The 144,179-nt window shown below is 41.5% G+C and overlaps 1 protein-coding gene across 1 annotated transcript; it reads right to left on the bottom strand.

The window, feature by feature from the left end:
- Positions 1-57,822: 57,822 nt before the first annotated feature.
- MKX (mohawk homeobox) lies at positions 57,823-143,967 on the bottom strand. The gene is made up of 5 exons (XM_045533188.1): positions 143,625-143,967; positions 141,846-142,005; positions 134,461-134,614; positions 133,697-134,032; positions 57,823-57,961 (listed from the first exon to the last, which is right to left on the bottom strand). Exons 1-5 carry the CDS (start codon positions 143,810-143,812, stop codon positions 57,888-57,890), a joined length of 912 nt encoding a protein of 303 aa, XP_045389144.1. The 5' UTR covers positions 143,813-143,967; the 3' UTR covers positions 57,823-57,887.
- Positions 143,968-144,179: the final 212 nt, after the last annotated feature.

The following is a 144,179-nucleotide window of genomic DNA, read 5'->3' as shown; positions in this document are numbered from 1 at the left end:
TGAGTTTTGTTAGATTGTGGAATTTCAAGGAATTGATCCATTTATTTAGAGTTATCACTTATATATAAACTTACATAAATATACACATATGCATATATATAACATAGGTAATCAAAGTACTTTTTGCTGTTGTTACTTTGAACAGTTATATGTTACAGCAATTAAGAATAAGAAAAATGCAGGTTTGTATTATACCTCATCTTCCTTGTTTTCCAGTGCTCATCCTTTCTTTATGTAAATATGAGTTTCTGATCTATATCAGTTTCCTTCTCTCTGAAGAGCTTGTTTTAACATTTCTTGCAAGACAAACCTACGGGCAACAAATTCTCTCACTTTTTGTTTGTTTGAGAAAGCCTGTTTCTCCTTCACTTTTGTATAATAATTTATTATGGTACAGAATTCTAGGTTGGTGGGTTTTTTCTCTCAACACTTTTGATATTTCACTTCACTCTATTCTTGCTTGTCTAGTTGCTGAGGATACATCAAATGTAATTCTTATCTTTGCTCCTCTGTAGGTAAAAATTTTTTTCCTTTGCCTTCTTTAAACATATTTTCTTTACCCTTGATTTTCTTTAGTTTGGATAGGGTATGCCTGTGTGTAGGTTTTATGTGTGTGTGTATGTGTGTGTGTGTGTGTGTGTGGCATTTATCCAGCTGGGTGTTCTTTGAGCTTCCTGGGTGTGTGGTTAGTTCTTTTTCACACATCTGGTGGTTTTTGGATGTGTGTTTATGTTTACGAGGGGGGATTTTACCATTTCAGTACTTTTAGGGGAAAGGTATTTCCTCAGTGGGTTGAAAGTTCTTGCTTTCCTGGAGGTGAAGGTGGATCCCAAAGTCACGCAGGGAGAGACAAGAAGGACTTACAGGAGGGTGAGCTCTCATCAAGGGAGGTGGTTGCCTGGTCTCGTGGCCTCAGGCTCCGTCCTTACCAGCCGCAGTTCATGCGTGGAGACACCCATTTCTGTGGGGCCCGGTGCTTTTGACTGTGACAAGCTTTCACATCGGGACTCATAATTTGTTGAGAGGAATATACCATCCATATATTAAAAAAAACAACAACAAAACCCACAAGGTTTCCTCATGGTCCCCTAGTTAGTAATCACAGAAACATGAACTTCGAGAAGGGCTGTCGAGATGTGAAGAAATGGAGTTATATGTCAGTCACTTGTCACTGGGGGGGGAGGGACGTATTCATTTCCTGTTGTTGCTGAACAAACAAATTACCACGAACTTAGTAGCTTAAAACAACACAGATTTGTTATCTCACAGTACGGGAGGTAAGAAGTCCCCAAATCAAGGCATCGACAGGCTGCCTGCCCTCCCTTTCCGTGTCTGTCCTGGCTTCTGGAGGTCGCCACGGCCCAGGACAAAGGCCTCGTCCTCTGTCTTCAAGGCCAGCGGCGCATCCCGCAGATCTCGCTGTCCTGCAAGGCCTCATGGTCACCTTGGCCACACTGGGATGATCTGGGATAATCTCTCCACCACAAGATCCTTAACTGAATCAGTTACGCAAAGTCCCTTTTGCCACGTTAGGTCACACAGTCATCGGTTCCGGGGATTAGGGTGTGGACATTTTGGGAGACCATCATCTGCCTGTGTGAATAAGGGGTTTGTGTGGCACGGCGGAGGGTCGTCTTGGGGGCAGTGGGCAGGCGGCAGCCTAGGCCTGGAGTTAAGTCTCTAACTGTCCCTCCGCCCCTTCCCCGTTGGTCCCCCGGCTCCACGCTCTCACCCCGCAACATCCGGACTGAGCTCATCTGTTCTCTTGCCTGCTTGGTCCTTTCTTTGCTCGGTCTGCTCCTCCAGGCTAGGATCTCCTAGTCCTCTTCCTGGGATGCAGAAGCCATGCCACACAATGAACACAACTCAGAGGATAAATGTCAACATCTATACAAAGTCTTTTAAGAAAGGGTATAAAAAGGAGGTAGGGGTTCTATATGGAATCTGCACAGGCCTGTAAAAATCCAATTTATGTACCAGAAATGACTACATATGTTATACAATCGAAATACATCTACCGAGTCCTGAAATGTATATGTGTTGCGCCTGCATCTAATCTAGGGTCGTCTCTTTAGATTATGATGTGAAAGGCTTTTTTGAGGTCTTTAATGAGAACCACATGGCGGAGCTTTGCTGCTTAGCTGTAGAACGGGGCAGTCCCTCTGCAGTAGGACGCATCCCGGGCTGGCTTTCAGGCGTGATAGATGGCCTGCTCGCCTGTGTGTGCTGTCAGATGCCTCTATCTCAGGCTAGGAAATCTGATGATGGAGCCCACATTTAATATCTTCAACCTGAGCTATTGATAGAATTAAAAACTTACCAGCCGAGGATGCCATCCTTTCTCTATATTGGAAACAGAGTTTGTTTTTTTTTTATATTGTTGTCATTGTCGATTTGGCCAATGTTCTCTCCAGAACATCGTGCTCTGAAGAAAGGGCAGCCAAGCAAAAAACTAGATAGAGACAGGAGCCATGCGACGGGGTGTCAAGTCCTAGCAAACTCATCAATCATACAACATGGATGGAGGCCAGTTAATTTTTAATTTTGTAATGCTTAAGAAGACACTATATGATGAACAATTTACTAGAGTAAGCATTATTTCATGTATGCTCCTAATTGAAACAAAATTTTTTCTTTTATAAAACATTTTGTTAAAATTATGAAATACTTCCGACCTATAGAAAATAAAGAGTAAAACATCTATGTACTTAAGATCCAGATTTAACACTTGCCTTGTTTACTTCAGATGTTAAAAACAAAATAGTAGAGATATAGTTGAAGTCTCATTTGTATCTTTCTCAACAGTTTTATCTTCTTCCATCTCTTTGTAGGTCTGGCCACTTTTCTCAAGTTGGTAATGTTAGATAGACAGTTAGGATCTATGGCTCTTCTTGGGACAAGGGTTCCTTGCTTTGGTACTTTCTCAAGTAATTGCCCCACCTGGGAGGAAGGACAAGAGTAAGCACTCCATTTTGGTGCTGTCCCACCCTTAATCCTATCCTGAGCAGTTGCTACACTTGGGGAAGGAAGGAATGCTTTGTCAATCTGGGAATTTCCCTGCCCAGGAATGATAGGATTTAGAAAGTGACCTAGAGTAACCTAAGGATAATTATTATTCCATTAGCTTGAATCTTCATTGTGGTTCACCACCCCAGGTGGGCTTTCTGAGAAGGAGCTCATATAGGCAGATGGAATTTTGAGGACACGTCTTGATCATTTAATAACATCCCACAACTCCCAAGAGCCCTCTCCCAGACTTGGCCAATAGAAAGAAACAATCTGAGAATTCAGTCAGAGAGTGGGTGAGTGAGTCAGTGAGTCAGTCAGTGAGTAGATCTGATTCTCTCTCCACTCATGGAGACAGACCTGTTTTGTTCTACAATAAAGAGCTACTCATGTGAAACTGCTTCCTGCCTAGGGTTACGCCATAGTATTGGCCCTGCTTGTGATTTTTCCAAGATAATAGTCTGTGCTTGACACTGTGGTGTGTCTGGTCATTCTTTGGCCAAGAGCACACCAAGAACTGAGGGCAGATTGCCACCCTGACAGTAAGATACCAACCAGACTTTTGGCTCGTAGGAAGTTTCTATGTAGTCATAAAAATAAACATTGTTGTTTGGCATGTTTGAAACTTTATATAAACGGTCTTATACTGCATAAATAATTTTGCAACTTGATTTTGTCCCTCAATGTTGCTTTTGAGATTTACTATAAAGGATGTATGTGGCTCTGCTTTATTCATTTAAATGGCATCATTCTGTTTCATTGTATTCACATGCCACATTTTATTTATCTATTCTCTTAGTAATAGGTATTAAAATTGTTTCTAATGTTTTGCTATATTTTTAAAAAGCTGAAAAAAGTCTAGTTTTTGCTTTTCTTTCTTTTTTTTAATATGTGTGATTGCTTTCTAGTTTACTCATTTCTGCAAAGGTTGTTTTTTACTTTCTACCTTTTTTTAGACTTACTTCATCAATCTTTTCCTAACCCTTTGAATAAAATTACTAATTCTTCAGGGAAAAAGTTTTATCATTAAATAATACCTTAGTATATTTTCACCTGTTTTGATGTGCTATATATTCCCTACCATTTAGTTCCAAAATTTCAAAATTCCCATTGTGATTTTATCTTACAATTATTGGTTATTTGTTACTTTGCTTTTTATCTTTCAAACTTATGCTGTTAACTTTTTTAAGGGAAAGATACTATTTCTTTTCATTATTAATTTCTAATTAAATAACATTTTGGTGGAAGACACAGTGTAAGGTGTGGAATATGTGTAGTGTAACTATATGTACCAGTTTATACCTGCTGTTTCAGTGTAATTATTGTGTCCCTTTTCACTCTCAAATGTGTCCCAATGTGAACAATATATTATATGGCTATGGTCTGTGTGTGTGTTTGAAAATGTATAGAATGTCTACATTTCTATACGCACACAAGAAATTGGCAACCGTGATTGTCTCATAAAAGAACTATATGACTACAAGACAGAGGAAGAAGGGAGATATCCATCTTTGACTCATAAATTATTCAGATGTGTATTAATTTCCAAGTATCTGGAGAAATTTTAGATATATTTTTGTTACTAATTTCTAATTTAATTCTGTTGTGTGGTCAGAGAGTATGTTGTGTAAGATTTCAATCTTGAAATTTGTCAAACTTTGTTTTATGTCTCAGCATATATGATCCATTTTAGTAAATATCCCATGTGCTGGGGGTTGTGTTCTGTAAATATCAATTTAGGTAAAAGTGTTTAATAGTATAGTTCAGATATCTTCTCTACCCCTACTTATTTTCTGTCTAGTTGTTCTATGAATTACTGAGAGTAGGGTTAAAGTGTCTAACTGCAATTTGTGTGTTTCTCTAATTCTCCCTTTAGTTCTATCAGTTTGGCTTTGTGTATTTTAAAGTTAGGCACATATGCATTTAAGATTTTGTCTTTTTGATTAATCAACTGTTCTATCATTTTGGAATGTTACACTTTATCTCTAGTAATTATTTTTTTCTTGAAGTCTACTTTGATATCATAGATGCACCAGCTTTTTATTGCATGGAATGTCTTTTTCCATCGGTTTACTTTCAATTTATCAATGTCTTCATATTTCAAGTGTGTGTCTTACAGACAGCACATAATTTGGTTTTGCTTTTTTTAAAAAAATTGAGTCTGACAATTTCTGCCTTTTAGTTAGAATATTTTGGTGTATTTACATTTAATACAATTAGCTGTCTTAGTCTGTTTTATGTTGCTATAACAGAATACCACAGACTGGGTAATTTATAATTAACAAAAATGTATTTGGCTCACAGTTCTGTTCTGCAGGCAGAGAAGTCCAAAAGCACGGCAACAGCATCTGATTAGGGCCTTCATGCTGTGTCATCCCATGCTGGAAGGTAGAATAGCAAGAGAGTGAGAGTGAGAAGCAAGAGGGGGCCAAATCACTTATAAAAAGTCCACTCTCTTGATAACTAATCCACTCCCTTGATAATAACACTAATCCGTTCATGAGAGCAGAACCCTCAGGACATAATCACCTCTATTGGGCCCCACCTCACAACACTGTTGCACTGGGAATAAAGTTCCCAACACGTGAACGTCGGGGATACATTCAGATCACAGCACTCGCATTTAGTGATTTGTTTTCTATTTATCCCATCTGTTGTTAAATTTTTTTGTTTTTATTTGTTCCTATGTTTCTCCTTTCTCCCTTTGTCTAAGAGAGAACCTCAGCTTCAAAATACTTCCTGAGAAATAGGACCACAGATTATATAACGACAGTACCATCTCTTGAACATTTTACTGGAAATATATGGGGAGGACTGGCTCATCTTCCCAGGATGGCCCAGTTTTAGCACATAGTGAGTTTTCTTTTCCTTCTTTCTTTTCTTAATTTATACTGCATGGGCATCAGAATTACCTTATCATTGGCATTATATCTTGATGCTATAGTTTATGTGTTCTGCTTTATTATTATGGTCAAAATGGGACTAGGTCTAGAATTCTTTTTGAATTTTTATAGTTTGAAAGTTTTTAGTCTGAGTTATGTGTGGACTGCTAACTGGTCCCTGTTGAAGTGGTGAAGCCCCACCCTGGCTCTCTGAGAGCCATTGCTATAAGCCTGGTTATAACTAGGCTTTGCTCCAGTCTCTCGAAAGGCAGAGGAGTGAGAAAAAACAGAACTCTGAGCTCATGTAGCTTTTATATTACTCAGGTCTTTCTAAGTTTTGGGAGGAAGTAAAAACACACCAGGCATATTTACTTACTTTTTGTGACTTTTCCCCGGGATGCATTGGACTTATTCCAGTTTTGGCAACTGGTATTTCTACATGATTTAGTGAGATTGACTATTTTTCAGGACCTATCCCTACAGAAAATTATCGCTTGGATGCAAAATTTAAAAGGGCAAAACAAGAAGACAAACTTTCCAGAGCAATTGCCACCATATTTTCCAGCTCTGCATCTGAGACACACAAGATTGTCATACAAGAAACACAAGTAAGAGATTTTCTTCAACAACAACATCAAAAAGCCCTTAAACTGCAAAAAATTAAATAGATTATAATTAAGGAAATATTTTTAACTACATCCAGCTGTTCATCTAAATGCTGGTGTTTTATCCTGTTTATAATAGTTTTTGGATCAAAAAGACTCAAAGAGACTGCCTCAGCATAAAATCAAAACTTATTAATTGTATCATTTTCACCTACATTTTCCTGAGGAGAGGTGCATTCCAGTTGGCTCGTGTAAGTGTCATGCTAACAGTAAAAGTTAAACAGATAATTACAACTTAGCTAATGTCATCCTGGAACATTCTAAGTTCAAATATTTGTTGTAAGAATTAATTGATGGCTTGGAAAATCCTAGAATGAAATTCTAATGATATTTATTTTTAAGTGAATTTAGATTGAATTTATTTTTAAACTACACAAATCATATAGATTCATTTTAGGAAAGTTAGAAAATTTAGATAACTGAGGAAAATGAAAGTATAAGAGCAAGCTTACCTATCACTGATTCCAATTCTTCACCCCAAAACTCCTCTTGAAAGAAAGACCAAAGAAATAAAATTTGGGGGATAAAAGAAGACAAGCGTTTAATTTAGGAACAATGCCAACCACATTGCACAAATGCCATGGAATTCCTCACGCATACATTACAGTTTGGACCAAATGAAGGAAGACATGGGAGAGTCACAGGTCTTTTCCTTGTCCAAGAAAGCAGTGTGGTAATTTTGGAAGCAGGAAAAGGACATTATGATGGTGGGGGAGGGAAACAACACAGTAGGGGCTGGGGCTGGAAGCGTTGGTGGCTCACTAGAGAGGCTGACATGTCGTGGTCTCCTCTTCCTGCTGGAGATCATGGAAAAGCTAACAGCTATAAATGGTGGTGATGGAAGGAAAACCAAGTGGCTCTTCCCTACCATTTTTCTGGTATCTGGTGGTTTTTTCAAAGGATGTGGGCTCTTTACTACCTGGTGATACCCCTAATCTTCAGGGGCCAAGTTGTTAAGATAAAAAAATGACCAGGAAAGAAACTGGGTCAAATTTATTTGGGGCTATTTCCACAGCTTTGGACCAATGGTAGCAAAGGGAAGAACAGGAGGAAAGCTATGCACACCCTCATCAAAGAGAAATCCTATATTCACTAAGGCTTGGGTTGTTAAAATCATTCAAATTCTCAGCAATATGGCTGGTCACTGCAGAGAAACAGATTGAAATCACAATCCTATGTTCTTGGTAGGCCATTATGCAGCAAGGATGCTCTCCTGGCACCAAAAACATGGTTACAAGACACCAAACACATGAAAAACAAATAACAACATCAACAGCAGGAATAAAGTTGCCAAAGGCAAAGTTCCTGGGCTGCTTGGCCTGTGCTACTCACATTCTCCCTACACGATCCAGACTGATGCATGATCCGTCAAGGACAGCATAAACCTGCATCTGTCAGCTTGTTTTTTAATACAAATATTAGTTTGGAACACGTAATAAATATACATGTTTAAAAATTCACAAAGTACAAAATCATTTTAATGATCAGAAATAATCTTTTTTTCTTTTTATTGCTTTTTAATTACAAAAAATAATATGTGCTTGTTATTAAAAAAAAACTGTACTGTATAGGCATGATCAAGGGAAAAAGGTGAAGTTGCACTGTATGAGCAACTGTTGCTGGTGTAACAGATGCCCGCAGACCTGCTGGCTTAAAGTAACTCAGATTTATTTTTTCACAGTTCTGGAGGCCGGAAGTCCTCAAGGGGCCTCATTGAGCCAAAACTCAAAGTGTCAGCAGGCAGCACCCCCTCCAGGGGTTTGGGGAGGATTTATTTCCTTGGCTTTTCCATCACGCGGGGCTGTCCTCATGACTTGGCTTGTGGCCACATCGCATCACCTTTCCTGCCTTGATCCCTTTGTCACCTCACCTTCCCTCTGCCTAACTGTTATAAAGATACTTGTGGTTACATTTAGGGCCCCCTGGATAATCCAGGACAGTCCCCCCAACTCAAGGTCCTTAACCTATTCCTAGCTGAAAAATCCCTTTTGCCATATACAGTAACACAGTCACAGTTTCCGGGGATGAGGACACGAACATCCTCGCCGGGCCCTTTATTCAGCCTTTGACAGGACACCTCCTCCACTTGCCCCACTGACCCCCCATCCCTCTACCCAGAGCAAACCAGTATCAACACTTAGGGCTGGAAGGGCTATACTTCAAGGCCTTTGCTGTGCTGTGCACATACATTCCTACGTGCTTTTAGGGATCCCCCACAGGTGCACAGAGCAATCGAGAGCCCCTTCCCTGCAAGGGAAGCTTTACTTGAGATGATGTCACTTTAAGAGCCATGGACACGTGAGCGTGTGTCCCATATGCATACAAATTACAACCACTATGAAAAAAAAATTAAGGTGAAATTCTTGCCCAACCACTGCTAACTGGACCACAAACATTGTTTTAATTCATAATGTTATTCTATTTTGTTTCTTAAAATAGGTCCCAGTGCTATTTCTCTGTAGGTGTTAGATAACCCATGAGAAGCAAACCCCTATTTCTAATTGAAACGCAATGGAAGAGAGAGACTTGGGATTCAGAATTCTTCCAACTCTGAAGCCAAAAGTGGGTGGGAAAACTGAAAATATTAAATTGCGAACAGCGCCGTGGTATGCATTCTGCTTTTTTCCTGTGACCCTCTTGTCCAATAAATGAATGTCTTTTAAATTTTTATTTTGAAATAAAACATTTTATTTTGTTCTTAAAAACCCCATTTTTGAGAGCACAGTTTGACTGGGCCATGTAGGAGGTCTGCCAGGGTTCGGTAAGAGGGTTTTCTTTAGCTAAGTGAGGGAAAAACTGAAAGAAAAAGAGACGTCAGTGGAGTTGAGAGCCACTTTGGTGGACTGCACTGACGCTGCTGGTCTTCTGGTTTCTGTTCTCCCCTTTTCCTTAGGTGATAGAATCCCTGAATTTTTTTGGTCAAAAATATGACTGCTGAGAATAAAGTCTACACTTGTCAGCCTCTCTGGGCAGGTGTGTCCACGTAAGTGATTTCTGGTCACAACGATGCTGAGGGAAGTTCTAGATGCAATTTCCAGTATGTTCCTTCCTCCCTTCCTGCACCCCACTGCTTGCACTATGGACCCGACAGCAAGCTTTCTGGGACCACGTGCTGATAGTGCTCTGTGGAGGGCAGAACAAAGCAACAGACATAGCCACGGTGCCCGATAACCCCACCGGGCACAGAGCCCTAGAACCGTTTCACTCTGTCCTGTGAGAAAGGAATAAAACTCAGTCTGGGTAAAGTCACTTTAAGTCTCTGTTGCGTGAATACAAACTTAAATCCTAACTAGTCCTTGAGCATTTAACTTTTGGCACATTAGAATTAAATCAAGGTGGAAGGTGGTCTTTCCTTCTTAGTTACCGGAGGAAAATCCTCAGACGTTACTAGGCTGCTGAGAGCTACTTTCTGCAAAACATCAGGAAGCCCCGAAGTCAGGTCCCCTGGCTTGGAGAAGATGAAAGCTTATGGCATTGAGATGGTAGTGGTGTGGCAGACAAACTTTAAGGCGGGGTCCCATGCATGACCCCTTCCTCTCGGTATTCAGGCCTTTGTGTAATCCTCTTCTCCTAAGTGTGGGCCAGACCCACGACTTGCTTTTAAACAAAAGAGTATGGCGACAGTGATGGCATGTCAGTCCTGTGGTTACGTTACATGACTGCCTTGCTGGCCAACTGGCTCTAGAGACTTTCTTTCTCCCCGTTGTTGGCTGCGAAGAAGGAAGCTGCCAGAATTCCTAAAGCCACGTGGAATTGACAGCTGCCAACAGGAATTGGGCGGCAGATCCTGCCCTGGTTCCTGTGCTAGTTGGGCCTCCAGAGGAAAACCAGTCCTGGCCAACACCTCGCCTGCAGCCTTGTGAGACCTTATGCACAGGACCCGGCTAAGCTGTGTGCGGACATCTGCCCACAGAGACTGTGCTGTAATAAATGTGTGTGGATTCAAGCTCCTACGTTTGTGGTCATTTCTTACTCAGCGTAAAAACAAGGAAGAAAAGTGGCGGGGAAATAATAGCACGTGGCTTCTCAGCCAGCCTGTGCATGAGTTCCAGGGAGCAGGGATTTTAGAAGCAACTAGTTTTATTGAGGGAAAAGGATATTTTCTCAAGCACGCTAAACATTCTGAGTTGACTTGCAGAAAAATAAGGAAGCATATAGAGTAAACTTCAAAGATGAATGAAACAAATGCTATTTTAAAAAACTAGTGAGATTTGGGGCAACAGTGAAGGATGAAGGATATTAATTATAAAGATACCCTCTTTTTATTTCTATCAAAAAGGATGATGATGAGAGATACTGGTACCCACAGTAGGATAGAAATATACTTAAAGAGATTTAAAAAAAATAGGCAGAGATACCAAGAATGAGAGATTCTTGTGAGTTTGAAATTTTTTTAACTGCAAGTATTTTCACTATAAAAATACATAAAGCTAACTTTTTTCTTTTCCAAAATAGAAACATGATTTATGAAAGAGAAAGTGCTACATACATGTACATACACGTGGATTTATCAGGAGCTGGTTATTTTGATATAAATGCCTAGAGGTTTCAAAACTTATTGTTGATTGGGAATGTAAATTTCTAGCATTGACATTCATAAGAGGGGGTTTCTCCCGATTTGGGCAGGATCCCTTCTCCAAAATTAATTGGAGAAACCGTAGTATAGAGCCAAACGTGGATGCCAGAGAACATAAAACACCCACAAATGAGAAACTCCCGGCGAAAAGGAAGAAAGCTTTGAAATGACACGGTGATGGTGGTTGGTGGAGGGGTGCGTGGTGGCTACAGTCTGGGGCCAAGTATCTGCTGCTGCTTTGAAAGGTTTAAAGAAAAATTTTTAAAATTCACCTCTTGCCTACTGTTCTTTGCTGGGAGATAATTGGAAACTCTTTCTGCAGAAACCAGCGACAAAGACCCAAAGATAGCATAGAAAAACATTGTAAGGAGTTGGCGGGAAATATGGAGGTTACCTAGCGCCGGACAGTCACATGCTCCCCTTCCCCCCATTATAGCACCACCGTTCTTAACTGAGTCCCACCCCAGAGATTCTGATTTCATTGCTCAGGTCCGATGACCTGAGCATCAGCATTTTCAAAGCTCGACAAGTGATTCTAACGTGTAAAAGTCTTGGTCTGCAGATGTTGCTTGGTGACAAAGGAGGGTGATTGATTTTGGCTTTATGGTGCCAGGGATTTTCCACCCTGAGACTCATCCCTGATCATCCTGTACTCACTTGTGGTGACAGATCCAGGTGTGGGCTTCTGCGGGCTTTTGAGCTCCCAGGTTAAGATACTCCTGGGAGAGAATAATTTCATTAGCCAAAGTAATAAAATATTTATGTAGCATAATTATCTAAAAAGAAATCCCCCCAAAAAACCAGAGATCCCTGGAAGTATTAGAAAAAACTAAGATGTTTAAATAAACTGAATATATACATTAAAAGACATGATGCGCCGGGCACGGTGGCTCACGCCTTAATCCTACCACTCTGGGAGGCCGAGGTGGGAGGATCGCTTGAGGTCAGGAGTTCAAGACCAGCCTGAGCAAGAGCCAGACCCCATCTCTACTAAAAATAGAAAAAGCCAGGTGTGGTTAGCCAGGTGCAGTGGTGCACACCTGTGGTCCCAAATCCCTTGAGCCCAGGGTTTGAGGTTACAATGAGCTATGATCACAGCATTGTACTCTAGCCTGGGAAACAGAGCAAGACCTCGTCTCAAAAAAAAAAAAAAATGTGTATTCAGGAGGTGGGCTGGGGGCTTCATTTATCTTGCCTCCAGTACCCTCCTAGACCTTGCTTGCAAGAATGAATTATATTAACTTACTACATTGAAGGAATAGCAGAGAAGTTTTATCTGGCTTGAATTTTGCTCTGAATGGGAGGGAAAGTAAGTCTCCACTGAGAATTCTTAATCTTAAGCCAGGCCTCACCTGAGGTACAGCCCAAATTGGCCCCCTGTGTGATCCAGAAAACCCTCAGTGAACTTAATTTAAGTTAAGGGCTAGTGAGGACCTCAGGAAATTGGCAGAAGCAAACCCACATCCTTTCTGAAGAAACACAACTTCAACTCCAGCTTCAAAGCATTCCAAGAGAATTCCAAGGAACATAGGTAAAAAAATCATAGAACACTCACACACACACACACACAAAATCAACAACCAGTAGATAACAGACAGCTGAATCAGATCTGCAAAGAATTTAGGTGCTATGTTTATACCAGATACACAATATTTAAGGCTAAATGCATTACTAGTGCTAAAGAGAGTTCCTGTATAACAATAAAGATTCAATTCACCAGGAAAATAGAAAACTCTGTATGCTTCTATGAACTTAATATCATAGCCTCAGGATATATGAAGCATATAAAGAGAAGTACAAAGGAATGTACAACCTACCATAGTAGCGGGAGATCCTAGAAACTTATTTCTCAGCAATTCATTTCTTCAACAAATATGAACTGAGTGCACTTACTATGTACCAGCACTAGAACACAAGAGCGCATAAAATAGGCAAAAATTGTTGCCCTCAAGAAATTTTGATTCTGAAAATAGATCAAATGGTCAAAAAATTAGTTAGGACATAGAAGATTTGAACAGCACGATAAACAATCTTCATCTAATGTAGAACATTGTTCTACGTCCCATGTAAAACATTTATGTGCTGGGCTATAAAGTAAACACACACAGGCAAAATGTAAGGATTGATGTTATATAGATCATGTTTTCTGACAATAATGTTATGAAGTTAGAAATCAAAATCAAAACTGTAGGAAACATTTTTGCATCATTTAGTAAAGCTTAAGATGTGCATATCCCATGACCCTGTGATTGAATTCGTAAGTTTCTACCCTTGAGAAAATCTGGCATGAGTGAACCAGGAGATGTACAATAATGTCAAAGAATATACATCTGTTTTAAAAAAAACCTATTGGGCACATGCCTGTAATCCCAGAACTTTGGGAGGTTAAGGCAGGAGGATCACTTGAGGCCAGGAGTTCAAGACCAGCCTGGGCAACATAGCAAGACCCCATCTCTACAAAAACGAAACAGAACAAAACAAAACAAAAACTATCAGAAAGAGTTTGTCTGGAAAAAAATGTTCACCTGCAGAAGATAGATTAAAAACAAAGTGATCTATTTCTATAATCAGCAATAACTATTTATGAGCAATGTCTGCATGCATCAATGTAGCTACAAATCTCAAAAAGTTATTTTCATGTTATTTCATCTAGACCAAGTTTGAAATTATGTGCCATGAAATGATATATTGCTTAGTGTTACATGCAGATGTGGTAGGAGATAAAAGAAAGACAAGGAAAGGCTAGACCCTGAATTCAGAACAGACAGTAGGAAGAGGGTAAGTTCAGGGAAGTCCTCGCAGGGGTATGACAATGTTTCCAGCTTTTTCCTGGATACAAAGTGTGGTAAGAAGAATTCTACGACGACGACGGCCCCAGTGATTTCTGCCCTCTGATGTTGTGCTTGCGATTATGTCATGGAATCCTGCAAAAGGAATTTTGCAGATGTAATTAAGGTCCCTAACCAGTTGATTTTGAGTTAGTCAAAAGAGGGATTATCTGGGTGGGCCAAACCCAATCACATGAAGCCTTTAAAAGCAGAGCATTTTCTCCAGCTAGCTGCAGAACAGGAAGTCAGAGCTTGAAGGCATGAGAAGGATTTAATATGCCATTGGCGGCTTGAAGACGGAGGGGACCGCATGTCAAAGACATGAGAACTTAAATCCTACCACTGTAGGGAGCTGAATTCTGCCAACGACAAGAGGGACCTTGAAAGCTGACTCTTTCCTGGAGCCTCCGATGAGAATTCAGCTGACACTGATTTCCACCCGTGATGCCCTGAGCAGAATCCCTGGCCTACCCTGCTGGATTCTGACCTGCGGAACTGTGAGCTAATGGATGGGTGTTGTTTTAAGCAGCTAAGTTTGCAGTAACGTGCTACATGGCAACAGGAAACTAATATGCCTGGATATTTATATTATTGTTGCTCTACCTTTTACAAATTTTACAAATATTCATTGTGTGATTTTATTATCCAATAGACTTTTTCTTTCTTTTTTTTTTTTTTTTTTGAGACAGAGTCTCGCTCTGTTGCCCAGGCTAGAGTGAGTGCCGTGGTGTCAGCCTAGCTCACAGCAACCTCTAACTCCTGGGCTTAAGCAATCCTACTGCCTCAGCCTCCCGAGTAGCTGGGACTACAGGCATGCGCCACCGTGCACGGCTAATTTTTTCTATATATATTTTAGTTGGCCAGATAATTTCTTTCTATTTTTTTTTTTTAGTAGAGACGGGGTCTTGCTCTTGCTGAGGCTGGTCTCGAACTACTGACCTCGAGCGATCCTCCCGCCTCGGCCTCCCAGAGTGCTAGGATTACAGGCGTGAGCCACCGTGCCCGGCCCTAATAGACTTTTTCTTAAAAAAGAAGAGAAAGCCAGCAATTAAGTCTCTTGACTACAGTGGGCCTTCTGAACAGGGCAGATGTGTGAAAAGTATGTAAAGATTGGACCTGTCCAGTAAGGACAATATGTATTAAAGGTATGTCATGAATTATGGGCCATACTCGAGAACTTTTTATAATAAGATTTTTATTAGACCGTGTAAAGTTACCAAGAAAGATTATAACATTGAGCCAAGAATGCATACTGCTATTTATGGAGGGCCAAAGTTTGGAAAATAGTTCAGTCCTGTTTATTCTGTGTAATGGTGTTATTATTGTACTAAACACAGGGGTTGTAAAGTGATTCTGTATGTTAGTTTAAATGCGTAAATATTTCTCTTATGGCATCCTTATGTACACTGACCATGAATATTTTATTTTATGCTGTGCTTGAATTAAATCCATTACAATCAAAGAAGGCATTTGAACCTGGGGTGAAATTGGCACAGCTGCCGGCACCCTGGACCCATCAGGCAGGGAATTGCTACTAACAATGGGATTGAAATAGGGCTGTAAAACCCTGGGGCCTCAGGAAGGCAACGACACTGACTCAAAAAAACATTTTAACAGATGTGACATGATTGGCACCAAGTAAATCAGACCCAATGTCAATAATCAACTACAAGACGGCATTTGAATACTGATGTATTTAAGGTTTGGGATAACATTGTAACTTAAGCACGTGACTAAAGTGGCCTCTTGCGTTCCTCATTCACTTTCTCTCCTATCACCATGAGGATAAAATCACTGGGTTTATTTCCTCTGAGCCTAATGGTCATAAAATGTCTTATTTATTTTCAACTTGTTTGTTTTTGATCTCTTTATGATGGTGCATTGTATGTGTTAAGTTGACTGGACCATGCGGTGCCCAGATATTTGGGCAGATACTATTTGGGGTTTTAAGATGAGGTGAATGTTTACATTGGTAGGCCGCATGGAGCATGTTGCCCTCCATACTGTGAGCAGGCCTCGCCCAATCAGTTGGAGGCCTGAGTACCCCAAAAGGTTGACCTCTCCCAGGTATGAGAGAATTTTCCAGGCTGACGGCCTTCCAGCGGGTCCCACCGCAGCCTGCTGGCCTTTGGAGTCAAACTAGAATATCAGCTCGGCAGAGTTTAGATTGTGCAAGTCTCCATAATTGCATGAACCAATTTCTTAAAATAAATCTCCTCACGCGCGTGTGCACACACACACACACACACACACACACATTGTATTTTTCTGGGGAACCCTGACTATAAGTCTCTCAATTTATTTGTTAATTTGTTCATTGACTAGCTGTCCCTACTGTAATGAAAGCTCCACAAAGGCAGGGACTTTGCCTTGTTTGCTGTTTATCTCCAGTGTCCAGACTTGCCCTTGATAACTGTGAAACGACGACTTGCTGAATGAAAGTAACTTTCTGGGGGAGCCGTGATGGCTTTAGGTGTTTTGCATGTGGCACTGAAGGGGACAAATATGTCAACTTCAGAAAACAGCATTTTCTTGGGTGAGTGGTGAACTAATGTCCCATATTGATATGAAAAGTAAACTTGAAGACAATTTTTAAGAGAGTCAGGCATGACTTCATTACCAAACGGAGAAAGTTAATGTCAACTCTACTGAAAGGAAGGGATAATCTATTCATCAGTTTTAAATACTGTTTACAGATATTTAGAAATGTTACATATTCATGAAAAAATTTTTGAGACTTTTATACTGAAGTTTTGGGCAGCCCTGAAGTTTGTAACCCTGCATTTCTGTTGCCATAGAGACCTTCAGGCCTCCCCAAGCCCTCCAACTGAAAGCAAAACATAACAAAATCAGCTTAAATTTATCAATTATGGTTACAAATTCTGGATGCCTCTATAAGGAAAACAAAAGTGATAGAAACCAAGGCATAGAACGAAAGCAAACTTTTAAAATGTATTAATTGTTGTCAGGACCATGAATTTGAGACAAGGGGATCACATGTCATGTTTGTGAGCTGCAAGTTTTATCGCAAATGACCGCGTCTTAGGGCCTTGTGTTACTATGAAAAATACGTAGGTCTTCCATTCTAAGAAGTCTTACAAAGTGAAAACACAAAACAAAACAAAAAACGAATGAGAAATATATCCCGGGTAACTGATTTATTTAATGGGCTGAACTGAGCCGGGTGCGCTCAGGCTACAGCATCATTCTTTTCTGGCCACTGCCCTTAAGCAAGAGCTTTCGGGTCCCCCTTTCTGCCCGCTGATGTCATCTCTGGCAGATGTCACAGCCTCTGGCTCCCTCTCGGCCGTGAGAAGTGTCACATTTCCAGATACTGACAGTCCAGTCCAGTATAAGGCAACGCTTCAGCTTCACCCCCGTTCCCGGCTTCTCCCCTCTTGGGTGCCTGACACCCAGCTCAGGAGTCTGCAGCGAGGGTGGGGACAGGGTCTGTGCTTTCATTGACGATCCGCTCTGACCCCGCACGCACGCTGAGCCCCCACGTGGAGGGTGGGCGAGGGGAGGGGAAGAGGGAGGACAGGAAAGATTTCGTCCGCTCCCTGGCGTGGCTGACAGCTTTTGCCTTGGTGTCAAATGACCTCTGTCCTCTAGACTCTAAGCGCTGGCTCTCTCAGGGGCCCATTCTCGAGGGCGAGCTCCTCTGAGATTGGAAGTCTCCCGGGGTGGGGTCCTTTCAAGATCGCTCAGGCCCAGTTGCCTGCCACAGGGTCTCCTGGCCCATGGAATTCATGCTTGTCCCCACTAAATGGTGGAAATGCAGACTGCTGGACTGTTCCCTGCGGCCTCTGTCCCCAACGTGCCATGCAGACTGCTCCAACACACGTCCTGCCTTCACAGTCCTTGGTATGGGAAGCAGACGCCCCTGTCTCTTTGCGTGTGTCTTTTTTTTTTGAGACAGAGTCTCACTCTGTTGCCCGGGCTAGAGTGAGTGCCGCGGCGTCAGCCTAGCTCACAGCAACCTCAACTCCTGGGCTTAAGCGATCTTTCTGCCTCAGCCTCCCAAGTAGCTGGGACTACAGCCATGCGCCACCATGCCCGGCTAATTTTTTCTATATATATTTTTAGCTGTCCATATAATTTCTTTCCATTTTTAGTAGAGACGGGGTCTTGCTCTTGCTCAGGCTGGTCTCGAACTCCTGAGCTCAAATGATCCACCCGCCTCGGCCTCCCAGAGTGCTAGGATTACAGGCGTGAGCCATCGCGCCCGGCCTGCGTGTGTCTTCATGGAGCCACTGCCACCGGCTTGGGGTTGGGGAGCTCCCTCTCCCTGTCCCCACAGAGGGCACTGAAGTTGAGTGCTAACCACTGGCTGCCTGGCCTCACCGTGCATGTGACCATGCTCCGGCCTGGGCTGTACCCTCTGTTACCCTGTCAGGAGGCACCAACCACATTGCCTGAGCTTCAGCTCTGGGCCGCTCAGCGGACTTGGTGGCATAGTCCTTGGGAAGCACCAAGTAAAGAGTTTCCATGTTCATATGATTTGCAACATTTGCACAAGTAATACATTTTAATTTTTTTAATTAAAAGGGGCCCTCAAATTGTAAACACTTGGGCCCCACAAAACTTGGTTACTCCTTCTCCGGAGGGACTGCTCAGACTTAGGGGAATTGTCCCCTGTGGCAATCTCAGGAGGACCAAGGGTGGGAGATTAAAATGGAACAGGTGGCCCATACACCCAGATTGTTCTAGTTTATCATTAGGAAACTGGCGTGGAGGCCCTGGTAAATTGGAACATACATTTGTTTGACATTCGGGAAAGAGAACTGTTACCTTCCATTATTCCAGGCAATTCAGGGCCCACTTGGAACACATATATCTACCAGTCTATCTAGTTATCTAAACATCTAGATAATTTTGTAAAAATGAGAGCATATTTTACATACAATTCTGCAATTTCCTTTTTTTAATTCACAAATCACAGACATTTGGAGTTGTAGCCAGGTCACGTGGCTACCACTGAAGTCTGCGGTTGGCAGGTTTGTTACCAGGGGCTCAGGCAGACACGGATCCTGTCTGGGTCCCTGGGTGAATGGGACTCACTCCAGGACCTTGGTCAGCAGGGCTGACAATGGGACAAGGGTCCACTTCAGTGTCTGCAGCTGGGTCTGCAGATATTGGGCCTGGTACCAGTGCACAGATGGCATGCAGAGTGGCTCCGACAGGGCCACTGGGTGGATCCCTGGGTGGGCAGGGCTAGCCCCAGACCACAGTTGAAAGGGACCAAGTCACAGGGATGCTTCAGGATCCACAGTTAAGACTGAGGTCTACAGGTCTGCCTGCAGGGGAACAGATGGGTGGATATTTCACTCGTTTCCCTTGGTGGCAAGACTGGTCCTGAAAAATGTGGCTAAGAAGGGCTGGAGCCAAGTTACAGGGCTGTTTCAGAATCTGCAGCTGGACCAAGGTCAGTGGGCCTCCCCGGGCACGGACAGGCAGGTCTCCCACTACACAGGCAGAACCACTTCCAAACAGTGGCTGGAAGAACTTGGAACCCAGTCACGGGCCTTTTCAGTGAGAACTGAGGTCGGTGGGCCTGGTCCTGCAGGCATGAGCAGGCGTGGCCCATTCTGGGTCCTTTGGCAGATGGTGCTAGTGGCAAGACCAAGCCAAATGGAGTGTAGCTGAGGCCACAGGGGGACAGGGCTGTTTCCAGGATCTCTGCCTGGAACCACCGCCAGTGATCTTGCCACCTGGGTGCCAGTTTGCCATCTCAAAACGATCCTCCTTGGTCTTGGACTTCCTTGGGGTCTTGTAACCTCCTACCTGGATTTCAGAACTCCCACAAAGACACTTTGTCCACTGATGACTGCCAAATTATTGTGGCGGTGGGAGGTTCCTAGTGGCAGGACCTCCTATTCTGCTATCTTGCTGACGTCACTCCTCTGTTCTTCTCTATTAACTGACATTTAGGTTGTCCCCATTTTCCTTTATTGCAAGGGTAACACATGTACCCAACTTTTGCTGTCCAATAATGCCATATACTAATTTACACTCACCAAGACTATATAACTGCTTTCTTATACCCTTGATAACACCAAGGTGCTATAAATCTTTTTAATTTTTACCAAACATAGAGGCCCTAAACTATTGGTTTGAAATATAAACTTTCAGTTTGAAATACATATAAATTAAATAGAGCACTTTAATGTCTGTCTATTGAATTTATTTAACTTTATTTCTTCTATAATGAGTTGATACTTTTTCCTCCCCCAACTTTCAGTTCTGATGTTGGAAGTCCCGTTAGGTTCATGTTGGTACGGATGGGGTGGAATGTTTAGAGCTCAAGTTTTCAAGAGCCTGCATCACCCCATGGCAGGTTACTGTACTTAGGGTGGTTTTTATCCACAGAAAGGGACCGTTTTTATCCAGACAAGCAGTTGTGCAATGTCTTTCAGCACTGAGAGCACCTGGTGCAAACTGGTGTGTGGACCAAGCGTGCTGTACCCACGCAGAAGGGGCGGCAGAGACCAAGGCTGCTGAAGCATCACCTTGACCCTCCCTGGAACACAAGTCTTCCGCAAAGACGCTGGTGAGATTAGCCCTTCTCTGACACTGGTGGGTGCAACGGTATTTACTGCTGTTAAACTTCACGGGGACTGAGTCACGCCCGCTCTGCAGAGCACTGGCGAGGCTCTGGGAACATGGCTCACAGGCCTACACAGGCAGCCCCAGGCCCGCTGCTTTCAATGCCATTTTCCCACTCTGGGCTGCAGAGGGAAGTGCAGGGATCAGTTCTGAATTTAAGTTACCATCCTCAGGCTGAAGAGTCACCACGCCATGTGATTTCCAATTAGCTCTAAAGTAGGGTTTTCAGACTGAGCAAATAAAAACACAGGACACCCAATTCAGTTGGAATTTCAGATAAAACAAAATTTGTTAGTAGAAGTATATCCCACGCACCATATGGAATATACTGAAAAGTATTTGTTGTTTATTTAAAATTTAGATGTAACGGGGTGGGCTGTGTTTCATCGGGGTACCCTACGCTAGATTGGTCAGTTATACACACTTTGACCATAGCTGTAGATGCCTGGACCCCAGTTGCCCTGCGTGTTGTACTGACGAGCAGCCCGCGGTAGAAGACTTGGCCTTCAGCAGGGCTCGAGGAGCCCAGACTTCATCATGATCAAGAGCAGCTTTGATCTTCTAGCTGAAATAAACATGGGAGTGGAAGAGAAGCCATCCCTGGCAAGTCTCGCAGGCTTCGGTAGAAAAGCCACCGCAGCACAGCACGGACCACGCCCGTTCACACGAGAACGCTAAGTGCGTTTCTGGACAGGGCCATGCTCCATGCCCCACTGGCTGCCAGGAACACAGGGCCCAAAAGGAAAATTAGAAATTAAAATGATTGACTCTTCTGGATGGGAAATGAAGACTCCTCAAATAAAACTGGTACCTGAGGCTACACCATTACAGAAATATTAGTAAGAACAAGACATTTTCCAAAATGCCACTTCTTGGTGGGGGTACAATATGTAGGTAGCTCTATCCCATGGATGTGCTAATCCGTGGTGCCAGATTTAACTTCTTGCTGAGCAATTTCTTCCAATGGCGTTTAAATTCCCAGGTTGTGGGCCCTGGACAACTGACATAAACTAATCAGCATCCTGGTGAATTGAATCAAGATTTTTCCCCATTCTCTCCTTCGTTTAGACACCAGTGAGCTTTCGCTTTGGATTTTGGCAACAGTAAACACTGGGTTCTGGGAACCTAATTTTATCTGCGATAATTGCACTTAGGGTCTGCACATTGGCTTCCTTCCTAAAGTTGGTAGGTGTAAAGCCAATGTTGTGATATTCTTACCTTTGTTTGACCATGTTGGACGTTTTAAAGGGAGGGCATATGAGAGACTAATTTAACTTCTGTGTTCCAGAAAGAACGACGGATTTCCAGAGCAGCACGGCCCAGTCTGCAGCTGCCAAGCAAGGCTCACGCTACCTAAGCACTGAGGATTCCCTATGACACTGAACTGAGCAGAGTTGACCTTAGGGAGGATGAATATTAAACTTTAATTTACCTGGATTTTTAACTCACAAGGGCAAAAGCTTTGGCTATTATATCTTTTGGACTTTAAACTTAACAATTTTGGATTCTGATCTCTTAGGGATTTAATCTTCAAATCTTTGTCAGGAAGAAATGCATAATAGGAGGAGTTTTATGTTCAAATCGGTAGCAACTTTATATTATTGGACTTTCACTATTTAACTTAAATAATAAACGATTTGATATAAACACATTATTGGAGTATCTTGCTATGATTGAAGAACCTCTGACAACATGGCTCAATATAATTGGGTTGGAAAATAGAATAGAGAGTGAATTTTTTAGCCTTGTGTGTAGACTGGTCCAAAGAAAAGAATTGATATATTTAAACTATTCCAGACCATATTAAAAGATGCAAAGCTTACGAACTAATGTTATGAAGCTAGCATAATCTTAATGTCAAAATCTGATATAAATATAGGTGACGAAGATATACAGCTGGTTCTCATTAGCTGCAACAGTTTTGTTCCATAAAGTCTTCACCAATACTGAAATGGCAGTCACTGAACCATGGCTGTCAAGGGACATGCAGGGTCAGGTTCCTGCAAGCTTCTGGTCACAACACTTTTGTTAACTGATCAATATCTAACTTTGTCTTATGTATGTTTCTACTTAGAGATGCCTTATTTAATAGATGTTGATGATTCATTATCATTAAATTCACAGTTCACACATGCCTATAACTCATGCCTGGTCAAATCTTATCTAACACACGTATTTTCCCTGTAAGGGATACCCCAGCCTTCCTGTGCTTAGAGCATGGACAGCAGTTCAGCACTGTGCGTGGGGGCCATTTTAAACAGCGAAATCACTAGCAAAAAGCACTAAAGTGCAAAAGACATGGCACTAAATATACTGTTAGAACCGGTTCCCCGTTCGGCCCCAGGAACAGAGTGGCAGAGTCCAAGGCTGCAAAAGGCAAAGGAGTTTATTGGCTGGCTCGAGCCAGGGTCCAAGTCCCAGAGCACCAACACAGTGGTCTCTTTACGAACTAGGACCCTGCCCTGGGGTAAAAACTAAGCTTTTATGCTTTTCAGTAGGTTACATACGCTGTGCACACCATTCCCCCTCTCCCCTTAGTTCATTTGCTCCTTCAAAGGTGGCTTGATCGAGTTGTCTCCTGATTGGTTGGCTCCAAGGTGCTCCACGTCCCAATACTTTTCCAGCTGTTTTGCAGAGTCATTGGGCGGGAAGAGGAGGACCCGTCCTGGGAACTCGTGACTTAGGCCCACCAGTCTTGGGGAAACCGAAACTTAGGCCTGTGTCAGGAGATTCAGCCTGTCATGGAGTCACTCCTGCTCCCCCTTCTGCCCTTCAATACCATGAAAAGGACACTTGTGTTACAAAAGCCGAAACACGAAGGCAGAGCATTGCTTTTTTCAGCTTCGTTTGAGAACATGCCCAACAGGTGATTCAGAATTTTTTGCCACTCTGCACATGTCCCTGAATGACTGCAAAAGTGTAGTGAGTCCTGATTTGGGGTCACAGATACATTTCAGTGAGCAGGAGAATTTGCGAATACAGCATCTTTGAATGATGAGGCTTGATTATACAGCAAAATTTCATTCATATGACCAACACAACCTTAATTGTGGACTAAGAACCCAAATGAAGGCACTTCTAAAACATCATTAAAGAACATTAAACAAGATCTGAATAAATGGAAACCTACCAGGCTTCTGGATGGGAAGATTTAACATAAGATACAATTTCCATCAAAATTCCAAGGGGTAGTTTTTTAATAGACAAATTATTTTTAAAGTTCTTGGATAAAAATAGATATACATGAATTGCCCAAAATTTTTAGAAAAAATTGAATATTAAAACTTACTATGAAAGTATTTTAAACAAAACAGTGTGGCACTGTCAAAGGAATAAAAACAATAGAGAATTTAGAAACAGATCTGTGAGGATATAATGTATGATCACAACGGCATTTCAATTCCCCAGAGGACAGGGAGATCTGTTTTGTAGATGGCACAGTCCCAAACCTCACAGGATATACACAAAATTGAATTTAAGATGGATGGGTTAAAGTTCTTGATTTTTTTTTTTTTTTTTGAAACAGTATCTTGCTCTGTCACCCAGGCTGGAGTGCAGTGGAATGATCACAGCTCACTGCAGCCTCCAACTCCTGGGCTCAAGTGATCCTCCTGCTTCAGCCTCCTGAGTAGCTGGGATTACAGGAGTGCACCACCATGCCCAGCTAATTTTTTTTTTTTAGGAGACTGGGTCTTGTTATGTTGCCCAGGCTGGTCTCAAACTCCTGGCCTCAAGAGACCCTCCCACCTTGGCCTCCCAAAGTGCTGGGATTATAGACATGAGCCAACATGCCTGGTCAAGTTCTTGATCTTTTTAACTGAAAAGAAAATTTAAGATATATATTTTATGACTGTGGGCAGCGTAAGTCTTTAGGAAACACAGAATCCACAAAGAGTTGACTACCTAAACGTTAAAAACCTCTGTATGTTGAAGGACAAAGACAAAGGAAAAAGTTAAAAGATAAATCTGGGAAAAAGAACACTTTTTAACTAACATGTATGAAAGATTAAGTGTTCATGACACTCAGCTTCTACAAATTCATCAGAAAAAGACAACCCGATATCACAGCGGGTGTGAATAGGAATTCACAGCAGAGAAAATGCATGTGAAATGACCAATAACCGTACCAATATGTTCAACCTACACACAGAAATGCAAATAAAAATAACAATAAAATCCTTTTATGCCCATCAGAATAGTCAGAAAACAGAGGGAGAGGAAAAGAAAGAAAGAAAAGCAAAGCAGTGCTTACAGAAGTGTAGGAAAACAGGCGCTTGCAGCTACTGCTGGAGGGAATGAGCTTTGTTAATATATTTAAAAAATAATGTGGCAATATTTATTAAAATGTCAAACATGCATGCTTGCAAATACTCTTAACCCATAGTAATTGTAAGACTCTATCTTCCAAATATTTTACACACACACACACACACACACACACACACACGTTTATTTATGTGTTGTGGCACCACTGTTTGTAATAGAAAAAAATAGAAATAACCTAAATGTCCATGATAAACAGTACTGTACTAGAGAATAGTGTGCATCTGCGAAAAACAATGTCCACAGAATTTTTTTTTTTTTTAATGCAGTGGCTCTTTCCCAAGATGATGCCTCTAAGACTTTGTGGGCTCTTGCTCTAAATTTCTCCAGAAATTCCCCGGGCTTTGCAGCGCTGGCTAAGCTTCAGACAGGATAGCATTACGGAAAAATTGTGTTTGTGATCTTGCATTTAGTAGCAAAACAGGTGTCCGTCTCTGGGGCCACCCACACGATCCTGCTTATGTACTTAGCAGGTTCACAGCTTGCCCCCTTCTTCCCCAGACGCGGAGGAAATTGCATCATCCTTCTCCCAAACCGTTTTGGGTTTCACTGGCCCCTGTGTGCAGCGCCCCAGACCCTTAGAAATGTGACCGCTTGGGTGGAACCACGTTAAAGAGTTTTGTTTTTTTTTTTAAATGACTTAAGAAAACCCTTGGGGGCGGGTAGGTGGGGATAAAAAAACACAGTATAGGTTTTTCAATAACATCTTGAACTTATAACTCTGTGAAATATTGTCTTTGAGCCATTAATGAAATCCACATGGCACAGTGGCCTTGATGTTGGGCCTGGGGGGCGAGGGGGCGTAGCTGTATTTACTGTCCTTTGGCTCTGGGCTCCTCATTATGCTTTTGCTCCTTTCTGTATTTGAAGGTAACTTCTGGAGCTCCCATTGCTTAGGTGACATTTCTCCCGGGGAGAATTGGTTTAGAAATTCAATCAATGTTCCCTGCCTGCCACTGCCACCTGTGTAGCCTGAGTCACTTCAGGTGGCTCCTGGCTCCAGCCTTGGTCTCCTTAGTTTGGGTCGATGAGAATTTCCCCAGAGCCAAAACTGTTAAAAACCAGCCGAAATGGAACACTGTCCTACAAATTAGGAAATTTCTAGGCTGGTGGAGACTTTAGAGGTGGTTTTTTCATTTTTTCTTTCTTTCTTTATTTTTTTATCTGCCCCTCCTTTCCAGACTGAAAGGAAATATGAATTCAAGCAAAGAAGACTTACTTTAAGCTTCTGATGGTTGCTCTAGGCCTGGTCACCCCTCAGCCAATGCTTCTTGGAGTGTGGTCTGTGCACAAGTTGCACCCAGGAGTTTGTTAAAATGCAGATTTTGCAGAGGCACCAATCTAGTAGAGCTGGATTGGGACCCAGGAAACTGGACTTTAGGCTTCCAGGTGATTTGTAGAATATATTCTCTAAAATGTAAGAACCACTGCACGAGGCTCAACCTACCTGTTGCAGGTACGTTCTCTGGGCCAACTAGGCAGGTGAGGCTGGCAGGCACCCCTGAAATTGTTAGGCAGCTGAGATTTGGCTCTGGAGCCTTAAGCCATCCAAGACATTTTCACTGCAAGGCAGGGTCATTCTTCCTGATCATTTGTAGGATTGCAACTTCTAGTACTGCTAAAATTAAAGCCGACATTTTGTCTTATTTCTGGGTGTACATAAGCCTATCAGTGACGCTAGCCACCCTGAGAATCGCTGGTTCTCTTTGGGTGGAGATTTGATTCTTTGTATTCTTGGACTTTTTTCTGCCTGCAGAGGGTGCAAGATGCTGGCATCAGGCAAGTCTGGGCGTGAACAGACAAGAACAGCTGATGTTCTTGCAGAGAAGTGGATTTTATCTTCCAGATGTGATGGCAGTTAAGAACCTCTTCCACAGACACGTTTATATATACAAACTTCTGCATAAATTTCTGAAAGATACATAGACCCCCTGAACTCAAATTTAAGAAATCCCTGCTAGGGAGATACACTTTTCTAACTTTGACTCCACATGGTCACCAAAGGTATATTCTAGTGGATATGGAATTTAAAATATCCAGTTTTCAAGAAAACTGTGGGTGGGGTAGATATCATAAATTTCCTAAAATGCTGATATTATAATTGTTGAAGCTGGGTGTTGGTTGTATGAGGGCTCATTAATCTACTTTCTTTGGGCTATGAAAGTAGAAAAATAAAAAAAAATTTTTTTTAAGTATCTAATTTTCTTCTACTCAGTTTACATTTGCTGTTTCAGTTATTGAGGGAATCTGAGATGCTGAAAGAATGTCAAAGAGACCTGCTCAAGTCTCGTGGATAAATAGAATTTCTAAATTTTGCTGCCGTCAAAAAAAATAATTCTTGTATTATTACACACCAAACATCAGATTCCACTTGTAATTTACAACCTATTCCATTTCCCATGGGGACTTATATCAGTCAACTCTTGCCATGAAATGCTGCGTAACACGCCACCCAAAACTCAGTGGCATAACGAAATCAACTTTTATTCTGGGTTGTGTATTTGCTAGTCAGCCGGGGCAGTTGGCTTCAAACTCCAGGCTAATTGGGGCAGCTCTGAAGATTTCAGCAGTTCAAGTGCGTTCCAGGCGTTTCTCATTTTTCTGGAATTGTTGAGCTACCCAGGGCACGTTCTTTTCATGACAGAGGCTGAACATCCTCCTGTTGCCAATATGCTGTTGGACAAAGCAAGCCACATAGCAGAGCCCAAAGTCAAGGGGAAGAGAAGAACATTCCACTTCTAGAAGGAAGAACTACCGCGTAGCCAAGGGACTGGATATGGAATAGCCAATAATCTATTTACCACAGGGCTGCTCCATTGGTTTTTCACTTCCAATAAAAACAAATACTTACCTCCCATGGGCACTGGAAGTGATCCAGGCCTCAGTTTCTGGCATAGGGATGGTGAGGAACCTCTTTACTCAAACCAGATTTACTCTGACTTGGGCTTCCCTTGGCTTTGTCAGGACTGTTTCCAATCCTGGCTCTCAAATGTCCTAAATTTATTGTGTCAGTGACTAGATGGTTATGATATATAAACTCCAAAAGGCTGCCGAACTGGATGCATGCATATAAGAGATAAATAGGCACATGAATAAGGTGGTGTATATATTATATTAAAACCTACCGGGTCTGTGTATGAAGTGTCAATGAACCAGCTTATGTTGCCCAGAAGCTGGGAAGCTTCCCCTCTGTTGTGAACAGAGATTGTGGGAAGTCCATTCCTGCCAATGGTAAAGCCACTTTTCCTTAAGGCTGGACAGGAAAAAGACCAAAACGTTAAACCTGAAATTAAGGTGAAAGATCAATATATTTTCTTTTTCTTCTACAACCTGCACCAGTTAATGAACAGATTTTTAGTTACTAAGAGCCATATTCAAAATCTCCCTCAAAAAAAAAATATATATAGAACAATTTTCCTTTTACAGCTGAAAATATATTACCTTTGAGTTTAGACGGGACAAACATTTAGGCACAAGTGTAGAAACAGCTGCTATTTTTTTCCAATGAGGAAACGTAAGCCTTGTTTGTCCCACCCATTTAGGGAACAGTTGTGGTAGGTGGATTACAAAAATGGCCCCAATTCTCCACCTCTTCCTGGGTCCTCCCCCTTTGCAGTGTGATTTGGAAGCAACTTCCTCCCACCAAGAGGTGAAGTCTATTTCCCCATCCCTTAAATCCAGGCCAACCTGGTGACTTGTTTCCACTAGCAGAATGCTCTAGAAGAACAACGTACCAGTTCTGAGTCTAAGCCTGAAGAGGCTTTGTGTCCCCTGCCCTGAAGCTGTGCAAACCAGCCCAGGCCGGAGCTGGAGCAGGAGAGACAACGTGGAGCAGAGTCAACTTTGACCATCCAGCCCCCAGCCAACCCGTCCAATCGACCTAGAGAACTTGCCAGCAAAAATAAATGCTTATTGTTCTGAGCTCCTGAGATTTTGTGGTAATAAACAAGGGATAGAGGAGGAATAAGGGAACTCAATTAAAAAAACCAAACAAATCTTGGGAAAAGAGGGAATGATTTTCTCTTCCTGGTAGGATTAGGTGACGGCGGGGACCAGCCTAAGGAGGATGACATCAGTACAAAGAAAATGGACTAGCTAACTTCAGCATGCCCCAGGATTGGTTCATAGTTATATGGTGCTATAATAGCAGATTGCTTATTCCACAGTATTTTACAAATGTTATACTGCTGGGATTCTCAGACTCTTAAACACAACTCTTCAACAGAGGAGGGCTAAGTGCCGGCTGGCAAGGCAGCCCAGATGTGTGGGGAGGGTGGTTCCATAGTGAGGATTGGTTCAAAACTAAGCCCTTGACTTGTTGCATATATGTGCCTTGTTCCAGCTTCAAGAGATGTGTCTGCAGAGTTCAAGAGGGTTCTTTCGACGGACTCTTGGTTCTTGGGAGACTCTTTCACAGAGGCTGCAACTTGGTGTGGTCAGGGCGTGTTCCAAGTGCGTTGGCATTGGGGTTCTAGGCAGCCCTTAGATAAGTTGAGGGGCTTTGTCTTCTGCAAGGATGGAAAGTGTACTAGAAGGCTCATCTGTTTTCCTTCACAAAGGATAATTTCAAATGTGCGTCAACTTCTCTAGCTTCTCTCAGCAAGGGAAGACAGATGGGTCTGGAAAGTGAGGTTGTAATTCTGGCCAGCCTTCCCCTGTGTTTCCTACAAGGAAAACTACATGGCAGATAACTGTCGGGTAGGGGTACCGAGGCGACCAGCTGGCCACATGCAAATCCAGAACAGGGTCACCTGCTCCTTTCTCCACATCCCACCTTCCTGCCCACATTGGCTTTCAAGACAAACTGGCAACACCTGCTACACCCTATTGGAGAGGAGCCACCTGCCCTGCATCTTTCCTCCTCCTAGAGTAATTTGGTAGCAATGCATTTCTTGCATATTTAAACCACTTCATGCTTAAGATATGCTTTCAATATCTTATCTCATTTCATCTTAAACAAAAATGACTGGGTAGCAAAGAAAGGTTATTTTGTAGACAAGGAAAACGGGGACATAAAAACTCAAAGGTGACCCCAGGAATGTGATGACTTACCCCTAGCCTGATTCCCGTGTGAAGCCACAGACGGGCAAGCTTACACGTGCAGTGTTAACTCGGCTCAGAAACTCCTTAACGTGGCTCTAAAGTGGAAAGATCGCTGCAGAACACGTCTTCTCCGAGCACCAGAATCTTCCTGGAGAGTGGCTCTTTCACCCTGCTCATTTGGAGCCTTCTGTTTTGATGCCTGACAGCGAGTGACAACAGAAGAGAGGGGGAAAGTTTATTTTAAGGCTGCTGAATGTAATGACAAGCAATTGATTCCACAGGTACTGTATTCATCGACGTTTTTCCATGTGGAGCTCTCAGGAAATTCCAATAACTATTAATCCCCTGCAATTTTAATGCTATAATGATGTTGTTCCCATGCACGACGGAAACGATTATGTGCTCTGACTTTTACGCTTTGAATTGTGTGAATAATTGTGTACATGTTTACATACCTATCTTTGCTGCGCTAGCAGAGTTCTCCACACAGCTGAAATGGCTTGTGAGTGTCTCTGCTAAATCCCCTCCAGATGTGTCAAACGGCATACTGTAAGTCAGATTTTCTTTCTTTCTTTTTCTTTTTGGTTTGCTGGTATTTTATTTGGTTTTAATGTGCCAAGCATTTGGATTATACAAAAGAGAGTACTATGGAAGAGGTTTGTTCTCTCTCTTTCCCTCCCATCCCCTGCTCTTCCCAAGAACTCTTTTCCAGTGTAAGAAGTCAACAAGCTTCCTGTGTCATTCTTTGAATTTCTCCCTGCAACATTCAGATCTTTGTCCGGGCCAGAAGAAGAGTCAAGGAAGGAGTCTCCCTCCAGACTGGCAGCCGGCTTTCAAAGTCTCCCCTTTCCAAGCAAAGAAATAAATTAGAGCTGACACTTGCAGTGTGTGTGCGCCCGCTGTCTTTAGGTCTGTGCTCGCACGATTTTATTTATTTTTGCTCCATTGCAAAAAGATTTATGACCCCTAATTATGAATTCTGACACTCTTGTGCTACATGGATGCACTCAGATTGGTTTTTCACTTTCTGATGGCTTTGCAAGGCTTTCCTTTTCAACTGGAAACCCTCAAGGGCAACAAGGGTCCCTTTTCAGAGAGGGTCTGGCCACAGCCATCGCCTGCAAAGGCTGTGTTTGCAGGCTCGGCTTCCTCCGGGCCGGGGATTGATGGATGGATAGTAACCTTGGCTGTGGCTTTATTTACTCTTTCTTGGCCCTTTTCTCTTCCAGAGAATTGAACTGAATACATAAAAATGTGTTTCTAAATAAAAGCTGGCAAGTAGAGTGTCAGCCTGGAAATAACCTTTTCAAGACATTTCAGGAAAACAAGAGTACTTCGTTATTTGAAGTTTAGGAAAGAGTGCAGAGGATGGCTGATTTGGCTGGGATCGTGCTGTTGGCTCAGCAAGTGGGAAATTGCATTGATTTTGCAAAACAGAAAAGCTGACATGACGTTCACGGACAGCTCATCCAAGCAGACGTAGGAAGATGTGAGACCCTTATGTTTTCTTCTGCTAATGCGCAGCTCACGGGGTGTCTTCCTAAGTCAGTCAGTCTGATGGAAGAGTGGTCACGGGGCTTGGCACCGGCTGGTCCCCGAGCGTCCTGTGGGAAGCACAGGAGTTCACCCTGCAGACAGGGGCGTAATGAAGGACTTGAGCTTCATCTAAAAATCCAGGCAGGTTCTGGAACCTGGGCAGGGCTCTCGGTTCCTCCCTTTCTGCCTCTATTTCCCTCCTTTTGGGCGTGTGAATCAGATTCCTGGGGCTCAGGGTGGTGGTGTTGGTGGACCTAGAACCCAGCCTCTTACAAGGAACACCAGGTGGATTTGGTTTTTTGAACCAGAAAATTGTGAGGGAAAAGAGAAATCATTGGTAAAATATTTTAAAACATTATAAATTCTAAATTTTAAAACAAAGCTAGCTATATTATGGAATAGGAAGTGAAATCGATATATCATTGAATGTAGAGGCTGAGCCTACAGGAAACATCAGGCCGCTCTCCTAGGGGTCCCTGGCGCTCACCCCTGGGGGTTAGGGTCTTGCATGGGTAACTTTGAGAAGCAATGGTCTATGCAGGCGTCCCCAACCTATGGTGCGTTGCATAATTATTTCATTATATATTACAATGTAATAATAATAGAAATAAAATGCACAATAAATGTAATGCACTTAAATCATCCTGAAACCATCCTCCCTCCCCAGTCTTTGGAAAAATCGTCTTCCATGAAAACGATCCCTGGTGCCAAAAGAGTTGGGGACCACTGGTCTACAGCACTTTCTGGGGCTGCCCCTCAACTCACACCTGTTGGGTGAACAGGGTTGAAATAAATTTCCTTGCTGGAGAAAATAACAAAATTTTATTCAAACTTGCAACAGGGCCGTGAATCAAAAAACCCCAACTAAAAAAAAGCCACTTTTCTCCTTCTTCTCCCCCCAAATCTGCTGTCCTGTGTTACTGTCAAGCTGCCATGGGGACACCCTCGAATGCCCGGAGTCACTAAGTCTGGATTCCGGGTTCCTGAAGTCTTGCTCTACGCACCAGGAATTCTGCATGGCTTGCTCCAGAGATTCCCTCAAATGAAACAGTTGCCATGAAGAGCTCTTGGAAGACCCTACTAACCATCCCAGGACACTTGCTGCTGTGATTTTTCAGCCTGTGAGTTAGGATGTCCCTAGTTTTCATTGCTCGGTCCCTGACACCTGCCTGCCTTCATGCGACTTGCTGCCAAGCAAAACTCAGGGCAAGTGACAGATTTTAACAGGAGGCCCTGGTCCACTTGAAGGGATCTAAAATATTTCCTGGGGAAGTGAAGTTATCTGAAGCATAGGAGAAAAACATCTCCACTTGGTAATTTGGTGTTAATTCGTTATCAGCCTGGCTTTAAGAAGGTAACCGAGAGGAGGGAAACCCCATGGAGTGAGTAGCCCCAAGAGTAGCTTCCACACCTCTCCCTAACTGGAGGACTTGAGTTTCACAAGTCTTTTTACCCTTGAATTCACCGACTTTTCCCATTTTATTTCCTTGTTTGCCTCCTTTTCGTTTTTCTGCAAAACGTTAACAAAATCACCTCACCAAATAAACTGATTTTTTAAACCTACCTTTGCTTTTTTCCGCACCCTGAATGGTTTATGTTTCCAACATTGATACTTTAAAATGTCTTTTCCTACATATTCTAGTCTTTTCTATTTGTCAAGTGGCAATAATCAGAGCCCAGCCAGACTCTGCCAGGTGCGGTTTTGTTTTTCCTTACATTCTGCATGCACTTCGAAGGCAAATTTCTTCATTTACATCAGTTCCTGAAAAAGGAGGCTGCAAGAGCCATGTGAAGCTCGGCGAGTTTCTCGGCACCTTTTTCGCTTTCTCATAGCAGAGCCAGGTTGAAAGCTGTAGTGTGAAGTGGCGCCTGGAATTTTAAAAGCTGCTTAAGGTTCCAGGTGCTCCCACCTGGGAAAATCCATCATTCTCAGTCTCACTCGTGGGGCTCCGCTCTTACAGGGGAGGGGCTTCCTTTCAGCTGTATCTCTGCGTCAGAGTGAGTGAAGCCCCCCGGGTGACCATTCTTGCTCCCCCCCCACCCATGCTGAGATTACCTGTACATTTCAAGGAAAGGACTTCTGTTATGAGCAGTTAGAAAATGTGAGTTCTCTGGACCAATAGTTCAAGGTCCAGCTGTTAGCCTGGATACGTAAGTTGCTCATTTGTTTCCCACAACTCTGCTTTGCCAGCTGTGACCTTACAGTTGGGCAGAGGACAGAGCGCTGGAGCCCTGCCTCTGAGGACAGTGCTGTGTGCCATGGACCAGGCAGCCCAAGCTCTCGAGACACTGAGTCCTGTGCACCTCTTAAAATAAAAAGAGTGGCCAGGCGTGGTGGTGCATGCCTATAATCCTAGCACTTTGGGAGGCCGAGGTGGGAGGGTCTCTTGAGGCTGCATTGAGCTACAATTGTGCCACTGCACTCCATCCTGGGTGACAGAGCAAGACCTTGTCTGCAGAAATAAAATACATTTTAAAAAAAGAGCAAATGTCCCTCTTATGTCCCTCTTAGGATCTGTGGGGTTGCATGCTTGGCGCTCACTTCTCCAAGGTAGCAATGTTTAAAACCTCTGAACTTTGAACAATTACTTGAATGTAAAGTTGATGTTGATCTGGAAAACACAAATTTTCAATGAAAGGGTCAGATCTTATAGGCAGCAATTATAATGGAAAGATCTCACTTTGCGGGTAAGTGTGCTTAGAAGTCAAGAAGAGAAAATATTCTGGAATGCAAATTTTTTTCCGAGATATTCTTGCAAGTCAAGATTGGTCCTTGCTTTAGGTAAAAATTGAAGTGGAAAGAAAAACACATCAAGGGAAACAAAAAGCTTACAATAAGGTTTTGGAAACAAGGTCCTTTCAGACAGATGGATGTAATTTTGGAGTTGTTTTTTTGGAAGTTAACTCTTTGATCTGAAATTGTGCTTTTAAAATGTTGCAGAATGAAGAATCCTTTTGGTATTAGTTGTATAATGTCTTGTTAAGAATTCAGCATTTATTTAATTAAGAAGTAGAGTTGATCTCCTAGGATAAGAATATTTTCTTTGTCTTCTAGTTTCTTTGAGAAAATCTGAATTCAACATGAAGAGGCAACTAGGATGTTCATCCTTTAAGGGGCAGCTAGCTCACGTAGCACTGGTATCTCAAATCAAGGTGAAGTTCTATTCATAATACTAGAAGAAATCCTCCACTCTGTTTCAGAAATTCCTAACACATTGGAAATCAAGTATTTTTGAGCTGTTCATTTCCCATTCTTAATAGATTTAAGAAATTCCACTAACGTTCACACGCTAGATTTCTCGATATATGTTTCTTATTAGATGGAGTCGGTGTGTTTTAGCTGTTGCTTGTTAAAGTTATTTACATGGCCCAAGGTCAAATGGTATTGTTTCCCATTTTGCTCAATGGAAATGTCACCGGACTCCATTGTTTTTACAGCAAAAGATCAGTCTCAGCGAGGTGGTGGAGAACTTCGCTGCTAAAGTGTCTGTTCAGCGGTACAGTCACCAGACGTGCAGACCTTCGGGAGGAGGTGGAAAAGCCTGAGGTCCATATCTGCTGGGGTGTCAGCATGGTGGCTCCTGGTTGGAGCCGGGCTGGTTGTCACTTTGTCAAGCAGTGGGAGCAGCATTCCTTCCAGCGGAGGCGACGAAGCTTGCATGAGGATTGCAAAAGCAATCGAGATGTCTGGAGGTCACCTACGGGAACCAGAGGAGAAAATTGAACCGAACAGGCTGCTTCCACTTAGCGAGGTTCTTCTAGGAGATGATTTGCAAGTCTCAGAATCCAGCTCTGGTTGAGCATGGTTTTACAGAGTTGGAGAAAAGCTAGAAAATAAGCTTAAACCAGCCTGTCCAACATCTGAAAGGGCAAGAGGTGAGTGGGGGGAGGAAAAGGGAGAAGGGACAAAAAAAAAATGCTTTCCAGAGTCTGCCTAATTTATTATTCTTTGTCCCGTTGGCTTCCAACTTTTTCCCCACGTCTGTGAGAAGAGCAAGAGGGGGAGGATGGCCAAAATGGTAGCCGTCTCTGCCGCACTGGTTTTAAAGCCTCTAGACTTAGGCGGCCATTTTCCCTTGGATCATGGATGTCCTAAGTCACATTCTATTAGCTCAGCAGCACATGCAAAATAATAACCATAAACCCAGAAATGTGCTGTGGAATTTTCTCCAGCTCTCTTAACGAGCTTTGCAAAGCTCCTCTGTCAAGGAGAGTGGGGAATGTGTAATTTCAAACACATTTTTAATAGTTTCTCTTGGCTCTCTCCGAAGAAGGGGGAGGCGTGCTGACGCAGCTCTAGGAGAGGCAGCAACTTTACAAGGGTAATGTTCAACAAATCATCCAGGTGCTGGTAGCACTTGGAAGGCGCAGGGAGCTGCTTGGGAAGCTGTGGGTTGTCAAGCAAAGAGCAGCACCAGAGTGTGATGTGTGGCTCTGGAAGTCAAACCCGTGTGGCACATGGCGGGTACAAGTGAAGACAGGTGGCTTCGAAGCTCTCTGTCCAAATCATGCTCGGTTGCATCTACTTTTCAAAGACCTTTTTCCTCTTATAACTGAGCAGGATTTTGAAAAACAGAGGAAAGAGGTAGCAAGAGTGGAAATGGTGGCAGGTGGCAGACCACCGAGGAGCATCAGTTAGGGTGCCTGGTGCTCTTGGCTCCTGGCTGCAGCGGCAGGTAGACACCTGGGATGGCCCAATGTCTCAGACATGCAGACAAGGACCCAGTGGCTTGGAGGTGGGGGTGGGAGGTCATGGTGCACGACTTTTGGGTTCTTCCTCCTCAAGAACTCCCCAGAAAAGACTCATTCAGAAAGACATGGGGAACTAACAAGAAAACCCTACACTCAGGACAAAAACAATTACTTGAGATACAAACTCTATACTCTCCTGCCCCTCTTCATTTTCCCACCGTAGTTATAAGTTGCTGAACATATTTTCTTAACAATTGAAAATCAAAATTCATGGTAAGAGAGTGGGTCAGAATATTCGAAATGGGAACTACTTCGAAAAATCTGTGACTATGGTTGCTGTAACATAGTTTCGACTCAACGAATCTACTGAAGTCATTATGATTTTCGAATTAGGAAATGTTACCTGTATTGAAAAAAATATTTTTCCTTTTATCTGATGACAGATGATGAAAAAGTTATTTTGCTGGTGATCAATTTCAATGTATGATCTATTTGTAAGGAAGACAGGAGCTGGGTGCTATTGGGGCAGAGGGCTGGAAATGGCACTCATGATCATTTTCCCAGCCCCTCATGTGACAGGCGAGGTGACGGCCTCAAAGAATGACACAGTCCGTGGCTGAGAAGCCCAGGGCGCCCACTTCTAAGTCCTGTATTATTTCCACTACATTCTGCAGCTGGTTGTGTATCTGCTTCCTCTGGGCCAGCTCTGCCATGAGGGGTTACCGTTCCTGGCCACCGACTGTCCCCCTCCCAGAGTCTCCAGTGGAAGACAGTAGGCTGCTGGTTTTCCTCCCAAACCCTAGCAGCGTTGTGGCCCAAGTAGGGTCCTTGGGAAGGAAAATGCTAAGTGGAGTCTGGTCTGGCTGCAGTGCAAGTAGGCTAATCATGGTGAGTGGCTGGTTGGAGCTGGAAGAAAGACACGAGCTCTCGGCAGAACCATTTTCCTCCCCCAAGCCCCAAGTTTGTCCTTCGAGTCTCCTCTAGGTCATCCTTTCTTCCCTGACAAAAACATCTGGTTGTTTCCAAACTGAAATTTTCATGCATTTCAACTCATGCAGGAATGTGGAAAAGCTGTTCTGAAAAACACAGCTCCTGTCGATGCCAAACCAGTTGGGCTGGAATGAACAACTGTTGTTATAAATCTCTGCTCTGCCTTCTTCAACAGCCCCAGAAGGTACAAAATAGAATGTTTCATGAGACCAGCCAGACGGATTGAATCAGACCTGCCCAGAGGAGCCCTGTGTGTTAGAGTGTAGAAACTCTCCTTTCTTTCCCGCCGCCCCTGACTGTTTTACTCTCAGACGATCTCAGGGACCACTGGCAAGAGGAGAGTGTGTCATGGTTCTCTGTGTTCACAACAAATTCTTTTGTGTCCTTAAGTGGAAAAATATTTTATGACATGGCAGAGCAACTCCTTGTTCTATGAGTGATTCACAAAGAAAACTCAGCGACCTAATAATGTACATCCTTGCCAAGACCAAGGGATGGAAAGGGATTTTTTTAAAAAAAAAATATGACCCAGAATGAAAAGGCTGAAGACAAACTTTGGAAGTCATTTAAGATGCCAGGACATCTTTCCCCTTGCGAACTCCCGGCAGTGGCCCAGTATTATCTCAGACTCATTACTTATTTTCCTTGTCCATAGTGTGAAATGCCTTCCCTCCAATTCCATGCACAAAATGTCACGTTCACTTGGGCTTTGTTTTTGTGTTTTATTCACTCATCACTATGGCCCAGGAATTTGCATTCTTATCAAGCTTGTCTGTGGAAGCTCTTCGTGTTCTAGATAATTAAGTACTATAATTTCTTTCTGCAAAACATCTGTCAGCAGATGACTTTGATCTTGCCTCCACAGGTCGCTCTACTTCACAAGGCAGCCCATGTGGTCATTCCATAGCTGTAATTGCTGGGAAGGTCTTCATTCTCTGGGTGAACAAACAGTCTCCTCTCTCTCCTGACTTCTCGCTTCTGTGACAATATTTTCTTCTTCTCGATAGATAGTCCTTTCAATATTTGAAGAGAACACTCACAAATCCTCAAACTTTTCTTCTAAGCTACACATCCAACTTTCTCAGTCATTTCTCGTGTTTTTCAGAATATTCCTCATTCAGTCCTCCTCCTCTGCGTACATTCTAGTTACTCTTAATCCTCCGATCTTTTTCAAATGAACTTATGTCAGCCCGAGTATCCTCTAATCTGTTCTTCTGTGATTCATTTTTGGAGACTAAGTGTATGACTTTACCTCTCTTCTCTGTTAAGACTCATTCCGTCGGTTTTAGCAGTACATGAGATTGCTGGCAGCATTTTGAGTCTTGACTGTCTGTTCCATAGCACTGGCTGGCGGTCTTGGTGGTTTCCACTTGCGATGTTGGCACAGCCAGCCCTCCGTCTTCAGCTTCCACATCCTCAGATTCAACCAGCCACACACCAAAAATATTTGTGAAAAAAAAAAACCCCAATAAAAATAACCATGCAACAATAAAAATACAAATAGAAAAACAATACAGTCTAACAATTATTTATTTAGCATTTACATTGTTTTAGGTATTGTAAGTGATCTAGAGATGATGTAAAGTATACAGGAGGATGTGCACAGGTGACATGCAAATACTGCGCTATTGTATATTAATACATCAGGGACTTGGGCATCCTTGGATTTGGGAATGGGGGTGGGCCTGGAAGCAATCCCCCAAGGATATTTTGTCTTCTTAAAAAATCACTGATTAGGGCCGGGCGCGGTGGCTCACGCCTGTAATCCTAGCCTTCTGGGAGGCCGAGGCGGGTGGATCGCTCGAGGTCAGGAGTTCGAGACCAGACTGAGCGAGACCCCGTCTCTACTAAAAATAGAAATAAAAATTATCTGGACAACTAAAAATATATATATAGAAAAAATTAGCCGGGCATGGTGGCGCATGCCTGTAGTCCCAGCTACTCGGGAGGCTGAGGCAGGAGGATCGCTTAAGCCCAGGAGTTTGAGGTTGCTGTGAGCTAGGCTGATGCCACGGCACTCACTCTAACCCGGGCAACAAAGTGAGACTCTGTCTCAAAAAAAAAAAAAAAAAAAAACACTGATTAAAAGGTTGAAGTTTAGGAGCTACTTTCTCGATGTTATCAGGCCAATAATCACTCTTCAGAGTCAATGGTTCACTGATTTCAAATCCAGCTCCTATTTCCCCATACTTTCTATGACAACATGGTTAAATATTTTGTCACGTTTTGCTGAAATCATGGCATAGCATGTCCACTGTGTTTTCCTCATCAACCTGGAGATGCTGTGAAACTTGCAACTAAATCTAGTATGGAGAGACTCACCTATAGGATGCCACAGAGGCAGTTCCTGTTGCAGCTTTCTTTGCTAAATAGAAAAGACACTTCTCATGAACCTGTCAGGTTAGGTGCCTTTGTGGCTGGTTTCCCTCCTTGGTTTCCCTCTGGGGCTCCTTTTCGTCTTCATTCAGAGTACAAAGATGCCTTTTGTTGACCATAGAAGAATTTATCTAACTAATTTCTGGAGGTCCTGCTAGGTTGCTCTCCAAAATCACACTTCCATTTTAATGGCTGCTCTTGGTGCCTTAGCCCAAGAGTGAAGGGACTTCTGGTGACACCAGTTATCGGTGTCATCACACCTCCTGCAGAGGCTGCTCACTCTGCAAAGCAGGCTCTTCTCTTCCTGCTTAGCACTGGCTGTGCCTCTGAGCTCTCCACACAGCCACCTCTGCAAACCCTACGTTCCAACTGGGGCAAACATGGGCACGCTTCTTGCACGGTGGGAATCTGCAACGCTCCCCAGGCCGGGCTTCTTTTAACCAAAGGTGAAATGGTCTCAAGACATTTTTGCCTTCAAAGCTATTTTCTCAACCAGGCTCACCCAAGTTAGACCAAGTTGAGGTTTTCAAAACCTCAGCCTCTTTTTCTCATTGCCTTTTCCAACACTCTTCATTAGCAACAAGTGGGAAGGCTCATGTATTCATGAACTCAGCAATGAGTTATGAAGCACCTACTGTGTGCCAGCCTGAGCTGTGCACACAGGATTCAGAGGTGAGCAACGCAGACAATTCCTGCCTTTGGGGTGTGGCCCACCCAGTGAGGAAGGCAGAGATTACACACAAAAGAACGACAGTGTGGGATGAGGGGCTTAACTCAGCCAAGGGGTCAGAGCAATGATGGGGAAGGTGACACAGGAAGGCGGGCACCTGGGTGCACCTCAGAGCCTAAGAGAAGCCAGCAATCCCTGGGGACCGTGCCCAGGTGTCCCCTCGAAACCCTTCTGAGTGCTCCTAAGGCTGAGGGTTCCATCTGTATCTTACAGGGGACATAGTAAGGTCTCATTTCTTAGCCCTTTTCCATTTAAACTCTGGGGCTTCGCAGCCTTTGTTTACCTACAGAATATTTACCTAACTGCGGAGGTATTTATTTTTTGCAGGGAAAACGTCTGCCGCGCTTCCATGGCCCTGCTGGCGGGGCGGCCGGGTCTCCCCTGCCGTCTCCCCTTCCTCTTCCAAACACCAGCTATGCCCAGAAGTGCCCCGAAGTCACCTGTTATAATTAGACTTTCTGACTTCTATCCCAAGGGCATTGGATTTAAGAAACGAGGGCTGGGAAGTGTGTTTTTGACAACCATAACCAAGGCTGTATTTACATGCCCAGGCGGGATCAATGGAGTGCACTGTGCTTCCAAGGTCCTTTCTGGGGGCGTCAAGGTCACCTAGGCTGGCCCATGTCCTGGCATGCAGACGTCCAGGGCCCGCAGAGCCCGGGCAGCCAGAAGAAAAGAAGGTGGAAAGCAGTTTTACGAGAGGACTTTTCTCAGGCTTGTCTGTCTCTGCTCTTGACTGGTTTGGGCAGGGGCTGCTCCAGTCCTAGCTGCAACTCTCTGCCCCCCGACTTGTCCCTGCCTCAGTGCCCTTCTCCTGACTGGGACAAGATTCATCTCACATGCTGTGGCTGGACGGCCACCCTGTCATCTTGCCGGGCATCCCTTAATCCCTCTTTCCTGGGCCACCCCAGGGCTCGTGCCTTCCGGAAGCACCTCAAACGGCAGCGTGAGGCTTTGCACAGAAACTCGGAGCTGCAGCGCCAGCGAATGCAAATCTGCAAATGTGGAAAACTCCCCTTTTGCGTCCTCCCTAAACATTTGACAAGAATTAAAGTTTCCCCCAGGAAAACCAATTTCACATATTGAAACCAAACCTTTTTCCTTCTTATATTTTCTCTCTCTCTCCCCGTCTCCGAACGATTTCCTCTGAAATCAAGCCACTTGTGCTCCCAGTGCAGCGCTTAACACTGCCTGCTGGAACGCCCCGTTTTAAATTAGGGTGCTGCGGCCGGGCTGCTGTTTACTGTTCTGAATGCTTTTCAGACTTGTCACAAGTCATATCCTACCGTGGCACCGAGGCCTGGCAAAGGCAAAACCTGTTTTCCCTGGAAAAATAATAAAATGGGGAGCTGGGTTCTTTTAAAATGGCTTCTGTTTCACAATTCAAGTTGAGTTTTCTCGCAGAAATGATTCCCTATTAGGGCTTTAAGCTGGAGGAAAGGATGGTGGGATGGAGGGGCGGGAAGGGGGAGGAAGGCCCGATGTAAGCAGTGTCCTCTGCCCGGAGGGAGCCAGGCTGGCATGGGCCGAGCCCCCCACTTGTCCCTCAAAGTCTGACAGCACGGGACAGTTGAGGCACGGCAGAATCTACGCTCACCAGAGAGGAGCAGCGGTTGCCCTTCTGTCTGTCATAGGGTCACTTGTGCAGCTCTGGGTTCCCTTCCAACAGGGACTGGAGCCAGCATAACCAGACATCTGTAATGAAGCCAGGCATCCTCTGGATGTCAGCAGCCCGTGTCAGTTCAGAACCACAGGGACGGGCCAGGGAAAAATCATAGGCGTCCTGTCCTCCGTCCCAAGGCAAGTCAGCCTCCAGGAAAGAACAAATGGAAATGAGGGAGCATGGGCTGGGCATGGAGGGACACGGGTCCCCTGCACAGAGATGCACGGCCCCGAATATGCGCGTCTGGTAGGGTGTGTTTCAAATTGGATGCTAATGCATGTGCATGCGGTATATTGTAGCGTGTTTGTGACCATCCCAGAGAAGGTGGAGAGCTCAAATACACATTCGGAATCTTCATTGCAAACAGACATGCAATTAACAACAATGAAGGCCTATCTTAAAAAAATTAAACTTGCACCTAAGCAAGGGTCAAGCTGGCTCATTTCGATTTGCTCCGTTGTGCAGCTCCGAAGCATCATCCCGATGCGGTGGGAAAAATCTAACTGTTTTCAGACCCTGGTAGCCCAAAGACAGGCTTTCCAGGTCCATGCGATGACTGGGAAAGGATGCAGGACTGGACTTTTTATATTGAAAACCCTGTGAGTCCCTGCTCATCCAGTTTGGAAAAGCGATTTAGAGAGAATCTATTCATTTTATATTTAAACTTTTAATAGTATACACACAGAGATGTGCATCACTGAATTTTCTCAAACTGAACTGGTAGCCCAGGTCACAGAAAAGCATACTAGCAGCACCCAGAAATCTCACCCTCCCTTCCAGCCGCTACCCTCTCCCCCTTATTCATTATACTTTTTTCTTGTCAGCCACTAAAGGATGATTTATCTTGTGCCAGAACTTCAGGGCAAAGCAAACCCAAGTCCCCAACACCGTGGTGTGCCGGGTGACCGATGTCCTCCTCGGCAGCAGCGCTGGCGTTGCTCCCTGGCTGTGCCTACACCCTGCCTAGGCTGCCTGGTGCCACCCGGTCTTCAGCGTCCAGCTGACATTCCAGCTCCCTGAAATCTTTCCAGATTGCTCCCTCCTCAATTCCAGTGGCATTTGGACTTCATAAATTCACTCATCTTAGGTGTATTGAGAGTCAACCAATTCCAGGATCTCCATGCTCAAAGAATTTAGCACTGCATAGGGGGTGCGGGTGGGGAGAAAGGCAAATGGTGTCAAGTTACTGGGGGAGAAAGACAAGTGTAATAATACCATGAGGTCACGGCTGAGGCTGGAGTCCACACAGCACGCGGGAGGTACCCACAGTGGAGCGCTTTGCTTGGTCTCAAGAGGTCGGGACAGCTTCCTAACACAAGAGGAGCCTAAGCGGGGACCTGACAGACGAATTCAGAGCTGTCCAGGGGAAGGGATGGGTGGTGAGGAGAATGGAGTTCAGGACAGTGAGAACGGCATGTGCACAAAGAGGGGAGGGCTGGGAGGTGCAGTGGGAGAGAGTAGCTGGGATCGGCCCATGAAGCAGGTGTCCATTTCTGCCCTGGGTGACCACATGTCCCTGTTTGCCCGGGGACAGTCTCCTGATTTACACCCATGGTCCCAGAATAACTACCGCCCCCTCCCCTTCACACTCAATAGTGATTGGTTTGAACGGCAAATGACATGTTACCCCATTTAATCCGCACCAGGAATTTGAACTTAATCCTGAAGGTCCAAGGAGCCAGTGAAGTGCCCTGAGAAAGAAAGACATGTGCTCACATCTGCATTTTAGGAAGATGACTTTGGCTGCCATAGGAGAATGTTTGGAAGAAAATAATACTGGAGGCAAGAGATACTTGAGGAGATGATTGTATTAATCCAAGGTAGAGACAGTGATCGTCAGGGTTAGGATATTGACGATAGTGACGGATGGATTCATGATTGATGAGAAATGTTGATAGGGAGAAATTACGAGGACTTGGCGACTTTATTTACTTTATGTTCCTTAGCCTTTTGTACAGGCACTGCCTCCTACGGTTCCGGGAACACAGAACCCTTGCAGGCGCTGGAGGAAGAGAATGAGAGCAAGCCCCAGCCTGGGGCTTCCCTGCCTGGAAAGCAGAGCTCTCCTGTGCTGACCTGGCTCCCAGCAAATGGCCCAGGATTGAGGCCAGGGTCAGGGCTCCAGCAGGGCAGTACTGGCTTGGGGTGTTAGAGACAGCTTGGCAGCAATGGGGTTCTCTGCAAAGCTGTCTTTGACTAGGAGGTAGGTTTCCATCCTTTAGGGTTGAGGAATGGTACAGGCTTGTGAATTACATTTTAAAAAGTATTTTATCAACACCTGTAGAGTAGAACCAACTCCAGTCAATGCCACATGTGTTGTCCATGTGTGTTGCAGCTGTAGAAAGTAACCAAACAAGTGGGTATTGAACTTGTCAGAATATAATCAAAAAGTCCGCTAATTACTTCAGCATGAAGCCTACTGCGCGCCCTCCCTTAGCCATCAGAGGCAGGTCCGGCGAGTGAGCACCACGGCTCAATAGCAGCGCTGTATTGTGTTTCTTGGACAAGTGCAAAAGCTTATCTTTCATGGCAAGGTTTTCTTATTTCTGGAACCGTTTTGTCCTTGTAACAGTTGTCATTACTGACTACATCAGTGGCTCAGTGCTAGGAAGAGTACCGTGCAGAGAAGTGCCTGAAATGGGAATGGACATTTATGTCGGACTGGTGGTTTTTGCCAGAAAGTTAAAACTCTAGCAGTGAATCGATTTTTCTAGGCTGCTGGCTTCATTGCCTGGAAGCACAGCGAACACAAAACTCTGCCCGTGTGTACATGCTGTTTAGCACATTTGCTTTACCTCTGAGGCCAATAACAATGACAAACCCAGTTTAAAAGAGCTTTAAGCCCAGGAGGAAAAATTAAGAAGTTTGTAACATTCACGAAGAAAAACCTGATTTCTCTTGATCCTTCTTGTCTGTCATTTTGTCCCTTTAAGCATCTGCACAGCCTGGAAAAATAAAAAAGAAAAAAAAAAAAGTGAAAGCAGTGAAAAGAAATAGTAAGTTCTCAAACAGAAAATGCATAATTATTTATACGGATATGAGAGGACCATGGTACAGAGTCTGTAAATGTTTACATTTGGTTTTTAAATGAATATGGTAAGTTCCATTTACTACTCAGAAACCCAAATTTATAAAACAGATTTTGTTTTGTTATTGTTGTTAGTGGGAAGAGGAGGTGGAAATGATTGGGATAGGAGTTTATACATATTGCCAAGAAACAATCCTTTACTTTGCAAAATGATTCACTGAAAGCTTCCTTTAAATAACAGCTCTGCTGGTGCATTTAATTTACCAAAAAAATAAATAAATAAATAAATAAATAAATAAATTTTAAACAGAGTTTCAGGAATAAAGTCTGTGTTATGCAGTGGAAACCTTGCAGGCATTTTAAAATAAAAACAGACTAGGGTGAATATTCAAGTAAATTTGCATTCCCTGAATAAACTTTTACTAAATAAGTAAGGACAAGGATGGTGGTTTAAAACTGTGATGGGAGCTTCAGTGTTGGGGAGAAACTGGAAGGGGTAAGTTAGGATTGGGTGTGGGAACATGGACTTTTCCTTAAAAATTAGACATAAAATAATCTAAGAAATGAATTTTAATAGGAAACTTTGCCTCAGTAAAAGTAAATGAAAAGATTTCTAGTTCAGGATGCAGGTAACTTCCCCTGCATTTAAGCACACAGGAAACTTCCTCTCTCTTTCCCAATTCCCATAGAAATAACCAAATAAATATGCAACAGAGAAGTCTGCACTAGTGCTCACCTGATTTCCACAAAAGCAAGTATGCCACGTAGAGAAGAACAGAGAGCAGAGAGAAGGTTCACCCTGCTAATTTCAGGCTGTTACTCCTGGGGGATATTACTTGAAAGGTAATATTCATGAAGTAAAAAAAATAACATTAGTAATTTGGATCTAAAAGCTTAGATTGGCTGGGTGCGTTGGCTCACGCCTGTAATCCTAGCACTCTGGGAGGCCGAGGCAGAAGGATTGTCTGAGCACAGGAATTCGAAACCAGCCTGAGCAAGAACAAGACCCCGTCTCTACTAAAAAGAAATTAGCTGGACAACTAAAAATATATATGGAAAAAAAATTAGTCGGGCAGGATGGCGTGCGCCTGTAGTCCTAGCTACTTGGGAGGCTGAGGCAGGAGGATCGCTTAAGCCCAGGAGTTTGAGGTTGCTGTGAGCTAGGCTGATGCCATGGCACTCTAGCCCAGGCAACAGAGCGAGACTATGTCTCAATAAAAAATAAAAAAAAAAAGGCTGAGATTAAGTCAACAATAATTGGGAGTTGAAAGATAGGATGAAAAAGACTGTTAAATGTCTTGTTTTACATAACGGAAGGGAAGGCCAATGAATAGATATGATTTCTTGCTTGATTAGGAGTAAGAACTAAGGGTCAACTTTTATTGAAAGGCAACCTCCTGTAGAGCAAAGGTGGGAATAGAGAGAGAGAAAAAAGTATAGCATAAATCAAGCTAGTAGAAAAAAAGCAGTCTTTCTACTGGCTCTTTTCAACATGCAGAGACAACGTGGGGGGTAAAGACTGAAACTTAAAATCATATGCACACACTGTGGTGCTGGTGAGCACATGATCTGAAGACGTGCCCCTTTTCTGCAATAGTATGTTAATGTGTTTTTGGATCTACAGAGGTAGGTAGGGTTGAACAGACGTGGGAAGCAAAAATGTTGCCTGTGCAAAAGTCAAGATCCGAGGAGAGGAAGAAGTTGAGTTAACATAGTGAGAGAACAGTCACCGGTGGGGAAAGGTGACTTGTGAGAAATCTCCAAGGTCAGGACAATCAAAGAACTTTTACGAAGAGATTTGCCTCATTTAATATTATGTTTCTTGTGTGGCTATAATTCACACCTTGAGTCTTCAGTAAAGGCTTTGCAGAAGGGTTGGAGGTAATGAAAATCTTAGTGGAAGGTTTGGAGTAATGAGGAGGTTGAGGAGGAGGAAGGGAATAGAGAACACACCTGGGCCAGGAAGAAGCTGTGGGCATCACACAGCTGTGGGAAGTGCTGCTGGAAGACACATGTTCAGAAGCAAAATTCTCCATGAAAACATAAGTCCCTATAAACTAGACAACGTCTCAGAGAGGACATTCGATTTCTCACTGAATGTGGTGAAGAGGGTTAATGGTTTTGTCTGGTTTTTAGATATCAAGGAGCCACGTGACATCTGGGGTACAGAAGAGTCTATGAGAGTCAAAAAGATAGTTCTATGAAAAAGTAAAATGAAAAGTAGCCACAAAGCATTAAGCAAGATAAAAGAAATTAGATCAAATAAAGCAGTTTTCACATTAAATATGTAGAGTTAAACTTGCCAACAAATGACAAATACTCAGAGATTTGCATCTCAGGGTAGGATGCAGTTGGTCATAGTATCCCAGTGCTCTTGCTGTAATAACTCAGAAAACCCAAGATTTTCCAAAATTATACATTTAGAAACATAGGAGGGTTGTGGCAACAAGAGACTAGATGAGTTAGAATTCCACTTGTGAGGTGAACTGGCAGTTACCAGCTATTTTCTTTGGTGGGTCCATTTGCCAATTTGGTTAAAAAAAGAAACCAACTGTATGCTGTTTACAAGAGACATACTTTAAATAAAATACTGTTTATGAAAGACTTATTTTATTTATAAAGATGCAGGAGGATGGAAAAATCTAAAAGGACAAAAAAAGATGTGCAATGCAAACACTAAACAAAAGATAAAGATAGCTATATTAATGCCAAATAATGGGACTTAAGGCAAGAAATGTTAATAGAGACAGAGAGATTTTCATAATGATAAAAGAGCCAATCTTCAAGAAGACATAACTTTAAATTTGTATACACCTAACATAGTTAAAATATATGAAGCAAAAGTTGATAGAACTAGAAGTAGCAATTATAGTTGGAGATTTTAAAACACCATTCTTAGAAACTGATAGTAATTGATAGTAATAAGTAGAGAAAAAATATAAATAAAAACACAGAACATATAATTCACACATTGCATCCAATAAGTGCAGAACACACTTTTTTGTCAAGTTTTCATGGAACATTTACCAAAATAGACCTAAGGCTGGAACACAGAGAAAGTCCCAAAAAATTTCAAAGCACTAAAATCATCCAGAAAATGTTCTTTGACCACAGTAGAATTAAACTTGAAATCAATAATAGAAAGATAAATAGAAAATTTCCAACTTCAGTAACACTATATCAAAAAAGAAATTACAACAGCAGTTATGAGATATTTTGAACTGAATAATAATAAAAATATGGCATATCAAAACTTATGGAATATTGTTTTTGACCAAAGAGAAATTTATATTTTTAAATGAATGTATTAGGAAAAGAAAAGTTGAAAATTAATGATTTAAGCCTTCTTCTCAAGAAACTAGAAAGTAGAGAGCAAATTAAACCCAAATAAGAAAAAATAAAGCTAAAAAAGAAATCAATGACAGAGAAAACATTGATATAACAGAAACAAAATAAACAAATTGAAATTACAAACCACTTTAGGAAAGTATTTAGCAATAAATATTAAAGCTAAACATGTTAAATATTCTATGATCCAGCAATTCTACTCTTGGGATATATACCAAGAAAAATGAGTTTTTATGTGCTCCAAAGAGGATATATGCAAAACATGGATAGATATGTATAGGAATGTTTGTAACAACATTATTCATAAGAGCCAAAAATGGAAATGATGCAAATGTTCATCAATGGAAGAATGGATAAATAAATTGCGGCATATTCTTACCATGGAATATTATACAGCACTGAAAATGAAATGACTTCTGCTATATGCAACAACATTGCTTCAGGGATTGCATCAGCAGCAGAGAGCTGCCTCAACTTAGGGTTGCACTCTTCCAGAGGCAGTCCACATCCAACAACTGATCCAGGTGGTGGTATACAGGCAAAGGACTGGTCATTCTAGACAGTCACCCGTCCATTGGACAGAACAGTTTGAGTGGGTCCTTTCAACTCCAGAGCTTCCTGTGGGTTCGGCCGAGACTGCTGGCCCTGAATCTCACCTTGACACTTCCCCCGGTTCCACAGATCTTGATCCTGAAGATACCACACAATGAATGACCTGGACACAAAATTCTGTCTCAGAGTCTGGGTCCAAGAGAACCCAGACTGAGCATGAGGGGAGAGGGGAGCCCACTGGGATGCTGGGAATGTTCTGTCATTTGATTCGGGAGTTGGAGACACAAGTGTATATGTACAGAAAAATTCATTCAATTGTACATTTAAGATGTATGCACTTTACAATTTGTAAATCATACCTCGAAAGTAAAAGAGAAGAAACAACAGAGACTCAAATTGAGTTTTAAAATTTAACTATATGCTCTTTTTAAAAGACATACTTTTTGATAGAAAACCTTTAAAAAATAAATAATGGAAACATGGTGTATCAAACCCATCAGTTTATCTTGACAGTCTCCAACCCCCCCCCCCCCAAATGACTGTAAAAAATATTCAGTAGGTCTAAATCCATAGGACAAAAAGAAAAGGATATAAAATGATAGCAAACAAGATATATCACCAAAATTTTGGAGTCAGGAAAATGGTGACTGATGTAAGGTAGAGAGAAAGTTGAGGTCTAAGCGTATGGACAGAGAAAGCAATAGGAAGTGAGCCTGTAGTGCCCATCTCATGAATACACAGCACCAGTAGAGCTCAGGGATGCTCAGTGCCAGGTTATGAAGACAAGGGTATAAGGTGTGGCTGAAGTCAGATAGGTCGGTTAAAAGTACTTATACTGAGCAGTTAGACTCCCTGATGCCTTCCCTAACCCTACACTGTCGTGTCATTATTTCTTCCCATTTTCAGCCGTGTGGACGTGGGCACGCCAGGCACAGCAGGACAGTGAGCCTGAGGGGCCATGTTGGAACCAGAGGGATGAAACGAAAGTTGACGTCCTCAGTGGTGAGACCCCGGCTCTCTTCCTTCACCTGGGTCTCAGAATACTAACAGCTGGCATTACTCTCTACCAGAAGATTCGTTGATTTCCTTTTGAGACCCCCTGACCAGCCCAAATGAAAAGATTGTTTTTATCCTTTCTTGCGAGAGCCCTGTGTTCTTGCAGCCCCAGCAACTGGCTTTCAGCGGGATTCCAGTAAGCCAAGGCAGCTGAAGTGCTCAGGCTACAGGTTCTAGACATTCTGCACATCAGCTGGGAGCTTATGAACGATACCCCAACCCCCTATCCTGGGTTCACCTACGCTGGGTTTCTCACTGTATTTGGAAGAGGGTTCAATTTAATTTGAATGTTAAAAAATTTGCTGAGTACAATTGGCATTGGGGTTACACCTATACGAAGAAAACAAAAAAACTTTAAGAGAAATATTTTAAAAATGAATAAAATTATAATGATGTTAAGTGCACTCTAATTTTATACATAAATCCTAATAGAGGTTTTTATCAAAATCAAATAATCCTAAATTTCACCCAAAATAATAAATATAAAAGACAATGATTTAATAAAAACATTTTTATTGAGGTATAACTTACTTGTAGTGAAACGCACAAGTCTTGGGTGTACAGCTCAATAAATATTTTTATATGTATACACCAATATAACCACGGTCTGGATCAAGTTATAGAACATCTCCAATATTCCAGAAGGCTCCTTTGCACCCCGTTCAGTGAATAGATCCACCAAAAGGTAATAATGACTCTGACCTTTATCACCACCAATTAGCTTTGTCTGTTTTGAATTTCTTGCAAATGGAATCAAATAATATTAACTCTTTTGTGTGTGGCTTTTAGTCAACACTACGCCTGTAAGAGTCATCTGTATTGCTGCAGGTAGCAGTAGCTTACTCTTTTTCATTGCTTAGTATTAACAGTACTCTATTTTATGAATATACCAAAAATTTGAAAATAAACTTTGCTGTTGATAAACATGGGTTTGTTTCGTGTTTCAGATATCATATTCTTGTCTTGTACATTTCTTTTGGTGTAAACACTCATTGCTATGAGGGGTAAAGCTAGGAGTGCTAACGGTGGGTCACCAAGTATATACATTGCATATGTTTAGCTTAAATAGACACTGCCAGGCAGTTCTGAAGTGTCTGTACCAGCTTCTACTCCCACCAAGCAGTGTTTGAGAGCTCCAGTTGCTTCAAATCTACATACCACCACTTGGTAACGCGCATTCTTTAATCGTAGCCATTGTGATAGAGATGTGGTAGTAGCTTATTTAATCTGCATTGGTCCCTGACGATTGCGTTTCCCCTATTAACACCTTTTCCTATGCTTACTAGCTACTAAGACAACAATTTTAAAGGGTAATGAAAGTGGATGTATCATATAAGATAAAAAATTATCATATTTTTATATGATATCAAAATTATGAAAAAATAAAAAATAAAAATCATTAAATTTTATATCATGTAAGATATAAAAATTAATCATAAATTTACAGAAATGGAAAGTCCGAGGCTTCCCTTCCAGAGCATACAAGTCAATATAATAGAGTAGCTTTAAATATGAAACCTCAAGGAGATGAGAAAAGTGACATTTCACATTGGTATGGAAAGAGTACATTGTCCAACGCACTGTGTTGATCATCAGTAGAAAGAGGAAAACACAACGATTTCGTTTCTTTTCCAATGGTTAATTGATGGGGGTTAATGAGAGCTGGGCGTCCCACGTCCAGGTTGGTATCAGGCCACTCTCAGTTTCCCCATCGGTAAATAAAATATAGTTGAAGAAGTTGCCCGCTAAGATCTCTCAGTTCAAATGTTCTGTAGTCAATCTAAACAGAGACAGTTGTTGCTTTTGTCTGTCTTTTTCAAAACCCAATTGAGCCGCGACATTTGGGAAATCAAAATAGCAAGACAACAGTAAAAATAAACTCGTCCGGCTTCCTCTCTTGAAAGCAGAGCAAAGATGACTGAGACGGGCCCATTCTAAGCCCTGAGGGCCTGAGGGACTCGTGGAGCTTCTTGACATGCACTGTTTGTTTTCAGTGGGAAATTACTCAAAATGTAATAAGGAAATATTTTACTGAGTAAATAGATTCGTTTACATCTTGGGGCATGGACGGTTAAAAAGAATCCTGGCCTTTTAGCTCACTTGGCTGAAATCCCTAGTCAAAAAGAGGGATTTCTCTTTTCACCAGGATTTCTGTCTTTCCAAGGGGTTCTTCCTCCTCCTCCTTTTGAAATTAGATATTTTAAGACACTTGCAATCCAGGGATGGAAAAGAGACTTTATTCTACTGTGATAGGGAAGAAAGTTATTAATGTTTTGTGGTTGCAACCTTTCCTGTACCCTCCTCTGGCCTCTCTAAGGAGAATTCTAGCTGTGTCAGCTCAGAGCTTGGGGTTTGACGAGGCAGAATTGAGGCAATGGGGAGACAGACAGGATGGGATAAATGGACCGTGGGGTTTACACTGGAAAGGACAAGATCATACATGAGAAAGAAAACTGGAGAGGAAGGGGGAGGATGGAGGAGTGAGAATGGGGAGCGGCAGGGCTTGGCCACAGAGAGGATTTGGATTGGGCGTTAAGGGGAGGCAGACAGAGGTTCTGGGGTCAGTGGGGATTCTGCGGTGAGCACTGGGAATGGAGGAGACCCAGAAAGTGGGTTCAGCATGCTTGGCTCTGCCCTGGAAGTGTAGTTCCCTCCACACTTCTTAGCGATGTTCCCCCGTCTAAAGTTGGAACTGATTTCATTTATATTTGTCAACAGAATGTGGTTCTTTGAATCAAAACATACGTGCTCAAGCTAGGTGTGGAGTAGGGGGGGTCCCATCATATCTGGGTTACACCCCAACAGCCAGAGCTCGTATCTCTCCTGGGCCTCACTTTCTCCCACTTTCCTCTTGGCTTAGCCCCATGTTTTTGGCTCACAGCCAGGATCTCCCATTCCTGGCCCACGGGCCTTCTCTGCAGCCCACTGCCCTTCACTGATTCCTCAAATCCCAGTATGGATAAAGATGCATTTTTAAAACTATCAATTGAAAATACTACCAATGCCACCTCATCTTTGTCCTTATTTGTAGAGTCTCTGAAGAAAATATGAGTTTAGAAATGATTATTCCTTTCAAAATAGTCAATACTGGGCCCTTGTTCCCTCATACATCCTTCCCTGCTTTCAAATGCTATCCTAGTGCTGCAGATGTAACAAAAGAGACAAAAATAAACATCCTGGCACCATAGTGCTTACACTCTAGTGGAGGTATACATATATATATATATGTACCTGATAGCGAGATAGTGGTGATGCTATGAATTAAAAATAAAACACGGGTGAGCATAGGCAGTATCAGTGTGGATAAAGATGGCTGAAATTTTAGATGGGGTGGCCAGAGGAGGGAGGACTCACTGAGAAGGTGATATTTGAGTAGAGATCTGGAGGAAGTAAGAGGGGAGTATTTCAGCAGAAGGAAGAACTAAGGCAGGCTGTGAGCAGGAAGGTGACTGCCAGGGTGGCTGGAGAAGACTGAGCGATGGGAGGACTTCAGAGAGGTTATGTGGGGGAGAGGGTCGATCAGGTAAGGCTTTGTAGGGCAGGGTGAGGACTTGGGCTTTACTTGCTGTGAAATGAGAAGCCATTGGAGGGATTTGAGCAGAGAAGGGACATGACGTGACTTAAATTTCAGCAAGATCACTTTGGCTTCTGTTTTGAAGACCAGGGAAGATGCAAGGAGACCAGCTATGAAGCCCTGTGGTCATCTAGGTGAGAGAGAATGGAGGCTTGAACCAGGGTAGTAGCAGTGGTTGTGGTGAGAAACCAGATTCTAACTTATTTTTAAGGAATGGCTGATGTGATTTGCTGACCATTTGGATATGGGATATGAAAGAAATAGAGGAGTCACGGATGATTCTAGGTTTTTGGTAGGATAGAGTTGCTATTAACTGAGAAAGGGAATACTGTGAATTGAGCAGGCTTGGATGGAAATATCAAGAAATCAGTTTTGGACATACAAAGTTTAATAAGACATCCAAATGGAGATATTGGGTAGGCACTTGTATAGATGAGTTCAAGAGAGTGGTTTGGACTATAGAAATAGATCAAGGAGTTACCATCACAGGGGTGGTATTTAAAGCCATGAGACAGTTTATGGTCACCAAAGCAGTGTTTATAGATAGGCAAAAAGAAGGAGGACAGGGAACTGGGGTGCAACAACATTTAGAAATCAGGAGATGAGGAAGAACCAGAAAAGGAAACTAACAGGTGTGGCCAGAAAGAGCTTGTCCTGGAAGCACAGTGAAGAAAGTGCTTCAGAAAGGTTGGCATGATTAGATGTTAAATGTTGCTGATAGGTGAAGTAAAATGAGGACTAAAATTTGACAATTGGATTTCACAATGTGGGGTTCATCAGTGGTGTGGACAAAAGCAATTTCAATGGAGTGGTATGGGTGAAAATCTTATTGAAGTGCTACATGGAAATGATCCAACAGAGTGAGGTTAAATTAGTATAAAGGGGGAAGAATTGCTGGAACAATGTCTTTTAATAGGCAAGAGAAGGTGGGTGTATTACCATAATGGGAGCGAAAAGAGAAAATCTGGGATCAAAACATGGAAGATCCTTCTGGTTGGAAGAGTGAACAGACTGAAGAAATATATAGCATAACCAACAGGTAGAATTAAGTGCCCACTGGAAGTTAGTGACAGGAATTAAAACTGGATCAGTGAACACAGTTGTGCTTTTTAAAATCTACCTTCAGATGTTTGCATTAGTGAAGGTGCCAAATAGATAGAGTTGGATTTAACTAGGGTTGAGATTTTGCCATGAGAATATTCTGAAGCAAGAGAAGAGCAATTTTGTCAATTTTTGCTTTGTATATTTTGAGGGTCTGTTATTAGGTATATATATGCTCATGATTGTTATATCTTTATACTGTATTGAAACTTTTATTAATACATAATGTCTTCTGTGTGTCTTATAACCTTTTTGATTTAAAGTATATTTTGTGTGATATTGCTATAGCCACCTCAGCTCTGTTTTAGTTACTATTTGCATGGAATATCTTTTCTTACCCTTTCACTTTCAACCTATTTGTGTTTTTGTATATAAAATATCTTGTAGACAGCATATAGTTGGATCATGTGTTTTTTAATCCATTCTGCCAATCTCTGCCTTTTGATTAGGGATTTTAATTCATTTATATTTAAAGTAATTACTGATAAAGGGAACTTACTTCTTCATTTTGTTATTTGTTTTCTATATCCCTCATAGCTTTTTTGTTCATTTCCTGCATTGATATCTTCTTTTGTGTTTAGTGGAATTTTCATAGGAAAATGTTTTAATTCCTTTCTCATTTTCTTTAGTGTATATTCTATAACTATTTTCTTTGTGGCTACCATGGGGATTACATTTAATATTCTAAAGTTATAGCACTCTAATTTGAATTTATTCCAGCTTAACTTCAATAGCATTAAAAAATTCTGCTACAATACAGTTCTTTACCCACCTCCTTTCAGTTATTGGTGTCACAAATTACATCTTTATACATTGTGAGGCCAAAAACATAGAAATAATTGTTTCTTTGTGTTCCTTGGGATCAAGGCTTCAATTTTCTGTCTTTAAGTTTACTGATTCTTTTTGTTGCCTGCTAAAATCTACTTTTGAGTATCTCTTGTGAATTTTTTTATTTCAGTTATTGTAATTTCCAGTTTCCAAATTCTTTTAGTTTAGTTTTCTATCTCTTTATTGATTTTTATGTTTTGTTCACACATTATTTTCCTGACTTTGTTCATGTCTTACTTTAGCTCTTTGAGAATCTTAAAGATAGTTGTTTCTGTGCCTTTGTCTAGTAAGTCTACCATCTCGTCTTCCTCACATTTTCTGTCAATTTATTATTTTTTTCTTTGAATAGGCTATATTTTCTTGTTTCTTTGTATGCTTTGTGATTTTGCTGTTGATGTTGTTAAGACTGGAATTTGAATCTTATAATGTAGTAACTATGAAAATCAGATTTGACATCTTCCCAATGATTTATTGTTTTTCTATTTTTGTTTTTTAATTGTTATAGGGCATCTTTGTGCTGGGGTCAGCCTGAGGTGTAAATTTAGGGTCTTCTGAGGTCTTCTCTGAGTCTGTTTTCCTAGGCATGTGCAGTGATGTTCTAAATTCCCCCACATGTGCCGATGCTTTACAATGTCCTAATCCTTAAATGTCTAGCTCCCAAAAAGGAAAATTGGGAAATGAAGGGAGAAAAACAGGCTCTGTTTCTTTACATTCCCTAGAAGCCACTTTAGCTGCTGGTTGGGGCTTGCAACAATGGTAGGTTACTGCTGTGTCTGCCTCTACATAATCAGAAGCAGCAACCAGTCATCAGAACACAGATCCCCAGATATTTGGAGGACAAGGTCTTTCTTGGCTACCCTAGCTCCTGTAAGTTTCTCCAGGAATACTGGCATAGCTGACTGGCACAGGGCTGGGGGCTGGGGACTGGGAGCTCTGGGTGGCTGCCACCATGCTAACTGCTGCTATTGACTGAAATTAAGTGTAATTTATAGGACAAGCCTTCCTTGGAATCTGCAAGCCTTTTAATAGACTCCAGAGTTCCAAATCAGTTACATTAGAGAGATTCTGTCAGTGCAATTGTTGTGTAGGTGGAGAGATGGACTCTTGGTACTCCCTGCTCTGCCATCGTCCCTGATGTCACTCTCCACTATCAGTTTTCATAAAACTATTGCCAGTAATGGTGGCACAAAGTCAAGTTGTGAATAAATGCTTGATTATTGTCTGATTCAGCAATCACTCACATCATGAATGTCAGTTGATATTTTCATTTATTTTGATTAAGAAGAAAGTGAAGCAATGAAGAATTATGTGAGAACTTCACTTGTCTGTCAATGGTGGGAGAGATTTCTTCATTGAATTTGATAATAGTTTTTGAATTCTGAAAGACTATGTCCTCAATTTTTTGTGCTCCTCAAAATGTAACACTAAAAGACACAGTACTCTTTTCATTTTAACATTTAAGAGTCTGTGTTCTTAACATTTTCTTCTCATTTTCTTAAATCTAGACCAGATCAGAAAAACCATTTCTCTGAAGAAGCTCACAGTAAATATTTTGGTTTTGCAGGCCATACAATCTCTGTTGCAACTACTTAACTTTGCCATTGTAGCACAAATTAGCAATAGGCAATATGTAAACATGGCTGACTTCCAATAAAACCTTATTTATGGATACTAAAATTTGAACTTCATATGATTTTCACATGTCATAAAATATCATTTTCCCTCAACCATTAAACACTAAAAATTTATCTTAGCTTGTGGGTTCTACAAAAATAAGCAGCATGCTGAATTTGGGCCATAGTTTGTTGATTGTTGATCTAGATCACTAAAAAAAAATCACCAATAGTCCAAAGAAATCAAATCAAAGTCTGATTTGTAGAATTTGTCAATTTCTATGGTCTAAATACTCCCACCAGGCCAATTTCAAGTTACTGGTACGATGCCAATAAATGTGAAGTTGCACCCAGTAGCATCTCATTCTATAGTCATTTAGTCTTTCCACCATACAGACACAGTAGACAAAAAGAAACGTAAGAACATAGCTAACAGTAACATATTAAAAAATTAAAAAGTAATGAGTTTTAAGATTTTATTACCTTCATTTGTAATACAATTTCTAATTATGAATTTATGTAGTTTAATTTTTAATAATGGCTATGTTTTACAACTGGCTCATGAAATTCCTGAAAAAGTTAACAACTGGTTCTTGCAACCAGTATGAAGCTGGCTCCAGCACGCTCTGGTGCTGGGGACTCCCAGAGGACTTCAGCCAGTGGAGTCGAATCTTGCACACGGGTGTCCTTATTTCTAGTGCACAGAGCCCTTGAGACTCAAGTTCCTCATTCTCCACAAAGTGAGGGTGAGCCCTTGAGTAGACAGCTCTTCTGAGTTCTGACCAGCTCACGGGCACCCCTTCTCTGGCCCTAAATCAGGTCTGTCAATTCTCTCCCATGGAATACTGGGATTCAACTGAGAGGTGGCCAGTTATTTTTGGCTGTGGCTGGAATCGTAAGATGTAAACTCCAGAGTCATTGTGGCAGAGAAACAAGAAAGGTAACCTGAAAAAAACAGGGGGATGAATCAGATACACATGGAGTATTATGGCTTTCAGTTGTACTGAGATGGGGGGATTTCTTTAGCTGGACAAATCCTACTTCAAGTGCCCAGTTGTCCTTGAACTCTATGGGCATACTTTTGAACTCAAGTCTCTCTTTTTTTTGCTTAAGCTTAACATAATGCTTTCTATTGTGTGCACCCAAAAGAACCTTAACTAATGAGTTCTTCCAAACAAAAGTAATTCTGCCCTTTCCTGAATCCCCTGTATTCTTCCTGGCATTCAGTTGTTTATATGCACGTATTGTCTCCTCTATAGCTGTTGAAGATATAAATACAATATTGTTAATGCTGGAGCTCCTTTCACTTACTGGCTTTGATGGAATAGGGTAAAGCATAAGAAAAATAAAATCTATAGATATCTTTAAAGATAATTAAGATAAACTTAAAATATTACCTCTTTCCTCCAGAATATTACACATCTGTTTGGAATGACAAGACATATTATACACATGGGACAATGACAGCAAAATGCAATGACTCAAGTCACTTATTCACCACACCAGGAGTGAGTCCCAGAAAGGTCATGTGCACAGCAAGCTTTCTATAATTATTTGTGGAATGAAGAGACGAGGCAGTGAGGTAAGTGCTGAAGATCTAGAAATAACCAGAACTCAGTTCCCACCCTGGGGGGGAATTGGACGTCCAGATGTGAGCACAGCCATGGGTCAGGTGTCATGCCAGATGTTGTGCTTTCTGGGTGTACACAGGGGAAAGCACCTTGGTGCGTACCACAGGCCAGGCCCTGCTTGAAACCTGTAGAAATTGTAATTTATTCAATCAACAATCTATTCAGTTGTTAAGGATATTCACCTTCCATAACAACAGGATGAGACATGTACCATTATTATCACCGGTTTTACAGATGGCAGAAACCAAGATACAAAGAGGTTAAGTAACGTGCCCAAGGTCATTCAGTTAGTAGGTGGCGGAGCCAGGGACACCGGCAGGCTGACAACAGAGCGTGTGCCCTTAAATACTGAGCTATGCTGCTTCTCCATCTTGTTTGTGTGTGCCAAGCAGTTTGGTGGGAGGGGGACTTTCACTTTCATCCACCCTGCCACAGGGAGCAGGCGAAGAACATCCCACAGATGAATTCAGACGTGCAGAGACTGACAGGACCTGGAGCCATCGGGAAAGAACTTACAGAGAAAGTTGAACAACGAAGGACCTCTCGTAAGTCATCAAAGTGTCACCACCAACACGATCACAGTGTCCTCTCAGGGTTGATTTGAAAAATCCCCGTAAACTAGAACATGTTTTTCTGGACTATTTTTATGACTTTCTTTGTGTGTACTAAATATCTGCAGATTAATTTTAGATATTGTTAAATGTCGTAGGAGACTCAACAATTTTTTCAAAGAGAAAACCTCATTCTCCTTGCAGCACAAGCAGGAGCTTGGGGAACCCCACATACATTTTCATTGCTCTCCTTGGTTCTTTAGTCTCCTGGGAAGCAGGTTAAGAGTATTGGTGGGTGTTTTCCGTGCTGTCTTTATATTACTGTTTGGGAAAAGCCATTTATACCAATAAATAGCTAACATTGGAGCTCGGTCATTTTCCTTTTCCCCCAAGCCCCAGATCCTCCCTTTCTGCCAAGTGTGGCCCTGGGGTAATGACCCCTGGGGACCCCATGATCTGGCCGCCCCTTTGCTCTGGCTTCTGGCTGGGTTGAGCCAATGCAGACACCAGCGGGAGACGGGAATGGCGAGAGGTGGGTTTTCTCCCCCCCATACCCCCCTCACTGCTTTGCGACCCACGGCAAGCCGAGTCCGCCTTCTTCTACAGCAACACCTCGTGGTTCTTCCTCCGAGCCTCGGCCCCCACTGGGCTCCGGCACCCCCTCTTTTTAAGAGTATTTTTGCTCTCCCTGGGCTCCAGATCCCCAATAATCCCTGTCAATTCCCTTAACCTTGCTTTCTAACTAACCCCTTCCTGGCCTTCCCTTCAGAAATTCATCCAAGAGGCTTCTTGTTTCTTGTGGGGCTCTGGCTGGTCCAGAGGTCATCACCGAGCAAAGTGTCCTAGGTCTGTGTCCAATTCTCCTGACTGTGGCTTCAAGGCTCCAGGTGACTTGCCCACCCCTGGGACTTCAGATCTTACCACTCTCTACTTGCTCACTGGGCTCCTCTGACCTGGATCTTGTTTTGGTTTCTAGAACACGCCTCTGGGCACTGGCCGGCCCTTCTGCCTGTCACACCCCACCCGCCAGTCTTCCCACGATGGGCTCCTTATCACTTGGGCTTAATGGAAACGTTTCCTCAGTGGAATATTTGCTTTACACCCTCCTGACTACTCTTCTAACTGCACCCCGTGCCGACTCATCCCGTCTCCCTGCACCCTCCTGCGTTTCTATTTCTTTGTACCCCTCAGCACAAGCTGAAATTATTCTGTTCATTTCTTAATTTTCTTGTTTACTCTTTTTCTTTCCGCATTAGAAAGTAAGCTTGATGAGAACAGAGAAATCTTATAATGTAGCTTCGTATCTGCACATGGCCTGTAGGAACACCTGGTATCTAGAAAGTGCTCAATAATTACTTTTTAAAAGAAAGAATGAAATTTCAGTAGGAAATGCATATTTGCCTTACCATACCTTTCATTCTAGTACGTGGTTTTTTTTTTTTTTTTTTTTTTTTTGAGACAGAGTCTCCCTCTGTTGCCCGGGCTAGAGTGAGTGCCGTGGCGTCAGCAACCTCAAACTCCTGGGCTCGAGCAATCCTACTGCCTCAGCCTCCCAAGTAGCTGGGACTACAGGCATGCGCCACCATGTCCGGCTGAAGTTGTTTTCTTTAAAACTAACCCGTACCTCTGTCGCAAGCTTGTAAATAACATCGGGAAGTATTGCTAAACGCGGTCGATCCCTGAGCGACGCGTGGCTTGGGGTCTGATCCGCATGTGGACTTTGACTCCCCCAAACTTGACTCCTGGCTGCGCGCTGCCGACTGGAGGCCTCACCAGTAACGGAAACAGTCGAAGAACACGCACGGCGTATGTTCCATGCATTCTATGCTGTATTCTTACAATAAAGTAAGCTAGAGAAAAGACAGTGTTATTAATAAAATCACAAGGAAGAGAAAATATATTGCCTATTCATTAAGTGGCAGTGGATCATTGTAAAGGTCTCCATCCTCATTGTCTTCATGTTGAGTAGTTGAGGAAGAGGAGGGAGAGGAGAGGTGGCCTTGCTGTCTCAGGGCTGGCAGAGGCGAAGAAAATCCACATATGAGTAGACGCGTGCAGTCCACACCCATGTTATTTGAGGGTCAGCAGTAGAGTGTTTTCAATAATCTTTGCCACTCGTGTCAGACACTGTGGAGTTTATGTAGTGGTGTAAGATTGTTAGTTTAACATCACTATTATCTGTAGCAACCAGTATCCTTCCGTTGTGCAGACAGCTACTGCCCTCCACGTTCAAGCAGAGTTTTCACAGTTGTCTCAGACTCATTAAGTTCAAAGATATTCTCCCAACCTCGCTGACCCGGTTTGCCTTCAATGGGTGTCACCTCAGTCCTTCTCTCCTTCCTCTGATGCCCACACCAGAAAGAAAGGCTCAGTGTCACCCTCATTCTCTCCCTGACACCTCACGTCCAGCCAACCACTGAGTGCTGTCATTCCTCCTGGGCCACCCACTTCTCCCCACCCACTCTGCCACTGCCCGCTGTCACTGCCCCCTGTCGGGTGCCTTTATCTCCATCCTTGACCGTGGCCTCCTGGTCTCTGGACTGGCTTTGCTCCGCGCCATTCTCCTTACCATAGCCAAAGGGATTTCTTGCTAAAACACAAACATGATGCTGCAACACGTGTCCAATGGAAGCTCCTTCCTTCAACCTGGATCTGGACAGGATGGCATGTGAGGCCCTCCATGACCTGGTGCCACAGCTGCCAGAGCTCTCAAAATGCTCCCAACCCTGCCCGCCTGCCATGCGGGTCTTGGTTATACCTGACTTTCTTGGATGTTCAGACCTCTGGTCACGCTCCTCCCTCTACCATAGAGCTCTTTCCTCCTGGTACCTCCCTCGTCTGACATCAGCCCAGCTCGCTCCTGTCACTTCCCTCAGGGCTTCCCTTAGCTCCCCCCAACACGGGAAGCCTCCTCACACCACCGTCACCCCTGAGCTGGGCGAGGTCCCCTCCTGCCCGCATCCCCTGAGCACTCTGCCCACCCCTGCCTGGCCCTTCCTCTGCCTGGGAGCGTCTCTGTATTTGCCTGTCTTCTGAGTGGGGCCATATGCACTTGGGGCTAGGAACATGTCCTGTTTGCTTTGTGTCCTTAGGGCCTTGCAGAGTCCCTGGTTGTGGTGGCCTTGCAGGAAATAAAGAGAGAAGATCTCAAACTCCACGAATATCTGTCGGGCCTAGGCACGAGGACAGAGGCCGACGCAGAGAAGGGACACCCTCTTAGGGTGTTCTGGCCGTTGTAAGGGAAGCTCCACGCACAGTCCAGACAAAGGTAGCCCTAGAGACAGCCCAGGAACCCCGACAGCAGCACTGGAGGAGAGGCCTCCTCAGAAGTGGGAAGGGTCCTCTTTCAACACCCCGTCTTGTAGGAGGAAGGGTCAGGGTGGAGTGTCTGGCTCTGGGGCCCTGTGGGGCAGTGGTCAGTGCTGGGCACTGTAGTTTCTTGGAGAGCAGCATCAGGCCAAGCAAAATGAGGCTGGCTGGGCCTGGAGACCAGCCAGGAGGAGAGGCTGCCCCTGGGGAGGCAGAGGTGGGCGGGGGTAGAGCAGCCGCAGGCCCGGGAGGCTGAGACACAGGCAGCTGGCCCTGGAGGAGCATTTTCACCGAAAGCAGAGAGGACATCTGCTGCCGGGAGCACCCACCCTTGCCTCATTCCCCTAAAAACATTCCGAGAGAAGATCGATTTGGAGGCCATCTTTGTAAACCTAGTAGAGTTCCATGTTTTGGTACATTCAAGATTGAACATTTATCATAAAGCTGAGGGGACTTTGGTTAAAGGAAAAAACAGTTGGATTTTAAGCGAAATTCAAACGCGTATCATAGCTTGTGTCAAGAATTCTGCAAACCAGTTTGTGACTCAGATTCCCCTGAAAACTATTAAAACGAACAAACAAAAATTTCCTAAAGTCTATCCTTGGAGATTTTATTGAGAGGAGATCTGGGACAGGATCTCAGAATCTATATTTTAAAAAATTATCTCAGTTCATTTTGACACAATTGGTTAGGACCAGGGATTTAGGACTAGTGGTTTTATCAGCAAAGTGAAACTACTGCACCCCCTGGTGGCAGCATACCCCACTTGCAGGTTGTGCGCGCCCGCGCGTGTGCGTGTGCCTGTGCGTGTGTGTGTGTGTGTGTGTGTGTGTGTGTCTGTGTGTGTCAGAGAGAGATGGGTGGGCTTGCTGGCTAAAATAGTACATGATTTCTTTTAACTGAGTTAATTCTATTGAGCAAAAATTAATAACCGACTGCAAATGTTTTGGAAAGGAAGAAGAAGACCATTAAGTGAATTGGGTAGGAAAAGGCAAAAGAAATACCAACTTCCATCATGAAATAAAGCCAAGACCCTCTAAAGTTAGCATTGGATGGGGTTTCTCCTTTGTTTTTTTTTTTTTTTTTTTTTTTTGAGACAGAGTCTCGCTCTGTTCCCTGGGCTAGAGTGAGTGCGGTGGCGTCAGCCTAGCTCACAGCAACCTCAGACTCCTGGGCTCAAGCGATCCTCCTGCCTCAGCCTCCCGAGTAGCTGGGACTATAGGCATGCGCCACCATGTCCGGCTAACTTTTCTATATATATATATTTTAGCTGTCCATATAATTTCTTTCTATTTTTAGTAGAGACGGGTCTCGCTCTTACTCAGGCTGGTCTCAAACTCCTGACCTCGAGCAATCCTGCTCCCTCGGCCTCCCAGAGTGCTAGGATTACAGGCGTGAGCCACCGCGCCTGGCCTAAGGGTTTCTCCTTTTTGATAGAAACTTCAAGTCTTTTCTTGCCATCGTCCCACCTCTTTGGGGCTGTGCTGGCCTCGGGGACTCTTTGCATCCTTAAGACACTCTCACGTAAACATTGGCAAAGAGGTTCTTTACACAACTCTGTGAGAAAAATTCTTTAATCATGCACAGGGCATACCCGAGGAGACGTGAATGTAGAAAATATTGAAAATAGATGCAGTCTAAGGTAGAGCTTGTGGTCCAAAGGTCACAGCCCCAGGTGGCATTCAGGTGGCAAAGGTAGCCTCGTTTTGAGACTTCTTTTTCCAGGTGTCAGCTTGAAAATGCCATATTTCACATCCATTTTTTAGGAGTGGTGCCTCAGACATTAGACCCTGTGATGTCCCGATCAGGAGAAGCAGGACCCTCTTTCACGCCTACCCAGGTCCACACTCTTGGTTCCAATCTCCCTTTTAGGGCTCGAGCTTCCTTCCCCAAGCGGCTGGCCCAGGAATCACACCGTCTTTCCAGGGAGACTCTGCCTCCAATGGGGGTGCAGTCTGACCTGTGTAGCCTCAACAGTAAAACCAGGTTGAAATGCAACACAATCCTGTTTTCATGGCATTTGGATACCCAAATCCAGTAAAGAAGAGTTTCCATAAAGAAGTTTTGACACCTGGGCTGTTGGTTTTGCTTGTTATGTGTGTCTTATTTGTTTTTAGTACAAGAGCTCTGACTTCAACTTGGAGACAAATTACCAAGTAGCTACATAAAGAGGAGAAAGGAGAGAGAAGAAAGGGAAGATAGGGAGAAACAGGCAAAGACTTTAAGAAAGTAAAACAAGGCCAGATGCGGTGGCTCATGCCTGTAATCCCAGCACTTTGGGAGGCTGAGGTAGGAAGACTGCTTGAAGCCATGAGTTCAAGACTAGCCTGAGCAAGAGCAAGACCCCATGACTACAAAAAATAGAAAAATTAGCCAGGCATGGTGGCTCATGTCTATAGCCCCAGATACTCAGGAGGCTGAGGCAGGAGGATCACTTGAGCCCAGGAGTTCAAGGTTGCATGGGGCTATGAGGATGCCACGGCACTCTAGCCTAGACAACAGAGCAAGACTGTCTCCCCCACCCCCCAAAAAAGTAAGTAAAACAAAGGTGTGAGGACCCAGGTAGGGAAATAATGTTACAGGGACAACAATGGCAGAAAAGAAAGTGAAATGTAATTCAGTTCCTGCTGTGTTGCTACACATTCACCCAACAGTGCAGTGCAGGAAACAGACAGCCCCGTTCTGGTTTAATGTGATGCGGAGCCCTCCCTCTGGGATGAGATGCTAAATCCACTGGCTCCTTTCCGAAAGGCCTTAATGAGCCAGCTCAAGACTGAGGTTGTGTCTCCATTGGCCAATGGCAAAGTATGGAAAATTCCAGACAGTGGATAAACAGAAACCTTCCAATGTATTTGGCTTTGGAGTGCATGATATACGACGGCTGGGTTTTCGGTGGTGGATTTCCTTCCTAATGATGTTTTTCTTAGGCTAATAAGGCAGCCCCCTCTAAGTGCTGCACGGTTGGCTCCCCAGGCCCACCCCTGCTCGGCCACTCTGTTTCCTGCCACCTCCACCTGCTCCCACGGAAGCACATCCAGTGCCTACTAACAGATTTAAGCAGATAAGTGCGATTACGCTCCCCTTCCGCAAGGTTCTGGAACACAAAGCTGGGGACTGGCACTGTCACAACGAGGAGAAATAACCTCAATATTTATTAAATATATTGGTGTGTTAGCTCTCTCTTGCCTTATCTGTGTGACAAATGATGTTCCTGAAAATCAATTTCCTGAAAGCAAATGCACTAAAAATCAATTCACCATTATTTCTGGAATTAATGAGGAATCCCCCCTCAAAGTTTTTAGTTGTGTCTTGGCCTCTGCCCACGTCTCTGATGCTGCCATTTGGTACCCAAATGGGCGACTTTCCTCTGACTCCACAGGAGGCTGGCTGCCGTGTCTCCTCCGGCACACTTAGCCCTGCCTTGGTGATGGCTTTCTCAGCAGTATCTGCTCTGTCGCACGAGTGTTCTAGGGAAAGGACTGATCTCGCCTTCAAACACTGCTTAGGGGCTTCTCTCTTCTTGCCGATTTGTGCCCTGAGCTGCCCTTGCCACATTCCTGTACCTGCCTCCTACTTCTGCCAGGGAAGCTCATGTAAACCATTCTACCCGCTTTGGGGGATTTAGGATTGGGCCAGGGGTCAAAGTGGCAGCCAGTCCAACTGGTGATTTGGCACATGGGTTCCAGAGGGTTGGCCGAGGCTGTGGCTGACCTCTCGGTCCAGGCGCTGTTCTGTTTCAAGGTTGCACTGGGCTAACTTGGAAGTAGCTGTGCAGGGAGTGGAGCCAGGGTCTCTGCCCACAAGCACTTGGTGCCAGCACAGAATCAGCGAGTGCGTTTTGTTAGATCTCAGCAAGGGTTGGAACTGTCATATGCCACTTGCTTCGTGTCATTCAGCCTCAGAAGTGAGGAAGGGGAGGCAGAGTCCAAGGAACTTGGGGTCAGACTGCTCACAGAGGAAGAGGGGAATGGAGCAAAACTTTGGGACGTGAAAAAGATAACAGGAAGGAGAGAGAGCCACAGGGGGAGAGTCAAAGGGCCTCAGCCTTCGGGGAGAGGAGAAGGACCCCAGGGCAGAGCCCTCAGGATGCGCATTTGGTCACGGCACCCTCCTAAGGTAAATCTGGAGGAATTGAAAGTCCTGAAATTACTTCTTGACAGTTTCTTAAAGTAACATATATCTTTTAAAAAAAATATTTTAACCAATTTTAAGTATGCAATTCAGTGGCGTTAATTACATTCACAATGTTGTGCAACCATCGCCACATCCAGACCTTTTTCATCACCCCAGACAGAGGCACAGTGACCAGTAAGCAGTAACTCCCCGTTCCCATCCCCTGGTAACCTCTAACCTACTTTCTGGCCCTATGAATTTGCTTATTCTAGGCACTTCATCTAAGTGGAATCACAAAACATTTGTCCTTGTGTGGTTGGCTTATGCCACTTAGCACAATGTCTTCACGGTTCATCCTTGTTGTAACATGGATCAGAATTTCATTCCTTCTTATGCCTGAGTAATATTCAACATCTCTTTTTTAACCACTGGATTTCTCCTGCTTTGGATACCTTCACAGAAACTCGGACTACTTGATGAGACACATGAAGCCATAAATGTAACGGAAGCCTTTGTCCTGAAAGAAAAAGACCCCAGAGGTGGTGGAGATGCAGACCCCTGGCAGCTCAGGAGGGGGTTGAAGAGTTGCTGCCTGAATGGACCCACTCTTCCTTGCCAGGGAGCTCTCTGCTCCCTCAGGAACTGACCGAATTTGACCTTGTCAGCTTGGGTGAACTTGGGAGAATGATCTGGCAGGGAGTTAACTCTATGGAGAAAGATGATTCCAAGTTCATTTTCATCTTTGCCTATACCTTAAAGGAAAAGAAATTTTCCTAATTTGTGGTTATTTACAGCACTGTAAATCAAGCAAATGCCATGAAGTGCCAATAAATTTTTTTTTTTTTGAACATCAACCTTAAATAGCTAAACTCTCAACAGCAGCTCATAAAGTGAGGCTTGGCAGTTGTTAGGTAGTTATGGTTAAATTGACAGTCCTTTGGGGAATTAAGATATCCCAAAAGCAGAGGTAGTTAAGACTATAGTGATAAATGGTTGGGCTTGTTGATTGAGGAGATTTTATAGCACATATTTAAGCTTAACCGCCTGTGAGAAAGTGAACAGGAAATCAAGGTTATCACTTCTTCATAGCTACTCTATTCATTATTGACCTCAGGGAGTCTTGTGACAGACCAGGAAAGGCAAGACTGAGGCTATGTGAAGGAAGAGATCATTTCTAGGTAACACGATATTGTCAGGCAAAAAATTTCAAAAGAGGAAAGAGAGAAGGTGTTAGCGAGTTGCATAAATCTTACAAAGGTACCAAAAAGAAAATACAAAATAAGGAGAGAGAGAGAGACAAAGAGAGAGAGGTAGATACCAGAACAGGAATTTTTAAGATCACAATCAAGAAAAAAAAACAAGAATGTAATTCTACCTGAGACTTCTGGCGGAAGATGGTAGTGCAAAGCTATACTTTATTCCCTTAGAGCTTCCCAAAAGGACCAACAAGAAGAAAAATGGAGGGCAAAAATTCCATTTTTGATGAAACTTAGCTTGGACTCCACCACAGTATGTTAAGATCATCTGCCATATGTAACATGCTGACCAACTTGAGAGAGAATATCAGTTGATGCATACCTCCCTACATCTCAAGAAGGGTATAGGTTGCTCTAAAAGTAAGTGAAACAGAATCCTAAAATATCCAACTGATAATCCCTTACTTAGTAAGACAAGGACTCAGGTCATGGGCAGAACACAGGAAAAAGGCTAAGTTTCATTGGGAGTTTAGTTTTATAATGTAGAACTAGAAAGGACAATGGAGCCGAGAGATTTATTTTCTTCTACCAAGAAATAGACTAGAAGTGAGAGACAGGACTGAAGAAAAAGCACAATAATCCGGCTTGTAATTCCTGCCCTGAGCCAGTTGAACAAAGAAATGATCAGTGAGAGCTACCACACTCCAGTGTCACCCACTTTCCATCCTGTCTAGGGGGCCTGCCCGACCTGGAGAGGGCAGCTCTGCCCTCAAGCAGACACAGAGAAGGTGCAGTAAGAAATGTGAGCATGAAGTTGCTGTGAAACATGTACCTGTACTGGAGCTGCCAGGGACACTGCGCCCTCCACTGTTCTTGAGCAAAGAGTGTCAGTAAGTGTAAAGGACACAAAGCGGGGCTGGAACATTAATCTCAAAGAGGAGAAAAACAAACATAAGAAGGAAAAAGCAAATGAAGAACGTGTATGAAAAGCAATTTTCAAGAAAATAAGAAAATTTCTGGGAAATATTACTTTCTATCCTCAAAAAAGTTAGAGCAAATACATTTTGAAAAGCAAGTTCCAAGAGGGGATGAATGATATAACTAGCACAGAGGGGAGAATAAGGAAAGTGAGTCTCCCAAGGACAGTTAAGAAATAGAATGTAATTTAAAAAAACCCAAAAGAAAACCCAGAGACATGAAAACAACACTAAGAAAACTTGATACTACTAACAATAGGTATGAGAGACCGACGCAGGCAATTTAACTAGAATTCTACTCCACTCTTTTAAATTCACATTACTGAATACCCAACACCTAGCAAAGTGCCTGGCATATGCAGGTATACAACAAGTAATAGCTGAATAAATGAATGAGGCAAATCAGTAATTTTGAGACAGAGAACAGAAAAAGAGAATTTAGGAAATAATTTAGGTACAAAATTGTATTTTCCTGAAATATATTTCAATCTGCAGATCCAGAAGATGCAGAATGCTCCAGAATCACCCTCAGAAATATCCTGGCTAAGTTACTGAACTTTAGGTATAAGTAAAGAATTGTATGTGTAGTTAGGCAAATAAAACAAAATGAAGCCAGCAGATAATGTATCAAGGAGGAATACAAGGCTGGCATCAGAGTTTCCCACAGCAATATTTAATGAGTAGTGAAGCAACGACAAGAGTTTTGAGGGCAAAGTGAGAGCACAGGCTTGTATACCTAGCTAAGCTGTCAGGAATGTGTAAGTGAACCAAAGACAGCTTCAACCTGAGAGAATACAGTATTCACAAGATCAACTTAAAAAAATTAATGACAAAATTGTTCTAATCAAAAATAGAGGATGTTAGACAAGAATCAAATCTGCAGGTGGCAGATATAAACCAGGAGGGTGGTTCCTCAGGGTGGAAAAGCTAGGGGGGTACCAATCAGGGGAAGGGACTTCAGGAAAACACAGAACAGGTGACAATCATGTATATAAATCATCTGGTAACACCCCACAACTTTCATAAGCTCTTCCCCAGACCAGGCGAATAAAAGGAAACCACCTGGGAGTCCTTTATTAATGTCTTTCTCCACTCGTGGAGACTGACCCGTTCCTCTCTCTGGAATGTAATTTCACTTTGTGGAAAAAAAGCTTTCTTCTTTCTTCTCTCTTTTCAACAATGAAAGCTGTTTGTGTGGAAGTGCTTCCTGTCTGTGGTCACTCTGCTGCACCGGCCCTGCTTGTGATTCTTCCAAGCGAGGAGCCAAAGAACCAGGACAACATTTCTCTTTCAAAAACCCAACCCTGAAAAGAACTCAGGAAGGAGAAGTAATATATAAAAGGACATATAGTAAGCATTAAATCTATTTCTGTAACTGTGAGAGTTATGGTTTCAGAGAATAAGTAGCATATATACTGACAATGTAAAATTAATAAGAAAATGTTAACAATGACCTGTGAGAATGAGAAGAAGTGGAGGAGTTCTAGTTACTTCATATTGAGGATTCAACAGACAGTACTTATAGTGTGTAAGTTAAGAAATCAAGATTGGGAAAATGGTCATCTCCGTGTGCCTCAGCTGCTCTGCCCTTCATGCCAGCTCCAATTTAACTACTTCAGGGAAACTGCTCTTGAATTTGTCAGGCAGAGCCCATGGAGTTGAGCAAGGGCTTGGCCCTACACGGAAGAAGGGAGGGGGATGGGAAATGGGGGGAGGAAGGAGAGAGGGGCATAGATCATTTGTTTGTTTCCCTCTGTCCAGACTAGTACCTGGATTTTTGTAGAGGAAAACCCCAAAAGTGGGCATCAATCTCTGAGTTCTTAGAGAAAGTTTGGCTTGTGAAAATACCTAGATCTCTGAGAAGAAGGCAGCACTAGACAGTGTGAGATCTTGGTTCTCAAAGTGCTGGGGGAGAGCTGAACCAATGGCCAAGCTTCCTACCTCTGCAGTTATGCAGCCTGGAGAGTAGTTGGGATATGTCTTGGTGCCTCAGCAGGAGACTACAGCTTGCCAGCTGGTCCATCTCCTGATCACAGGGGCTGAAAGTGTCTGTCCCACCCCCAACTCATTTCCACTGCTTAAGATAGAACTGGGTTTCAAATTGAAGAAAGTCTTGAGCATGCAATGAAAAATGATGACTGAGCAGACAGAGAGAGGAATAACAAACACAAGAGGGGGAGCAGGAAGTTTCTACTGAAACAGAACTGTTGGAGGAGGACTATTATGACCTGACAATAAATAATGAAACAAATGCATTTTAGGAGATTCAGTTGTAGCATAATATAAGATATTTTTCACACACACACACACACACACACACACACACACACACACACACACACACACACACACCTGACAAAGGACTCATATCCAGAATGTACTAAGAACATTTAAACATCAGAAAGAAAACAGCAAACAACCCAATACAAAAATGGGCAAAAACTTGAACAGGCACTGACACAATGTCTGAACAGTCAGTACATATTAAAACCAGAAATTAAATATTAACTAAATATTTATATTAAATAATATTGATATATTTAGTGAGTATTATCTTGTTTTAATATTAAGGACAAATTCAAACCACAAGATTCCTCTACAAATCTACTGGAATGCCTAAAACATTAAAAACTGAAAATACCAAAATTGGCAAGTCTGTGGAGCAATTAGATCTCTTACACCTTGCTTTGAGGGTCTAAACTGGTGCTACTACTATGGAAAACTGTTTTATAATATCCACTAAAACTGAGTATAACTGAAAAAGTCCAGCTCCTACTGAGCAGAAATGCATACATGAATTTATCAGAAGAAATACACAAGAATGTTTATAGAAAGGTTATATAGCCCCCCAAAACAGAAAACAACCCACATCTCCATTAAGAGTAGGATGTATAAATAATTTGTGGCATATTCATATAATGATGCAAATATAGCAATAAAAAAGAATGAATGGCTACTATGTGCAACAAAATGGATGAATCTTACAAACACAATATTGAACAAAAAGAAAGAAATACAAATGTAACTCTGTGATTTCATTGCTTAAATTCCAAAAATAGGCAGAGGTCAGACAAGTGGTTACCTTTGTGGGAGCTTCTGGAATACTTACAGTGTCCTTAATCTTGATCTGGGTGTTAGTTACACAATTGTACTCTTTGCAAAAATTTGTTGAATTGTGTACTTATGGTTTGTGAATTTTTCTATGTTGCAATTTAATAAAATGTTTAGAAAAAATTTAACAGCCATTTATAACCAAATTTCTTAGTAAGTCTGGAATGAAAGAATATTGTCTTAAAATACAAAAAAGAATAACTCTGAAACCAACATCCGTTATCCTATAAATATTTAAGCACTAGAAGTGATCCCATCAAGGTAAGTAAAAATACAAGAGGGTTCGCTATTACCTCTCCCATTAAAATTTGTTCTGAAAATATTACTTAATACCACAAGGTAGGAGAAAGAAATAGAGTATTTATAAATATCAGAAAGGGATAAGTACACCTAAGTGCACATTTGGGAATAGCACCAATTGGGTATTGGACAGAGGTGGGGGCTGGGGGGAAGGGATGGGTGTATACCTACTTGGTGAGTGCGATGCACACTGTCTGGGGAATGGACACGCTTGAAGTTCTGACTGGGGCGGGATGGGTGCATTACCTACGTGATGAGTGCGATGAGCACTGTCTAGGGAATGGACACGCTTGAAGCTCAGACTCGAGGGGATGGGGGGGCATGGGCAATATATATAACCTGAACTTTTGTACCCCCATAATGAACTGAAATAAAAAAAAAAAGACCGAAAAAAAAAGAAAGAGATAAGTAAATTGTTATTATTTGGAAATAATATGATTGTATACCTGGAAATCCAAGTGAAAATACCTGGAAAATTAATTAAAAAAATAGAATCCTAATTAGGTGGCTGGCTAACAAAAGTGATATAAAAAATCAATACTTTATAAACAAGTGATAAGATTATACAAAAATGGAAAAATCACATTGACAGGTGCAACACAAAATAAACACCTATTAATAAAATGAATAAGAAACAAGAAGGAACTAAAACTCTACTGAGGATCAAATGGAAGAAGAAAATTGAATAATTAAACTCAATATTGCAAGGTGTGAACTAATTTCTGTATTCATGCAAGCTGCAAACACCAACATGATTTTGGGGGGATTAGGGATTTGATAAAAACATTTATCATGTATATTTATAAAAGTAAAGATGAGCAAAGAGCCAGAAAATTTCTGAGGAAGAAGAATAGTGACAAAGGACTCTATGTTCACTGCTACAGTAAGAGACTGAATGACAAGTTCAGAGGCAAATATTTAAATTAGTGGATTAGCTAGTAAATAGCTCTGAGACAACCAGCTAAGTTTTCTTTTACGGAGGGATAAGGGGAGTATTTGGGAGGCAGCCAGATATCTAGCTTAAATTTTATGTCAAAATAAATTGCCAATGGATAGAAGATTTAAATATACAAAAATAAATTATAAAACTGATAGTAGAAAATGTGGAAGAATCTTTTTACAATCTTGGCACTAACTACCTACACTCTAGGTAGTATCGTAAGTACTTTATATGTAATAACTAATCTGTACAATATCTAAGAAGCAGATTATGATCCATAATTATTATTATGGATCCATATTTTACAGATGAGGAAACTGAGGCACAGATGGGTTAAGTGTGTTGTCCAAGGTTGTAGGCCAACAGGCAGAAGAGAGGTGATTTGAACCTCAGCAATTTGGCTCCAGAGTTTGTGCCCTGAACGACTACACTACCCTGCTTCTATGGTGCCCTATCAGAGAGGGTATACACAGTACCCTGTAATACACCCTAGGTATGTGCACAGATGATGTTTGAGCTTCTGAATTTAAAAATGTAAGTAAAGTTTAAAAACAAAACCACAAACTGGGAAAATATTTGCAATATATATTATAGACAAGGTACTGAATTTTTAAAATATATAAAGAACTCATACAAATCAGTTACAAATGAACAAAAAGTAAAAAACAAAGAGAAAGAAAGACATGAATGAGCAGTTTACTAAAAAGAAATGTCTGTAAGTTTATGCAGTGTCACTCATCTTAAAAAAGTGCAAGTTAAAACAATATTGAGATGTAATTTTTACTGACCACATTGTCAAATTGTGAAAAGTTTAAGAATACTGAATGTTTTGACCAGGTTGAGGAAAAACAGACACACTTTATTGCTGGAAGTATAAGTTGGTAGAATTTTTCAATGGTAATTTGGCAACATTCATCAAAAAACTTAATGTACTTATCATCTGACCCATTAATTCCACTACCGGCTATCCAGTCCATGTATGTATAAATGGCAGGAGACATATATGCACAAGAATGTCCATGGAGTCAGTGTTTTGCTACTCAATGTAAGCCAACTACATCTGTAAGAGCACTGTGAGTTCAGCTGACATTTTTTTTTCTTACGAAAGACTTGCTTGATGAAGAAGACAGTACATTGACTTGTATTTTGGTGCAAGTTCCTTATCTCAATGTGAAACAGCACGTTTGAGTAGCACTAGTTTATAATAACTGAAAATTGGAAATGACCCAAAAGTCCATCAATGGGGTATTTGCTAAATATTAATAAGCTATAGTTGATTCAAAAATAAAATCCTATGTACTCATTTACAATAATGAAATCTATATATATGATGGAATGAAAAAATGTTGCAGACCAGTAAGAACATAGCAGTAAGTGCGAGATGAAAAAGTACTAGTTTGTATATACATTGAGTTTCTAGAAGCACAGGAAAGACACTGTGGACCTGGGTTCTCTTTGGGATGTGGGATTGGGATCAAGGAGAGCTAGGACATGGGGTTTTTATCTTGTGCCCTTCTACACAAGGACACAATTAGCACAAGGTACATTTATAATTTTTTAAAACACAAATTAAAATTTAAATTTGTTTAAAAGTCAAGAATACCAGTCAGATTAAACTATTGCAGGTCAAATTTCCAGGAACTGGCTTTGGGCTAAAATTTGTTTTAGAAGATTTACGGAGACAATGTTTACAGGGGCTAAATTCCCATGGAGTCATCTGTGTAAAGATGTAAGAACACAACAGCTTGTTTTTCCAAACTCAGAAATCTGTTTTTGTCACCTTAAAAAAAAGTTTATTATGGCCAATGTACCCATCTCCCGGACTAAAGTTTTAGTCCATCTTTAAGATTGGTCTCCAAGCTAGGAAGTGGAGGAGTTGGGATTCTGTCCCTACAGCGGGACAGGCAATCATCTAATTCTAATCGCAATTTTTACAAAGAAGTACAGGACCAAACTCTTAGCGCTCAGAAGAGCCCAAAGATGGCAAACATTACGACATTTCTGAAATGTCTAGGGGTCCTATATGCTTCATGGAAAGCACAATTTATATTGCCAGAAAGTATGGGATATTAGGCCTTTCCGGGTTATGGGAATGCTAATCGTTAACATCCAAACAGTGCCAGGAAGTTTGCAAAAGTGCTTTTGCATAGGCTGTGTCACCGAGTCTTCCCTACAGATCTTAGGAGTAGGTAAATTTCATAGGTCTGATTTCATAGACACAAACATTGGGCGTAGAAAGCTTATGCTTACTCTTCAAAGTTCTTTCAGGAGCGAAGCAGCAAAGCCAGAATGCGCCAGCCCGGGTCCTCACCAGGACCCCATGCTGCCCTCCAAGGCATGGCCCGACCCACGCCACCCCTGCCAGGGAGCCTGGTCAGCGTGCTCTTGTTCTCTGTGTTTATTTGGACGCTTCAATGCCACTGAGCTGGACGAGTTTAAAAGCAGAGCATGGCGGTTGCCACTATTTGTTAAACATTGCCTCTCGGAGCGGGCGGAAAATAGCAGCCTGAGCCCCTCTCAGTCATCTTGAACAGTATCAAAGGCGCACACACAGAGGAAAAGCAAATCTTGTTTATCTGAAGGAAGGAAGCTACTGCACACGCCATGTTCTCTACTGGTATGTCTGTTCCTCCTTAAGTTTGTTCTGCTTTGTGCTTTTCTCCAGGAAGTTCACGGTGACAATAATAAAACGATCTTCCTTGAAGGTCTTTCTAACTCCGATATCAACTTTCACCATTTCACTGCCGCCTTTTATGTGAGACATCTTTCCCCTCCTATAGTGCTCCATTAAACTACCCACATCTTAGATTTCATTTCTATTTCCTTGCGCATAAACCCCATATAGAGGAATCATAATTACATGATAATACATTCAATTTACTAAGCACCTATTATCTGTCAGATGTTGTGGTAGGCACTTTATATAGTGCATACTATCTCAACCTTCCAGCAAACTCTACAAGGCATAGCTCTTTCCTCCCACTCTGTAGATGGGAAAACTGAAGATGAGAGTGACCGAGTCTGACCTTCAGCAGTGGGATTCAAACACAGGTCTGTCTAGCTTCAAGGCCAAGATTTCCTCTCCAGTCCAGAGCACACCAGTAATAAAGCGTATTGTCTGAAAGAAAGCGTTTAGTGAAAATGTTCACTTTTAAGTCATGTGTTTTAATAGTCAGCATTGCACTCGTTTTTCCTCGGTGCTTAAAAGGTGGGTTGGTTGTCTAAGGTGATGAAATTCAAACCTAATCCAAACGCGGCGTTCTCGTATCGTACCCCTCACCAGCCCACGGGGAACTGCCGCGCATAATGGACGCTTCTGTTCTACTGCTTTCTCCACCTGGTCAACCCTCAAATGAAAACAACATTCATATGATCATTGAGGTCTAGAAATTAACTTTTATTTTAAATCTGTCAAGAACTCCTGGCAGTTATTAATTTTATTAAAATGATTACATATGGCAAAACAAAGAATAGAGGTAATTCTATTTCTCTACAACATAAATTATGAGTTAGATTCTCAGCTGCTGGCTCAACATTGTTCAAGATTCTTTTCAAGGATTGGGGGGATTTTAATATCCAGAAAATGTTAAAGCAGCAAAAGAAAAAATAAATTAATGTAATTGCCATTGGAGATATTGCCAAGGATGTGCTTATTATAAAATCTTCTTGACGTGTTAATTATAAAATCTTTCAAGCTTTGATATTTAAAAAAAATTATGTGAATAGCTGTCCTATCTTGGCTTGTCACCTATAGTTTATAACACAGAAGAAATTTTCTGATTTAAAAAAAAAAAGATGGCAAAAATGAGTCAAGACTAATTCAAATAAAATACAACAAGCATTCATTCATCTAACTGAAATATGTCAAAACAAAAACATTTTTATTAACACATTTAATACCAGAATAACTTATAATAGTATGAAAAAGAGTGAAGTACTTGTCTTTAGTTTTCATTGACATGCTCACATTTTGGCAAAATTGTTTTTGTAAAGATTTCAGAGTTTTGGGATCTCTAACTCCTTAAGGATATAAACCAAAAGAACTCATACTTCATCTGATCATACAGTCATAACTTATATATCTTGCTTTGCACTTACTGTTACTGCAAACAGCAATTTAGAAAACAAAGCAAAAATATACATATACATACACACACACAAAATATTTCTATACCAAATTATCTTCATTACACTAAATAAACCCAATCCCCAAATGCTATGTTACATGAAAAAGTGTCATACAATTTATATCAAGACTGATACTGTCCATCACTTAGAGCAGCCTTTGGTTTTAAAAGCATTTTGCAAAATAAAGAAAAATGTCACCGCATGGCTGCACTATTGGCCCTCATTCACTCACAAAAATGCTTTCCAGTTTAAACAAAACAAAACAAAACAAAAAAATAGATTACATACCCAGAAAAAAAATCCCACCATAAAGGTCAAATCTTTTTACTTCTCTGTAGCACATACACTTTGTTATATTTGGCATTTCCACTGTTTATTCAAGTTTCAAGTCTTCCCAAGCTGATTAGAATATTGTTTTTGATTGAAAAAGATATTCTTTCTTGATATTCATTATTCTCACTCAATAGTAGTCTAATTTAGAAACAAAATGTTTTCTTTTAATGCATGATTTCCCTTAATTTTTACTTTAATGTCCTGTTTGGCAAAATCCAGACTGACTGTTCAATGTTTTGTTTTCCGTATGTTTTAAATCTAAAAATCAACTTAATGCGTGTATATGTATATTCACACAGAGATATATTTCTCTCATTGTCTTGTTCTCATTGCAGCACAAATTGTCCATCAGCAATTGCAACTTGAAATGAACCAAATAAAAGGTTTTCAGTCATTCCATCTGAAAGCAGTTTCCATCACGGAAAAACACTGAGTTCTAATGTAAACAGGATTATGTTTTAAGACTAAAGTATAGGTTTAGTTCTACAGGAAAATTTTGAGTTATTTATATAATAAAGTTTTCTAAAAATTCAGCAAAACTTGAAAAAAAAAAAAAAAACCCAAATGAAATCTAAAGGGTATTGTGGTGCTTTCCAGCAGTGCTTGAAAAAAGTTTTCCTGATTGCAATGTGTTCACTGCAATCTTAAATTAGTGTGAAGAAATCACTTCGTAAATGTACACATTATGTGGATCACTGTACCTTTCATTTTGGAAGTTTGGAACATATCAGATATGCAGGCAAGATACATGCATAAAATTCTCACTGTCACTCTGAAAAGCACACTGAACAATTTTCAATACTGTAGAAGTTTTTTTTTTTTTTTAAAAGAACATTTCACTTGAGCTGAACAGATTCCCAAGTTTTAATATGTGAATTATTGAATATATTTCAAGGGCTTCCAGCGATTCTGGTTTCAGTCCTGGAATGGTTAGGTCCGTCTGGAATGATGCAGGCAGACTAATAAGCATACAGCGTTGGCATTTTGAGGCATAGCCGTTCGGCTATGCCCACGTTGGAGCTGATTTTCGGGAAGCAAGGCACTTACTGTATGGTAATGCAGACGTTTTATGCATAGTTTGAATAACATGAAATAACTTAATATTTTTGATTAAAATGAGTTTTTTTATAATTTATACGTCTTTTATAGAAGCAACTAAATGATCTAATTTAGGATAATTAAAAATAAGAAGAGGTTTGAGAGGGAGTCATTTTCACCCCTGCTTCGGCTCTTAGGATGAGGATTTATGAAAAACACTGAAAAGAACATCTGTGGTTGGATGTGAAAAGCAGCAAGCTAGCTTTCAAAACTGCTGCACCAGTGGCACCTTGACAGTCTTGACTTCTGCTATGTGGGACGACTTCTGGATGATGCAGCTGGTAGTTCCCTGCAGTTTGTCTTTTCCCTGTGCAAGATTTGTTAAGGCCATGGCTGCATTAATCTCTTTCCAGTATGTGTCATCCTTGCTTGGCCCCTTTCTGTTAGCTGCACTAGAGTTAAGCAGAACAGAAAGAAAACGATCAAACTCAACTGCAGTTTGCATTGAAAATGCCACTGCTGTGAAGCACAAGCGGCCAATAGAAACATCTGCTCACCTGTCACCCTTATTGGATCCATTGTCCAGCGTGTCTGTAAAGAAAAGCAAAAATTCAATTATTTTTCTTTTTTTCTTCCTTTTTCTTAATCTCAGGAGGTTCAGCACTAATTACCAGAAATAAAAAAAAAAATCCGTCAGGAATTACAGTTGAAAATTAGTTTGTTATAAAGGTAAAGCAATTTGTCTTAAGATGCAAAAAAACCAAAATCTCTGTACAAAGAAGCAGGAATAAGATGAGAACAGGTAACAAAGAAAAAAAAAGTAGCTTTCATAGATATACAAAAATCTGAGGTTAATTTATTCTGAGAAATTGTACCTTTGCATCAGCAGGCAAACAGTACGGAGTAAATGTTACTGTCTGTACCTGGGGCCAGGTTCCGGTCTTGCCCTACCACTCACCTGTGCTGTCACTTTGGGAAGAGTAAAATGCCCCACAATCTCTAGGATCCAGTTTCCTCCACCACAAAATACGGGCTTTTTAGAAAATCTTGAGGGTGCCACTGCCTCAATATTTTATGATTTCATGGTTATCAAACCTTCGTTTCAGGAAAAGGACTGGCAGATAGTGTCGCTGGCTCGTTAGCAAATGGGTAGCAGACTCGGTGCTGACAGCAACACGGGATTTCCTGGCACGTTTGTGGGAAGGAGCAGGCACCAGCCCGCTGGAAAGAACGCCTCCTGCTGTGGCAGGAAGTGAAAGCCAGGATGCGTCTGCGGACACCCTCACCCTGGGTTTAGATCTGTTCCCTCTCGCAGAACACTAATGTCTCCCAACACCACACAAATGCAAAGAAGGATGAAAATGCGTTCTTGATCTTGATTAAATTTCTCTGCGCGGCTCATTTGGCTAAAACAATGTGGGATGAGGGACACAAAACTGGACATCCTTGGGGGAAAGATGCCTAGGGGGTAGCGGGTACCAGCGTGGCGTGGGAAGGGCAGGCAAAGGAGAGCGGCTGGGACCACCCATCAGCTTGTGAGATCCGAAGCCTGACAGTGGTTCAGCCACTGTCGCCGTCACCGTCATCCTCCGCACAGCCGACACTACCGAGGAGCTGCAGAAGGGGGCGCTGTGGTGCGCGCAGGAAACAGGAAAAACGCAACGTTTGCTCAAGGGGCTCTTATAGTTCTGCGGCCTCTGCACAACGGTCTTTTCCTGCCCTCAGTCTTCTCTCCTCCTTTTATCTCCTCCAACCCAATATTTCTCAAGGTGATTTTTTTTTCCCTCTGCAATGTTCAAGGCTACTTAGGGGATGTAACCCAGTGTCCGATTCTGAGCTCTAAGAGAGTCACAGAACTAGAAGTGTTTGGAGAAGAACAGCAACATGATCACAATATAGTCCAACCAGGGCAAAGATTTCCCGGGAAGAGAAGGTCAAGAGAGAGTAATTCCATGACCATGTAGAGGAGGCAGCTAAGCTTTGACGCACTCTCTGAAGAAAAGGAATTGGGAAAACCTGCTAATGTATCCCGAGTCTGGCCTTAAAGCATAGACCTCCAGGTAATAATGGGTCACCATGAGCTCTTTTCATAAGCCTTCCCCTAGCATTCCAGGGAAATTAAAAAAAAAATGGCAAATATACAAAAGCACTCAATGAACAACTGACAAGGTTTTTATTAAGAATAAATGAGATAATGTGTGTCCGGACCAAAATGGAACCACAAATGTTAGTGCCTTGATTCTTCTTTCATTGAATATGCAGGCAGCATTTTACAAGGTTTTAGGGATTCTTTGGGGGAAATTATAGCATCCGTGAGCAGCGGGATGGCGACCTTCCGCAGCCCTGCCGGCCCCTGCATCTGTTGGCCCTTACTAGGGTCAGCCTGGATGGTCAGCTACACCTCTGCTGCTTTTGATAACCTGGCAATTATAAAAATTACTCAGGTACATGGAGGAAAAGAATGATCATTTTTAATTTACAGAACTCTTATAATCCTGATTCACAGATCACTCACTATGATAGTGCCAGGCACGATTCTAAGTGCTTTTGTATCTTGACTTATTTAGTAGTGGTGATTTTGTATATGGACAGCATGCTCCATGTTGTCTGTGAAGTCATCCTTTGCTTAGTACCATTATTCTTTACTCAGGAAGGACACAGACAAGGCGCTACCAGAGCAGAGAATAAGTCAAGGCCTTTGGGAGAAGGCAAGCCAGCAACATTGAACATTTTACACAGAAAAAAAAAACAAAAAACGAGTTAGGCCTTTGCTCAATTTTGCCCACAAATTGCAACAATTCTGTTGCCAAAGTGAAGCAATAGGTTATGGAGATATTTACTCAATGGAAAGACTTGGCAAAAGCAGAATAAGTTCCATGAAGCTTAAATAACGTTAGGGAAATAACAAAACATAATTTGGAAAAGACCATGTAACCGAAGCTCTGGCTCACAAACAAAGCAGGCTCCTGTATACCACGAGGACTAGAATCCGACTCCCTACCTGAACCGTCAACCCGAGAGTGGTTACCGCCCAGAAAAGAACGCTTGTGGCTATGGGTGACAGAGCCCAGCGACGCTATTATACCAGTGCAAGGAGCCGGCATGTCAAAGCAGAACATGTAATTCACTGTCAGCTCCACAGAGAGCTTCATGTACACTGAGCAGTGAACTGTACGTCTTACAGCCCCACGAACGCCTGGCCACGGCCAGCACTCCCTGCGGCTGAGTCCTTGAACTTGTTCCACTGAGCAACAAGTTTACTGTGGCCAACTATGAAATTATAAAATTCTGCTTACTCTTTTGGTGTATATGTATAACACCTTGGTGCCTATGCAAATGTCTTTGAACTGTACCTAGACTCAAATCTCTGGGCATTCTTCATCAGTGTTACAGATTTCAACACTGTCCCATGCAGTATTTGACAGACTGAATTCTAATTCCACATTTGTGTTTTAAAGGTAGGTGGACACATTCAGTGTCATCGGGTGTGGATGCAGTTCCTTTCCAATAAAAGAAGAAAAGTCTTCATAACAAATAATGAAGAATAGAAACATTCTGCTTCTTTATCAATAGTCAGTGCCAAAACCGTATGTGGCCAAGCTCAATCTTAAAGGTTGAAACCAACAAGAAAACGCTCACTACCACCATTTTGGGGAGTCTGTGTCCAGCGTGGTGTGGGTTCAAAAACTAAATTGATGTGAGAAGGGCCTGCTGTTCCTATTGCTGTCATTGGTGGGCTGCCCACTGTCACTCGGATATTATGCATCCGAGAGCCACCTCCCGTGGAGTTGTGTGTTCTGGTTCCCAGAAGAACCACCAAAAGGAAGAGAGCAAACAGGGCCCTTGTACTCTGAAAGACTCATGCTTTTGTAGGAAAGCAAGGATGCTAAAGATATGGGAATTGGGGGAGAATTTTTTTCTTCATTATGCTGAGATGAAATCTGGGGAAATGTCTCAGCTATTTTAGAGAACTGATGTCATTTGAGGGGAACTCAGAAAATTTACAATCTTCTCATTATATGAAATGGTTATGTTAAATGCTGTAATGTTATTTTCTTATGCTATTTTCCTTTGAAGTAAACACTTGCCGGCTCTTAATCTGGTTCAAGTGCGTTGTGAGTTGTGTCTTTTCAGCCCACAGTGAGTACTTAAGGAGCAGCGGGTCTCTTATACCCATCACCGGGGGTCATGGTGCTTCTGACACTTCTGCCAACTGCTGACAGGTTCCCTGACTGACTCCACTCCAGAAATGGTACCCAGTAGGCTCCAGAAACAACGTGACAGAGAAGGAAGGATTCGGAATGTTGCCGAGAAGAGGGAAACATCAAGTCCGAGCTAGCTGGGGCTGCAGGCCCCTCCATTCAGGTCATCAGCATGCGCAGTCTCGGGCTGCCTGTCCTGCATTCGACTCAGCTGTCTCTCTCTCTGCAAGTAGCTTGGCTCGTCCTCCCCAGCCTCTGAGCTAAAATGCCTTTTTAAATTCTAAGGTTCCAAAAATCAGCTATGCTGTCAATTACCATAAAAGCAACTGCTTGGCAGAAACAACTTACTGAACCAGCCAAAAGAGTGTGTTTTAAGACCAAAAAAGAAAAGAAAAGAAAAAAAAAATGAGGTGCTTAGTTAGGAAAATCTTGGATGCTGTAAAACCCAAACTATGTTGAAACTTAAAGTGGGGCTATCCTCAGTTTGGACATATGTTTCCCGATAAAGTTAAGCAGAGAAACAATTATAAAGAAAACTCAGTTCTACTGCAACTCAGGATGTGTAAGCACAAAGCTCTGTGGGCCAAATGTCCTTTCAGCTTGATAAATGCAACGTAGGAGTGTACTAATTTCGGTATCTATTCCGGAAGTAGTATTTGTAGCCATAAACGGGGACAAACATATGGCCAAATCTTCTGCTCTGAGATGGTTTTTTCAAATTTAATAAATAGGCCCTAAAGTTAGGAATGTTTTTGAGTGTTTCACAATATGCTACTCACACCGCTGAAATGTAAATAAAATTAAGATTAAGAATGAGTATTTTTAAGTTAAATCGTCTAAAATCATATAATACATGTTTCCCTAAATTAAAATGAAGAGTGGAAGAGAAGAAACTTTTGGGACCATGGAAAGAGAGGTGAATGACGAGTGAGTGAGAAATCATTACTGAAATAGTTCTGCCAAGGGGGAAACAAAGGCAGACCATGAGGATTAGTAATGGAAGAGAAAGCCACTCATATTCCAAAACAATCAGAGAGGGTACGCTTGTGCATCGAATAATGACGTTTCAGTCAATGACAGACCACATATATGACAGCTGTCCCGTAAGATTGTAATGGAGCTGAAAAATTCTTATCACCTAGTATTTACTATACTATACTTTTTATTCTTATTTTAGAGTGTGCTCCTACTTACATATGTATATATAAAAAAGTTAAATAGCCTCAGGCAGGTCCTTCTGGAGGTACTTAGAAGAAGGCACTGTTATCGTAGGAGATGACAGCTCCATGCCTGTTACTGCCCCTGAAGACCTTCCAGTGGGACAAGACGTGGAGGTGGAAGACAGTGAGACTGATGATCTTGACCCTGCGTAGCCTGGGCTAATGTGTGCATTTGTGTCTTAGGTCTAACAAAAAAGTTTAGAAAGTAAAAAAATAAATTTTAAACAGAAAAAAAGTTTGCAGAATAAGGACGTAAAAAAGAAAATATTTTTGTACACCTGTGCAATATGTTTGTGTTTAAGCTAAGTAAAGGTTATAACAAGAGTCAAAAAGTTAAAAAAAAATTAAAAAGTTCATAGAGTAAAAAAGTCACAATAAGCTAAGGTTAATTTATCCTTGAACACAGACAAATTTTTAAAATAAATTTAGTGTTGCCTAAGTGCACAGTGTTTACAAAGTCTACAGTAGTGTACAGTAATGTCCTGGGCCCTCATATTCACTCACCCAGAGAAACTTCCAGTGTTACAAGCTCCATTCGTGGTCAGTGCCCTATAGAGGTGTACCATTGTTTATCTTTTATAATGTATTTTACCGTACCTTTTCTATGTATCTAGGAGCAACAGGCTACACCACAGAGCCTAGGTGTACAGGAGGCTACACCATCTAAGTTGGTGTTAAGTACCTGTTATGATGTTCACATGAAGACGAATTGCCTAACGATGCATTTCTCTGAGCGTATCCCTGTAGTTAGGTGATACATGAATGTATTCACCTGGCCTGTCAGGCCTGGCCTGATGCCCTTGCAGAGAGATTAAACATCTGGCGGCCCGTGACAATGATGCAAAGCAAGTCCAAGCTCCGCGTGCTTGAAGACCGCACTTGTGCACATGCAGTAAGTTTGGGGCCGTAGCTTTGAAAGCAGGTGTGCAGAGCAGAGTGTGTTACTGATCTCAGAGCTCCAGGGAGCCCTGACACATGGATCACTTTCTGGAACTATTCACACATTTGGAATAACTGAGGAAAAGAACAAGACTCTGGTGAGTAGGGCAGACATAAAACCTCACTGAAGGTTCTGGAATACTGATTGCTCCAAATGTGCAGCACCTTACCATTGCACAGGTAATCCGGGCTCCCCGTTCCTGCGGCTACAGCCTCACACTCTGTGTCTCCACACCAGGGACCCAGGCTGGGCTAACCCACAGCCGGCACACTGGTTCCACCGAGACTATGCATTTCTTTCCTTTTAAAAATAACATTTGTTGTTTTTCATTAATAAGAAACTAACATAGTTTCATAGGGGTTCACTGCAGAAAATCTGAGAAAAAGTGTAAAATAGAAAAATAAAGGACATTTGAGGATAATTGCTGTTAATACTGTGATATATGGCCTTCCAAACAACTATTATACATATCTTTAAAATGCGGTCATTCTGGACATGCCTTGTAACCTGTTTTTTTCACTGAACTTCCACTTCTGCCTTACCCTGTGTTAATAAATAAGATAATGATTTACCCTTTGGCCTTCCCTGATGTGACAGTTAGTACTGCCTGTCAAACAGAAACAGCTCGAAAGAATTCAAACTCCGTCTCCATCCAATTTAAACATGAACACTGGGAAACACAAATGTTAAAAGAAGGGGTTATCTTTACAATAACAATTACTAATATTCATTGAATGTGAATTCTTATGCCAGGCAGTAGGCCAGGAAGTCTACAAATGTTATCTGGTTAAATGTCTACAAGGATCCTGCGTGACAGCACCACCCCTGGTATTTATAAAGGACACGGTGGCTTAGAGGCTGCAGGAACTCAGGAAGGACTCAGTTAGGAAATGGGGTTGTGAGCCCCGGCTCCAGGCCAGCTGGCACCCACCTAGGGTCATGGTTTTAGCTCCTGCATTCCACTACCCAAGTGATCTCTGTTGGCAAAGTCACCGTGGCAAGGCTTAAAGCATCGTGTACACAGAAAGCCTGTGGCAGAAGAATCTACCAAAAGTCTGTTAAACTTTTTTCTGTGCTTTTTGCTAGAATTTTCGATCCCAAACATACAAAAAAAAAAAAGACTTTTTTTCTCCTTATGATTTAGCCTATAAAATCAAGGACTCTGTCCAAATTGCAGGACACGGAATATAAATAAGCTCTCTTGAGCTCGTCCTCACACTTTAAGCAGACTAACACTTTAATAGATGTGATACCCCTGTACTCACTCTTCTATGCCCCAGAGTGAATTACTGCTGAGTAAATCCCGACAGCTGCTGTGGCATCACTTTTAGAGGAAATTGTGGTTGTTCTCTCTTTGGGACAGTTAGAGCTTTTGAATGAGTAAAGATAAATCATTCTAAGTGATATCTGCCAAAAAAAAAAAGGGGTGGGGGGGAAGAAACAAAACTACCCACAACCTGTAACACCTATCTGCTGAAGACTATGCCGTTTCCACCAGTTCCACTGAGCAAGAGCGAGTTCCACTGTACAACTTCAGTGTCACAGGAGGTGACAGCAGTAAAGCTTGGCAAAGATCAAGGCCACTGCTGATGGAAGAGTTATGAGAAGACTGGGTTTTGTGAGTCTAGAGATGGGAGAGCTTTTGGAAGCTTTCTAAATAGTGAGACCTATGAAATAAAACCCACCTCATCTGCATGGACAGATCTAGTAATTTTTTTTTTCTTTTTGCAAAATACTAGCGAAATTACTTATCCTGGGGGCTTAAAGAATGAGTGGCTTCCAAATTCATTTCAGAGTCTGAAGAAAAAAAATCCCTCTTTTCCAAAAATTAAGCCAGTGTTTCCTCCAGCGATGACTTCCACCATCTGGCCAAGGACTCTTTTTTTTCCCTGCTACCTCTCATGTGGGCTGGTCCCTTGCTACGGCTAATGACGCCCAGATGTCCTGGATCCACACGATCCCCACACCTCCAGCCGCCTTTCTGTCAACACATCGTCCCCCGCTAGCTTCTGCCAGAAAATAAAAATTCGGAGCCACATGCCTCGATTTTGGACCTATAGTGGCTCCCTGGTCAGGGTGGGGGTATGCCAACATCGCAGAGCTTTCAGAATAGCTTGTATGTCCATCGACGACAGCAGCGGCAGAACATCGTTCTTGTTCCAGGAGCACCAACGCCTGTGGGCAGGTGGACCTGCAGAGGCACTGCCTGGCTCCTGTTAGGGTTGTGGCTCCCTATGGCGTTTCCTTGTCATGCAGAGCACAGGGGCCCTGAGGCTGGTCTGGTGGCTCCTTATTAATTCTCTGTTGTGTCTTTGTCCTGGTAGAAGGCACAGCTATTCTGGCCGAGTCAGTCTGGGCTAGTGGACTAAACGTGCAGCAAGTGGGATTTGCAACTTAAAAAGTCACTTTTCAGAATAAACAGAACACCACCCGACGATAATGTTTCAATTCACTTTCAATCTTTTTCACTGAGCGCATTCAATATTCTTGATGCTAAGTTATTCCGCATTGTCCTGTCTTCCAAGATTGCTCCTCTGTGATCTCAAAGGCTCCACCTTCCCCAAGTCTGAAACATGCAGTCTATGGGGGAGGTGAATGTTGGTGGGTGACCAGAAAGGGGGTGTGGAAATGTTAAATATTCTCATTTTTATTCCTGGCTTCTTGGATTAACTAGGAGGGTGGTCTTTGGGGCGGTCACAGAGGCAGCGTGTGCAGCGGTGGGAGCCTGGGCTCTAGACCCAGACAGCATGAGCTGGACCCCTACTCTCCACTGCACGTCTGTGCTCCAGCTGGCCAACTGTGTGCCTTCTCTGTTCCTCACTTTTCCCACCTGTGAAATGGGGATAACAGTACCAGAGGCACAGGGGAATTATGAGGACCACACGACTTGGTATTTTGTAAAACACTTACGAGAGAGCTTGAGCGCATATACCAAGCACTACGTAAGTCCTTATAGAAAAAATTAACCTCCTCTCTCATTTTGTTTTTCTGCATCTAGAAAATGGAATTGAATGCAGTCACTAGAAAAATTAGTATTATTCAGTGATTTAATAGGAAAACCATTATGTAAGGACAAAATATTTAACTCTGGGCAAAAGCCCATCAGCTCAGATTAATGGATTAAGTGTGCAGAATCTATCATCTTCAAAATGGCTTTTCTGACGCTCGTCTTGCCAAAGTGCCACGACATGCCAAGACAAAGAGCCCTGGAGCCACATTAAAGAATATCTAAGAACTTTAATTGTCTAATGGTTTTTGTTACTTCATTTTCTCAAGGGGAACAGTGGAGATGCTACCCAAAGTGTTTCATCCATGAAAGCCAGCTTTCCAGCCAAGGTCTCAGAAACTGACTTTCTAACTATGCGTGAATAACTCCTGTGTGTGCCTTGCAAGGAGCATTAATTGTTTACATGATAAAAGCACATCTTTGGCCGGGCACGGTGGCTCATGCCTGTAATCCTAGCACTCTGGGAGGCCGAGGCAGAAGGATTGCTCCAGGTCAGGAGTTCAAGACCAGCCTGAGCAAGAGTGAGACCCTGTCTCTACTAAAAATAGAAAGAAATTATATGAACAACTAAAAATATATATAGAAAAAATTAGCTGGGCATGGCAGCGCATGCCTGTAGTCCCAGCTACCTGGGAGGCTGAGGCAGAAAGATTGCTCGAGCCCAGGAGTCTGAGGTTGCTGTGAGCTAGGCTGATGCCACAGCACTCTAGCCTGTGCAACAGAGTGAGACTCTGTCTCAAAAAAATAAATAAATAGATAAAAGCACATCTTCTTACATGCAAGTTGAGCTACTAGTTCTGAAATCTGCATGCATTTACTCTGATTCTCAGCTAAATCTTAACCGTGGCCCCACACCCTAATACTGACATCCATCATCTGAGTTCTATAGTACAAGGGTTATTTCTCCCAAGAGCCACTGTATAGTGGCCACACTGCAGTTTTAGAAGGGTCAACTTGTTTAATAAACATACAGCTGAATGACATTAGGCTACAAAGGACCACTATGACCTTCTTCAGCAAAAAGGCCCTTTAAATGGAAAAAATGTGCATTTATAATAATCTAGAAGTTGGCTGGGAAGTCTGGCTCCGTCCATGTATTTTCAAACTCTTCAGTATCTCTGAAAACCCATCAAAAAGTATTTTCCCTTTGATATATGAACTGCAGTGTATCTTTGCCTTGGCTCACGCTATTGCTGTGCTTTTCAAATTCCTCAAGTTACCATCTCCAGAAATGACACTTCAGACGAGGAGATCTCGGTGTTAAACCTGTCTGACAGCATTAACACCAGAAATGACACAATAAAAGAGGTGACGTTCACAAACTTCTTGGCTCTTTCAGAAGAGTAGCAAGTGACAGTTCCTCTCCTCACAGTTCATCTGCTGTATTTATTAGTAGGAAAAAAAAAACCATATTTGAGACATAAGATGAATACTATTACCAGTCCTTCTATGTTTCCAACACGCTTCGATGTTCTTAATAAACTTCAACCTTAAATCTGTGCTTGGCATGTCCATGTTCTACATTCACACATTTCTACATTTAAAGGTTCTACAACTTTCTGCTTTTAAATCAGAAACAGCATTGAAAGCCTAAACCGGGGCGGCAGGAGACTTGGAAATAAAAATTGGAGAGATTTATGCTGATGATGTCGAAGCCCGGGAGAAGCTGCAAAGGCACGATGTGCAGGGTGGGGTAGGACATCCTGCCCGTGGCAAGGTGGCTGTAGCTGTAGGTCTGAGAGGACCCTGGGCTAGAGGTCCTCCCACGACACATTTTGACCAAAAAACCCCACCAGGCCGGGCGCGGTGGCTCACGCCTGTAATCCTAGCACTCTGGGAGGCCAAGGCAGGTGGATCGCTCAAGGTCAGGAGTTCGAGACCTGCCTGAGCAAGAGTGAGACCCCATCTCTACTAAAAATAGAAAGAAATTATCTGGCCAACTAAAATATATATATAAAAAAAAATTAGCCGGGCATGGTGGCGCATGCCTGTAGTCCCAGCTACTCAGGAGGCTGAGGCAGAAGGATTGTTTGAGCCCAGGAGTTTGAGGTTGCTGTGAACTAGGCTGATGCCACTGCACTCACTCTAGCCCGGGCAACAAAGTGACACTCTGTCTCAAAAAAAAAAAAAAAAAAAAAAAAAACCACCAAATAACTCCACTTTAAATCTTGCCAGGGGGATCCACTTTAAATTTTGCCCAGGGATGTACACACCAAACCAAGCAGAAAGGGAACCTGCAGAACAAGAAGGGACAAGTCACCCCCATTTAAATCGGAACCACTCCCGGGCCCCCGGTGTGAACAGGTCCTGGCTGAAGGAGGCAGCAGTGGGTGGCTGGGAACAGCTCCTGCTCATGGGCAAACTGGCACGCAGATCCTAGTCCACTATTATCACCCAAATTTAGACTATTTCTAGAAAAAAATCGGGGATAAGTTGCTTCAACCTAACAAGTTGATCTTTTGTGGGGGGGAAACAAAAACCATTTTCTAGATCAAAAACAACCTGCTTGTGCAATAATTTGTCTAAGGTACTGGATTTGTTGCAGGATGGTAGGAAAACAGCAGACTCCGTAGGGATGTGATCTTGGGCAAGGAATGTATGCACATTGCGCCTAATTATCTTCACCTATAAAGTGCAGATAATAGTCACAACCACTCCCCGGGGCTGCTGTGAGGATGAAATGAGGTAATGAATGGAAAGCTCTCAGAACAGCGCCTGGCACACAGCAAGGGCTGTGGCACCGCCGTTCCCAACGTGGAGAAGCCACACTGTCAATCAGCCTTTGCTAGCCAAGGGGGCCATGCCAAGTACCACGGGGGCACTAAGACCCCTGCTGGGTTTCTCCTGTCACACTTTAGCCCTCCAACTCCTTTTCGTAGGATGCTGTAGACAAGAGAATAAAATTTACCGGGAAACTTCTCCGCAGAGCAGGTTCCTGGATCCCATCCCTGAGACTGTGACCAGACAGGTCGTGGAGATGGCTGGGAGCCTGCATTTGAACATGCTCCTTGGGGTTGTGATGTCATCGGTAAAGGTGCTGCCCTGTGACAACTGTTGTGGGCACCGGAAGTGGACTGTTCTAGTAACAGCCACGCTGGGAGTCCTGGCTGTGCATGCGAGTGTAGCAGCACAAGCAGCTTTCCTTTAGTATCTTAAAAAAAATATATTCACTATTGGATTCCTAGTATTCAAGCAAGGGTCAAATATCAGTCTTAAGGCTATAACTAACGAACCAAGTTCTTGATTCTACCTCAGTATAAATACCCTATATAACATTTTTATAGGAAAACATTGCCCTGGAATGGGTGACTCCAGCTTCAGAAACACTTTGTATTGTTTATTTTTGTTTACACATAATACCACTAACGATGCTTTTTGGGGGGCAAAACACCCCACTTTACTTGCATTACTTCTGCCTGGTTATTGCAATTTTTATCATGCATTCATATTTAATTCAGGGACAGTCATTACTAATACAAACTTGAGAATAAAGGAATCCAAGATTTTCATTATAATATATTACAGACAACTTCAGAATTCTTAAATCACTCTCCTTCTTCTAATTGGAATAGCCATGGTAATAATATACTGTTATAAGATCTGTGTTTTCTGTTTTGAAAATAAACATGTTGGCCCAGTTCTAAATTGCTATGCTGGTGGGGCCTTTTAGTTTTGTAAGTCTTCTGTTTTATTCTTAATCTTTCCTTTGGGAAAATACGGTGACAAATAGTAATCCACATGGGATCATCAAAAACTAATTATTCAACCTAACATAGAATTTCTTTCTAGGGTAGGATAAGCAGCTTTTGTAAACTAAAGTAAACTTAGTTTCTGCTGCCCTTAGTAGAATATTTTATTCAGGCTGGTCTCGAAAAGAACAGAGCATTGTTTTATTACACACTGACATAGTGAGGAGGTTTAACAAACGGAGTATTTGGTTATTTTTAGTCTGTTATTTCTAGGGCAGCTCTGAGAGGTAGCTGGAGCGATATGGTCTCTACAGAGGAACAGAGATTGGGGGTAGAGAATTACCCTGCAAACAACTTGGCAACCGCCAAGGCCAAGACCACTGAAACAGAGCGGGCGGTTAGAACATTGGATTTCACTATGAAGGAGCCTCGAGAGGACCCCACTGAGGCCTGCTGATGGCTTTGCTTCTGGACAACAGCAGAATGTCATAGCACCTGGAACCAAAGGGCTGCAGAGAACCTAACTGCTTACGGTGACCCTCTCAATGCCACCTGAAGGTCCCGGCACTGAGGCTGAGATGTGAGGATGACTCCTGGCTGGGCGTCTGCTCAGAGGTGAGCCGAGCTTGCACCTCCCCCAGAGCCCATCCTGTGCTGGGACCACCACTCCCAACAGCTAAAACTTGGATGGAGCAAGTCTAAAACAGTACAGAAATTGTAAAGAAAGGAGCGGGGGAGAGAGAGAGAGAGAAAAGGCACTCTATGATCTTAGATTAAAAAGCAAATCCAAAACTAGCACTCAATGACTACTGGACAAAGAACAGTTTTTGCAAAGCTATTTCATGGAGATCCAAACACAAAAGAATGGCATGTTCGCATGATGTAAATGTATTTAAATGCCAAGCCTCTGCCATGCATATTGTGTCACACGTTGTTATAAGTAAGCCATGTAAAAGTAAAAAAGAAAACATATTTGTTTTAAGTCATTAAAAGTTATCGGTTTAGAGAAAGGAACAATGGACCTAACTGATACTAATACTTTTTTGGGATGAAAAGCAATCCTCTGCTATTCCTTATCTGTCTACGTTTTGTTATATCTTTTGATGACTTCAGAGAGAAACATGATATTGTAATAATCACTAAAATATAGCCTTACCAATTTTAAATAAACTACAGAGAAGAGAGAGAGAGAGAGACAGAGAGAGAGATATGGGCAGAAAGCTGTGCAAAAAAGAGAAGCAAAAATGACATTTCCAGGACAAATTAGATCCACTTATCTACACTTTTTGGGTTTGGTGATGGAATATACTACACACACTCCAAAGTGCTTTAAAAATTCCATCTCCCAATTCTAAATTCTCTCCAGGCATCCAAACTAGACGTTGAATAAGCAATGAGAAACAGATAGTAGTTACTGCCTTGGATCAAAATATCATACAAAAAAGTCTGGCTCTCATATACAGGAGTAAACAGACTACATATTTTTGTCATAAAAGCACAAACAAATTGACTTAAAAAAAAAAAAAAAACCAGCCAGGAAAATCATGCATTGCTTGCAAGAAGATTCCCAAGCCCTTGTAGGCATGTGGCCTTCTCCCCCTCCCCACTAGGACGTGGTAGTTCTGGTTACTTTTCCACCACTGAGAAGGTGGCAGCAAGAGGATCAGGAGAGGCCAGCCTTGGACTCCACGGCAGAATAGTTTCTCGTAAGAAACCAGGAGCTGTGAGGACCCCTGAACCCTGAAATGTGTCCCAATACCAATGCTCATGACATCCTCTACTACTTTCGATGGCTATCCAGTTAGACATTCCCCCGGTTAATGCCAGCAGGGACGTGTCACTCTCTGCACTGCATACGTGGGTCCACATCCAAGGGAGCTGGAGGCATCTACTGGACAGAGAAGGAGAAATGCTCCCTCCCAGGCCACCCACCGTGGAAGCTGAGCAGAGGACATTACAGAGCACACATGAGAAGTGAGCCACTGGTTCAGGTCTCTGGCAATGTTCAATTACACAGCTCCCAGCATAAGGCAAGAAGAGGAGGTAGGAACGTAGAGATGGTCAGTATGGCTTTGTAGAAAAAAAAAATTCTCTTATTTTCCAGACTCTAACTAGATCCATTTTCCAGGTGATTTTCAGCCTACTTGAAGAGGTTTATAAAAGTCATCCTATAAGATACATAGTTTATTAGGCAACTTAATAACATGTAGACCCTTAGTAGGACAGAAAGATGCACAAAAAATAAAAAGTACTTTCCAAGTAAAAGGAGCAAGGAGTCTGTATTTGGGTTAACTTATAGGAGCTCACAGGAGCAGAATGAAGACAGGAAAAGATGAGGGATAGGGAAGGCCCCTAAAGGTGAAAATACATTTAATTAATTATCCACATGATTAATCATAGTAATAATAAAAATTGGCAAGGATAGGAAAAGCAGAAAGTGGACTAGAATTGGAAAATGATGATTATTTTTATACTAAAGAAGAAAAGAAGTGAAAGGAGTTGCATGGAACAAGAGGTGGAAGCATCTATCAAAAGGTTACTTTAGAGCTGGGAGTCACAGTTTATGATTAACTGAAGAAGTATTGAAATGGAAATTCCATGCTAACTTTAGTAATCCTTAAGGCACAGAGGAACAGATAACCACTTAGCTACTCAAATTCCTAAACCTGCTTTCTAGTGGGATTCATGCCCCTTTTTGGTTTATATTGAATTGAATGCATCTGCTCACTACATTCAATTCAATATAAACTTTATTCCTCCAACAGTAAGGTACACTGGCAAGGGAACAAATTTGGGAACAGAGAGCTGAGAATCTGAATCCCACTTCTGTTGTTTATTTGCATGTGGTTTGGGGCAAGTTTCTTAATCTATCTAAACTCTCATTTCTCCCCCTTCTTCTATAAAATAGATATAAGAATAATGAACAATTAGGACTGCTGTGAAAATTAGAAATAATCACTGTTAGATACTAGGCACTCAGTAACACTCAAAAAGTAGCAGCAATAATTATTCCACAATTGCAAATATCGTTTCTATAGCAGCAGCAAACTTCTGATGAACGTTGAAGATTTACCTTGAAATGGAGCAGAAAACAAGGAACACAACAATTTGAAATAGTTTTTGTATTTAAGTTGTCCAAGTGGAGTCAAGGGCAGCCATGTTATGTCTGTGATGCTCAAGTGTGGAAAATTCTCAAAAGAGCAAACCTGTGCATTATGGAGGCTTCAGTTTTGCAATGGCTTGGAGGTCACTTAAGTTGGTTAGTAGCCAAGATCTGCAAAGCATTAGGATGGTATCTTCAATGAGAGTGAGAATGAGCACACCAAGGTGGATCGCAGGATCCTGTCAGCAGCTGGTCTCCTGCTGGTCCCTTTCAGGGTTAGTACATATAGTAGCTGTTGGACTAGCAGCTTACACTCAATCACATAGTTATGTTAGAGTATTTCACTCTTACTTGCTTAGAGAAAGTTTTAAATGTGAAGGTCCTGACTCAAGATAGAGTACAGCATCTGAATTTAGGGGAACACCTCTGGAAATGCCCAATTTTTAAAAGCTGCTTCTCTAATCTGTTTAGTAAAAAGATCTAACTAATGGGTATACTTAACTTTTTCATAAGGGACAAAATAACTACTTAAAAACTTTGTTATCTAAAGGATTTTAATTGTATCACTGTTTCCTCCTAAAACGGTATATTCGGTATCCTTAAATTCTCAGATTGACTGGTGCAAGAATATTGAGATTATTTCAAATAGTCCTGAGATTTTACAAATAGACTGAAAATTACAAAAGTTCTTCCCACTGCTTTGCTGAATGGGAGGAATAATTGGAATTTTTTTTTTTTGGCCATCTTTGGATGCCTGGTGCTTTGGTAGAGAATGCGCAACCATGTTACAATAAATCTGAATTTATCCAAGTAAAAACCAAATAATCTTTTTGTGAGCATCATATGGAAAATTATACTTCATACATAGAATTTTGCCTCCCTTCCCCCTTTTTGGTATAATTAAGGGCCAGACCACCTTAATACAACTCATGGTAATAATAGCATTTATCAAGCATTTTGCAAGTCAAAAACCTACAATTTATCTCATTTCTTTTTTATGCACACTTACATCATTTTCAAAATAGTCCCCACTTTCTAATGTGGAAATTGAAACTCAGAAAAGCTGACTGACAAGTCCAAGGCCAAATTGTTGGTAAACACTAGGGCTAGTACCACTATCACCCAGATCTCATTTCAAGTGCAACAGAGTTTGCTCTTCTCCCTGTTGAATACGTTTACGTATTCATGGGTTCACTGGTTTATTCAGAAAACATTTACTGAAAGCGTGCTGTATACCAGGCACTGTGGTGGACTCTGCAAATAAAAACTCCAAATGGATCTCATCACAAAGCAGCTCACATTGTGGGAGATAAATGACAACAGCTTTTTGTAGGAAGTGACGGGAGCGCAGGGCGGTGAAGGAACTGCAAAGGAAGGAGACTGTGGTCGCAGAGGGAGCTCCAACAGTGACAGCGGCCGGGCAGCACGCGGGGCAGAGGCTTCCAGCAGCGAGCAGCCTCCTCCATTCCTGCTGCCGTGCCCGACCACTGTTGTCATTGTCCCAGGGCCAAGACGTGGGAGGGATGGGAAAGCACAAGCCTGGGGTCGGGAGGAGCAGGGGTTACTGCCGTGGGGAGACGGGGAAGAACATCCCAAGCAGAGGGGACAGCTGCAGGGACTCTGGGGCCGAAGTGAACGGTGTGTGTGAGGCTGCAGCGGGCACTGAGGGGTTTCTGGGTTCGTGTGCCAAGATGGGGAACGTGAGCTCTACCCTGGACGGACTTGTTGAATGACTCGACTGGGTGGGGAGGAGAGGCGGAAGTGTGTCCCCGATGTCTGCTGTGGGTGACTGGAGGTTGGCGATGGCATCCTCTGAGCAGGGAAGCTGGAAGGGCGAGGTTCACCCGGCCGGAGGCGGGAGGTAACGACATTGATTTGGACGTGGTGAGAGTGGGGTGTCTTGAGGACCTCCCAGTATGGATGGTGATGTGCTCGGAGATGTACGATGCCATTGTTTATAAAAGAAAGAGAAAACTACGATGCAGGATTACTTAGCAACGTATTTGGAAATAAGAGAATTTAGATATTTTTATTCTCCAAGTGTTTCTTTTTTGTGGAAATTCAGTAGTATGTAGAAAAAAGAGGTAAACAAACAAACAAACAAACAAAAACCCCACATAAAAGTGTTTTTATGAATCTAACTACAAAATATCTTAGCACATAGATCTCAATATTTTCCCATATGCTCAGCTAATATTATTCAACATGTGATTTTCAAAAAGAAAAAACTGCATAAAATACCAAAGTCTTGAAAGATGAATTATTTAAAAATCTTTATTGGTCACACACCCTTCATACGTACTGTATTTACTCTTAGAAGGAAATGTACCCCAAAGGGGACAGGGGAAAGAAATAGTTTCCTTAAGTGAGAGAACAGAAAGCAGAGAGGGTCTATCTAGCCAATGGCCAGTCACAGAAGATGGAAATCTAGAAGTTTCTTTGCAACTCTCTACTAATCCATCTTTTACCAAAGTTCTCACTTAAAGTCCTACCTTTGACACGAAACATTTAATAGGAACTTTATTTTAGCCACAAAGTGCCCTTAAAAAATTTAATATCGGACGCCATACTCAACTAAAAGAAGGTATTAGATGACTGAAAAGAAACATGTATTTTAAAAAGAAAAGGAGAAGAAAAAAGACTTGTGGAAAGCATAACGCAGTTAATGAGAATTTCTACTGGTGACAGATGCTTCTTAAAGAATGGATAAATCAATAAGGTTTATTTGCCGGTGGCATTTGGAACCACAGTTTTAATCTGTTGAAATGGCACAGACAAAAAAAAAAAAATCTCACCAAATACAAATAAACAAAAAAAGGTTTTCTTTTAGAAAGAAACCTCATTTAATTGTCTCCAACCCTCACCTACCCAGTGTACATTCCACTCCCTAACATGCGAGTAACTCCCTGGGGAAGATTGCCTTTTGCTGGGTGCGTGCGTGATGTTCATTTGTCTTGCATCTAAAAATTAGAACATAACAAGCTTCTAATCATCACTTGTTAATTTGAAACAAAAAGAATTCTTTTTTCCATTGAAAGCAGACTGTAGTAAAAAAAAAATCAGCATTCTCCAAGGTCATATGCTATTGGCAAAGCTCAAAAAAACCTTGTAGTCCAACTTGCTTATGTTCAGCTGTGTTTACTTAGACTTAACTTGACAAAGTCTGCCTCTGATTATACAGAACAGTCATCTGTCCACAGATAAACAGATATTACACAAACGTTTGGAGGGAATGACATTTGGCCTCCACAATTTTGGAATAATTTACTGTGTACCCTCAACCTAAAACACAAAAATGATTCACAATATGTTTTTAGGATTGAAACAAAAATATTTCATTTTACAAAGGGAGCCAGTCTCTATGACCTTTATGGATTTGAGGCGATTTACTAACAAAGTATGGTACTACTCTGGAAGGTGTGGAGTAGCCCTGAAACAGGCAGTTTCAGGCAACATTTATTTCAGTCTTTTCAATAACCATCAAGATTTCAAGGAATTTCTGTAAACAAACTGTCACTTAAAGAAAATAACTTTCCATCAGTTTTTGCAACAAGTCTCCAGAACAGAACATGCATATAAAAATAAGAGTTAACTAAATTATTTCCAGAGACTACATCTTAGAGTACTGTTTACACTATCGGTAGAAAGCAAAAGCTCTATGTTTTACCACCATATCTTACACTAAATGCAAAATTTTGCTTTTGGAGTAATGTAAACCATTTCCACTGAATAGAGTCTGTTCCTAATTACCTAAGAATTGATTCTGGCCCACCATACTTTGCTTGCTGTTATATTTATGTAACAAAAGATAGACATATTTTTCTCTGCAAGCTGTTTCAAAGGTGGGAGTACTTAATACATTCCCCAGTGATCAATCAATACACCAATCAATCAACAGATTTTCATTGAAATTTGCTAACAGCTAGTAATACAGTAGTGAACAAGAGGGAGGAAGTCTCTACCCTCTGCAGTTTACCTAATGAGAAAAATCATAAATTGAGTACATACAGTCATTTTTCTAGGTAGTTTAATTTGTACAATTATAAAAAATTTTCCCCCACCGACACAAAGATATTTTCTTTCCTGACTCCTGTTTTATTATTGAATTAATTTAGGGAGGAAGCCCTTCATTTGGAGGTGGTCTGCTTTGGGGGTCGCAAATACTTTGCCGTGCTGGATCCCCTAGCAGTACAGGCTACGTCTGCAAAGGGGTTAAGTTTTTGACAGATGTATTTAATGCTTTCTATTTTGGCTTTTATTCTAATTTACTAAATTTGCTTTGATAAGCACTCTGTAAACTAACATAAACGATGATACTGCTACTGTTGGAACAATAAGGGTTTTCAAGAGCCTTTCCCTCCAAAGAATCACAGCACATTTTGACAGTATTTTATCTCATTATGCCTTTGATTTGAGATTCACAAAAGATGATTTTAGGCCGGGCGCAGTGGCTCACGCCTGTAATCCTAGCACTCTGGGAGGCCGAGGTGGGTGGATCGCTCGAGGTCAGGAGTTCGAGACCAGCCTGAGCAAGAGTGAGACCCTGTCTCTACTAAAAATAGAAAGAAATTATCTGGCCAACTAAAATATATATAGAAAAAATTAGCTGGGCATGGTGGCGCATGCCTGTAGTCCCAGCTACTCGGGAGGCTGAGGCAGTAGGATCGCTTGAGCCCAGGAGTCTGAGGTTGCTGTGAGCTAGGCTGACGCCACGGCACTCACTCTAGCCCGGGCAACAGAGTGAGACTCTGTCTCAAAAAAAAAAAAAAGATGATTTTACATACATATTTATTTATAATATTATAAAACATTAAAAGATTTTACATATATAAAAGATTATATACACACATATATATAAAAGAAGGGATATGTCTGGAAATGTGTGTGTCTTTAAAGCCAGTCAACAGATCTGTAGCACGTCTGGAGAAGAGTGTCCTCCTTAACCAACCTCCACGAGGGACTACATTAAGGCCTCATTAGCTTTTAATGCAGAATTGCTCCACGATCATTCCAAAAAGGGCAAATTCTTCCTATTTGAAGTGCAGTCATAGAACTGAATCCAGGAAAATGAGGGAGCACGAAACTCTCTTCTGAAGCCCAGCCACAGGACAAAGCCAGAGGCATCTCCAAAAACACCAGTGGGACAGAAAGCCAAGGGAACAGGCTACTACTGCCGCTGTCGCTGCTGGAAAAATGACTTTCACTAGGACCTGCAAGAGCCGTCTGACAGGGGAAGGCAAGAGGTAGCAGAAATCAGAGGGACAGGCCCATGACCACCGCGCATTTTACTTTTCAAGCTAGGTGACTGCAGGGGCGGAGTGGGGGAGGCAGTTGATGTATAAAACTTCAAGTAACTAAAACCCTGTAAGGACTGAAGCTGCTTTCTGGGTGGTTTCTTAGGAAAGAAAAGTAAATTTGCAAATCTTATCAGATTGGACCAAGACATAACTCTGCGCAGAAACTAGTTATGGAAGTTCATTTTTTAAAAGGAATACAAACACCCTACAGAAGCAAATTATTTTACATTCAGTCAAGGCTATCAGGCTGCAAAGTTGTGTCTAAGGGCGAAAGAACAACCACCATGTCCTATCTCTAGACGGGCAGCTGATTCTCTAAAACACCGAATTTAACACTTCAAGAGAAGGAAGTGTCAGTTGCGGATCACTGACCAGAATTAGTTTGCAGATCTGCAGTTGAATCAAACTTATGTGGCCTTCTCAAAGTTAACCAAAGCGGGCGGGGGAGGGAAGCTTTCACAACCAAAAATCTTGAAAAATTTCCTATATTTTCTGGGTTTCATTTTTCCCAGAACTGAAACACCACAAAATAACAACACCCCAGTGCACTCACTTCCAGCTCAGTCAGGAAGTGCTGAGGTACATAAACATTTTTTATTTCACTTTTTTACAAGGAGATGACCAACGTTTTCTTAGGCTTCCAAAAAGCTTCAGGTTTGGAATACATTTTGGTTAAATGTCAGCAAAGGAATTTGCTCATCGTTCAAAAAAACACTTTTTCTTTCCAACCTTGGAATATATGTAGAAACTGTGTTGTGAATGGAATTGCAAAAAGGCTCAGAGCCACAAAGCGAAATCTAGCTTCACAGTTCCTAAAAGCGTTGGAGAAAAGCATCTCTACTGGAGGAAAGAGGCCTAACAAGGAGCATTTACAGAGCACAGTTCAGCTGGTGCTTTCACGATATGGAAATAAATCGCAGCAGTTAGACGTTTTACCTGATGTTTCTCAGCTAGTAAGTGGCAGAGAAAAAAACTGGAACTCCTATCTTCAAAGTCTAAAACCATAATCTGAGCAGGCATTGACTGAAACCCCAAGGCCAGCATCTTACATAACAGAAAAATACTAGAAGTACTGTTACCAAGGTCACTGGAGGTACAATTCAATACAATAAGCTGGAGAAAGACACCCATGGCAAAAAAATTCAACAGAGAGGTAAAACCATCACTCTTTGCAAATAATATGATTGTATTATTACTAGAAAACACAAAAATCAATGAAAAGACTACCAAAAATGATAAGCAAATTTATGGTAGTAGCAGAGTACAATATTAATATACAGAAATTTATGGTTTTGTTATATTAAAAAAAACAGCTAGAAAATGTAATAGAAGAAAGGACCCTATTTATAACAATAAAACAACAAAAAGATAAAACGCCTCAGAATAAGTTAACAAGAAATGTGCAAGACCAATTTAGAACATCTTAAAAAACTATTATCGGCCACACAAGAAGACAGGACAGACATCCCAAGCTTTTAGAAAAGATGATTCTACATCCTAAAAATATTGATTTTCCATAATTAATTCATAAATATAACACAATCCCAGCAAAAATAACAAAACGGGGTTTTTTTAGTAAACAAGCTGATCTTAAAGTTAATGTGGAAAAATAAGCAAGAATAGCTAGAAGAACTATGAAAAAAGAACAGTGAGGGAGAATAAGCAAAACCAGATATCAAATATATTCTAAAGCTTCAATAAGTAAAACCATATAGGATAGAAACATGAGCAAAAATAAAAATCCATAGAAGAGAACAGAAAGACAAGATAGACGCAATTGTGTTTCCAACCAGGGAAGTAGGAGGAAGACTGATCAATAAATGGTGTTAGGAAAACGGGGTAACTATATGGAAAAAAACAAAGTTGGATATTTTTGTCAAACCATATTATACTATGCCTCAAACTAAGATATATTCCAAATGGATAAGATTTAAGGTAAAAACTGAGACCATAGAAATTCTAGAAGAAAATCTGGAATACTTATTCCTTTTTAAGTTTTAAAATGAGGAAATTCTCTGTACCCCTTAAAATCTAGAAACTATAAAAAACTGATAAATGTAATCACATTTTTTAAAAGCCTACTTGGAGAAAAATCTCAATTAAAATTAAAAAAATATATAACTATACATAACTAATTGGGACAAAGTATTTGTTACTCACAAATATTACAGGCTCATCTCCCTCCATAAAGAACTCCTTAAATTAATAAAACATTCCACAAGTGAGTCCCCAACAAAAGAAATATGAATAGAAACAGAAAAATGGAATTGTGAATGGCTCTTAACATATAAAGACGTTTAGACTTATTCTTTACCAATGAGATGGATAAAATCATTAATGAGCTTAATAACACTGGGTGGAGGGTGTGAGAGAGAGGAACTCTCATCACTGTTAGTGTGAGTGCAAACTGATACTAACCTTAATGAGGTCAATTTGGAATTAAGACCGAATGCTACACAGCTATAAAAAAAGAGAATAACACTCTTCACAGGCTGTTATGAAAAGATCTCCAATATACATTATGAAATGAGTAATTCAAGTAAAGAGTGTATATAATAAGCCTCCTTTTTATGTGAAACAAAGTAAATTTTTATTATTATTACTAGTATCTGGACACAGTATCAACTGAGACTATCACTATTTTTTTGTTTCTGGCTATGAAATAAATACACTGGTAATCACAGCTCAAATCAAAGGCATAAATAATTCTAGCTCATAAGCAGTCTGTAATGCTCTGAAATAGTTTGGATGATGGCTTTTTAAAAAAATTGTGGTAAATGATACATAACATAAAATTTATCATTTTAACCACTAAGTGTGCAGTTCTGTGGCATTAAGTCCATTCACATTGCTATGCAACCATCATCTCCACAGTCTGTTTCTGAGAGCTTTTTCATCTTCCAAACTGAACCTCTGTACTCAGGAAGCAATGGCTCCCCATTCCCCTCCCCTTTACATCCACCCTTTTCTGTCCCTAAGAATATGACTACTCTGGACATCTCATTTAAGTAGAATCATACAGTATTTGTCCTTTTCTGACTGCCTTTTTTCACTGATCACTATGTCTTCAAGGTACATCCATGCTGTAGCATGTGTCAGAAATTCCTTCCCTTGTAAGACAATACTATCCTTGTCTGTACATACTCCACTTTGTTCGCCCATTCATCTGTCAATGGACATTGGACTTGCTTCCACCTTTTGGCTATTGTAAATAATGCTGCTATGAACGTGGGTGTACAAACATTTGTTCGAATCCCTGTTTTCAACTCTTTCGGGAATATACCCAGAAATGGAATTGCTAAATCACGCGGCAATTCTATTTTTAATTTTTTGAAGAACCACCATGCTGTTTCCCATAGCTGCACCATTTTACAATCCTATCAGCGGGGCACAAGGGGCCCTATTTTTCCACATCCTTGTCAACACTTATTCATTTCTTTTTTTTTAATACTAGCCATCCTAACGGGTGTGAAGTAGTAACTCACTGTGGTTTTGATCTGCATTTTTCTAATAATTAGTAATGTTGAGCATCTTTTCACGTGCTTATTGACTATATATCTTCTTTGGAAAAATGTCTATTCAAGTCCTTTGCTCATTTTAATTAGTTGCATTTTTTGTTGTTGTTCTTGGGCTGAATAGTCTATCTTTTATAAAAAATGGGGGAAAACAAGAATTTACATTCATATTTGCTCTTAAATATATAAAGAATTTCTGTAAGGATACAATCAAAGTTAAATATTTTTAAGATGCATTTAGAAGAGATCCCTCTGTTGTATGCTGTAGGTGCCCTGTGTCTCTGTGTGGCACTGGGCACACCTCATGTGGTGCTTGTCTTCTACAAGGTACTGTCTGCCCTGGTCACTGCGTGAGCCCCATCACACAGCAGAAAGGATTCTTGATCATTATTTGTTAACAGATTGACTAACTGATGGAGAGAGATTAATTTAACACTTCAGAATACATCATGTGATCAGGATGCTAAACTGTCAGATTACAAAACAGTAGTCACTTTGGGAAGCAGAAAGAAGGGGGGTCCCAGGGAGTAGGTGGAGTCAGGGCTACACTGTGACTTTCGTGGGCTCTGGGTACTTTTGTCTTGGTGGGCTCTTTCTCCATAAAAAAGATTTTAAATTTTATTTTACAACTGCATCAACATAAAGATGTATATAATCGAGGCTCTTATGTATTGTTATGGTTGTGTTCATTTTTCTTTTGATTTAAAAAAAATTAAAATGGAAACATTTCCATGAGCTCTACGCACCGTGCTACTGTGCCGCGGTGAAGCTGGCCCTGGGTGAGGTAACGCAGGAAACAGTGGTGCATGTGAGTTATTTCTAAAGAAAGCAGCTGATAACATTGTGGTCTTGGGAGATGAGGAGGCATCGCGAGGACACACACACGTGGCAAGGAGAGGTTAAAGCAACCTAAAAATTCCAGCCCTTGGCGGCGCGCCATCCTGCTCCCATACCACTGCGTCCTCTGACAACTGCTGGCTGGGACACTTGGCAGCCACCGGCACCAAGTGTGGGCTAATCCTGCAAAGCTAATTTAGTAAGTTTGAATTTCAAAGAAAAATGAAAATAAAATAGAACTTTCCTCCCACCCTCCCCTAAATGTTCCTCTAGTTAATCCACTTGGATTTTTTAAGGGAAGTCTATTTTTTAAAAGCATGTTTTTCTCAATGGAGGCTTATATCCTGTAAACAAAATAATTCTGTTTAAAAGTACAGAGAATCATGTCATACACGTGCAGATTAAATTAAACTTGCCTCTGCATTATTCGATCCGAAATGAACAGGTTAAACCAGAGCCAACTTGGCATAATAACAAATGGGGGAGTGAGTGATGCTAGCCTTTATAGATGTTTTTTTTTTCTTTCAGACAGGGTCTCCGTTACCCAGACTGGAGTATAGTGGCACCATCATAGCTCACTATAATCTCCAACTTCCGGGCTCAAGCAATCCTCCTGCCTCAGTCTCCCGATTAGCTAGGACTAGCAGCATGTGCTACCAGGCCCGGTTAATTTTTTGTATTTTTTATTTTTTGTATTTTTTATTTTTTGTAGTGACGGGTTCTCCCTATGTTGCCCAGGCTAGTCTTGAACTCCTGGCCTCAAGAGATCCTCCTGCCCCAGCCTCTCAAAGTGCTGGGACTATAGGTGTGAGCCACTGTGTCCCGCTCTTTATAGAGTTTCTAAATAAGAAACTGTTACCTCTCTTCATTGATTTTAAGAAATAATTTTTAAAATTAAGAAATACTTCTAGGCCGGGCACCGTGGCTCACGCCTGTAATCCTAGCACTCTGGGAGGCCGAGGCGGGTGGATCGCTCGAGGTCAGGAGTTCGAGACCAGCCTGAGCAAGAGCGAGACCCTGTCTCTACTAAAAATAGAAAGAAATTATCTGGCCAACTAAAAATATATAGGAAAAATTAGCTGGGCATGGTGGCACATGCCTGTAGTCCCAGCTACTCGGGAGGCTGAGGCAGTAGGATTGTACAAGCCCAGCAGTTTGAGGTTGCTGTGAGCTAGGCTGACGCCATGGCACTCACTCTAGCCGGGCAACAGAGCGAGACTCTGTCTCAAAAAAAAAAAAAAAAAAGAGAAATACTTCTAACCAGAGAATATTGAAATATTTAACAGCCAGTATGGCTTGTACAGCACCCAGTGCTGGCCATAAAGACCTTACAGGGACCATTGGTGCATACTGGCCAACATCTAACCTTTGCAGAAAGTATTTGGCTTCTCATTTCATATTTTGTCCCCTGATTTAGCTCTGTGATCATCACAAGGCCTTTAACCTTATACCTGAGCTCACACAAATCTGTGATAGTTTCTTGTGTGCCATTAATTTATTTGTCCATTCATTCATCTGTGCATTTCCTATCCCCTTAACACACACAAAATTGCCATACACTAGATAATACACTGGGTACTGGGGATGACTAAGAATCTATGGAGTCAGACCTCTGTATCCTGGGTTCTACCAACCACGAATTGAAATGTTTGGGGAAACAAAAACCCAACAGAAAATAATAATACAGCAATAAAAAAATAATACCAATAAAAATATAGTATAACAACTATTTATGTAGCATTTACATTATGTTAGGTATTGTAAGTAACCTAGAGTTGATTTGAAGTATATAGGAGGATGAGCATAGGTTATATGCAAAAACTACACCATTTTATTTCAGGGACTTGAGTGCCTGTGGATTTTGGTTTATGGCAGTTAGGGGTTGGTCCTGGAACAGTCCCCCATGGCTATCAAGGGATGACCGTAACGTGCGGGAGTCACAATCTAATGAGGGCAACAGACTAGTTCTTTTCCTCACACTGATTTCTGGTGGGTCTGGGAACAGTAACAACACAATGGCAAGCTCACACCTAGACATGCTCCATGCCACATGCATGAACCGCCATGAACACAGTGGAGCTTCCTCACGATTAAGACCCTGTGCTCCTCTGGAGTGGGACCAAACTGACATCAGGCAGTCTTCAGCCATGAGAAACTCTGAATTCACTCCCCTTGACACCTCTTCTTCTACATCTGTGAGTTGCAATGAGGAGCTCTTTCCTTAATCACCCCCTACTACCACCATGTTGGGGGCCCCGTCATGCTAAGGCAATGCTGTGATTCCAACAGAATCCCAATGTGAGCCACATGTAAACCAAGTCAGGAATTGAAAATTGTCTAGTAGATGCACTTAAAGTAGAAAGAAAAAGGCAAAATTATTTTTACTATTTTTTAACCCAATATATCCAAAATATCATTTTCACATGTAGTCAATATAAAAATTATCAATGAGATATTGCCCATGCTTTCTTTTCTCATACGTTTAAATGCATTTCAGTTCGGACTAGTTACACTTCAAGCACTCAGTGGCCTCCCGTGGCGATCGGCTACCACACTGGACAGCACAGTCCTAAGGGCTCTCTACGCAGAACGGACACATAAACCACTCCCTGGGACCGCTCACAGTGACATAAACCACTCACAGTGACACAGTGAATTAGGAAAGGGCTTGAAAGTACAGAGATGCCAGTTTCCTGTGAAAGCAGAGATTCCTAGAACTGTCATCCAGTGAACAAGTTGGCGACCTGGGCTTGATCCCTGGCCAGGTTCTTTGCTTCCCATTCCTAGTCCCTGGTTTAAGGGAGCCTCCTATTCCGGATTCACTAGCAACTGGTCACAATGACTATAGTCCCTGTCTCACCAGCTCATCTTTAGTTTCCGCATCAGCAAGAGAAGGAAATATTCCCTGGCATTGCTGACTTCATGCACACTTTAACACACACTTTTTCCCCTTTTAGGTGCCTTCTTGTCCATGGACCTCTTGGGGAAGACTGGCATGGCTTATACACAAGTCCCTGGTGTTCAGTGAATAAAGAAGAATACTATTTTAAAGACTCACCCAGCACTACCCAACATGGAATCCACAAATTCCTTTCAAAGCCCACTCTGGCCTCAGCTTGTCGATAATTACTTCCTGGTATTTGCAGATTCTCTGATGCTTGCATGCAGAACCCAACCCTGAAATAAGACCCACTCTTTCTTATATTCTGATCTTTCCCTCTTCTTCCTGTAGCTCTTTCTCCTGTCAATCAAATCAACGCTTTAAATGTCTTTTTCCCTACATCACTATGAGTTTGTTTGTTTTTTATTTTATCTTTCTCCTTAGATTTTCTTTGCAATTACTCATTGTTTCTTCCTTCTATCTCTGCCTTATCATTATTTCTTATATCTGGTATGTAACCGTATTTACATTTGTATTTCTGTTCTGGCTTATTCTCTCTCAAAATCAGATCCTCTAACTCTTATCTAGACAGATTTATCTGATACATAGTCAAATATTAAGACAGCCCATCCTTCCCAGGAAATAAATTATATATAATTTGACTCAAGTACCCACATTTACGAATGTTCGGTGGTTAAAATAAAGAGGTGAATCAAATGCCTTTTGACCCTGGCTGAATCTTCCCACGAAGGCAGAAAGGACTTGAAGAGACAGATCTAACATGATACGCTAGTTAGAGAAGACAAAGTACATGCCACATTGCTCCTTTGATTCAGCATTCTGACACTGCATCCTTCCAGCCATCCTCCAACCCATCCGTCAGTGAGCACCAAGGATCACAGATGGGACTCCCCAATGCTGGGAGAAGCAGGCACAGGGCCAGTTTCCCATCTGAGAATTTCTACCTTTTCAACACAACTTCAGAACTGGAAGTGGATGTTTTACTATAATACTTCTGGCCTCGCCCTAACTTCATTCCTCTGCCACAGTTTTCCTCACATTTGTGCTTCCGCTGGGTGCGGTGGCTCACGCCTGTAATCCTAGCACTCTGGGAGGCCGAGGAGGGAGGATAGCTTGAGGTCAGGAGTTTGAGACCAGCCTGAGCAAGAGCAAGACCTCATCTCTACCAAAAATAGGAAAAAATAGGCCAGAGGTGGTGGCACATGCCGGTAGTCCCAGCTACTCGGGAGGCTGAGGCAGGAGGATCACCAGTGCTATCTTCAAGTAGGGTTCTGAAACTGGGTGTGGGTGATGTTTTAGGGAATCCCTGAAGCCCCTAAAATTATGAACAGGTGTACATGAAGAAAATAAACTGCCACTTAACATAACAGACGCCCCAGGAGTTGGAGGCTGCAGTGAGCTATGATTGCACATTGCACTCTACCTGGGGCCAGAGAGTGAGGCTCTGTCTCAAAAAAAAAGTAGGGGAAAGATACAAGAGCCATCTGACCTTGATGATATAACTTGTAACCTCAGAAAATCATCCTCTCTTCTGCTCAGAAACATTTGTTCTTTCCAGTGATATTTCTAAGTCACATCATTGGACTGAATAGTTTCCTTCAGAAATGTGATAAATTTTAGCCCAAGCATAACACTGCTTTTTGAGTAAGATGATAATAATCTTTCTGTACTGTCTAATCACAGGTAAGAACAAAACAACACGTGCTCGAATACCCTGGAAACAGAGATGAAGCTCAGGCAATGGTGCTTTGAGACCACGGAGCATCACCCAGGAGAGAAGCCCCATCACAGAGAAAAGAATCCATCTCTCAGAATAACACAGTTTCAAATTTGAATTACACTGAAGAGATTATTTTAATGACTCCTTTTCCTAAAAGCACCATCTACTTTTTGTACCATTTTATGCCACGGTCTATGCTTATACGATGTTCATTTTTTCTTATAATGCATATGTCATTTCTATAAAGGACAAGAACCAGGTAGACTGATAAGCATGAACCAAAGTTGTTTTTGTTGGATTAATTGATTTTTCTTTTTGTCTAGAAGCTTCCATACCACCCCGTTTCTAGACCAGCCAGGTGAAGGGAATGAGAGAGTTCATGAGCATGGGAGACCGTGGACCTCCACACCAGCTGTCCTAACTCGCACACAACCCTGACATGGTCAAGAGTGCTCTGTCCCTAATCATCAACTCTGCCCCAAAGATGAACCCAATAAAGTCCTAAACTTACACAGACACAAGAAGACCCAGAACCCCCAGTGCTGTCTCCAAATAGGGTTCTAAAACTGGTGGTGGGGTTGGGGGTGATGTTTTAGGGAATCCCTGAAGCTCCTAAAATTATGAACAGGTGTAGACAAAGAAAATAAACTACCACTTAATGTCACAAATGCCCTATAAGGAAGGCAAAGGTTATGGACCACGAAGCACCTTGGGTTCGCTCAGCATCTTGGCAGGTGGTCTGAGCACGCAAAGGTAGACAGACCTGGAGCAGTCTGGGAGCTGCAGCTGGAGTGCACTGGGTGACACTGCACTGCATGGAAAGAACTCGGAGATTTCCAGGCAAGAGGAGATCAGGATGTGCAGGAAAGTGAGGAAGCGGGAAGAGAGGAGCCGGTGGGATGCTGTGAGGCTGGGACCACGTGGGATGGGGCAGGCAGGGAAGAGTCTAGCCCGCGGTGGCTCCAGGGCACGGAAGGACAAGGACAAGCAGTGCTCCGTGTGAAGTCCTGTGAAGTGCCAAGATGGAAGGCCCTCCTCAGTCCCTCTGAATTTTCCACCCACACAGGCTTTCTGGGAGGGGGAGGGGGGTCTTTTAGCATTTGAGGAAGGGAGTACATTTCATATCTGAATCAGAGTGACACAGAACAGGGAGCACGTGTGGAAAGGCGACACAACCCGTGCATTGCACGCGCTCTGGAAAGTACACGGTACCATACGCAGAAATCTTCAGAAGCGTCTGACCCTCCACAGCCTGCAATGAAGTGTCCGAGGGAATCCTGTTTAGAGCTAAAGGGTCACAGATACCCTTGTTGCCATCTGAGTTATACAAAAATGTGGGGAGGGGGCGGTGGGGGGGGATGAGCATTTTTCTGGAGAAGGATCCAAAGCTTTCTATCCAATTTTTAAAAGCAGTCCATGTATAAAAGGAGGAACAGCTCTAAGTAAGTTAAGAGTCACTGCTTCCTTTTATTGGAGTTCTTGCCTCCAAAGATGTAGAACCAAATCCCTTCCAGTCACCATCACGTAGCTAGAGACAATGCACATCCACCAGGACCAGGAAAAAAAAAGTCACCTTTTGGTTGCACCATTTAATAAGGGAGAGTGTAGGCATTTGTGGTTCCCAGTAGTGAACATTTATTTCCTAGTGATTTTTTTGTTTCTTGGGGTCTTTTACAGTCACCTTCCAAATTAGTTTGATTAGTTTTATAATTAAATAAATCATTAAAGACCCTTAAAAAAAAAAAAGAGTTACTGCTTTAGTGAGTTCTATACTGTAAATCTGTGGTCTCCAACCCCCGGGCTGGGGCCTGGTACCAGCCATGGCCTGTTAGAAACCGGGCTGCAGAGCTCTGCCACCCCCACCTCCCTCCACCATCCCTGGTCCACGGAAAAATTGTCTTTCATGAAACTTAGGGAGGGGAGGTGGAGGAGGGGTGGGGGCCCAGCAGGAGGTGAGTGGCCAGAGAAGCTTCATCTGTATTTACAGCTGCTCCCCATGGCTGGCATCACCGCCCGAGCTCTGCCTCCCTCAATGCCCCCAACCTCCCCACCCCCATCTGTGGAAAAACTGTCTTCCATGAAACCAGTCCCTGGTGCCAAAATGGTTGGGGACTGCTGCTGTAAATGATTTTTTATTTTGAGTACACTTAACCAGGATGGAAAACACTGTAAAATCGAGTGGAAAAAGACTAAACCAGGAGCTGAAAGACTTAACTTTTCTTTCTGGCTCTGCCACTAAGTAGTCGTGCAAGAGAGGGTCACTCCCTCCCACCCTGCGTGACAGCAGGAATAATTATTCTTATTTTTACCTCATAGAGTCGTAATGAGGATCAAATAAAATAAGAGATGTTCATGTACTTTCTACAGTACATACTACAACACAATATAAGGTATTATTAGATCTAATCTGGCATTAGATTTGCTAATCTAATAGCAGAATAGTAAGCACAAAAATGACCTTAGTAGAAGTATTTTTATAATTCAACCATGGACATTATCCTCTTTTCTTGCCATAATAAACAATGGCATTCTGCTTTAAATGATATTTTTTATTGTACATCCAACATTTGGAGTTTCACTGTGGTCTAGCCTCGCTTTACAACTTCTATTTTGTGACTTTTCCTGCCTGTTACCTTCCTTCTCCTCTGTAGGAGAGTGCATCGCATTTGTGCAAAGGCAAAAGAGGCTTTGCTTGTTTTTTCTCTGCGTGGTAACTGGCGTGACATTTGATCTTACACAGGGATCAAGTCATTCATGAGTAGAGCCCAAAGGGAGGAATAGCTCCAAGAAAACAGCCAGCCTTGCTGGTACTACAACATCCTGAAATTCACAGTCACTTTTGCTACAGTTATAATTTGTAGTCTGTCTGGCACTGAGAAATCTAACTGCAGTCTCTGTGGTTTAAATAAAATGTATCTACAGCAGCTTGGAGCCATGTTTTAAAATGTTCCATGTTATTTTAGTTCAAGGATAAGCTTTTAAAATTTAAAAAAATCTTGGATTTTAATTATAGATTAAAAGTGAAAGTTGTTTAAAGGAATACTATTGAGTCACACCGTTGGAGGAAAGAATTTGAAATTTTTTTAAAAAAGGAATTCTTCTCTTAAAGTAACAATCTTCATTAACATGAGAAGATCAAAAACTGAGAGTATGCACTCACACATAAAGACAACATTTTTGTGGTTTTCAAACTATGATAGTCACAGTTCATCCACTTAGTATTATATTTTCCAGTGATTTCAGTTACATTTTACGACCAGGATACAATATTTTAATGGGCGTTATTGCAGATACAGTGATAGGCTTAACAAAAGGCAGTCGACAGTGTTGGTTAACCTTAAATGTAAGAAAAACCCACTATCTTAGAATCTAAACTTACGAAACACAGAAGTGGAGTTACACTGTCCAACAAAAGGATTCACTGCATGATTATTTTAAAACACCAAGTGTCTTTGCTGTCCTTAAAACTAGATTTGGTTCAAACTTTATGCTTTTGGAATGTATCTCTTCTGAAATTTTACGGACACAGTGGCGTGAAGTGGAAGCCTGAAGTCAAATGCACAAGCAGGGTGGTAAGTGAGGGTGCAGCCCCCAGGCTCTAGGCAAGCCCCTCTTCTTCTCCCACTTCTGCATTCTGGAGCCACTCTGATCTCTGGGGCACAGGAAGGAATCTGACTTCAGTCCTGTTGTTTCTCAACAGACTTGCTGTCCCCTTCAAAGGAACAGCTTCCGCCACCCCCACTCCCCCGTCACCCTTGTCCCACGCAACTGCTTTGCCAACTTTCATCACATTTTGGAACTCTGTAGCCTTCAGGAGAATTACTGCAGGCAGATGCTTGCGTCTCTGGCCACTGTGTTCTGTCCCCAGAACCCTCTCCTCTCTGCAGAGATGCCGTATGCCCCCTCCTGGGATTCCACGACCAGAGTGCCACCGGCCTGTCCTGTAGGGAAGGCCCGGTCCTAAGGGTCTCATTTCCAGTGTCAAAGCCCACAATGGGACTCCAAAAGCAAGGATCTGAAGACAGAGGAGTGACGAAATAAATCTTAGACTGAATGTTGTTACCAAAGATGAGGGGCCACATGGCTGATCCTGATCTTCCGGAATGAGGAAAGGATTGTTTTGGCCCGGAGTAGCCAGTGAGTCCTTCTTCAAACTCTCTCACAATTAAGCCTTCAGAGATCTCTGAATTCTGCTTTGGAAATACCCTGTGGGAAATGAGGGTAATAATGGTAGCCACTTCATGGGGGTACATTGTGAGGACTGGGTAAGAAAATGCATGTAAAGTGCTTAGCACAGCGCCTAGTGCTGAAGTGCTCAGTATTTACCAGCTATTTTGTCACTATGAGCCCCTCGTGTAGCTATTGTAACGGTGCTGTTTTCCTACTGCACTGATCTCGCCCGACCTGAGATGCGGACCTGCAGTTCTTGATTGGTACGTGGATAACCATGAACTCTGGGGGGCCGAAGGGACAGACAGGGGACCTGTGGTGATGGGCTGGGCATCGAGCATCGCATAAGGACATAGGTTTCTTCGGGGACAGGGGGAACAGAGCCAGGAAGGAGAGGAAGACCTAGAAAAGGAGGTGGAAGGATCTCTCAAAGATAAACTACCATCTTTGTAACTTTTCGCAGGATTAGGGAAAAAGTAAATGATTGTGCCAAGAACAAGGTTTTAGAGTCAAACAGATGTGAGTTTGAGGCATGGCTGTGCAACTTCACTGCTTATATGGCCACAGTCTGCTATTCCATCCTCTCATCCTTAAAGTAAGGATCGTAACACGTACATCATACAGCTGTTGCAAGGACCAAATAAAATAACACGTGCAGGCAAAGCACTAAGCACAATGCCAGGCACACAGGAAGCGCATGTGCCGTAAACATTCATCACACCACTAGGCATTATCTAGCCAGCAGCCTTAGAAGTACATTGTCAGTGCCTGAGGTTTGCCTCCACCTTAAGATACCTACTTTGTGTTATGAGATAAAATATCTGTAACCTGAGGAAAGTGAGATTAACTGAATGTATAAAGAGAAGACAAGTGTTTTTGTGCTTATGTGTAAATAATTGTGTAAATTTCAACCAACTTATTTAGACAGGGTTTGATTATTCAGTGTATAGCTTACCAATACCAAAAGCATTTAAGCAGTACCTTTTCTATACTTTATGATTAAAAGATCACACTAATGATGATGTTTATTATGTAAACATTTGTGGTCGAGTGGGCTAAACTTTACCCCAGCCTCCCTGCTACATGACTTGTGCTGGGCTAGGCAGAATTTTGCCCCCATGACTTTTCCCCCTGGTGTGAAACCTGTGAATACATTATGCTACCAGTTAAAAGGGACTTTACAGATGTAATTTAAGATTACTAATCAGCTGACCTTAAAATAGGGAGATTATCCTGGATTATCTGGGTGATCTTAATGTAATTACAGGAGCCCTCAAATGCAGAGCTTTCTCCTGGTTGAAGGCAGAGGGAAAAGCCAGAGAGATTTAAACATGCGAAAAATTCAGTTGCTATGGAAATTGCAAGAGCCAGAGAGAAGGGACGGGGCAGCCTCTAGAAGGTGAGAGGCAACGAAATGAGGACCGCAGTCCTCCAACCACAAGGAGGTGAGTTATGCCAACGGCCTGAATAAGCTTATACATGGGTTCTCTCCCAGTGTCACCAGGTAAGAGCCCAGTGAGATGGACACCTGCCGCCTGGTGGGACCCTGGCTGTGCCAGGCCAGACTTCTGACCTCCAGGACTGCGAGAAAATAAATCAGTGCTGTTTCAAGCTATGAAATTTGTGGTTATTTGTAATTATGCAGCAAGAGAAGACTAATCCATATGCATAAAAACTGTTCTCTGATTTATAACTATAGTCACCAGTTCTGAGCCTGACATTGCTAAAGAATTCAAAAACAAACTGCACTCACTCCTGACTGCAGCCCACAAGCTGATCCTGGCCATGTGTGCACCATGATCTCAGGCCGGACTGCTGGCATTTCTCTTGCCCTTCTTAGTTGCCGGGGCTTTACTTAATACTTTCTTAGAATAAGTACTTCGATGTGCCGCTGCCCATATGGGAATCCCCATGTTCCCATGGAAAGCCTTGCAGAGGGCCACGCTGCATTGTTAGCTAAAAATTAGGTCTGCAGACTTGCTGTTCATGCTTTCTGCCCAATGGCAAGATCAAGTATGTATTATGCAATAATATATAAATCCCTTGACCTCATCAGATTGATTCTAGCACTTTAAAGGATGTACCAAAGCATTAGCTATATAATCCAGCAAAAGATGCACCCCATATAACAGATACTGCCTAATACAATGACAATGAATTCACTGCAAGCAAAAGATTCTAGAAATGTTAGTTGTTTCAGTAGAAAAGATTGGTGCTCTTGGAAAGATCTCAGGAACAGGGGCCTATTTTAAATTTCCTACTGTTATAAGCAGCCCAGTTTCCACCTGTTGACAGATGGACCCTTGAGCTTATTCCTGAAGGAAGAGAGAAAACTCATAAAAACATATTCTGTGGTCAATCCACCACTGCCCAAGGACATGGAAGTATGGTGAAATATTCAGTCAGCTCAGCCATAGTCAAATAAACCAAGGAAGAATCTGACCAGGAGCGTCCTAAGCAAAGACAATGCACTTCACTGTGGTGAAGAAGAAGAAGGAGGAAGAGGAGGAGGAGGAGGAGGAGAAGGAGGAGGAGGAGGAGGAGGAGGAGGAGGAGGAGGAGGAGGAGAAGAAGAAGAAAAGAGGAGAAGAAGAAGAAAAGAGCAGAAGAAGAAGAAGAAGAAGAAGAGGAAGAGGAGGAGGAGGAAGAAGGAAGAAGAAGATGATTAGGGAAAAGCAAAGATATTTTAACATTTTCAAAATAAGTCAAATATGTAAATTTTAATATAATGTTTTTGAAATACAATAATCTTTTCCTTCCCACGGTTTCTTTTTATTTTGATGTATAGTTTTAATCCACCACATTTGTAGCACTAGCTAAAAATTATTAAAGTAACCAAGTACAAAGGGGTAAAAAAACCCCATGAAGCATATGATATTTAATGCTCCATTAATCAACAATTTTGCTTGAAGGCAAGATTGGCAAAAAGGAGCGGAATTCTTAGCTTCTTGTTTTTACTTAAAAATTCCCAACAGTATTCACTCGAACAAAGAGCCTACATTTTCCACTGGAAAGACAAAAAGAAAAGTTAGTTCTAGCATGCCCTGCTACATGCTTAACTATGGAATAAAAATAGCATCATCCTTTTGGATTCCAGTCACATTTCAAAAGTATAGTATTTATTAGGTGTACAACTGCAAAGTAATACCATACCATATTATAATTATAGGCATTTTTATTTAACTAAATTATATTCAGCTCTTTATTTCAAGCACTGCAGTTTAGGAAGTCTTACCTATCATAATGTGTCATGTTGACGCACACAAAACCTATCAGGAATTTTGCAGGAGTTCCCACTGCTCCATTCTTTGTACAGTTACTCCATTATTCCTTGATATCCAAAATGTATGCTTTTTTATATTTCAGCATATTACGGGTGTACAAAGGTTTAGGTTACATGTATCTCTATGCATAATTTTGAATGTGTGCAAATTCTCATTAAAAACTATCAGCAGGGAAACATCCTTTATGATAAAATCATTTACTAAAAGTCTATATTTACAGAGTTGCCCTTTAAGATGGTACATTGAATAAGCTTTATTTATTTTTCTCTCAAAATCCCATTAAAACTACAGAATGTAAGTCTGAAAACAAATACATGCCTAACAGTGCTCAGAAACAATGAAAGGTACCATGGCCAAATCACGGAAGCTGAGAAATTCACTGAAGATAAAACACAGATGGCATCAAGTTGGTGGAGAAATCTAAACAGAGAACCACAACTCAAAACAGGTGGAGGGCAAGGCCACGGCGGAGTGTGAGCTGTTTCTCCCAGCAGGGCACAGAAGATATTCCAAGTCAGCAGGTCACACTCAGGGGGTGAGTGAGGCGAGAGGGGAATGATGAAGGTTACTGGTGAAAGGACGGCCATCAGAGAGCCAGGCCATGCGTTTCCTTCCTCCCTGAGCACAGAGAGCCTTTGGGGTCATCTAACCCCAGGAGAAAGGTGCTAAAAATGTTCTTTAAACAAGCTGGGGGACCCGTTTAAGGAGGGCTCCTCGCAGAGGTGTGACGGCTATGAAGAGGTGCAGAGATTCGGGTCACTTCTCATCTCTGCTACATACAAAAAGGGAGCAACAAGATAAAAAGAAATTCTTGGAGAATAAAAACAAGATCCCAGACTTAGAAAAACCTCAATAGAAAAGTTGACTGATAGGATGGATGGGGGAGGATTTGAAGACCACACTAGTAACCTGGAAGATAAAGTTGAGGAAACTGTTCATGGCACAGAAGAGAGAGAAGAGAAAGGTAAGAGGACAAGTGGAGAACCAAGCAGGCCCAGGCCAAGATCATGGCACAGGTGAATTCTTTCAAACTTTCAAGGTATCAGGAAAAGATAATCCTTATTTCATTTAAACTTTTCCAGAGTAGAAAAAGATGAAATACTTTCCAGCTCATTCTATAAGACCGGCATAACTAATACTAAACGAGTACAAGTGGAGAATTAGAAAAAAAGAAAATTAAAGACAAATCTTTAGAAGTTTGATGTAAAATTACTAAATATTAGTAAAGGGAATCCAGAAATATATTAAAAGAATGATATATTGTGATGGAATAAAATGCTTCCCAAGAATTCAAGGACAGTTAATCTACTTCTGTAAATAGGAAATCTACTTACGTAAATCACCACATAAATAGACTAAAAGTGGACAACTAGACAATAATCTTAAAAATTACTAAAATAGCATTTTATAAATGCAATAACCTATTCAGGTATGTATGTGTTTGTAGGGCGGGGGAAGGATCTCTGATCTCTAATTAAATAATCTAGGAATAGAAGGAGAACCCCTTAACTTGATAAAGTGATTACACCAGAAACTGTCTACAAACATTACCCTTAATGGGAAAATATAAGAAATTCTCTTTAATGTTTGCTCTCACTGCTATTATTCAATGTTGTTTTGTAGAAACTGGCAAATATGATGCAATAAATGGAGGAAGGAAGGGAAAGAGAATGAGAATAAATACATAAAACTGTTACTATTTGAAGATTATAGACTCATGTACTTTGACAGTCCAAATGGATATAAGAAAAATATACAAAAGGCAACAGCTTTCCTATAATCAGTGAAACCAATTATAATATGTAATTGATAAGAACTCATCCACAAAAGAAACAATAAAAACAAATAAAATAGTAATTAACTTAATGAGAAATATACAAGCCCTATATAAAGGAAACTATAAAAACTTATTAAAAGTGATGAACGATGACCCGAATAAATGGAGAAATCTACCATGTTCCTGATATAATAAGGACAAAAATATTTGCCCCAAAGTAATATACAAAGTCAATGTAATCCCAAATTTATTTGTTTTTTGTTTGTTTGTTTGTTTTTGTTTTTGAGATAGGGTCTCACTCTGTTGCCCAGGCTGGAGTGCAGCGGCATCATCACAGCTCACTGCAACACTGAACTTCTAGGCTCAAGTGATCCTCCTGCCTCAGCCTCCCAAGTAGCTTGAACTATAGGTGCACAACACCACACCTGGACAATTTTTTAAATTTTCAGTAGAGATGGGGGTCTCGCTATGTTGCTCTAGCTGGTCTTGGACTACTGGCCTCAAGCAATCCTCCCACCTCAGCCTCCCAAACTGCTGGGATTACAGGTGTGAGCCACCATGCCCAGCCCCTCCACTAAATTAATTTCTAACAGGGTTTTATTAACATTTCAATAGATTTAGAGGGTACAAGTGTTTTTTCTTACATGGATGAAATGTAAGAAATAATACAGACATTAGGGCTTTTAGTGTACCCATCACCAGAATAGTGTACATTGTATCCAATAGGTAAATTTTTATACCTCACATCCCCTACCCTTTCTCTCCTTCTTAGTTTCCAATATCACCTACACCTGCGGTCCCCAACCCCTGGTCCGTGGCCTGCTAGGGACCTGGCCGCAGAGCTCTGTTGCCACATCCCTCCCTGCCACTGCCACCCCCCACCCCCATAGAAAAATTGTCTTCCATGTAATTTTGGGGGGGGGTGGCGTGGAGCACAGCAGGAGGTGAGCAGCGGGTGAGCGAGTGAAGCTTCATTTACAGCTGCTCCCCCATCCCCTGCATCACTGCCTGAGCTCTGCCTCCCCGCCCCCATCCGTGGAAAAATTGCTTTCCATGAAACTTGTCCTTGGTGCCAAAAAGGTTGGGGACTGCTGCACTACACCACTTTATTACCATATATACCCCTTGTTTAGCTCCCATTTATAAGTAAGAACATGGGGTATTTGGTTTTCCATTCCTGGGATACTTCACTTAGGATAATGGTCTCCAGTTCCATCAAGGGTGCTACAAAAGATATTATCTCATTCCTTTTTATGGCTGAGTAGTACTCCATGGTATATATACACCACATTTTCTTTATCCACTCATCAGTTTGTGGGCACTTAGGTTGATTCCATATCTTTGCAATTGTGAATTGTGCTGCAATAAGCATTCGAGTGCAGGTGTCTTCTTGATAAACATTATTTCTTTTTCTTTAGGTAGAGACCCAGCAGTGGCATTGCTGGGTTGAACAGTAGGTCTACTTTTAGTTCTATGAGGAATCTCCATAGTGTTTTCTGTAGAGGTTATACTAATTTATATTCCCATCGTGTATAAGCATCCCCTTTTCACTGCATCCGTGCCAACATCTATTGTTTTTAGATTTATTAATAAAGGTCATTCTGATAAGGGTAAGGTGGTATCTCACTGTGGTTTTAATTTGCATTTCCCTGATGATTAGAGATGTTGAGTATTTTTTCATGTTTTTTTGACATTTGTATATCTTCTTTTGAAAAAAATCTGTTCATGTTTTTTGCCCATTTTAATGGAGTTATTTGTTTTTTTCTTGCTGATTTGTTCTGAGTTCTTTGTAGATTCCAGATATTAGTCAACTCTCTGTCAGATGTATAGTTTGCAAATATTGTCTCCCATTCTGTAGGTTGTCTACTTACTCTGTTTATTATTTCTTTTGCTGTGCAGAAACTTTTTAGTTTAATTAAGTCCCATTTACTTATTTTTGTTGTTGGTGTATTTGCTTTTGAGATCTTGGTCATAAATTCTTTGCCTAGGCCAATGTATAGAAGAGTTTTTCCTGTGTTTTCTTCTAGAATTTTTATGGCGTCAGGTCTTAACATTTAAATCTTTAATCCCTCTTGAGTTAATTTTTCTATGTGGTGAGAGATAGGGATGCAGTTTCATTCTTCTGCATATGGCTATACAGTTTTCCTAGCACTATTTATTGAATAAGGGTGCCCTTTGCCCAGTGTATGTTTTTGTCTGCTTTGTCGAAAATCAGTTGGTTTTAGCTACATGGTTTTATTTCTGTGTCCTCTGTTCTGTTCCATTGATCTATGTGTCTACCTTTATAACAATACCATGCTGTTTTGGTTACTATTATAGCCTTGTATTAATTTGAAGTCTGGTAATGTGATGTCTCCAGATTTGTTCTTTTTGCTTAGGATTGTTTTGGCTATTTGGGCTCTTTTTTGATTCCATATGAAATTTAAGATTGTTTTCTTTAGTTCTATGAGAAACGACATTGGTATTTTCATAGGAATTGCACTGAATCTGTACATCACGTTGGGCAGTATGGACATTTTAACAATAATGATTCTTCTAATCCATGAGCATGGGACATTTTCCCATTTATCTGTCTTCCATGATTTCTTTCATCAGTGTTTTGTAGTTCTCCTTGTGGAGATCTTTCACCTCCTTCATTAAGTATATTCTTAGGTATTTTATTTTCTTTGCAGCTACTGTAAATGGTACTGAGTTCTTGATTTCACTCTCAGCTTGACTGTTATTAGTGTACAGAAATGCTTCTGATTTGTGTACATTAATTTTGTAACCTGAGACTTTATGAATTTATTTATCAATTCTAGGAATCTTTTGGAAGTATCTATAACATTTTCTAGATATAAGATCATATCTTCAGCAAATAGGGATAGTTTGACCTCCTTTTTTTCTGATTTGGAAGGGCTTTACTTCTTTCTCTTGCCTGACTGCTCTGGCTAGGACTTCAGTACTATGTTGAACAGAAGTGGTGACAGTGGGCATCATTGTCCTGTTCTAGTTCTTATGGGGAATATTTTCAACTTTTTCCCATTTAGTATGATGTTAGCTGTGGGTTTGTCATATATGGCTTTTATTATTTTGAGGTATATCCCTTCTATGCCTAGTTTGCTGGGGGGGGGTTATCATAAAGGGTGCCAGATTTTATCAAATGGTTTTGCTGCATCTATTGAGATGACCATATGGTTTCTGTTTTTAATTCTATTTGGTCAATCACATTTATTGATTTGCATATGTTGAACTATCCTTGCAGCCTTGGGATGAAACCTACTCAATCATGGTGCATTATCTTTTTCTTGTGCTTTTGGATTTGGTTTGCTAGTGTTTTGTTGAGAATTTTTGCATCTATGTTCATAAAGGATATTGGTCTATAGTTTTCTTTTGTTGTTGTGTCCTTTCCTGGTTTTAGTATCAGGGTGATACTGGCTTTGTAAAATGAGTTAGGGAGGATTCCCTCCTTCTCCATTGTTCTGGAACAGTTTCAGTAAGATAGATACCAGTTCTTCACTGTAGGTCTGACAGAATTTGGCTGTGAATCTATCTGGTCTTGTGCTTTTTTTTTGTTGGGAGATGTTTATTACTGCTTCAATCTTGCTACTCATTATTGGTCTGGTCACGATTTCTACTTCTTCCTGATTCAAGCTTGGGAGGTTGTGTGTTTCCAAAAGTTTATCCATTTCCTCTAGATTTTCTAGTTTGCATGCATAGAGGTTTTCTTAGTAGTCTTGGATGATATTTTGTATTTCTGTGGTATCAGTTATATCTCCTTTTTCATTTCTGATTTAGCTTACTTGAATCCTTTCTATTTTATTCCTGGTTATCCGGTTAATCAAGTGGTCTATGATTTTGCTTATCTTTTCAAAGAACCAACTTTTCATTTCATTGGTCCTTTGTATTTTTGTTTATTTGTTTCAGTTTCATTTAGTTCTGTTCTGTTCTTTGTTATTTATTTCTTTTCTTCAGGTAGCTTTGGGTTTGGTTTGTTCTTCTTTTTCTAGTTCCTTGAGGTGTAACATTAGGTTGTTGATTTGTGATCTTTCTGTCTTTTTGACTTAGGCATTCAGTGCTATGAACTTTCTTCTTAGCACCACTTTTTCTGTATCTAACAGGGTTTTTAAAAATGAAACTTGTCAAACTTATTCTAAAGTTCAACTAGAAAAGTAAATTTAAGAGCCTGTATGAGAATATTTTGAAAAAACTGAAAGTGGATATACTCTGCCATATGTCAAAATGCACACTAAAGCTACAGTCATGAAAACGGTATACTATTAATATAAGAATATTATTTTAAGTTTGATGAAATACAATAGAGTGTAGAAATAGACAATTTATAACTGTAGTTATATTATAAGCATATAATATATAACAAAGATAATAAAAATATTAGAAAAAACATAGAAGCATACTTCTATAATCTTGGGATAGATCTTCCTAAAAATGACACACAACATGAAAAATACAATGACAGATTTAACTACACATCTCTACTCTCTTGGCCTCCTATGCTATACCACAGAGCCCAACACCGCTCTGGGTAGAATCCTTTATCTATCACCGGGGAGGTTTACTCTTGCCATGCTCCCCACTGTGTCTTTGAAATATTCCCATCCTGTTGCTCAGAGCCCAAGTTCTGTTTCTAATAGAGATATCATGAAATGCATTTAACTGTGACTTTCTGTAAAGTGTGGGCTTCCTTCTCTCCCTATGCATTACACAGAATGGCAGATCATCAGAGATGCAAGGTACTTATGGATTATCTTATCATACACATTCATTTTACAGCTAAAGGAACCAAAGCCATGATTAATAAAGGGACTTGCCTTAGAACACATGCTCAGTTGCTAGCAGAACTGGTTGAATACATAGCTCCTGAATTCTAAGGCATTGCTCTCTGCTCTTTCCACATTATTTCCTGTGGCCTCATCTACAAGTGGGTAATTTCATGCCAGGTAAAGAGGCTGAATAGAGAAAAAATTGGGGCCCAGCAAAGTCATTTTCTAAATCACAGCGAAGCAGTAGGAATTTAACTATAGTCAAAACAGAGATTAGACATATATTGCTTCAACCCGGCCTCCACCCAGACCTTTATGCTGTCACTTTAATGAAAGCAGCTGAGAGACAAGGTGAGGTCAAAGACAGCACAGACAGATCACGTGCCTCTCTGGTTCTTCCTGAGCTTTCTATTAGCATTTCACCGAGTCTGTGTGTGTTAGGGGCTGGGGATTAGGAATGGAATTTGGGGGTTGGTAATATGTCATGAAATCATAAAGTTGAGCTTTTTTATATTTTCCTAATGAGAGGAAAGTTATTGTAACTATAAACTAAATTTTACTGCCTCAATCATAGTAACCATGAAATAGTCCTCGAACACCTTTCAAGATAGTTGAGAATTACTATTCCAGATGATTTATGTTTATACTTTTCCAAGCACATTTTAAGAAAAAAATATACATAAAAAAATCTTCTGAAGGAAAAATGTACACAGGTTAGATAAGCTGGCGGCTCATGGGTTACTGAGCAAATATGAATTGGTGCCATATTTCTGAAAAGGTCTAAAGTAAAGGAACCCAGGAGACACAATAAAAACTAAAACAAGACCACAACTGCACTACTGACAAGGTTATGAAAAAACTCCTTGATACAGCTGGATAGATTTGTCAGGTCAGAAGAGAATTCTAGGAGAAAAAAAAAAATACAGCAAGAACAGATGCAACCAAAACAGCGATAAGAGAAAAGGAAAACAACAGTATCACTCAGCCTCGGTTGCAAACCAGCAAAGGCTGTGAGGCTTCACCGGCAGCCACAATATTGCACCCATCCAGCTTCGTGCTAGGTTCGGGCATCACGGCAAAGGCACTTGGCACCAAACAGCTTCTGGCCAGGGAATTTACGCTTAGAAATGTAAGACCTAGTAACATTTAAGGAATTCTTTCCTTTGCCAGACAGCCATCCTCTTGCCCTGAAGCCATACGACATACCACTGTGCCTTTTTGTGCATCTGTTGTCTAAATCAGTGTAGAAGCTGGGAGGAGAGACTCTGAATCTTGGCCCTTAGCAAAAGGGTACATTTTAGTATCCTTCTTGGCAGAACAGGGCATTCTTTAGTATCCTATCTTGGCGGAACAGGGCATTCTTACTTGAAATGTCTCTGCCATACTGAGAGATCTGTCCACCATCACCTGAGCCTGGCACGACTAAAGGTACTCTCGGTTCCTAATACACAGGCAACTTTGTGAAAACTTAAAGAGCAAATTGCTTCTCGGAAACCTCACTTTATGAATGGTTGTCTCTGACTACCTTTCAGTGTTTTAGAAGATTTCGTTTTCATCTGAGTTCTTTGTTTTTTCCATTTTAATTTTATATTACCAAAATATTGCTCTCTAAATAACTATTATAAAAAATTTTGTTCTCTTTATTTAAATGAAAACTGATCAAAGGCAAAATTTACGTGTAGCATGTGTGTGTATAACAGCATCAAAAAGGAACACATTCTTTTTGTCAGAGATGTACATCTTGATCACTGTATCAAAGATATTCTAGAGCACTGCAGACAGGGATGCAAACAAGGCAGTTTTCATCCCTATCAGCAGCCTAGAGATTTTGGACACATGAATTGCACTTAAGAGCATCAAGGCCCCTGTGCCAGTTGCTAAGGCGCTGCCCAAATCTGAGACTGTGAAGTCTAAATTTCAATTTTGTTTTTTCTAGGTGCCTGACGGGAGGAAATGCTAAAAGTGAATTCCACTCTGCAGCACCTCCTACTGGGCTGGGAAACATAGCTCGTGACTCACTTTCTCGACTGGGAAGACTCAAAGCTGTTGGAAGCAGATGAGTGGTGGTGTTGCTTAAAGCTGAAACTAATCTATCTCCCCAAAACCACTTTCCAATTGGGTTATTATCACTCAAATGTTTTCTGACCACTTCCTGGTAATGACTTCAACGTCTCCAGTGTATGCGCAAGGCAGAGGGAAGACACTACCAGTCCTTTCCAAAAGCTACTCTGTTTTTCCAACTAAGTTCAATTTCTGTTACTACTACTAACACACACACACACACACACACACACACACACACACTCCAGAGACCTTTGGCCACTAGTATTAACTGTTAGGGATCTTCTGCCAACCATTCCTATTTTCCTTAATAACCAAAGGAAGATCCCTCGGTACTGCATGGCTACAACAATCCACAATTTATAATATCCACGTTTGTAAAAACTTTTCCACTGTAGCCATGAAAACAGAGAAATTTTTAGAAATGCACACACCACTACCCCAAGTTCTCAAAAGTTCAACACTAATGATTTAAGTATTTCTTAAGTGAAAGTCAGTTAAGTACCTGAAATCACCAAAAGCAATTAGACTTGCTGCATAACGGACCAGGATCACATCTCTAAGTGACAGAGCAATCACATCCAAAAAGCGAACGCTTTCAGTGCCTACTGTAGCACCTAAAGCAGTTTCCTAATCTGTGAAACAAGAGATTTATCTGGAGGATCCTTTAAATGTTGACTGCTATATTTATAAAAATCCCTGACTATTTACCTGTTTAGTACAATGAAACTGAGAGAAACTGGGTAACAAAACTGTCAACGAGGAAAGAGAGAAAAGGTTCCTTATGCAACTGTTACTTAAACATGCCATCTTTCATTTAAACTGAAAACCAAGAAAAAAAAATCAAATTTTGCTAAAAAAATTGGGCAAAGTGAACAAGTTTATTATTACTCTTCTTTGCTTCCTCAAAACTCACAATTATAAATGATGTCATTTATAATAGAAAACACGAACACAGGCTTCCAAAATTTGAAAGCACCAAAATTCTGGGCTGGAAGAAAACACATATTTACCCTGAGTAAAAATTCTGTTACATCAACAAGACAAATTTTGACATAGAAAAATACCTGTTTTATTTTAGAAACAAAGTAGGGAGGCAGAAGGGAAAAACTAACTGCAACTAACCAAAAAAGAAAAAAAAAAAAAAAGAAGAAGAAAAAGAAAGAAAAGAAACTGCTTCCATATTCATGAAATAGAATGTCTTGTTATTTTCACAGACAGTAAAAAACTGTTTAACATCCTCTTTAGTCTCAGTACAGAGATGTGTCCACGGATCTTATTTGGTCTCCTCAGTGTGTAGAGTTTACAAACCTAACTAAATTTAGAATTAGTGGGAGTTATGCACTTATATTCCTTATACATAGGAGAAGAAAAAAAAAAGACCCTTTAATGCCAGCTTTGAGTTTGGCTTGATTTTTTATGACTTATTTAGAAGCCCCAGGGAATGAAAGAGTCTCTTAATGGAAATACTGACACAGTCTTAAATATAGTGACATGAACAAGCACTTCTATGAAGCTCCACCATGATGTGACTGACCACTGTAGCAAGTCTGAAATGCACTGAGTATCAGAGAATCAATTACAATTGATTTGTTGATAAATGCCAGTAGGACAGCAATGCCAAAATATAGAGAATGCCTCTACGGAATCAAAATTTCATGTTGGTAAGCTGGTTTTTAACAGGAAAATATGGAACATGTATGGGATCTTTATTCTTACACATGGAGGAGGGAGAAAAGGTAAAATCTCTGCATAGACTTTCTCTTATGCTGACATGTGATTCAAAAATAATCATTCTTAAAAAGTCACAGCTTTGGCTAGGGGCTCTTGGCAGTACGGCAGAAGAGTTTAAATGAGTGGGTCTACATCTGTGCTTTGTTTCTTAAGTCTCATCTACAACAGGTAAACAATAAATGCCATTACTTAATGAAGTCAAATTTGTTAAAACTCCATTTGGTTTTATTTGTCTATCTGCTATGCTTTTTATTCTTTGGTGGATTTTCTTTAGACTAGCTAAACTTTTCCACTTTTCATCCTTGCATTTCCCTGGAAGTCACTCATTTATCTGAAAATTGATTTAGTTTCATTTTATACTTTCTACATTTTTATTCTGCATCTTTTAAACATTTCACTGTCTGAAGCTTCATTTTGTTTAATTTTTTCCTCTTCTTTTATTTTACATTTTTTCTTTTAAAACATTTTTTTAACCAATTTAAACTTATTTAGGATTCTTTTTTTTTGTTTTGTCCAGTCACAGATCAACATGTGTAGATTAAAATGTCTTTTATGATTTAAGGAGCAGACAGACTAAATCACTAAAACACTCATTCATTTAAGAAACATTTATGGAGCAAATATATGAAAGACACTGTACTAGTGTTAGGTGAGTTATGCAGTTAACACCATTCCTGGGCCTCAAGGAGTTGTTAATACATACATGGCACTGACAGGCAGTACTAAGGAAGAGATAGGATGTGGCTGCACTTCAGAAAACAGTTCTCCTACATTCAAATGAATATGAAATCAGTGTTGCTATAATACCACAATGTAAAAGGACAAGGATGTCTGGATCAAACACAACCCTAAAAAGTCTGCTAAACTAAGCTGCTTCATACTTTTGATTTGTTTGTAAGCCATGTTGTATGGGGCTGTAAGTCTCAGCATTTATGTACATTTAGGCTTTTTCAGGCTCTCACGTGATACCAAATAACAAAGAAAACTGAATGAAAAGCCACCACTGAAGGAGAGAGCAAACTGCCCATGTTGCCAATGTTCTCTTTTTCTCTCTTTTGTCTGCCATTAATTTCTCAGTTCTTCACAGTGGGTGGGTGGGAGGAACACTGGTGCAACTTCATTTACATGTTGCAAGTGAATCCATAAAGAAAGTGTAATTTTCAAAAATCAAATAATCTGAACTTTAGAAATAATCCATGTAAATGTGTTTTGCCCTCATCATTACTGACAAATAATTATTAAGAACCTGTGGTGTTCAGAATAGTGCTAAGTTTTTACAATTCTATAGTAACCCCAGGCATACCCAAAGGCCAGCTTTTGTATAAATCTCATTTAAGAGACTACTGCTTTGAAATAAGTAATTAGGAAAGTTCCCTTTTTGAAAAGGCTATCAGAAAGACAATTGTTCCTTAGTCAAAGGAATTAGGAGCAAATTTTCTCAGATCTGGTTAACCCTAAGGTTATTGATTTAAAGGGGTGGAATAGGACATAAGAAAGAGGAGGACACTTAGAGAAGAGGATTGTTAAAGCATCATCCTAGAAGCTGTGCTTAATATTATCAGTTTAGGAGAACAGAATATTTTCTATTTTTTAAATTGGGACTTAAATTTCTGCTATCTGGAAATTTGACTTACGTGAAATACCTCATTCCCAGATGGCCTTTGTTAGGTGAGGTACAAGACAAGAAATTGGATAACCTTTCAAGTATCCTTTAAATGTCACTGGCTGGACTGGTGACAGAGGGTTTTATTATTCTCTGCTCGAGCCCAGCAACAGTCATTTGCATGCCAGGAAAAGAATGTCTGGAATAATCCAAAATGGCAAGGCTTCATTCTTTCACTGCAAACAAGAAAGTGACAGCACAAAAAGGGAAATAAAATAAGAAAAAAAAGTATCCGAGGTAGATTTGCTGGTCAACAAGACCCCAAAGAGGAACATGGTGTGTACGCAGGTACACTCATGCACTGTGAGTGTACACACTCAACAGACACATGGCCCTCGATGCCATCCCACCTTGACTGCTCTAAGGCTTTCTCTGAGCTGCCCCCAAATACAAAACCTGAAACTGATGCAACAGATGTGATTATCCACCACTCTCAAAGATCTGCCAAGACATCTGTTGACATCTTTCTTCTGGTCCATTTGAATATGGTCTCAATGACAAGTGGCCTCGCACACAACACAGGGCTCTAGTGAGCCAAACACAGGGAGGGCCTGCATGGAGAGGCTCCTGATAAACACTCTGTGTGTAGAATGCAGGCACGTGGGAGCACCTCATATACACGTGGACTGTGTCCCAGAAGAATACTTGTTGCATCAGTGTCTAGAACTGAGAGTGCATTTCTCCAAAGAAACTCGCTGTAAATTCAGGTGAAATCCCAGGCTGATCCAATGGTTTATGGAAGTCATGAGCGTATCTAGATTTTGCTACTGATGCCACCTTAAATTCTAAAGGGCACAGTGTGCCGGAGGAGAGAGAAAAAAGACAAAAAGAACATTTTTCTCTCCTTGAGGGTCACTCTTAGTCAAGAAAAAAGTTTTGGGGATGGCAGTTGACCTTCTCTCAAACTTTCTAGCTTGGTTCCTCTTTCCTTAGTAACCAAAATGCCTTGTTCTCTCATCCTGTTCCAATTCTCCAGCTGTGGCAGGCCATCCAAATGGACCCTATCTCCCAGACAGAGTCTCCCATGCACCAAATAAATGACTTCTTTTTTTCTCTCCATTAAAGTCTCCATTTCTTCTTGGGTATCCATCTCAGTCAAGCCAAGGGGAAGCTAGCCTGATTAATTCACACTAACATAGAAAAGACTCCCATTGCCTGTGTTTTGGCTACACCAGATGTGTCTAAGTAAGAGGGATTTTAGACAGTTTAACAAAATGAAGTTTCAACATTCAGCCTCTTGGGAGCAGGATAAACTTATGAATTACACACTGACAGAGCAGTGGGGCTCAGAGAGCAACCATGTGAAGGTACTGGGCATTTATAAATTGTTCATTTGTGAGCTGTGAAAAGAAGAAATGTGACAGGGACTTGCCCTCAAGCTGAGCAAAGACGGGAAGTCCACGCATTTTAGATCAAGACTTGTCTGATGTCCTCTTATCGAGTATACTTCTTAGAAAACTCTCTTCCCTCCTTCAAGGGAGAGAGAAATTTAATAGGCTTGGTTTTGAGGGTAAAGTCAAACTCATTCAAGTTAGTTAAGATTCCAGTGAGGACTCACTCTGTAAGGTGACAAAAATGGTCCCATCTGGAGAATATGAGCCCTGATTCGACAGGAATGGAGATGTCCTTAGCCGACAGTTCAGGGAACAGATCCTCCTAGGGGCTAGAGGCCTGGATTTCAGTTTGTAATGGGAATTCACCCCATCAAACATCTACAAATTATCATTGGTTAACCTAATACAATGAAAATGGATTATAATTTTAATTTAGATGACTTAATTCAACAGATCACACTGACTGACTAAATTTCCTTTGAGTTTTACTTAACAGTTCTGATCAATTGTAACGACATGACTAGCAGTGTTAGAATTATTTTAATCAATATTTACTAAGAAACTACTATGCCCTGGCATGATGCCAAAGACTGCAGATAGTACACAGAAATAATGTCTATATAAAAATTAGTAAAAACATCTTTGTATTTGCTTTGACGGTTTCTAGTAATAGCTTCAATTGGGATAACTATAATAAGCCAAAAAGCTTCTCCCACCTCGAATTTAGTAAGAATAAGAGAAATAAAATTCAGTGATACATTATCCTTCCACATACCAACTTTCATTTGGCTTTTTGAGTCCATATATTTAATAAAATGCATCGTGAGACAGTCACTATTGAACAAAAAATGGATGATGGATAAATGGACAAAATTCCTCAGCAGAGATAAACCAGTAAATTGTATTTAAAGGTTTTATCGTGGAGAAAAATTTGAAAGTTAAAACTCTTTGTACTACTGTAGCCTTGGGGGAGAGAGCGTTAATAGCAGACTTAGAAAACGTCTTTTTAGGTGAGGAAAGAAAGATATAACCAGATGGAATGGAAGGAATTTGGCATAAGCCTGTATGCCAGAGAAAACCATAGCAGTTGCTCTGAAAGCATTTCTTGAAAGCCCCTGTTCTACTATTCATACATGCATGGCAACCCATCTACGACTGAAGCAACACCACCCTGAGTTCCCACAGATACAGCCATGTATTGCTTTGATCTGAGACCTAGCAGATCAGCCTTCGGCCACCTGTCTTTCTTAATTCTCCACCCATAAAAACAAAAAAATTTAGTCTGCTCTTTTAAGTTTACACACGTGCATGAAAAACCGGAAGTTTACACACCTAGGTTGGTTTCTCACTGCTTGCATAACTAAAGAAAATATATATTTTTTTATTTAAAAATATAACTTGGCAAATGAATAGTCTATAATGTGGACCAAGTGCATTTGGAATGCTTTAATAAAAATGAACAGCCAAGATATTTAACTTTGAAAAAAATCAACTATACAGGCACACTTTTCCTTCTGAGCTGATATTTTGTCATCTACGAAAAGAGCATGCATTTTCAGAAGACTCACCACACTGGATAAATTTCATAAGCATATTATGCTGTTTTTATTAGGCAATATGAAAAAATTTGTAAGAAAAAACCATTTTTAACAGATTACCAATTACCAATCACTGTGCTTCATTAAAATTAATTTCATTTTTTCCAAAAATCTTTTGTTTTTGTCTATGCACATTTGTATTGTCATAATTGTATTTGGTGTTGCCACAGTTTTGAATTGCTTTTCATTTAATAATACATGATAAATATTTCTCATGTTTCAAAATCATTATAAATATTATATAAAAAGTTTGACTTTTATGCTCCCTTAATCAGATTTGGGATTAGGATAACACTTACATTTTTAAAAACTGAGATACTTCCCATATTTTTCTATGTTCCAGAAAAATGTATAAAACATGGGAATTAATTATTTCTTCAAAGTTTGAAAAAACATGGATCTATCAAATCATGTGTTTACTAAAAATCTTAATTTTTCCCGAGTTATTGGTCATTTAAAACTTTTCTTATTTATAAATTTATAATTTAATGAATGTGGATAATGCCAATTCATTTCATAAACAAATTTACACACGGTGTATTGTCAAACAATTGTACATAGTACTTCATCATAATTTTTAAAATCTTTTTTGTTTAATAACTATATCGATTGTTATATCTTCTTTGTCATTTCCAACTTCAGTTTGTTTTAATTTTTTGCTTATTTTATTATTGCTTTCAAAGAGTCACCTCTTGACTTATTTATCTTTTATCAGCTTTCCATTTTACCTTTTCTTGTTTTATTTTTATTATTTTTTTCTATTATCTGTATTTGAATGACTTGACTTCTTTTCCTTTCTGTGAAAATAAACACTCATAAAGCTCTGAAATACTTTCAAGTTCTGCTCTGGTCACATTAGTCAGATGTTAATATGTAGTTTCTTCATTTTCTTTATCAGCTAAACAGCTTTTTACTTGCACTTCTTCCTAGACCTAGATTCCTTACAAGATTATTCTTGTATTTCTGAGTATTTGGATTTTGTTTTTATTGTTGCAGTTGGAGATGCAAACAGAAAATGAGGTTGATTTAAGTCTTTAAAAATGTACTGATAATTGTCTCAGAATCCTCATGGTTCATATATCTTGTACACATTTCCAGGCACTTGAAAATCAGATTTCTGGCTAAATGATCTAAATGGTATATTACACAAAACAAATTTAGATTCCTTTAAAAAAGCCCTATTGTTTTACATATCAAGCTCCTCAATATTATAAGTACTGGATGCAGTAACATTTGTACAGTATTTATCACAGGGCCCAGAGTATCATAACTACTGCATAAATGACTGTTGGTCATAGGTATAACAACAACAGTAACAGTAGGCAAGTAGTAGTGATGCTCTTGCTACCTCTTGTGCAGCCTCAGCTCCACTACTGGTCTGGAGAAGAGTAACTACTATGTGTTCTTGGTCTGAGATTTTCTATCTGTGACACAATGTGGCTGGACTAGATGCTTTCTGAGGTTATTTCCAGCTCTAGCATTCTAAATCTCATTTGTTGGCCTTTTCAGGACCAGACTCTACCTATACCAGATGTAGGTCACAGATATCGCTCGTTCCAAAGTGACCTGCTCCAACACTCCTTAAGAGCAAATCTCTCTGGGAACTGAAGTCCAGATAGAAAACTTTACCAAACCTGCCATTCCATCTGAAAGACTTGGACAGGTAGAAATAGATCCACTATTTCTGGAACGAAAGTAAAATCGTCAAAGCTGTTCATCAGCCCTACTTGTGCTTTCCAGAAATGATAGTAAAATTTCCAAACCAGTTGAAATCAGACCTATACTTTTCCTTCACGAAAGCTTGGCACCCATGTTAATTTGTGATCATTTCCCATAACTTAGCAATCAAAGCATTTAAGAGAAAAGATGGAATACAAAGTATTTGTATGACTGGTTATATAAAACCTGGCATATTCCTCCATTACAAATTATTCATAAAGGCCAACATATACCTCTCCTTTATTGTTATCATTGAGATTAAAATTATCATTAAGAATGAAAATTCTAACTCTTAATATTAAAATTGAAAATTTCTCAGTAATCTGTAAGACTGTCATCTACTGACAAACTTATCAGCTGGCAATTAAAAACAAAACAAAAGCCGTTAAAACTGAATTACAGGCAGCACATAAATAGTCTGATGTCTTTAGGTGGGTCAAAATAAACTCCTCTGCTGCAGCTTTAATTCTGCTTTAAACAAGGTACCACGGTCACTACTGCAAAAAGCACAGGCTTACCTGTGCGGTAGACAAAGTTGCCTTCGGTTTCTGACGACGACGGAGACACCAGTTCCTCCTCAAACTCATTGGAACTAAAAGATCCCGAATGGTTTCTTTGCCTGGTTTTCCCCATCATGGCAGTGTTTGTGGCCATGACATGTCTCAAAGAGTCGTTAAGGTAACGGTTCAACAAGCTGCTCTTGTATTTGGGGGGTGACACATAGTCCTCGCTGGCCTGGGACTCTGGCCTCACTCCAGCTTTTATGACTGAGCTCTCACTTTTAATCACAGGATGGTGAACTGGAGTATTATAGCTTCCTTCATTCATGTGGTTTCTTGGAGGGTTTTCTCCATCTAAGGGGCAAAAATAGCGCCAAGTAGTATTTACGCATATTTTTCCCCAACCGCCCAACTGTTATATTTAATAATAAAAATATACGTAAAGGAAGACTAGAGTGTATAAAATTATACATTATGCAATTATATATTCAAGATTAACTTTTAGGCAAAAGAAAGGAATTTATGTAATCTCTTGCTTATGGTATTTTAATTTTAATGAATTTCACTGAAAATATTATTTTGACACATGATAAATCTATAAATGAGAGGAAACAGCCATAATTCTGTTGCTCATTTATAGTACTGTAAACATGAAGTTACCTCATGCAATAAAAAGGAACTGTTATGGCACCATATTTTGTGGGACCAACCTTAAAATAGCAATTGAGGTAAACTTATTACAGAGGCAAAGCAAAGAAAACAAAATAAAAACATTAACAAACCTTCAGAACACGAATCATCACTGCTTACACTGAGCCGCTCAGCGTTTCCTTGAACATACTTGTTGTATAACTTTATTCTTAAAGCCCAGCTTAAATCTGGCTGTCGAACAGTATTCTTAAGCCGACGTCTTGCATTAGCAAACCAATTCGACACCTAGAACAGTATTATTTTTCAATTAGCAAAACACTAAAAAACATTACCCGTTGTGCAATTACTTTCTCATAAAGGATCTCAGCCTTTCTCTACTCTGATCACTAAATATTCTCAGAAAATACGAGTACGGCACATTCGTATCCATTCATTTATTTGACAAACATGCCCAGCACTCACTACAGAGATTGGGTGATTACTGTATTCTGGGAATAAGAAAAACGAAGAGGCTTTGTCATCAAAAAATAATTCAGTAAGAGAAAAGTCTAGTAATAGGGGTAGAAAAGTATATATTAATAAATAACTAATATAAGACACATGGCATATAAGACATTAAAATAAAGTAATACAAGAGTCCAAAGGAAAGAGGTGTTACTTTCATATGTGACTCAAGACTTCATGAGGAATTCAAGCTTGGCTAGGCTTTGAAGGAAGGCCAGACTATGTCAGGTACAGTGGGTAGGGCAGTGTATTCCCAGTAAAAAGGACATGGGAACAAATCCAAGTCACATTCCAGAAACACTGGGAAGAAGTGAGGAAGAGGGAAGAGTTAAAGATGACCTTGAATTATTAAACCTGTGTAGCCAAGAGTGCCATTTTGAAAAAGACAGTATAACTTTTTGAGGATGAAATGACATTTGGTTGAGGAATGTCTAGTTTGAGGTGCTAGAAAAGCATACAGGTGAGATGTTCAGCAAGAAAATGAAAGTGGCATTTGAAACCTCAGGGAGGGGAAGATCAGATTCAAGAAGCAAATGCACAGAGGTGATAGCGGGAGATGTGAGAGTAGTCGGGATGAAAACAGGGTGAAGGACCAAGCTTCGGAAACTACCAGTGATGAAAGAGATAGGACCATAAGAAGAGGAGCTAGCAAAGCAATCAGAAGTAGAGCAATCAGAGAAGGGGGGAGGAAAAAACACTCTGCTTTAAGCTGAAAGTCAAGTGTTTCTTAGGCAAATAGATAAAGGCAAAGAAACAAACATTCCAAAACAAAGAAAAGTTACATCCATTATTTTTGAAAGCTGTTATTGGATTTCTAGAGGCTAAAATGGTACTTGAAGTTTCCTCCAAAATATCAGGCTATCATCAATAAATAGATTTTTTAAAACCCGAGAGGGCAATATTTGCCTTTAAAAGAATGAAACATGGGAAGAGAATTAAGTCTTTTCTGCCAATTTGGTCCAGAACATGATCCCACATTACTATAATGGTTTGTGTGGCAATGTTTGCAATGGAAGTTTCTTTTTCTTTTTAGATTTGTACTATAAATACACATTTTTTTGCACATTGCTCAAGCCCTAATTATCGGATGGAACTGTGGTAAATTCTACTTAAAAAAAAACCCAAAATAACATTTTTTCCCCTCCTTGTCCCCATGGGAAAACACATGGTGGGTTTTTCCATATATATTCAATATTATCTCCTTTGTGCCTTGAGCGGGATAATTATCCTTTCAAATTTATGCACAATGATTTGTATTATCTCACCAAGGCATTTCAGAGTCTTAGTCTCAATTCCTCTTCCTGTTAAGCTGTGCTACCATTACTATGATTCAGTCTGACTTCACATTCTTGGTCTTTTCCATCCCCTACAGACAGACAATTTCTAAGACTATTCATACAAATAATGTACAAATATTATTGTGTAGCTATTATACTTTAGCCATGGTATTAAGTGCTAAAAATGGATAAGCTTGTCTCCTGCACTAGCAGTGAAGAAGTAGACATGATTCACTGGGATACCCGGGTACCTATTCGCTGCGGCAGGGGTCCCCACAATTATTTCATCATATATTACAATGGAATAATAATAGAAATAAAGTGCACAATAAATGTAATGCACTTGAATCATGCTGAGACCATCCCCCACCCCAACCCAGTCCGTGGAAAAACTGTCTTCCATGAAAACGGTCCCTGGTGCCGAAAAGGCTGGGAACCACCAAGCTGCAAAAGCACAGAGTGCCTGGCCCTTTCTTCATTACATCTCTGAAACCTCCCTCTGATTCTCCAACTCACCGCCAATGTTTTCATCCAACCATTACTACTAACTAGGAACTTTAGAACATCTTTTCTAACATCCCTGTCTTCCATTCTGTTCTCTGAAATGGATCAAACCACCAGCATCAACTTCAAATGTTGATGCATCATTTTGATGTAATCACCCCACTTTTTCAAAGCCTCATAAATGTCCTGTTATCCTGTAACTATGGTAGAATGGAGACAGCCCTGGTTTCCTGTTCTGAATTTCCCAGAAACGTGCTGTATGAATTTGGATAAGTCATTCAAGTTTTCTGAACTTCAAATCCTTCATCTATAAATGGATTTGGTGGTTCCTAATATCCCTGCCCACTCTAAAAGCTAAGATCTGTGAATGTAGCCCAAACTCCCCTAAAACAATGTTAATTTCCTTTCTAGTCAGTATTAACCTCTTTTTTGCCCTTGGCCAGTACTCTCTCTAGCAATCAGATATGTGTACTTATATCCTTCACTGCTCCACTCACACTGAGAGGGCAGCCTGCAACTTCCCCTATAGCACTCATATTTATTAGAATTCAACCCCAAAACTTTTTTGTGTTACTTTCTTTACTAAACAGCATATAATTCAGACTAACCTTAAATCTTAACTAACTTTAAATCTTAACACAACAACCACATAGTACAGTGTGAAACCCAATTCTTACAAAACTCTTCATGTAATAAAAATGCAATGGCTTTCTATTTTAAAAAAATACACTATAACACAGACAAGACTGGGGAACCTTTATATGTCATGGAGAATTAGCTAGCTTTTCATATAAAGAAGTCATATCCTTTTTTCTGTTTTATATACTCATAGTTTTTATCATATTGTAATAGTTACACAATAGGAGATTTTCCAGAAAGGCTTGCTGATGTCTAACATAGGCTGTTTCTAAACTGATTTCATAATTTTGACTGGCCACCAGTCTGCTAAAATATTTGCTCTGCCAGTATTTTATTCCCAGAAATTTACAGTACAACCTAACAGCTGGACTCAGTGTGAGGTATTTAATATCTATTTGCACTAAGTCCTGCAAACAGCAGACAAATAGCTGTTTAATGAATTTGCATAAATTTTTTTGCAATTTTTTCTTGATGAATTCAGGCAAACTCCATCTGTTTCACTAAAGGCAAAAATACGAGTGCAAATTTTCTACCTTTAACCTACTACAGATTCCTTCAGGCTGTCATTTATGTTCTCTTTAAATTGTATTTTACATGGAACAGGCCTCCTTAACCAGGGTAGGTTTTGGAACAAACCTGTCAAACTCAGTGCTTTATTATATATATAACCCATATTTTATAGTGAAAGCTTAGAGAATCAAATATCTAAAAGCTGGAAGAGAAAACTAAATTTTCATCCCACTCTAATGGAGGTGTTTACATTCATCATATTGACAGAGCAATCATTAGAGTAAACCCAAAGGGATAAACTGGCATCTGTCCACCTTTGACATACTGAATTAACAAACTTATTCTGAGTTATTCAACTGAAATACTGAGCACCTTATTTCCATGCCATGTAGTGTAACACTTGGAATAATGTAAAGGACCAATCTGAGATTCTGTTGAATATTTATTTAACAGTTGCTCTAAGCTTTGTAGGTGATAAGGGCATATAAATTTCAGCATAAGCACTTGATACCAACCAAAAACAGAGCTAGCTATGTCAACACAGGGGTCAGAATCTTGCAACAGAGCAGTTTTAACAAATGGCACGTGGACATATCACAGGCATCTGAAACTTCTATTAGAAGAAGGATTAACATCCAATCATTATTCCCTGGTAAGCTCCATATCCTTCAACAATACAAACCCCGATCACATACCAAGCTTTATATTGTTCCATAATAAAAGAGAGTACATAGTACATTTTTATAATGTTTGAACAATGATCAGCCAGAGGAATCAAGCACAGTAGAATATTTTCGTTGGTTAAAAAGCAAAGCACACACACACACAAATCAACTCCCTGTAAAAAGAAAAAATGCTTGTATCTCATTAGGAAGATGCCAGATTAATAATGTAAATGAGTCAAACACAATTATAGCAAATTAAGACAAGTTGCCTAGTCTACCCAATAGAAATAAATGCAAGTTGCATAAATAAGTTTTTCTGCTTCATTTTTCAGGGATGAAAAAAATGTAGGAGCTGATCAATGTCCTCAGAGTTTCGATTTATCAGAAAAAGTACCTGTTGTGGTCTTAAAAAAATATGTCCTCCACTAAAGTTTCAGTTTTTTATTTCTAGGCTTCAAGGGAGATAGCTGACCATGGGTTTCACACCTTTCCTTATCAATTTAAGAGTAGCAAAAAAAGGTAAAATTACTTTGCATGAAAAGTCTGACATATAACCAAAATGAAAATGTTACGTGTGTAAGAAATTCTCAAAATATAAGACATTCTCGTAGGTAAGGAATAAAACAGTTATGCTGACCGCTTGTTAATATAAACCATGAGATGTAAGAGATAGCATCGCAATGAATAAGAAAAGTTTGGACAGAAATAAGGGAAACACTTCATATTTGTCTATAGACACTAATATATGACATTTTCAGACATTTTGAAATAATAAAATGAGTTACACTTGCGTCTGCATACAATCATACTGCTCTCTGTATATTCCCTATGATGGGATGGATTTTAAAACAAGAACATCTTAGACAGATGTCAAGACATTCTCTTGTTGTCAGAAAGGTATTTTGGAAAGCCACATGATCATAGTGTTATTTCCCAAAAGGAACCTATTCCTTCTAAAAACATGTCCAGATAGTTTACTATTTGGAAAGCCCTGTCAGGGGTGATATGGCACATGAAGATGAGTAAGACACGAGCACTTCTCAGGAAGCCTGACTCCACAGGAGAAATTTATTCACTGGGAGAATCTGACTGATTACATACGGATCTAAGTTGCAGGGACCAACAGCTTTATTCAGATCTTTATATTTTTTTTCCCCAGAAGTGTAAAGTATTTACATAATTAGTTTGGTTTCCCATAGACTCAGAATTTGCTTTGGATGTCTAATTTATGTCTGACTTATACAAACCCCCCTATATAAAAATATATAGATAGATATGTGTGTAAGTACATGAGTATACATACACACACACACACACACACACACACACATTTTACATAGATAAACCCATTGTGCCTAATTAAAATAACTGGCCTCAAAATGGATTATACAGAAGGTCCCTTGGTAATTCTACACATTTTGATTTTTTCCATTTATTACTTTAAAGTTCCAGAAACCAACCTCAGTTATAGTAAAATTAGGAAATCGTTTTACACAGGTATCAATTATTATAAATATCTTTACTCCATTTAAAAATTACATATTTTTTGCATTTTTATTTTCTGAACATTAGTGTAAGAGAAAAAAGGGTTTTCAATGAAAATTTCATGTAAATTACAAAAAAAAAAAACAAAACTAATAGTCTTACCAAGATCTAAGTGCAAAAGGGATTATTATTTGTAATTTAACTATCATTACAGGTAAGAAAACTTAAAATGATAACTACTTGCATTGCAGCTCAACAAAACTACTGCATAAGAAAGTTTAAGTGGCTCTCCTAATGACAAGTGCTACTTTTCATACTTAAAAAACGTTTAAAAATATGTCACAAATGTTTTTTGCTTTCTGTATGAGTGTCCACCACTAAATATGAAGCTATATAATCAACCAAAATAATCTAATGTTTTATTATTGACATCATTGTGAAATATTCAAATAACTCTAAATAGCATACATGTTTAAAATGAAATTTGAACATATGCATCATTTTCATAAATCAAGTTCTTCTGACTTGAATAATTTATTGAGAAACTACTTTGGTAAATTACTGGAAGGTTCGTCATTTTATGTTAAACAGATATCAAGCCAAGAATATAAAATTTTACCCTCCAGTGCTGCAGCAAATCACTATTAATACTATTGCCCGAGAATATGAAAGAAAACAGATATTTTTCTCTATAATTGTATTCTGAAAATCAGCAGAAAATATATATTATAGTTTTGATAAGCCTGACTACAAGTCAACTTTCATGCTTTGTCAAACTTTCCAGTAATTCCCAAAGAACAATTTAAAATATTCTGGAAAGCAATTTTCATTTTATCTAATTTTTAAATTTTGGGGTTCCCTCTTACTGCAAATTGAACGGAATTGCCAAATTTTCACAAAAGCAGTTATGTAGTGCTACTGTAATGGATAAAACTTCTCGGCTGATCTAGCTCCACCTACTCCTCTTTCTGAATAAATGTGCCTGTTGGAATGTATAAAATTTCATGCCACCATATTTATTAAACTGTGGTGTGATGAAAAGGGCATTTGATCTGGAATTACGTTTTTTCATTTCCAGGCCTGCTTCTGCCTCTTACTGACACTTCCGTGTGCCTTGGTTATGTCCTATGTAAAATACTGATAGGAACTGCTCTACATTATCGTGTTTTTGTGAATAGCAAATAAGATTAGGTTTGGAAAAGCTAGTCAAATGTAAAGTCGTGGTGTTCACCAGAGAACAAACAAACTTGCACCATTTTCTGTACATGGCAAAGTAACCCAGCCATCTGAAACCTGTCTCTTCTCCTTACGACCTTGAGAAAAGTACCAACAGCAAAGTGCTGTGGATTCCAGGTAATGCCCACGATGCCTCCCATTAAAAAAAAGTATCCGAAGCCACTTTTCGCCTTTCTACTCCCCACTTCTAGCTCTGTCAGTAAAGGTGATTTTGAAAGTTACCCTAGACCTGAGCTTTCATAAGGGGCCCTAACGTGGGACGCCACGCTGTGTGGTTCTCAAAGTGGGGTCCTGAAGTTTCGGCATCACTTGGGAATTTGCTAGAAGGGTAAATTATCAGCCCCACCCCAGACCTACTGAATCAGAAACTCGGGGTGGGGCCCAGCAATCAGCGTTTTAAGAAGCCCTCCAGGCGATTCTGATGCACACCGTTAAGTTTGGAAGTCATTTCCTGTAGCATCCTCCGGATGCGTCTATATAAGTGCTCCTGAGTCCAGACTGCCAGCTACCTTCTTCCATAATCCTGCAGCTGCACCGAGTGACAGGTGAGGGTGAGAAGACACGCAGAAACTCTTCCCCACGCTCGGCCCGCCCTTCCTCGGGGACAGACGCCACGTGGAGAGCCGCATAGAGTTAGGCGTGCGCGCTCCTCAGCCCCTCGCCCGGGGCGGATCGGGGCCCTGCGGGTCCCATTACCTGCACTAGCGTCATCTGCGAGCCCAGGGCCAAGAGAATCTTCTCGGTCTTGGTGGGGTACGGGTTGTCTCGGTGCTTGTAAAGCCACTGCTTGAGGGGCCGCGCCATGTCTTGCAGGGCCTGCCGCTTGTGCCTCACCTTCCCGCCGTTCTGCCGGGCCCTGCGACACCAGAGAGAGGAGGCCCTGGTGAGTTGCGCCGTCGGGGGGCCCTGCACCCCGGGCACCAGCCCCGCGTGCGCCCTCGCTCCAGGAGCCCCGAAGTTGGGGCGACTGCAAGGGATGGGAGTCCCGCAGTTTCTGGGTGGGGAGAGCAATTTCAGCACCTCTCTTTGCAAAAGCCCGCTCGTCGCAGGGGGGCACGTGGCAGTGCAGGAGGCTGGCTTATGTTGAAAGGGGGATACCTTGAACTCAGTAATCCCAGGTGAGAGGTTTAGGAGAAGACGGTGGAATGATTTGAAGAAAACTGCTAATCTAGTTGCAGGTCTGGGCGGCATGCTAGCTAGTCACCCTTCCCCTGCCTGCTGACACGGTCCCCGGGAGTGGCCCTAGCCTCGTGGGCCGGGCAGGGTCTGCTGCCGGCTCTGGAACGTTCTCCCAGGGAGCTCTTGCCTGTCACCTGGGGCTTCCCGTTACCTGTGTCGAAGGAAAGGCTGCCCCCTGGACAGCGGGAATAAAGCAAAGAATGACAGTTCTGTTTCCTTGGATCTTCTAGGAAAGGGGGGGAACTTTCCACAGGGTTTGTGAAAGACGGATGCAAACCCAAAAAAACACTGGAGGGGCAGTTTCCCGCCAAGGGAGAGTTAAAGTATGACAAGCTCCGTTCCACCAGGTAAAGCGAACCGATCTCAGGAAAAGCATACTCCAAGAGGGGGAGGCGGCCGCAGCCAGGCAGCATCCCGGCGTCGGGCCATGCGCTCCCCGGCGGCTCCGGGAGGTGTCGCCGCGCTGCCGCCCGCGCCGCTCGGGGAGGCTGACGCGCCTGCGCCGGAGCCTCCTGGGCCTCTGCCTCTTTAAACATTTTGCGGTGCGATTCCGTCCGAGCCGGCTGTAACGCCGTTTGGACGAAACCTAATCTCTAGTTTACTAACCGGCAACGCCGCAAAGCGAGCAGCTGATGCAATCGTCCCAGGTGGAGACCGCCAGGGCGGCCACCGCTCCCTCAGGGGCGCTCCGGGAGCCGCGGGACCGGCCGGGCAGAGGCTGCCCCCACGCGCCGGCGGCCGGGGCAGCCAGACCCCGCGAGCTTCCGCACCCCGACCCCCCGCGCCCCATAAACCGAAAGCGGCAGGCCCCGCGGAGCCCCGCGCCACGGACACCCTGCGGGGAGCCGACCTTCCAGACACCTTGGCCCGGCCGGGCGAGCCGCGGGGTGGTGGCGAGGGCCTCTCGTGACAAAATAGGAAGGTCGCGGGGCTCGACCTGGGAACGCCGACTGCTCGGCCTTGCCCAGTTTCTCCGCACCCCGGTTGGTCCTTTCGGCCTCGCTCCTAGCTGCGCGCGGGCGCCCGCGACCCGCAGGGGTCCGGGTAGCGGGGGATCAAGGGGCAATACCCGGTGCCCTCGATTACGACAAGCCTCTTTGGAACTGTCCTGACGACCTGACCCCTCATGTTTTGATAAATGCATCCCTTAAAATGAGAACGCGCGAGCCCAGGAGGCGCAGACCTGTGTGCCCGGGCAGTCCGTGCCCCTGACCCGGGCCCGCCTTCCCACTTGACCCCCGCGCCGCCCCCACCGCTCCGGGCCGCAGGCGGGCAGGGCCCCAGGCGTGCGCGTACCCGGTCCTCCGGTGTCTCAGGCCGAGGTTGTCCTTGAGGGGCGGACCGTCGGGAATGCCCACCTCGGGGCGGGGGTGGGGACTCTCCAGGACGCCACCGAAGGGCCGGCCGCCCCGCTCCCGCTCCGGAGCGCCTCTGTCCTCAAAGAGCACGGCGCCGCTGAGCTTGTTGAAGACGATGGTGTTCATGGTGCGGGCTGGCAGGGACGCGCGGCGCGGCCGCAGCGCCTGGGGGCCGGGCCGCCCGGAGCTCCGCGGCAGGGCTCGGGTTCTAGGAGAGGAAAGCGCAGCAGTTACTTACGCGCCGAGAGTGCTCGGACCTCTGCGGTCGCGGCTCCGAGCTGGTCCTGGAGCCCCGCCGCCAAGCAGGGGAAAGATGTTTCGCCGCTTCGGGACCAGGGACCCCTGCCTCTCCCCACCTGGCTACACCCCGCCTCCCGGCACACTCCCGGGACAGGCACCTGCCCTCTTTCTTGTCCGGGCGTTGCAGCCAGGTTCCCCACCCCCGCCCCAAGATCTTCAACTGGTAATGATTTACCCCGAAAGCAAAGGAAAG

This window comes from Lemur catta, chromosome 1 (assembly GCF_020740605.2).
Source record: "Lemur catta isolate mLemCat1 chromosome 1, mLemCat1.pri, whole genome shotgun sequence".
Classification (NCBI taxonomy): Eukaryota; Metazoa; Chordata; class Mammalia; order Primates; family Lemuridae; genus Lemur; species Lemur catta.
This window is presented reverse-complemented; position numbering and strand designations above follow the sequence as displayed.

Bases quoted from the DNA above. Each gene is read 5' to 3' on its own strand.
- MKX (XM_045533188.1), bottom strand. From the start codon at position 143,812: ATGAACACCATCGTCTTCAACAAGCTCAGCGGCGCCGTGCTCTTTGAG. The intron at 134,615-141,845 runs GTAATGGGACCC...ATACTGTTCTAG, and splicing joins CGCAGATGACGCTAGTGCAG to GTGTCGAATTGGTTTGCTAA. The intron at 134,033-134,460 runs GTTTGTTAATGT...TTTGCCCCTTAG, and splicing joins TGATGATTCGTGTTCTGAAG to ATGGAGAAAACCCTCCAAGA.